The sequence below is a fragment of the Rhinolophus hipposideros genome (genome assembly GCF_964194185.1).
Source record: "Rhinolophus hipposideros genome assembly, chromosome: 21".
In the NCBI taxonomy this organism is placed as follows: Eukaryota; Metazoa; Chordata; class Mammalia; order Chiroptera; family Rhinolophidae; genus Rhinolophus; species Rhinolophus hipposideros.
Genome location: NC_138067.1, coordinates 33,351,367 through 33,489,580, shown reverse-complemented (window position 1 = coordinate 33,489,580; position 138,214 = coordinate 33,351,367). Strand labels below are relative to the sequence as shown.

Below are 138,214 nucleotides of genomic sequence, written 5' to 3'. Positions count from 1 at the left end.
TAAAAAGCCAAGTCCCCATTAAGATGATATTTCTTACCAAATGGCCTTGCCCAGCTCAGTCACACTCTACCCTGGGGCCATTTCTTTTTTGGTGGATAACCGTGGTCCATGGCTGCTGAAGAAGTTTGCAAAGGTAATGGTTAGCTACACTCCACAACCTGGCCGTGGGTCAGGTTTAACACTCCCCGACCCTCTCCATGGAGACATGTGTGAGGGAGACACACCAGGCACACACCTCTCCCACAAACTCTCTGCCCCGTAGGTGCCCGGCCCACTTGGTGTGAAACACGACAGAGGCAGGAGCCCGGGCCCCTGGGAAGTATCACACCTTGAACATTCTGCAAACCGGTGGCCAGGTGCAGGACCCTCGGCAATGCTACCAATAGGCCAGTTTGCAACCTCTCAATATTGGTCGTGTTGTTCAGTGTGTTGTGTACTTTACACTATACACGTGCTTGGGCCTATTTTCGTGAAAATCTTGACGCTGCAGCTTTAGTGCACTTGATGAATGAAAATGTTGCCACAAAACCAAACTAGCAGGGCTGGTCTTCACTGAAAACCATCTCACCCAGACTGACATTTGTCAGCTTTTAATTCAAATAAGCATGTTATGAAATGGCCCAATGGTCTCACTTCTGAATTCCAATTCTGATATAAATGGATGGATGGATGGATGGATGGATGGATGGATGGATGGATGGATGATAGATGGGTAAATAGATGGTGGATGGATGGATGGATGGAAGATGGATGGTGAGTGGATGAATAGAAGGACAAAGGATGAAGGAACAGGGAAAAAGGAAAGTAGGAAGATAGGCAGGAAGGAAAGTTCAAAGTCTACCTTTCAAAAAGTTAAATATATAATTCTTACATGAACATATAGCAAGCACGTGTCAAAGATGTGTCTCCCTCATGGATAAGGAACCAGCAGGATGGCCAACTTGATTCAAGAGAGGACATGGGCAGTTCTAGGTCCCATGAAGGAAGAATGACACCCTAAGACCAATAAACCAGTCGGTAAAGCACAATCTTTTCTGTGGAACAAAAATCGTTTGCCACTTGTCCATTTCCTACAAGTTAACACTTAACTTAGTCTAGGACCCAATCAGGAAGAAATAGGAAGTCAATAGAGGCATGTGCTCTAGAGGCATGTCCTCTAAGGGCCACTGAGCCTTGGCAGCCTGGCTTGGCCCCAAGAGGACATGAGAAAGGTAGATGAGGCATGGAGGTTTGCTGGGTTTTACACCCTGAGGCAAAGCACCCTGGCTGGATTTGGGCTACAGGAGAGGTGTGACTATGTATGAGTTGGAGAAAGAAGATGAGGAGGAAGGAGAATGGCCAGAATAATCTGAAAGTTAAGGACGCCACGGATTCCTTTAAGCTATCTTACCCAGGTACCTGGAAAGTCTTGTGTGCATGCCAGTTTTGAAGACCCTGGCTATAGGCCAACAGCTAATCTGCCTGGGGCAGGGCTTGGGGGAGAGGGTAGAGGAAAGTTCTCTATTCACTTTTCACTGGAAGACACAACCCCTCTTCTTTCTGAGGACACCACTGCAAGCCAATTGTCCTCCACCCATGTGTCTCCCCTTCATGGTGAGGACACAGGGGCTCAGAGAGACAAGGAGCCCCACAGAGTCTGGGCCAGGCCTGGAACCCTACCTGCTGCCTCCTCGCCCACTCTGCCTACACCAGGAGCTGCGACCGGCTGTGATTCAGCATGAGGCAGTTCTCACCCAGGTCTGAGGTTTGCCTGATCATTTCACTGCCGTGACAGTGCCTGGCACACAACCAGTGCTCAAGCAACATCCTCTGAGAGAGAGAATGTGGGAGAATACTTGAATTGGTAGAAGTGGGGATGAACCCGGAAAAATCATAGTAAGTGAAAGAAGCCAGACACAAAAGGCCTCATAGTGTATGATTATCCACAGATACAGAAAATATATTAGCGGTTGCCAGGGGCTGGGAGGGCAAGTAACAGGGAGCGACTGCTGATGGGGACAGGGTTTACTTCTGGGGTGATGAAAAGTCCTGAAACTAGATAGAGGTGATGGTTGCACAACAAATGGGAATGTATTTACTGCCACTGAATTGTTCATTTTTAGATGGTTAAAATGGTAAATGTTATGTTATTTGGGCACAATAACAATTTCCTAAAATAAAAAAAAAAAGGCAAAATGAGCACTGAATCCAGGCCTCAGGGCTCCCACTGACCCATCCAACGTGTGCTCTGCAGACATAAAAACTCATTCATGGCCTCGCTCCAGAGGCCCCTGTGTTACACCCGATCTCCAGGGTTTGGGCGGTGTTATCTCCCTCCTGCCCTGGGCCTATGCTGCTTCCTCTGGCTTCCCCTCCAGATTTGCTGTGGGAGGAGCCAGCCCCCTGCATCCTGCCCTCCTGCCCTCAGCCAGGCGCTTAACTGCCCTGGGGTGGCTGAGAAGACACGGTGCAGAGGTCCCTTCTTTATCTCCTCCTCTGCACGGTTATCTCCTCCAGAGCATGTTTGCGTGTGCTTGTTGTCCATCCTGCCAGAGGCACCTCCGTTCACCTGCGATACGGGGTGTATACCCACGTTCGCCTCTGAGCAGGCAGAAGCCAGTTGTGTCTGTGCGCAGAAATCAGGCCTGGAGTTGCAGGCTGTGGCCCTCCCCGTGCAGGGTGCGTTTTCCCCATTGTAACACCAGGGTTCTGGGATGTCTGTGTTGGGGCCGTGCTGAGCTCCTCCGGCACCAAGGGAGACACCGGTCATGATCAGTGCTTTGCAGGGCTCAAGGAATGTCACTTCTGAAATGCCACTCCTGAGAACAGCCACTTGGATGTCTGTTTTCGGTCCTTTCAAGTGGACCTTTGGGTGACTGCCCCCGCTGACTGGTCTAGGCTGCAGGTCACCCATCCAGGGCCCTGGGTGCAGGTATAGCTAATCTGTCACAGTACCTTTGTGCTGAGCTCGGATGAGGCCTCAGCGTGCTTCATAACAGCAGTGCTCCCGAGGGCTAGGTCATTTCCTGCAAGCCCTGGGTCAGTAGGCACACCCTATCCATGGGGAACAGCTGTTCCCCACTGCCCCCCATCCATGCATGACTGATCCTTTTGCCAAATGCAATTAAAATGTTGAGTCAGGGTCAAATCACCATGGAAGCTTCCACCACTCTCACTTTCTGCCAGTCTGCCGTCTGAGAATCACCCTTAGGTGCTCTGTCCTGGGTGAGGAGTCACATGACTTTTCTGAGTCTTCTTTGCACATCCATCATGGCGGATTTAAGAAAGTACTAGAGACAGCAGCGCAGGATAAAAATAAAGGAGGCCCAGAAGAAAGAGGACACAGCCTACACCCCACCACTTGTTTAGGACCAGACCTTGGACAAATCTCTCTGGGTTCCATTACTTCATCCACAGATAGGGTTGCAGTTAAAGTCAGATTTCAGATAAACAATATTTTGGGATAAGTAGGTCCCAAATATTGTCTGGGACACACTTATGCTGAAAATTCTTCAGTATTTATCTGAAATTCACATTTAATTAGGCATCCTGTATTTTTCCTTAAATCTGGCAGCCTTAACCATGAAGGATTTGAATTCTGCATCGAATAGGATGGTATTCAGCTGCAAGTGGCAGAAAACCTAAGAGCAGTATAAACAGGGTGATTTGGTTTTGTCCACATAACAAAAGCCCAGAGGCAAGTGGTTCAGGTTGGTGCAGCAATGGTGCCATCTAGGACCAAGGCTCTTTTTGCTCTCTCTGCTCCACCATCCTCTTACCCATGGCTTCCTGGCTGCAAAGGGGCTGCACCACCTCCAGGCATCATATCTGTATCCCAAGCGGGAAGAAAGAGCAAGAGAAAAGGTGCAGAGGACAAAAACCGGGCCAGCCCCTTGTTACAAGGAAAATTTAGGTTTTTGTAGACACCCTACTCAGCAGACTTGACGACAGGGTCCCAGTTCCCATCTCTAAGGCCCCTCCCAAACCAGGACTTTCTGGCTTCTAATTTCATATCTTCTCTGCTGTCTTCAAACAGCCTCCACACCCATGACCCCATCCACCCAGCTGTGGTCCCATAGGGTCAGTAGAGCAGGTGGCGCTACAACCATTTGACAATGACCATCCTCACTGAATTTGGAGGATGAGGACAGACCACACTGCCCCCAACCCCTGCACTGAGGAGTCATTACCACACCATTCTTGTCTAAAGGGGTGTCCTGAGAGAGCAGGCAGTGGGAGCAGGGACCTGGGGTCCCCAGGCTCTTCCCCAAAGGTTCTGGTCTTTCTCTGCAGGTTTCTACTGAACATCATCTGAGGGGTCAGCAGACTTATGCCCCTGGAACTTGACTGATCTTTTAAAATAAAGATCCAGCCTTTGCCCCTGGGGTTCTGAACAGCAGCATTTCTTTTTTCCATATTCTCTCCGTCACCTTTCCAAGTTACCAAGAGGAGTGGCCCTCCCCTGGGGCCCTTCTCTCCCAACTTTTCTCTCCTTCAACGGGTTTTCCTCTATCTTGCTGCTTCCTGGCCTCTCTGACAATCACAGTACCATGTTGATTTATTTCTAGAACATTGTCTCCTGTGACTCAGCTTTAACGGGTGGCACGCTCCATGCCACCTCTTGCCTCTGTCCTCTGTCAGAGACCTCCAGGCCCCATAAGAGCTGGGTGCTGCTACCCTTGTGACAACCCGTCAGTGTGCTGCCCACAGCCCACCATCCTCCTCTCGTGCCCTGACTACCCCACACTCCTTCCATACCTGGCTTTGGGCTCACAATCTCTGCCACACTCCTGCCCACAAACCTGCCATCCTGTGCCAGGGCGCTTCTAACCTCTCTTCCCTAAGCAGGCCCCCTCTGCTCTTTAGTGGAGTGGTGCCCCCATCTGTCACAGACCATCAATGGTCACAGCACTTATCTCTGTGACTGTCTAGTTCACACCTGTCAGACCATGGCAACGACGGTCCCACAGGTCAATGCCCTTGGCACTTGTCATAGAGCCTGCCCCGGAATGGCTGCAAGTAAACAGATCTGTGAGTGACCCAACCCCTTTATCAATGGAAATGGTCTTGGCCCCATGCCTACTTCATTCCTCCAATGCTTGTTGAACGTGAACACTGTGAGGCGAGGTTTTCACTCTGCTCACCTCAAATCTGCAGCCCTGGATAGTGCTTGGCACAGCCGGGCACTCAGCTCACAGTGGGTGAGCAAATGAACACACTTGGAGTGTGAAGCTGGGGCGGGGGCTCTGAGAGGAGTCTGCGTAGAGCCCAGGGGAACGAGTTTGAATCCCTTCTGAAGGCCTTGGCAAGCCAGTAAGTGGTGACCGAGCTGGACTCTCTGTCTGCCCCAGGCCTCAGTCCCCCAATCTGAGAAATGGGAATTTCTCCCTCTCCACCCCTGGGGTTCTTCCACGAACAAAGCAGTGTGTGGTCCTCAAGGACACTCAAGAACTTGAGTGTCTCCACGTGAGAAACCTTTCTTCCTCCATCCCCACCTCCATCCCCCTTCACCCTAAGACCCTCGCCTTAAAAAACTTCTCCTTTCCCTCTATGAAGAGTTCCCCATTTGAGGTGACCACACCACCCTCAACTTCTCCCTGGAGTTTCAGGTTCTTAGTTATTTTAGGTCTTCTTCCCCACACAGCCTGCGCCCAGAGCCCTTTCCTCTCTGGAGAGGCACCGTTGTTGTGGTTCTGGGACTCCCAGCACCCCAACCTGTCTTCCTTGAGTCCCCCGAGGGTTGGGGTCTGGCCCTCCCTCCCTCCCCTCACCCTTTCTGCTCCATCGCTTCTCCCTTTGGGGGAAGTGCCTGTGGTTCAGAAGGAGCTTCACTTCTGGGTCTACTTTGATTTTAAAACAGCTTTGTTGAGATAACTCACACAGCGTACGATTCACCCATTTAACGTGCACAATTTCAGTGGTTTTGAGTATAGTCACAGATCTGTGCAGGCATCATCACCATATAATTTTAGAACAATTTCATCTCCTCTAACGGAAACCCTGAACCCCTTAAAAGTCACCCCTAGTCCTGGGCAACCACCAATCTGCTTTCTGGCTCTGGATTTGCCTGGTCTGGACAGTTCACATAAACAGGATCATATGATCCGCGGCCTTGGTGTCTGACTTCTTTTACTCAGCATGATGTTTTCAAGGTTCATCCACATTGTAGCATGTGTCAGGACTCATTCCTTTTTCTGGCTGAATCATACTCCATTGTTTCGATGATGCCATCGTTTGCGATAACTTTGCTCAGCTGGGACAGTGCGACAACCTGGATATAAACCCAGACCCACTATGTATATGCTGTGTGTCTCGGGCGAGTTACCGCCCCTCTCTGGGCCTTGGCTTGCAAGTTGTACAATGGGGCAATGAGAACAGCCACAGAGGACTGGCGTGAGGATTCAGTTGGGGGATGTGGGTGGAGGGCTCTGTGTGGGCCATAGGTGACTTGCAGGTGCTGGCTGTCACCTTCGCCACCACTGTACCTGGGCTTTGAGGGGTGACAAGAGGTACCTTGAACTCTGACCTAGTCTGTGCTCCAGGCATGGCACTGTTGTCTGAGTTACATCCCAGCCCCTCCGCGTCTGCTGCCAGCTGGAGACCCAAGGAGCCCAGCTGTGGGGTGGAGGTATTTCAGGGGCAGGCGCAAGTGGCAGAGCAGTTCCAGGAACAGGCTGGGTTTCCTGATTAGTGAGCTCTAGAGCCTTCTGGAGCACTTGGTGAGAGTGAAGATTCCAGGCTCCCTGAAGAGACTCGTTCTCAGTGGGTCTGACCCGCAGCCGCCTTGGGGTACAGACGGTCACAGGGCTCAAGTCCGGGGGTGGCTTATATTGTGGGGGAGAATATGACAGCTACTCAGAGGGGCACCCCCAGCTCCATTTACAACTGTGGGGATGGGTCGCGTGTTCTAGGACTCTGGGTTAAGGTGCCCTGGTTGACTCCTGGCAATGAACGAAAAGGTAAACCCCATGGGACAAAAAGGGAGAGCCTACCGAGGCTCAAGGTCTTCCTGCCGCTGCCCTGGACAGAAATGTGAGCAGCCTCCAGCGTCCGACTGTGTTCTGGGGCAGCAGGGTGGTCTCTGGGGCCAAACAGCTGACCCCAAGGCTCCCCAGTGATGTGCTATGTCCATGGGGCCAGGAGGTTGGGTGAAGTCCTCCTAAGCTCCCCACTGCGGTCAGGTGAGCAGAGCAACCTCCCCCACTGCTGCGAGCTTTGCTTTTACAGGACTTTCCCCGTGATGACGGTTGTCATGACCCCTAGCCTTGACTCAGTGATTACCCTTCATCGTGCACACAAGAAATAAGGCCCTGCTCCCCAGGTGTTTCAACCTGTTCACCCGGAGCGTCTGTGTCACCTCTAGGGCTCGGACCTGGCCTAACGACAGCCACAGAAGCTCAGGCCACTGTTCTCTCCACCACATCCCAGAGTTTCCTCCCTGAATTCCCAGGGGACAGTACAATGTGATGGCCTGGCCTGGGTCAGGGATCAGGCAGCTGTGGCTGAGGGCAGGGTCACAGGTGATCCTTGACTGGGGGGCTGTTGTGATGGAAGGAGGTGTGTCGTTTTGATGGGTGGGAGCCTTGTCGTGGTGGTGGGGCCCCACTGGGGTTGGTGGAAGCTGGAAGTGACGGTGACCACACTCAAGCATGTCGAAGATGCAATACACACAAGAATCACTAAGAAACCGGACTGTTTAGCTCAGAAGATAAAAAAAAGCCTTGCCAGTGTGGGGGAGGGGGATGGGCCTCTCTCGGTTCTGCTAATCTCTCATCCTGGGAAGGCTTGATTCTGCAAACCAGCACTAGTCCCAGAGCAGGCAGGCACCACTGGGAACCCTAATCGTAATCTCCCTGGCTCAGCAACACAGCAGAAGGAAAACTCTTCCGTGAACAATGTCTGACCCCAGGAAGGATCCTGGTGTTGCTGGCTAGCCCCAAGGGGACCAGAAGGAAGGTGTCCCGTCAGGAGCACTGTCTGGTCAGAGGCCCTAACTGTGGCCAGAGGGCAGGTATGTTTCCAGAAGAGGAGGGGCACCGTGCAATGTGGGCACCCCAAACCACACATCTCCCCTACCAGGTGCTGTCCACACATTGTTAAAAGCAGGACAGGGGGGTGCCCATCTCCCTGTGTGACACATGGAGGCTGAGGCTTGGGGGGGTACTAGGTCCCACAAGGTCCAAAGGCTACGGTGAGAATGGGGGCTGCTTCCCTCAAGGGAATCCAGAGATCTCATGCTGTTAAGATTTATAGTCACAGCAAAACAAACCCAAGTATTTATTTTCCCAGGAGTAGATTATGACTTCCATAGGCCGAAATTCTGATCCCTGGGCACTGAGTAGCAATGAAAGGTGCTTTGCCATCTGGCCATCACACACAGCCTAAGAACAGAGAAATTCACCCCATCAGTGCCCCTTCCCCGCTCTCCAGGATAGCACCCCCCCGCCCCCCGCCCGCCACCTCTGTGCCTGCGTTACCCCTGCCAGGAGCCCCTCAGCCCTCTCTGCCTTCAGATCCTGCCCACATCCTTGAGCTCAGCTCAAATGTCACCACATCCAGAGCTGTGGGGTGAGGGCAGGGGGTGCATGGGAGGGGCTGCCTCGGGGCTGCTTCTAGAAATCTGTCAGCCACCGAACACAGCCTCTCAAGGGCAGGGTCATGGCTCATCTTTCTGGGAGGACCCTGGGCGCACTGGCTCAGTTCTTCGCACACTCATTCATTTCATCAATCCCCGAGTGCCAGCTGGACCAGGAACACGAGGCAGAAATAAGGGCAGTGGCTCATCAGTTGGGAGTGTCTGACTTTGGGGACCCAGGGATTTGCTTGTGGTCTTTTCTGCCACCCCACGGGTGCCCAGGCAGGGCAGGGAGAAGGGGAGGAAGGGCTCTTTGCCATCCTTAGCTGGTCTCTTCTGTCAAGAAAACAGCTTTCCTGGCAGCACCTTGAGAGCTGACGGGCAGGAGGGAAAGTGAGGGACAGTGGCTCGCCTGGTCAGACCCTCTGCTGGATGGGCTCCTGTTCCCCTGAACAAGTTTGGGACTCTCAGCAAGAAAAGGCCTTTGGGGATCCCATTCCCCTTCAGACCCCTGCAGTGATTCTCCTCATAGAATTGAGACATGGGGACCAGGTGGAGGGAGCAGAGAGCCTCCTCTCTGAGGCTAAGTTTCCCTGTTTGTATTCTCAGTGGTTCCACCTGATGAACTCAGGGGTCTCTTCCTCTGTATAACGAGCCCCCTCACCTCCCCTCCTTAGAACCAGGGTAGCACAGGCAGGTTCCATCTTTCTTTCTCTGTGTCCTGTTGTTGAGGGTCACAGACCCAGGACAGTGGTGGTGCCCCAGACATACTGTGGACAGACTGAAGGACAGGGAGGAAAAAGGGGGTCCAGGAAACGCACTCCAGACACACCCTTCCCGCCCTGGTTCCTCTGTTGTTGCCCCTGAGGCAGGTTGTTTTCTGGGAATATTTAAAGAATAAATGGGGAACAGCTGAATTTTTCTTTGTGGGTGAGGATGCCCATTATTCGTTCCTTCGGCTGCTCATTTAACAGCAAACACAACAAAGGGGCCTTGACAGTGTCCTGTGTGGATTCTGGATTCTTTGTACCCCAGAACACACTGGGGACAGGAAGCCACAGCCGTAGCGTTAGGGGTCCCCCACCTCCTGGGAGAAGCCACAGATATGTGAGCAGCTGTGATTGGGCTGTGGGGGGCTCACAGGACAGCAGCAGGGAGGAGCTTGCCGGCAAGATGTTCCAGACAGAGACAGCTTTGTGTGTACCTGAGGGGGCTGGAGCTGGAAAGAGTCAGGGAAGGGAGGTTTATCTCAGGTGGAGTGACAGGACCAGATTCATCTTTCCAAAAGCTCTCCCGGTGCCCTGCACAAGGACTGGAAGGCATCCCGGCTCCAGAGATAATAAATGGCCCTGTCGGAGAGGGAGATGCATGTGGGCTTGGCGATCATCCATCCCGAGGCCTGCCCAGGTCTCAGGTTGACAAATGGACCTTCTCTACCTGGGCACCGCAGCAGGCAGGCCCGTTTTTATCACTCGTACTCACAGAGCTCAGCTACCCACAGCAGCTCCCAGCTCAGTGGGCACAGTGGGGCTGCCAGGGCCAGGGGAGAGCATAAACCACATCCCTACAGCGACCAGGGGGTGAAGTGTATCAGTCAGGATGTGCGGTGGCAGGTGACAGGAACCCTGCTCCGGATAGCTCAGGCAGGACCCAGGACCAGGAATGTGTTGGCTCAAGTCACAGGCTTCGAGGAAGGGCAGAATGGCTCTCTTAGTTCTCTCAGAGGAGATGGCCCCAGGCAGCTCTAGGCGTGCCTCCTGAACAGAGCAAAGAGAAAGTGCCTCTGTTCCAGTTCAGAACATTCCAGAGAAGGATTGTGATTGGCCAGCTTGAGTCACATGCCCTCTTCTTGGCTCACTCACTGCAGCTGTAGGGGTGAGTGGCTGAGACTGGCCAGCTGTGCTCTGGGGCCGGGAGCAGTCGTCCGACATGAACAGGGGCTGAGAAGCCCATGCCTGGCAGTGGGTGAAAAGAGGGGGCAGCCATCCCAATTACATACTGCAACTGTGCTTTTAAAACTGTTATTTTTCTTATTTAGAAAAATAAAAATAAAACAAAAAATACTTATAAAAATCCAAATATGCAAATAAGATTTAAGAAGGTGAAAATTAAAATGAGAATAATGATACCTCTCAGAGAGTTACATGAAGATTACATGAGATCATTCAGTCACTCAACAAATACTCAGGACACGATGGCATGCCCCTGCCTGGGGAAGAGAGAAATAGTGAACAAATAAACCACAGATAAATACGCTAGAAGTGCAATGAAGGAAGAGCAGGTCCCACCATCCAGCTCAATGGGAGGGCCCTCTTGCCTCTCTGAGGCTGCAGCAAAGGGCCCAGAGTGTGTTCTTGGTGGAGGGCATAGCCTGTGCAAAGGCCCTGAGGGAAATGCAGGTGGGCTATCAGGCAGGCCACGTCCCAGCACAAGCTGAGCGCTCCAGAACAGCACCTGCTATTATTGTTTCATGATCGTGAGACCCAGACAAATGTAATCCAATTCCAATCACTGGCCCTCAGGGGAACTTTAGGAGGAAAACCCTAAAAGTGAAAGAGTTTATTGTCTTTTTTGTATTTCTTCTTGTGGTACCTATTCATATACTTTGCCCATTTTTATCTTGTATGTTTATATTTTTATTAATCCTTCATAGCATTTTTGCATATAGCACGATTAGTCCTTTGTTGTACATATTGCTAATATTCTCTTCCTTTTTAGGATTATTTATGGCCTTTTTTGGTTCACAGTACTTACACTTATGTAGTCAAGTCATCCGAGTTTTTTTCCAGGTTTCTGGGTTTCCTTTATTACAGACGAATATTATACGATGACTTATATTTTCTTTTAATACTTTCACTGTTTTGCTTTTCACATTTTCCCAAATGAAATGAGGAATATGTAAGTTTTTTCCCCCAAAATGGGATGGCAAATTGCCCTGACAGCATCTGTTGGACAGTGCATGCTTCTCTGGGGATTTTAAATGCCACCTTGGTCCCACTGACATTCTCTTTTACGTGTACACAGTGGCCAATTTTCCTGCAGGATGTTTTCCACTGAAATTGAACAAAAACAGATGCGAGGAAACTCGGAACTCGTCTTTGGGCCACACCACAAATGTGGGAGCCAATCAGCAACTATCATTCTCATGTGAGGAAACGGAGGCTTAGAGAGTTTCAGTAACTTACCTCCAGTCAGGATGGGAGGGTGAAGGAAAGGAAGAATAAGTGAATGAGCCTGCTTTACAGCGAAGACTGCCTCATGCTGCAGAAACAACAGCATGAAAAACCAGAGATGAGAGAAGCAGGAAGGGGGGGGGCTCTCGGGTAGTGGGGGGTCCCCTCCTGACAGTTCCTAGGCCTCCGCCTCCACACTGATTTCTTCTTTACTTGTCATTTGATGACAGAACATGGCTGTCCTGCCGCGTTCCCTTGTTAAATAGAGGGATGGTATTCCACACGAGGTATTAGGTTGGTGCAAAAGTAATTGTGGTTTAAAAGGTTAAGAATAATTGCAAAAACTGCAATAACTTTTGCACCAACCTAATACTAGGCTTTAATTTAACTACAGCTTTCAGGAAGACATTGATATCACTTCTAACTTTCATTGTTACACAGTGCTGTTTATATAATACACATCTTCTGTAGGTAAGTCTGAGTGTAGAAATTGCTGGATTGATGTACAGCTCTTGATAACTATTGCCGGAATGCCCCGTGAGGGAATATTATCAGTGAATATTCCCGTAGCCTGCACCGTCACCCACCCTGGATATCTCTTTTTTTGTTTTTTATGAATTTTATTGGGGAATATCGGGGGACAGAGTGTTTCTCCAGGGCCCATCAGCTCCAAGCAGTTGTCCTTCAGTCTAGTTGTAGAGGCCCACCAGGCAATAGTGCACCATAAAGAGGTGTGGGCTGGGGCCCTGGGCCGAGCAGCCTCCATCCCTGCAAGTCCTGTGTCTCCTGGGTCTTTGTTCCTTATCTCTTTGTAAGCAGCCACAGAGCTTGTTCTGGGGTTTGAATGAGAGGGTGTTTGAAATCACCTAACGTGTTTCCCTGAAAATCAGACCTAACCGGAAAATAAGCCCTAACATGATTTTGCAGGAGGACATCCCCTGAACATAAGCCCTAATGCGTCTTTTGGAGCAAACCTTAATATAAGATCTGGTCTTATTTTCAGGGAAACATGGTAGCACTGCACCTGCACAGGTGGGAGACAGCAGGCAGCTGCTCTGCCCAGGAAAGCTTCTCTGAGGCCGTCTGTCTGGAGGCTGCATTTGGCCCAGCCGGGAACAGGGATTTTAGCTGCCTGGCTTTGCACACACAATAATTAATGACTCTGCCCAGAGAACTTCACAGTTCTCTCAACGTGACCGCCATCCTGATTCTTTGTTGGGTGTTCCTAACTAAAGCTTTGACACAGCTAAAAACAAATGATCTGGAATCAAATGGTTGGGAACTCCAGAAGCATCTCTCAGGACTCCAGGATTCTAAGGCATACTGAGCTAAGTGGAGGGAGCCCCATGGAGGAAGAGGGGGTCTTGTCTGGCAGGGTCTGTCCAGGTACTGCTGGTGCCCACATCCTTAGTCCCCACCCACACACCACACCCCACCTCTGCACACACCCTCTGACTCCCGGCCACCTGTCCCTGTGCCCTACTCTATGACTCTCCTTGGCCACCACACAGGAGGTCTCAGGCAGGGGGTGAGGGTCTGGAACAGCCCTCATCCAGAAGGGATAGGAGCTGCTGCATAAATACATGTCCTCCAGCCTCTCGAGACATGGCTCTGAGGGCCTTTCCCAGGCCTCGTAGGGTCTCCTGGGGTTTCCAGAGGATGGAGCTCCAGCAGCCTTAGGTGGATAGGCTACCTTTGTTGGTTCCCTCCCTTCGGGTCTCACTCCTACTCTCCTGCTTGGTCCTGCTAGCAGCCACCCCTAGGCAACTCCTGGCCTTGTTTGTGTCCACTTTTGGGCGAAGCAAGGAAGATAGCACCTGGCCACTCATTTGCCCCTTGCTCCCGGACAAGTCATTCCACCTCCCAGAGCCTGTTTTCCATTCTCAGAATCCAGGTAGGAGTTTAGCCCACCTGCAAGGCTGATGTGATCAGGAGGGGGAGCCTGCCTGTGAACGGCTTGAGGCTTTGGGGCCCTGTTTCCCAAACTGTTGCCTTAGACTACCCAGAATCACCTCCAGGAAAGGGCAGACTGATGATTATAAGAGGTTCCTGGTCCTGCCATCCTTTTAATCCCATTTCATCCTAGGGGAAGAAGCTGGCAGGGTGTGGCTGAGCCATGTAGGGAGCCTGACCCAAAGGGAGATATCTGTAATGGAAATCTGTCTTCATTTAAAGTTTTGATATTTTGCTCATTATGAATTTTTGTCATTGATTCTACTATTTTCAATATTGGGTTAAAATGATTTATCTTGAATGCTGAGTTCCTTGGTGCCGCCCCTTAAATGTTGTGCCTAAGCACTTGCCACCCCACTCCTGGTCATCCAAGTCTTCACTTTCACAGTTGCTCCAGATAATTCTGATATGTATTAAAGTTGGAGACCCTCTGCATCAAGGGTGATGATTAATAAGTCACAGCAGACCTCAAATGGCTGAGATCAAGGAAAGCGTATAGTCTGGGTGCTTTTTGTTGCAAGAAACAGAAACCTCAGCTACAACTGGCTTAAATAATAAGGAAATTTATTATCAAATAGTCCAGAAGTAGGGTGGGTTTCAAGGTTGATTGATTCAGCATTTCAACAGTGCTCTGAGGGACCCCATCCTTTCCATCCATCTGTGCCCCCCAATGTCAGGGTCATCCTCAGGGTGGTAGCCATAAGGCAGTGGCAATTTCAGGGTTACCTCCAGACACTGCAGTGGAGAGTTTCCTCCCTGCATGTGGGAGCCAGGGAAGTCCCCAGAAGCCCCTCCCCTCACATCTCAGTGGCTGGGGTTGGATCACATGCCCACACCTGAGCCAATCACCAGCAAGGGAATAGGTTCTTTCTGAAGAGGCAGAAGGCTGGGAGCTGGCCAGGCTGGGTCCAGTGCAAAACCAGGCCCAGGAATGGCTGGAGTTGAAAGGGATGGAGATTTAAACTAAGTGGGGATTGTGCTTACAAGAATGAAGAGGGGGATAGTGCAGAGTGAGGTGGTAGGCCAGGGGTTCAGGCACATAGGGTTGCCCGTGGAGATTCCAAGAAGCTGTTTCAGATGAATCTGACAGTGAGTTCCTTGCTGATAGGCAGAGCCACCTTTGTGCGGATGGAGAAAGGCCCATTGCCCCTGATGCTGCTATACCTGCCTCCCTTGCCTGTTGGCTGGCACAGTGTGTTCCCTGCACAACTTTATACAGCTGTCCCAATGCCAGGTGGATAAAATGATCCCACAGCCTCCTCTTGGCCTTCCTGGTGTGTCTGTGCCTGGGCTCTGGGTGAATCTCCCCTTCTGCGAAAAGGAGCCATCCCTGGATCTGGCTGGGTTGGGCCAGTCTTGGGTGAGGGTCCAGGGAAGCAAGCCAAGAGAGGCTCTGCAGAGGCAGGAAGCTTCCTGGCTGGAGCCAGGACTTTCTCTGCTTTAGGTTTCTTTCCCTTCATGGTCAACGTAAAGCCCTGGAATCTGATGCCCACACGAACCTCAGCTGATGGCCAGGGTAGGACGCCACAGGCTTGGCCCCGAATGTTATCCTTATTCTCACCTTCCCTTGTACAGTCACTCCTCTCTCACTTCCCAAAAGAAGGTCTGGTCCCATAGTCTCCACGCTTGCAGCAAACACATCTGTTAACAATTCTGGCGGTTTCCAGGTTTTGCTTGCAACAAAATTGAAGGAGGCCTATGGACTTGTCAGCTGATAGTTATTCAAGGCATCTAACTGTGGGAAGAAGGCCACAGTGATGTCACTAGAGCACAGCAGCCTTTCATCCTGATCTATTTATATGATTGAGGTTTCTTGGGCTTTCACTTTAAAAACCCACAATAGGAATGGAATTAATATTGAACCCTGTCTTTTCCTGGCACTAAGTAATGTTCATGTACAAATACACAAACTACTCAAAAAAAAAAAAAAAACCACTCTGCTTCATCCCTCTTTTCAGAAGAGGTATTTTCAATAAAAATATACTTCTGTGTTTAATAATTCTCAAAATGTGTACAAAGTTCGCATTGTTTGTATCAGTTACATAGTACTGATAATTATAATGATAACCCAAACCAGAAGACAAACAAATTTTAACACAAGAAAATGTTTAAATCTTGACATTTGGGTTTATTTACATAGTGTGATAGGGGAATCAAAAGACTTGCAAACTGAACATATCGTAGGATAAAATTCTGTCAGGTGAAATGGAAATATGCATTAAGAGGGAAAAAGGAGCTGTGTAAAAATCCCGGTGTTGAAGAAGAGGCAATTCGTGTATGTTTTGACTATTGCACATACCCTTTAAAATGTCATTGATATCTCTTTTTTTCTTTGATCTGCTGTTTTTTTCAATTAATATAATTTATTTTTCTGATTAGTTTGGGTTTACAGAAAAATGGAGCAGAAATCATGGAGAGTTCCCAAATATCACCATCCCCCCAGTTCCCCATATTATTAACATCTTTCATTGGTGTGACAATTTGTTACAATTAATGAGCCAGTACTGATACATGATTATTAATTAAAGTCCACAGTTTACACTAGGGCCCACTCTTGGTGTTGTACATTCTATGGATTTGGACACGTGTTAGGACATACATCCACCATTGTGGTATCGTACAGAGTAGTTTCACGGCCCTAAAAAGCCTCTGTGCTCTGCCTATTCATGCCTCCCCCCACAACTTCCGGCAACCTCTGATCTTTTTACTGTCTTTGTAGTTTTGCCTTTTCCAGAATTTCATAGAGATGGAATCATGCAGTATGTAGCCTTTTCAGACTGGCTTCTTTACTTGCGATATGCACGTAAGTAAGTTTCCTCCAGGTCTTTTCATAGCTTCATAGCTCATTTCTCTTTATGGATGAATAATATTCCATTGTCTGGATGGACCACAGTTTGTTTACCTCTTCACTTTTTGAAGGACATTTCCGTTTCTTCCAAGTTTGGGCAAGAAAGCTGCTATAAATATCTGTGCAGATTTATGTGTGGACATAAGTTTTTAATCCTTTGGGTAAATAACAAGGAATATGATTGCTGGATCATATGGTAGGAACGTGTTTCATTTTGTAAGAAACTGCCAAACTCTTCCAAAGTGGCTGTGCCATTTTGCATTCCCACCAGCAGTGCATGAGAGTTCCTGTTGCTCCACATCCTCAACAGCATTTGGTGTTATCAGTGTTCTAGATTTTGGCCATTTCTAAGAGGTGTGTAGTGGTATCTCAATTTGCATTTCTCTGATGACATATGATAATGAGCATCTTTTCATGTATTCATTTGCCATCTGTATGTCTTCTTTGGTGAGGTGTCTGCTCAGACCTCCTGCCCATTTTTTAACTGGCTTGTTTGTTTTCTTACTGTTGAGTTTTATAAGGGTTGTTTGTATAACAGTCTTTTATCAGATAATGTATTTTGCAAATATTTTCTCCCACCCTGTAGCTTGTCTTTTCATTGTCTTACTACTGTGTTTCCCTGAAAATAAGACCTAGCCGGACAATCAGTTCTAATGCGTCTTTCGGAGCAAAAATTAATATAAGACCCACTAAGCACTGGGTCTTATATTAATTTTTGCTCCGAAAGACGCATTAGCGCTGATTGTCCGGCTAGGTCTTATTTTGGGGGAAATATAGAATGTCTTTTGCAAAGCAGAAGTTTTAAAATTTAACAAAGTCCAACTTACCAAATTTTTCTTTCATGGGTTGTGCTCTTGGTGTTGTATCTAAAAGCTCATTGTTTCAGCTAAGGAGTTGTGTGAAAATTTAGGTGTTAAAGAAGAGTTTATTCATGCATTTTTAAGTAGATAATGGTGGCTATCAAATCACTATGGTTTCATCAGCCACCCCTTTATTTTAAAATATCCATATTTGCAGTATGTCAGATTTTCTACTGTTGGCAGCTATTAAACTTCTGCTGAGGTGTTTTAAATGTAACAAAAACATATCTGAGGGAGTGTGTAGTCACTCAAAATTAATTTTAAAGACCGGTGGGTCTGTGGTGGCTGATGGCATGGACTCCTGTGCCAGAGTGGCCTGGTCAGAGCCCAGCTCTGCCAAAGGCCAGCCTATTATTACATTTGAGTACCCAAGCACGCTGGGCCCCAGTGTCTTCATCAGGCAAACGGGGCTGGTGGCAAGACCCATTCCCAGGATGGTGGTGAGGGCCACACGGAAATGGCAGGTGAAGCTTGGTGCACCTGGCTAGGGCTCTGTATGGCAGTTCCTGCCAGTGTCAGGGGGAAGAAAGGGCCTTTACTGCACAGGGATGTTTCTAAGTTGTGTCTTTGTCAAAACCCTGAGCTGGGAACTGCGGGGTTTGGGAAAGAAATTAGATGTGGGTGCAGCTTTTTAGGGTTCCCTATCCAAGAGGACCAGCATGTGTGGAAGCAATAGAAATTGCAGTTGTAGAAGACCAGACAGGGGTTGTTTTCTAAGATACTTCAGGGGCAGGGCCTCAGAAGGAACACCCAGCTTCAAGTCAGAAAATCTGTGTGCTGGCCCAGCTTTGTCACTGTGCACCCTTAGGCAGAGCGTGTTTGCTCTCCATTGGGATGAGGGTTGAGGGAACTAGAAGCTGAGGAAGAGCTGGCTTCACCTGGGGAGGCCACAACCCAGGAAGGACAATGACTTTTTATTTTCCAATTTCACTGGGGAATATTGGGGAACAGTGTGCTTCTCCAGGGCCCATCAGCTCCAAGTTGTTATCCTTCAATCTAGTAGTAGAACGCGCATCTCAGCTCCAAGTCCAGTCGCCATTTTTTCAATCTTAGTTGCAGGGGGCGCAGCCCACCATCCCACGTGGGAATTGAACCAGCAACCTTATTAAGAGCTTGCGCTCTAACCAACTGAGCCATCCGGCCGTCCCTCCAGAAGCCCAGTGGCAGCTCATTGTCTTCAATCTAGTTGTGAAGGGTGCAGCTCACTGGCCCATGTGGGAATCGAACCGGCAAACCTTATTATTCAGAGCTCCCACTCTATCCATCCAGCCGCCCTGGACAGTGACTTTTAAGTGACTTGGACTCCTGCCTCTACAGACACTGGCACATTGGGGCTGCACAGGGGTGGGCACCCTGACTCCCAGCTCCACAGCTCTCTGATGCGGTTCTCCTGCTCTGGACCCCTCTGTTCAACACTTTAGGGTGGCTCCTTGCCTTGGTGCTCACCATGATTGGGTCTCCTGGTCAGTGAGTTTTGCCTTGCCCACCAGACTGCATACATCTTTTGGGCAGGGATGGCATTCTACTTAAATGTCATCTCACAGTGCCCAGGAGTTGTGACTGGGTCATTTCCAACGTGAGAAAACAATCCATGGGAGGCAACAGGGAGACCAAGTGTGTGAGAGGGCGGCCTGGGCATTCATCCTCCACCTGTGTGGGCTGTGTGGCTGTGGATGAAACGTGCAAATCGGTAGTCTCAGTCCCTCTACCTGTAAAATGGGGTTTTGTGGGGACAGAGTCCCAGAGAGCAGGTTCCAGGCTCTCGGCCTCATGTGGAAAGGTGCTGACTCGGTTATTAGATGGCCATCAGCTGTAATCAGATGGCTACCTGCTGTGGCTGGGTGGCCATCAGCTGTTACCAGTTAGCCATTAGCCACTAATATAACTGTCGTAGCCACGCTGGCAAGGGGGTTGGTTGGTGGGCAGAGAAGCGGAGGGCGGAGGGCGGATTGTGTCGATCCTACTTCCTGTATCTCACCCGGCAGCCAGGGAGACTGGGGTTCAGGAAGGCCCCCTGTTGAGGTACTGGCGGATGTTTGCTTTTGTGTCTCGACCAGCCACCATCGAGAATATAGTGGTATGAACTCCCCTACCTATGGCTCCGTTGTTGTTCCTTTTTGGCCTCACCATATCCTGCGTTCTTGTATGGGGAGCAGGACCAGAGACCCTGCATGACAGGGTTCCACTAACATCTTCCCGGCAAGTGGATGAAAAGTAGGAAAATGCAGAGATGGTACTCAGCTCAGCGCCTGCCCCTAGCGAACCCTCCTCCATGCTGACAGTTACTGTGATACCTCTCTGTGACTGTGATGTGGCTGGGCTGGACTGGCTGTCAGTCTGACCCAGTCACAGCACAGGAAGAAGCCCTGCCTCTGCTGGCTTCTTTCGTCCCACCCGCCACAGTTCTCTCAGGTGGGAACAAAGGAGCCTTTTGAACCGACACAGGCCCACAGCGTGGCCTCCGATGATTGCAGTTTTATTCTCAGTGTTTAGGGATCCGTGATGTCTCAAATGGTTTTCAGCACCCTGCTTCAACCAGCGAAGTTGCAGTTGGTAATTTAGCACAAAGAACTAAAATAATGCGTTGTTTGTAGGGGTGGAGCTGCAGGGGACCCCAGACCCAAGTTGGGTCCAGCTTCAGCTAATGCTCCACATGAATTCAGTGGTTGTTTGGGGCAGCACTTACCTCCCTACCCAGCCTAGAGCCCCCGAGGCTGATCCAAGCTGTTTGCTGTTAAATCACCCCACCTGGCCCACTTTTTTGCACGTTAACATCTCCAAAATCGAAAGGCATCTAAGGATAATAGCAAGGAGCATGTTCTTTCTTAGTAGCACCTAAAACAATGGTGCATCTTAAAATCAATGCTGTCTCAGAGTCCATGAAATAAGGGAATCAGTATCGATAAATATTGGTGCATACAGACTGGGGCTTAAGCAACATACCCGCTGCTTTTAGATCCTCATTCTTCTGTGAAGAGGGGCTCAGGAACCTCTGCTCTTCCTCAGGGACTCGACTGAGCTCACACTGAAGCACATTCTGAAATCCAGGGGAATGTAGATACTGGACATTTGTGTTACAATTAAATCATTACCCACACCCCCTCTTATTTCTAAGAGGACAGAGGTCAAGAGACTGGGGGATTCTACACAGCTGCTTGGTGATTCAGCTGACCAGACCCCAGCTCAGGGCCTCTGGGGGTAGCCACGGGAAGACGAGGTCCTTCCCCAAAGCCCCTCTGTCTATATTTCTGATGGCTTCCTCTACCCAGCTCAGTTCTGGTGGACAGAGCTCAGTCAAAAAGAGGCCAAGGGTTAGGGAGAAACAGGTCCGTGGAGTAAACCAGGAAAGAGGACAGTTTTTAGCACATTGCTGTATTTTTATACTTGAGAATTGGGGACCTTGGACCTTCGCATGCAGATTTATGCCAAATGAGATGCAAATCAGGGGCCTGCTGTTCTGAAGTTCCCTCTGTCTCCTAAGACCGTGACACTCGGACCCCAGCTTGTCTCTAAGAAATAAAGTGTGAGTTGGGGGAGGAAGGAAAGGAAAAGACACCAATTTTACTAAAATGCTCTAATCGGGCAAATGGGTCAGATATGCCTCAAAGCACTTCAGGGAAAGAGGTAAATCGGGTGGTGGGGGAAGCCAAGTGGGGTGAGGATAGGCCCGGGCAAAGAGAGACCTGGGGCATTTCTGCGGGTTGACAGTAAGTGAATGATATGCAAATAAGCGCAAAGCACAAGCAGTTGCCCGCGTCCGCAGCGGCCCAGAGGCGCGGGATCTTGCGCGTTCTGTATTTTCTCCTGGGTTAACTCCAGGCAGGACCCGGCGCGCTGGGCTCGCCGGCCAGGGCGGGCCTGCCGGGGCGGGTGGCGGGGGAGGTCGCCCCCTGCCGGCCGAGCGAGGAGGCGACCTGGCCCTTCCCGGGCCACGCGGCGGGCGGGCGGGCGGCGGGAGGAGGGGCGCCTGCCTCTCGCCTCCCGCCTGGACGCCAGACGCCGCGACTCCTAAAACTGTGAGGCGGGCCGCGGTGGACTGCTAGAGGTGGGTGTGTGCAGCGGCACACTCAGCTCCAGGCCCCCGCCCGCCCTCCCGGGGCGCGGCCTGCCAAGCCGGCGGGGGTGGGCGCGAGCGAGGGGCCCGCCACCCACGGCACCCGCGCTCCCTGCGCTGCACCCATACTGCTACCCGCAAGACCCCCGCGTCCCCCACCCCCGCAGCACCCCGCGCTCCCGCACACTCACTCGGCGCTCCCCACTCCGCCGCACCCGGCGCTACCCTCGCGGGCACCCTCCCCCACAGAGCAGCGCGCATCTCTCTCTCTAAGGCACGCTGCGCTCCCCCCGCACGGCACTCCACGGATCAGCACACACACCCCACTCCCACACGCTGGATCGGCCCCCCACACTCGCACCCGCGTTCGGGGCCACTGGCTGCGCCCTAGAGCCCCCAGCCGAGTTCGCAGGGCGCGCCCTAGGGTCCACGGCTGCCCCAGGGCGGGGACGGGGGCGGCGGCTCGCGGAGCCCCTCTCCAGAGCCGGCCCCGCGCGGAGCCCCAGCCCCTCTCCAGCGGCCGGCGCCCCGGGGCGGAGCCGAGCGCGATGGGCGCCGAGCTGGAGGCAGGTGGCGCAGCGGCGGCGGCGGGGGGCAGGAGGCGGAGGCGGAGCGCGCGGGGCGGGGGCCGCGGGGCCCCGTGAGACACTCGGGTGAGCGCGCGGCAGCCGGAGCCTGGCGCCCGCGAGCCAAAGGCGCGGCGGCTGGACCGGGCGCGGGCCGGAGAGGCCGGAGACCGCCCGGGGCGGTGCTCGCGCTTTGTTCCCGCGCGGGCGGCCGGGCGGGCGGAGCGAGCGGCCGGAGCCGAGCCCGGGAATGGCCCAGGCGGCCGCCCCGCGCGCCCCGGCCCCGCCGCGCTCCTGAGCCTGGTGCGGCGGGAGAAGACAGCGCGCGGATCGCCCCCAAGTTACGAAGGCGGGGACCGAGTTCGAAGGAAAAGCCACTTCAGGAGCCAGGTCGCGAGAGTGCGATCGTCTCCGTCCGCCGGACCTCAGGACCGTAAGTGCCCCGTCTGTCCCGCGCGCCGCTGTCGTTCTCACCCCGACTTTGCCCGTGGCTGCCGTCCCGGGGTCTCCTCGCAGCCGCACCGAGTGCACCGTCCGCCGCGACACCCCCTCCCCACTTTGCAAAGTTGGAGCCCACTCAGCACCCACCCACTTGGGCTGAATGTCCCCCCACCCCAGGTGAGCCAAGAGCTTGTTCTGCCCAGACATGTGGTCAAACTTAAGGTGGGAACTGCATTGGAAGGGTGGGGAGTTCCGCAGGCTCCCCTGGGGTGTCTGGGCTTCCTGACAAAGGCCCTGGACCAAGTGACAGGAGACTGGGAGGGGGCGAAGAGAGTGACCCCAGGAGAGACGGAGGTGCCAGTGGCCTGGCTGGAGAGGGGAACCAAAGCTCCGTCCAGCCCCTCCCCCTCGTGTTTTGGTTCCTGGTCCTGCCACCCAGGCGAATGGTGGTCAGGGGTTCAGCGGTCTTGGGGTGAAGTCTTCTCAGACGCCCCCAGGGGGCCCATGCGTGGGGAGAGGGGCTGGAAAGACCTTCCCTGGGGTCCTGACATCCCTGGTGCCGCCGGTGCAGCCCCGTGGCAGCGATTATGCTCACACCCTTTGGGAACCGTCCATCTGCGTGTAGGGCAGGCTGAGAGCCAGGCTGTGGGAATGGCAGGGAGGGAGGTGTGAGCCGATGTAGAGGGACAGATGGCTGGAAATTCAGCCCTAGACGGGCTTACGTGGAACAGAAGGCAGTGGGGCTGGTGGAAAGCCACACTGTGAGCCACTGGGCTCTGAACACACAGCCCCAGGCTGTCCCTCCTTCTGGCCCCTGGGAACTGTGTGTGCTGGACCCAGCAGCCATAGAGTGGTAGTAGATCCCTGTAGGTATGGGGACCCCTGCTTCCCCCTGCCAAAAACCCCCCAATAAGCCTGTATTCTCCACTGTTAGGGCCAAGGCTTTAGGTCTGTTCCAGAGGCCAGGGAGAAAAATGTTTTCTTTGAGAATAGAGGAGACCGTATGCTCCTGTGTCGGGTGATCTGAATAACTGTCAGGTCCCGTCTTTGACCCTGTGGCCAGGATGCCGCTTCATTATGTCTAAATGGGCGTGTGTTTCCTCCCCTGGACCCAGAAACAGGAGGTTCCCAGGGCGGCCACCCTCAAAGGACAGGGTTTGGCTGGGGACAAAGGGGGCTAGCTATTCTGTGTCCTAGCATTGCTCTTGCAAGTTGCTGCAAGGTTTGAGAAACTTCTTGAGGTTGGGACCCCAAGGGGAGAGGTGGGCTAGACCCTCTCGGGCCTAGCCCTCACCTGTCCCAAATGCAAGGCAGGCCCTGGCATCCTTTCTCCAGCAGGGGCAGGGGCAGGGGCATGTCTTGCCCACAGTTCCTGGGCATGGTAGTAGAGAGCTGCACTGTGACATGCACTGGAATGGATCTGTGTCATTTGCCCCACCCTGACCTTCTGTCCTTTGGATGGGGGAAACCCGAAAACTCTAGTTGGGCCCAGGAGACAGAGGGTTCTGTTCTGTGCAGGCAAGCACCCTGTGCCTAAAGAGCCACGCTGTCTGAGGCTATGTTGCCAAGCCACTCTTATATGTTGAAAGGGAAAAGGGGAGAAAGAGGACAAACTTGAGCCATGGGGACAGATGTGGCATTCTGTACTCCCCAATAGCTAGACAGATGCAGGGCAGAGGAGAACATCACATCAGGACCGGTGTTCTGGCAGAATCCGGCTCTCTCTGGCGGTGCCTTGATCTATGTGTGATGGGAGGAAGGGACAGTCACGTGTGTGTGGTACCCGCTTGCTCACAAGCCCAGCCAGGGCTGGTGGGCTGGAGAATTTCAGCAGAATGTCTTCCTCCTGCACCCTTTGGGGTTGCCCACCAGCCTTTTTGGGTCCACAAGCTCTTTCACTGTCACCGGGTTATCCTCATAATTGAGTTACCACCTCCAGGAAATCTCTCTGATTTGGCTCCACATATTTTCATTTCTGCATGACTGGAAGAAATTAATTTTCCTTCCTACGCAAGGATCTGGAGACGCCGGAAGGCTGGGTCACTAATCCGCAAGATTCAAGCCAGCAGGGCTGGCACCTCTCAGAGGGCCAGCCAGCCGCTGCTCCCCAGGGGTGGCAGGAAGGGTGGGGTCTGGGCGAGGCATTTCCCTACCGCTTGAAACCATTGTGGGGCTCCTGTCCGACCTCCCCTTCCCCTGTGGCTCCGTAAGTGGGTTGAGTGTGGGGTCGTCTGATTCATCCTTAGCTTCCCATGGCACCAGGATATCCAGGACGGTGGCTGAATTTAACTGATCTGAAATCTCTATCCAGTCATTGTGTGCATGTGCACACATCAATGTGTTTAGAATCCAAAACATGGAAGAGGCTCTGTGACCCATCTCCCTGGGGTATGGTGAAGAAATGCACATAGTAGGTTCTTAAGTAGTGGCACTCTCAGGGAGGGAATTGGCATTGCCGTGGGAGAACTGTGTCGTGCTTGCTGCCTCCTGCACTCATGCCGCCCGCTGCACTCACCTGTGCGTGTGTCTGTCCCCGCTAACAGTCCGAGTGTCAGCCTCTTGTTGAGCAGTTACTGTTGGCCAAGCCCCACTCAGTACGCACACTCGCTGTCTGAATGTGCGTGACACCTGTGAGGCTGGTGGAACTTTCTCTATTTCACAGATGCCCAGAGAGGTGCAGGCCCATCAAGCTCAAGAAGGGAGCCGGGTCTGACTGGCCTCCCCCTTGCCCCACACTGCATGACAGTGGCCACCTGGCCTTTGGCCCCAGCCCCTGCACTGGCCTTCCTTTGCCCAAGGCCCTCCTGTCCTCATCTGTGGCCTACATGTCAGCATTCCTCCCACACCTGCAGGGACAGGTGGCTGGCTGCTTGGTGCTGACAGGGGTTAATGCCCCAGATGTCAGAACTCTCACCTGGACTGGCCTCAGGCAAGTGGGACACAGCTGTAACTGACATCAGGGGCTACCTGGGGCCAGGGGGGAGGGAGAACACCTCTGCCCTGTCTGGATCACGGAGGCCCAAGGCCAGCCCTATCCCATCTGTTCCCAGTTCTCCTTGGGCTCTGACCAGCCCCATCCTCTCCCACTACTCCCGGTGGGGGAGGGGGAGAGCTGGGAGGGGATCATTGTTGTTCAAGACCCTCTAAGAGCCACTGGACATTGTCTGGCTACTATAACAGGGCATCCAAACCTAGCATAACATTGGTAGGAATCCATATCTGGACAGCTGGTGTCACCTCCCAGGCTTTGGGGAAAGGGGGCATCTGAGTTCTGTCACTTGTAAATGCAAGAGGATGGCCTTGCCATGACTTCACTTATTGCACTGGCCATGACAAGTGTCTGTCATCCACTGCTCATTCACTGGGCAGACAGTGAATGAACTCCTATGTTGTGCCAGGCAGGGGGTAGAGTCGTATTAATGAGTACCAACAAAAGCTTACACTGTGCCGGGCTGCTCACTGGCATGCTTCCTTTCATTTGACCTTACAACAACCCTGAAGGTGGGCACCGCTGTTGTTCCGTTTTCCAGACAGAGATGCTGAGGCCCAGAGAGTTCCATCAGAGGCAGGTGGGCAGGTGCCACACTGCTGCTCCTATAGCATGGACAGGCCCCTGGAGCTTTCCCCACATTCTGAATCTGGAGGGACAGTGTGGGGCCTGCAAGCACAGGCTTACACAGAGTTCCTACAAATCCCATGTACATCAATCACATCAGGAGCCACTGCCCCCGAGGGAGGGGCAGGAGGAGGCTGGAAACTCCTGATTGGTGGGTATCCATCTGGGGTGTGGTCTTTGAGGGCCCGGGCTCCCTGGGACCAGTTCACAGGGATTGAGTGAGGCTCTTTTCTGACCTGTGTCACAGCTTTTGGGGGACTGGATCTCCCGGATCCGGGCCAGGCTGGATGGGCACCATTGTGTATTCCAAGAAATCAGTTGTTGCTGGCTTAGTCTTGCTTATTTTTACAGCTCTTGGTTTTCCCAGGACTGTTTGGGACAATGAATCACACCTCCAAATCCTTTCTTGGGGTCATGCCCCCAGATTTTTGAACAAAACAGGCAGGCCTGATTCTGCTTTTACAGTTCCCTGAGACTGGGTCCCCCCTTTACACGGGGCCTGGATAAAGGCTCGTGATGGGCAGGGGCTGCAGGGGAAGGCCCAGCCCCCAAGTGCCTCTGAGGGCCACCTTTAGCCAAGAACGCTAATGCAAGCAGGGCTCTGCTGTCTGGAAACAAATTCCTGGAGTGGAAGCCGCCCTTGTAGCATCACTGGGTGGAAAGACCCAGGCGGAGACCTGGCGTTCAGGATGGAAACTTATGATGATGAAAGTGATAAATAATTGGTTCCTGGTTCCCACTTCTGAGTTCACAGCCAGACCCGGGGAGCGGGCTGTAGGATTGGGCTGGAGCCTCAGACGTGCGAGAACCAGAACGTGCTTCCCGCCTTGCTGTTTGCAGCACGGCTTCCTGCAGCAATAAAACAGAAGTTAAGACTTCTGCTTTTTGTAATTCGTGGGACCTCACGGTGAGCCAGATGTCACTGGAAGGAAAACAAAGATGCGTAATAAGGAAGATGTCTCTTTGCCGAGACGCCAGCGCCCCCTCTGCTGCTCAGCCACACACTCTCGCCCGCCTGTGTCTGTCCCTTTCACTGTCCACGCACACTGTCAGCCTCCCAGAGTCAGGTGCTGAGAGCCTCTTAGGCTGCCTCTGAGGCTGAGTGTGGTGAACGTGGCAGGAGGAGGTTTGGGGAAGATGTGTGGGCACTGAGGCATTCTTCTGTTTACTTAGGCAGAGAAAAGTCTACAATGGGGGCAGGGCAGGAGGAGAACTGGCTGGAGACACTCCTGGACCTCCCAAGGGCAGGGCAGGAAGGTTCCTCGTGCCCCAGTGGCCCTGGGCCACGTGTGGGACTCACAAGGAAGCCCTCTTCTGGTGGGCCTGACCTGGGAGCAGCCAGGAAAGGGAAGTCCTCCAGCTATTTGGGCCGCTCTTACAGGCAGGGAGGGGTGGTGTTGAGAGGCAGGGGAGATCATCAGGACCAGAGGAGGCCACAGTCCCCTGCCCGGCTTGAGGAGCCTGTACCCCGTTCACTGAAGCAGTGTGGAGGGGGGATGGGCAGCACGCTGGCTTCTCTGAGCCCCCGTGGTTGGATTTGAGCCCCTATTCCACTCCCAGTAGCTGTGTGACCATCAGCAAATCACTCACCCTCTCTGTGTCTCTGGTTTCAAAAGCAAAATGCAGTCACAGGGCTCCTGTCTCTTCGGATTGTGATGAGGTGTGAAAGGTCCATATGTGTCTGGCCTGTGGACATGGCTGTCACGTCTCTGGGAGGATACCAAGCGCCATCCTGGGGTTCATTGGTGGGTAGGGCATGAGCTGGCTCTGCACTCAAATCCTGTTTCTCCCTCCCAGTATGCCCTGTGCAGGGGGCTTCCTCTCCCTGTGCCTGTGTCCTGCGTAGCCCAAGCCCCCATGCCTGCTGACCTACCACCTCACATGGGGAGACAGCAAGTGCAGAGCCAAGCTCTGTGTGCTCTGTGCCACCTGGGGATACAAGCTTCATTCCCCTCCCATTTCACGGAGGGGAAACTGAGGCTGGGCTCATCGTGTCCCGTAGCTATTTGGTGGTAGAGGTGGGATTTCAACTCAGGAACCCCGTCATCTGACTCCAGAGCCTCTATGTTTCTGCCACACCAGGTCCGCAAACAGATGGCAGGGACGTGCCACCAGTCCTTGGGGTTCCAAGGCCCTTGCCTCTTGCCAGAGGTTTCAGCATCTCCCTCTGTGAACCGTGGCTGGACTGTCACCGGGCCTCAGGGGTCCTTGTGTGTGTGACTGCACAAGTGGGGGTATATGTAAATGGGAGCATATAATGTATATGTGTGCAGGTGTGAAAAATAGGCAGAAGAAGGAAGTGTGGCCTCACCTGAGTGCCCTGGAGCACTCGTAGGAGAGTCCATGGCCAGTCGAGGTGGCCAGAGCTGATAACAGCTGAAGAGAGCGTGCCAGGTTCTAAGCCCCACCCACCCGTCTGGGCCCCGCTGCACTGTGACAACAGGGGAACATTGTCTGAGTATGACCAGGGCTCAGGTGGGGCCCAGCACAGAATTAGAACAGACCTGCCCCACCCAGGACCCCCACCCTGGAGACTGAAGTCGGAGTCCACTAAGGTCCCCAGCAATGGCCTCAGAGATGGAACTTTACCCCCAGGATGCCTGCCACCACACACCACATGGGCTGTCCAAGGACACCTGTCACTACCAGCTACATGGGCTGTCCCTAGATGCCTGTCACTACACTATTGCATGGGCTGTCCCCAGGACACCTGTCACTCTACACCTATTTGGACTGTCGCAGGACACCTGTCACTACACACCTACATGAACTGTCCCCAGGACACCTGTCACTCTATACCTATTTGGACTGTCCCAGGACACCTGTCACTACACATACACATGGGCTGTCCCAGGATACCTGTCACAACACACCTGTATGGACTGTTCAGGACACCTGTCATTATACATCTATAGGAACTGTTCCAGGACACCTGTCACTACACATCTCTGTGGACTGTCCCATGGCGCCTGTCACTATACGTCTCCATTCACTGTCCCAGGATGCCTGTGACTCTCCGTGTGCATGGATTAGTCACAGGAGAGCCCAGTTCTGGGGAGCAGACTCCCAAATTCCAGACCAGCCCACATGCTAGCCCTTCGCTTTTTTGTGGCTTCTTGGGGCTTCATTTTCTCTCTGTCCATGTGAAACCTTTCTGTCCATGATTGGAATTTCAACAATCAGGTCATTACAGAGCTGGTCGAAGGACCCACCATAGTACCCGGCACCGTCTGGTTGGGGTGACTCAATTTCCCTTTCTGAGTCAGAGTCAGAGCTTGTCCTGGCCCTGGGAGCTTCCAGGTTGAGAGGATAGGTCAGGATAGCTATGAGGTCCTGGACGATCTGTGTTACTGTCATGTATACGGAGGGCTTTTAGCTGATTTTAATAGGGCCTGAGAACTCTTCCAGGTGCCACCTGGACCCCTTTCCTGTGTGGCATTCCTCACATCACAGTGGCCTTCAGCCTAATTAGACCTCTTGGTTTAGAAGGTTATTTGGTCAGACTTTCCCTTAGGGTCCCTCCTACGTATATGGGGTCCCTCCTACGTATATGGGGTGTGTATTTTGAAGTAGAGATAATAAGGCCCTTACATCCCCAGCCTGTTGGGGCCTGGTTTGTCCTCCTCATTCCTAGAACCACCAGCCCCAGGGCAGCCACCCTCCCTGCCCACCAGCTTAGTCCCCCAGGTGGAGAAGAGCACAGAGCCTGGGAAAAGGGAAGCTATGGTCTTCCCACATTAGTGCTATCCACAGGTCGGGCCCCAAGCCGCCAAGGGAGGAAGGTCAGCCTGGCCTCATCACACACCTGTGTCCCTCACACTGAGCTCAGGCTCCCCAACCCTGTGCTGTTAGCAACGCAAACAGGCTACTGGAGGGAGGGGGTGGAGAGGTCACTACCTGCCTGGCCTCAGTCTCCCCACTGGGTGTTTTTGAATTGTGCTAAAATAACACAGAACATAAAATTTACCATCTTAACCACTTTTAAGTGTACAATTCGGTGACATTAAGTACATTGACATTGTGCAACCATTGCCACTAACCATCTCCAGAACGTCTTAAACTGCCACTCTGTCCCCATTAAGCCCTGACTCCCTACCCCCCTCCCCAGCCCCTACTGACCACCATTCTACTTTCTGTCTGTGGGTTTGACTCCTCTAAGGACCTTATATGAGAGGAATCATGTAGTATTTGTCTTTTTGTGACTGGCTTATTTCATTTAGCATAATGTCCCCAAGGTTCTTCCATGTTGTACCAGGTGTCAAAACGTCCTTCCTCTTTAAGGCTGAATGGAGAGACTATCTGGTTTATCCCTTCTTCTATCAATGGACATTTGAGGCGCCCCACCCTTCGGCTATTGTGAATAAAGCTGCTATGAACATGAGCGTACAACTATCTCTTCGAAATCCTGCTTTCATTTCTCCTGGGTATGTACCCAGAAGTGGAATTGCTGGGTCATATGATAGTTCTATTTTGAATTTTTTGAGGAACTTCCATACCACCATTTTAACCAATTTTAAGGGTGCAATTCAGTGGCATTTAGCTCATTCACAACGTTGTACAACCATCATCGCCATCCCCAAAATTTTCATTGCCCCAAAAAAAGACTTCATACCCTTTAGTATTCACTCCCCATCCCCCGACCTCCAGCCTCTGGAAGCCACTCATCTTTCCGTCTCTATAGATTTGCCTATTCTGGACCTTTCATATAACTAGAACCAACCATGTGGCCTTTTGTGACTTTTTTCATTTAACGTAATGTTTTTGAGGTTTGTCTGTGATGTTGCATGTGTCTTCAGTACCCCACCCCTTTTTAATGACTGAATAATTTTGACTGCATGGATAGGCACATTTTGTGTATCTATCATCAGCTGATGGATATCTGGGTTATTTCGACCCTTTGGCAATTGTGAATAATCGGTTGCGAACATTAATGTGCAAGGTTTTGTGTGGACATGTGTTTTTAGTTCTCTTTGGTATATACCTAGGAAAGGGATTGCTGGGTCATGTGGTCACTCTAGGTTTAATTCCTTGTCCACTGGGTTTCAAGCGATGAATTAAGAAGAGCCACCTACCCTGGTGACCTGGGCTTCCCTGCATATGTCACCGGGTCTTCCCACAAGTCTGTGAGGGTGGCCACCACCATCCCCTTTCCACAGGTGACAACATCGTGGCCTGGGCTGGTGAATGAAGTTGCCTAGGGTCACCAGCTGATGGGGACGCCCTCTCCGGGTGCTTGGAGCGGATTGTTTGAACAGCAGCAGCTCGTCTGCCTGCAAGCTGTCACTGTATTTGGTTCCACAAACAGTTACTAAATCTCCCCGGCACCTGTGTCTAACCTTCACAACATGAACAGGATTCTGCACCTGGTCTCCCAGCTTCTATCCTTGCACCCTTATGGGGGAGGTAGCTTGGGCTCTCCTCACATCGCATCCAGAGAGAGCCCCTTCAAAGCCAGTCAGATGCAGCCCCTCCAGGGACAGACCAGATTTTCAGGGTGGCTTTGAGGCCACACAACCCAGCTCCACAGTTGTTCACTGAAATCTACCTTCCTTGCTATCTCTCAAGCGCAGGTATGTTCCCACCCCAGGGCCTTTGCACTGGCAGACCCTCTGCTGCAGTGCCCTGCCCCCAACACCTGCATGGCTCCCACCTACCCCCCATCAGGTCTCGCTCAGGGGCCCACTCTTCAGTGAGTGCCCTACCCCTGCTGTTTTTCTACAGCACCCTCACCCTCCCTATGCTGTGCCTTTTCTTCTACGCGTCACTGCTCGTTTCCCTCCTAGAAGGTCAGCTCTGTGAGGGCAGGACTTTTGTCTGTGTGTTCCCTGTTGCCCTCCAGAGCCCAGACAAGAACTAGATGCAGGAGGCCCTGGGGAACAGGAACACATACCACCTGGGGGCCCCCCACTACATCTCACAGGCCCTGATGCCTAGGGTCCTTGGCTGGTGGGGACGCCCTTGCCGGGTACTTGGAGAGGCTTGTTTGAACAGCAGCAGCTCATCTGCCTGCAAGCTGTCACTGTATTTGATTCCACCAACAGTTATCTCCTCACTGAGTCTGCTTCCCAGGCCTGAGACTTGCCTGCACGGGCCCACGGAGGGAGACAGCTTGGGGCCAACCGGGGCAGTTGGCACACCTGACATTGTTCACTCTCAAACAAACGTTTCTTGAGGGCTCACTGCAGGCCAGTCTTCACTCCGAGGCAGGAGAAGGCACATCCGCACAGCAAGTCCTCCCAGAATCACTCACTAGAACAGGCCCTGCGTGCTCACGGGGAGTCATCCAGTTCTGACCGCTGTGGAACAGCCTACCTCAAGCTCAATGGCTCAGAACAACCACGTACACACCATGCTCCGGGTTGCTTGGGTCAGGAGTTTGGACAGGGCCTAAAGGGGACGCTGTGTCTCTGCCTCGGGATGTCCAGGGCCTTGGCCAGTGGCCTTGGCGGTTGGGCGTGTTGCCACAGAAAGCCCGGCTCTGCAGGGTGTCCTGGGCCAGTGTTGGTGCCAGGTGTGACCGGCTGTTGACAGAGCACCTCCACGTGGCCCTCCCTCTGGCTGCCAAGGACAGGGGAGTCCTCACACAATAAGGAGCCCATGTGGCGTGGGTGGGAGGGGATCAGAACCCACCTCCTGCAGGGAGATGCCCAGAGAAGTGTGGAAGGTGTCAGATGTGATGTCAGGACAGGACTGTAGTGGTGTGGCCCCCATCAGCTAATGCAGCTGTTGTCCCTCTGGGAACCCTGGGCTGACCCCACACAAGACAGGAGGCTGGTGGGGAAATCCCTGGAGAAGGACCCAGCCTTTCTGGATACAGGGCAAAATCAAAACACCCAGATCCTGGCTAGGGTGCACGAGATAATTATTTTTCATTTCTCTCCAAATCAGAAGACAATGTAGCTCTCTATGTGCAGCAAAAATTCAGCCCCTCCCTCCTCGGACCACCTCTGTGGTGGGAGTGGCGGGACGAATGGACCACCGTCGCTCTGTTTCCATCTATTATCTTCTCGCTAGACGAGCCTCAAGAGGCTGGCCCTGGGGTGGGGGTCACTGCTGCCCAGCCCATGAGACACTGGCACAGAGCTAGGTGACATTTAACTGAGACATGTCTCCATTATAATACAATTGATTTGGGTGCATATTTACTCCTTTCACAGATAACCATTGAGCGCCTGCTGCTCGTGGCCACTGTTCCAGAATCAAGTAGACAGACCACTGCCCTTAAGGGGCTGCTCCTCTGGAGAGAGCCAGACCATGAATGAAGGAGACCGGGAGGGCCACAGGGAGGGTCTTAGTAGGTGGGAGGTCGCTGTCTGGCGAGGTCAGGCCTCGCTGATAAAGTAAGTGAGCTAAGGCCTGGAAGAGGTGGCCGTCGGTGCACAGCCTGTCTGGCGTAGATGACAGTAGCACAGACGTCCTGAGGCACATCTGAGGACCAACGAGCAGGCCTTGTAGGTGGGAAGGTCCAGGGAGGTGACAGAAGGCCAGGATGGGAGCCGCACTGTGGGTGCTGAGGGCTTTGTCTAATCAGAGGTGGTGGCATGAATACTAAGGCATGAAAAGACTGTTTCCTGAGCCCAGCTTTGCACTGATCCAGCCGTGAGGTTTTATCATCCTGTGGGGTCTACCTGACTCCTTACCCCGATGACCACACAGGAGCAGCCACTTTGTCCCTGAACAAGATTCCCACTTGGAGCTGTGCCGTCCCAGGCCTGCAGGCCTACTGTCCCAGCTGTCAGCCCCAAGGGGACTCCAGAGTCACTGAATCCTGCTGAGTGTGAGGCCCCACAGGCACCTGGGACAGTCCTCCTGGTCTGTCTACGGCTCCGTGGGTGGCAGGTTCAGTGTTCACCCATGTCCTTCCTGAAGAAAGCCCTTGGGTGATCACAGGTTATCTGTGTTGGTATGACATGTGGCGAACCTCGGTGTCAAAGCTTTTCCCACCGCTTGGCCTGTGACCACCACCAAGCAGGAGGAGATGGAAGGACAGTTGCTTGTCCCCTGAAACCTGTCCTGTGCAGCGAGGGTCCAAAGACAGACATTTTGGAGACGAGGCTGGGCCCTGGACATTCCGAAGGAGTTTGGTGGTGAGGGAGAGGCTTGTCCAGCTAGCAATCAGAAGAGGAATTCATTATCCCTTTTAGGAGCCAGAATAACCCTGACCTGAGCCGACATCCACTCCTCGCCTCTTGGGCATCGGGCATGTTACTTCTTTGATCAGACCGCTGGCTCCAGCTTCCGGAAGCTCTGTGTCCTGGTTGGTATATCAGGTCTGAACTAACTCCCTCACCGCAGCTTGCCACAATGATAGGTTTGTCCCCATTTCACAGAAGGAGAAAGTGAGTCCTACAAACACTCTTGGAGCACTCATCTCGGCAGAGGCCACTCTGCAGCCAGAAATGTTTCTCCTGTCTCCCGCCCCTGGACTGGCAGGGGCAGTCCAGGCGTGAGGACACTTTGGAATATGACAGGGTACTTTGTCTTTCCCCACTATCCTCCTCAGCCTCTCTCTTAAAAATAGTCATCATGAAAGCTTTCACACTCCCCAGGTGCAGAGCGTGTGCACCCCACAGCTTCGATGGCAGTCAGGGACCCCCACTTCTCAGCCTCAGAAAGTCCATCCTGAGGGGTACACAGGACATGAGGATGCAGTGGCCCCGAGAAGTTGATGTAGGTCTGGAACCCCCAGAAAAAAATGCATGGCCCAATTCTGCATGTGCCACAGGGGCTCATGCACATGCGTTGGCCCAACCTGTCAGCATTCAGAGGGGAAACCCTGGGGCCGGAGATGTGACCTCAGACATGTCTCTACCCTCTCTGAGCCTCACTTTTCCCTGTTGTCAAAGGGGAAGATGGCCTCCACCAGCTTCCGAGCCTCCCCCCAAGATGAGAAGAGCAGGAGGAAGGTACCCTCACACCTACACAGAAAACCCCTCGAGGGCTGTTTTGACTCAGCAGAGCCCCACCCCAGATCTCAAAGTTCCGAGACCATTTGGTAGAAAGAGTCAAAACATCCAGAAGGTTCCCGCGCTCAGGAGAGAAGCAGTGGGGCCCGGCTCCTTGCTCGTCTACCCCAAAGCAGCTGCCACCACGGCTGCACCAGCGCCAGGCCCATCTGCCTGCCTGGCACCTTCCCAAGGCTGGGGGGAGGGGGCCTGGGCATTGCTGGAAACAGACCCTTTGCCTCTGCGGACGTGGTCTATTGTTCCAGGGTCAGGGGAGTGAGGGCTCAGGGGAATGAGGGCTCATGGATGAGGCCATGCTGTGTGCCCCAGGCAGGCGCCTGTCCTCTCTATGCTCCTTGGAATCAGCGCAGGTCGCTAATGCAGCGTGTGGACACTCTGAACGCTGGGCTTGACCACAGTGAACACTCATTGATTGGTGGCTTCTAGTTTCTCCCAGGACCGCCCCTCTGTTATAACTGTCCACCCCATTGCCCATGTCACCCATGAAGGGGATGCAGATCGTCATTTTGCAACTTTGGAGGAGAAATGTTTAGTGGGGTGGGAGGAGATTCTGCCAAGGTCAGCCATCCTGAATTCATTCATTCAGGTGATTCCCTGAGCTGGTTCATTCGCTCATTCACACAGAGAGGTTAAATTTTTTAAACTGGAGTTTAAACCCAGCGGTGCAGCTCTCTCCACAGCAAGGGGTCCCAGGTCTTGACTCTGGGTCCACCCTTATAAGCCCCTGCCTGGTCACCCCTCGGTACTCAGATCCCTGAGTGGGAGTGTGCTGGACCCGAGGTCCCTGCAGTCCTTTCCCTGTGGCCATCTCCAATTTAAAGTCCCAACCAGAGAGTCTCTGGGCTCCTTCCCACAAGCAGGGAGACCTCCCTGCTGTCTGGACCACCCAGGGCTGTAGGACTGCCAGAGGGGTGTCTCTTGCTGAAGGACAGGCCTTGGGGATGGATTCTACTTCCCGGCTGCTCCTCACAGAGCCTCTCGGGTGTGGATGTGGTTCTGCCTTTGTCAGGGAGAGCTGGCTTAGGACTCCTGCTCCAACAGGCCCAGGGCCCCACTGTGCTGTGGGGAGCTCTCACCCCTTAATGGCTTCACTGCTACAAGGTTACTTTATTGTTCAAATTGGTGAAAAGGCCCCAGAGAAACGGCCCCAGCCCTTACAATAGCTGTGGGTGTTGAAAGGAAACATACGTTACAGAAGGTCTGAAAGAGGTTCCCTCCCTGGTGAGGTCTCAGGTACAAGTCCCCCAGCTGCATGTAACGCAGGCCCCTCGTGGCTCAGGGAATAACCAGGCAACATGCAGGAGTTCAGTCAGGTAGCCTGCCTGGAAGGAGAGGCAGGGGAGCAGTGGGCAGAGAGAACTGCAAGAAAGCCCCAGAATCTTTATGCCCACTCTGGGAGGCAGAGGCAAACGTCCCCACGTGTCACAGGGAGAACTCAGGCCCAGCCAGGTAAAGGGACCCATTCACAGCCCATGGCCAGACAGTGAAGAGACACCTGATTTCAAATTCAAAAGTTGTGCCCACCCCTCACTAGCCTGCAGCCAGGCCTCACCGTCTAGGGCTCCTCTTAGTCTCTCCCTCCCCATTTGCTCAATTGGGGAGACTGGCTATTTGGATACATGTTGGATCCAGGCAGCTGGTCAGCTCAGGCTGGGGCCTCTGCAGAGCTGCACTGACGGTCAGAACCCCGGCTCTGCCCTTTTTAGCTACGTACCTCGGGCAGTTACTTAACCTCTCTGTGCCTCAGTTGTCTCACCTATAAAACTGGAGTGTAATATGTTTTACTTTTTCATCTCTATTATTATGTAACAGAACGACCTCACAGGGCTTTTGGGAGGACGAAATGAGTTAATATTTTGTTGGACACTTAGTGCTGGCTGTTCCCCTCTCCTCTTTCCAAAGTTGGGACAGCATTTCAAGTAGGGGCTCGCAGCTGGTGTCTAAGAGCTACAAGCAGTCTGTGGAAAGGATTTGCCCCTAGGGACAGATATGGGTTGGACTCTGGTCTGTCCATTTATGTATTGTTGACTCATCCCTCCGAGAAGACCACTGGTGCAGACAGCCCACTGAGCAGACACCCATGGATAGTAGGAGAGGCAGACTGTTCTAGAACACTGTAAGCCTTAGGTTTCTCATCTGTGGAGTGAGGGGTGGACTGGATCGTAATGCACCGACACATAAGGTACCTTTCCCTTCTGTTCATTCTGATGCCTGTGGCAGACATGGCTAATCAATCTGCTCAGTCTGATGCCAGTGGCAGACATCACCAATCGATTGTGGCATTCCTTTCCCTTTGAGCTGGCCTGAGACAGCAGCGTCCTTCCCCTGGAGTTGTTCTGGTACCCCCGCTTAAATGAACTTGCACGCAAGTGGAAACCTATTGGCCACTCTGGCTGGATGGGCTCCGAGGGCCAGCCAGCTCTGACCATCTCAGTATCTATAAACCATGGAAACCTGGGGGCAAAGATGGGGAGAGTGTCTGACAACCACACTTGTCCATGGGAGGCGGGATGTACTGTCCCGGGCGGAGCAAGGACCAGGAGATGACCCTGGAAGGAGAGACCTGGGGCGTGGAGGTGGGGCACCCCCTGGGACCTGTCAGACACGCAGACTTGAGGGTCCACCCCACACCCAACATTGGCATGTGAGTTTGACTCGCTGTGAGATAGATGGTGTATTCGCCACAAGCCCTGGAATTGGAGTCCTGGGTTCAAATGCTACTCTGGCAGGCATAGGTGGTATTACCCCGGACAGGTCATTGCCCTCCCGGCCTCCCGTGTAAATAGGAATAATAATGCATCCTTGGTGAGTGTTCATAGGTGAGGTTGCCTGGTTCGCTCGGTAAGCATGTGCTGAGCACCTCCAGACAGAATGCCCTGGGCCTGGCAAAGGAGGATGTGTCTTTATCAACTAAATCCAATGAAGGCTGAGGAGGACAAGCCAAATGAAACACTGGTGGCGGGCATGGGAGGGGGATGAGGGTGCTCCCTAAGAGGCCTCCAGCCATGGACAACTCTGGGGGGGTGCTCAGCGGGTGTTCAGTGAGCAGAGGTGCCCTTTAGGGGTACTCTGATCTCCCCCCAAGGCGGACCTTTCTGGATGAGACCAAGCCTCCATCCCTCTAGCTGCCTACCTGTCCCAACAAGACGCGGCCAGGACATGAGTGCAGTGCCCTTAAGGCCCCTCCTCCCTCTGCAGTGACAACAGGGCCTAGAGGTGGAGCCTTGGGGCTGGAGTAGGCTGGGATGCAAGAAGGGGGTGAAGGCAGAAAGGGCATGCCGAAGGGGGTCTCCACCCTCCCTGGTGTGAGCCAGGACCCCCTCCCCGCTGGCCCCCCACCCAGGGAGACCCTGTGAGGAGGTGCCCACTCAGCAGTCCTGATCGGGGAATCCCAGCTGGCACCGTGCCACCACCTCCCTGCCACCCTCATCCTCCAGGAGCCAGACACATTCAGGATCCTTGCCAAGCAGGGGGAGGGATGGCACTCAGCTTCCCTACTCCAGCCATCCTTTCTGCTGCCTGCGTGTAATTAACAGAGTAATTAAAAACAGGATGAGTTAATTGGTATTCATTTATGTGGCAGATGTTTTTAATTGAGGCAGGAAACAATTTACCTGTTTACATAAACAATGGCAAAGGCAGGCTTGTAAAACACGTTTTTTTAATATTTTCCTCCCCCTTCTGAAAAAGAAGAATTGAAATCACTTGGTCTCCCCTGCGCCTTGCCTAGTGTGGGAGCCAAGCAGGCCCGCCCGCCTGGGGGGGGGGCCCAGCTAAGGGAGGTGCGGGAGGTTCAGGCCAAGAGGAAACATCTGGTTAAAAGCTTTTCTTCCAGAGGAGGCTGTTTTCCTTAAATTCAGAGAAAGGAGATGTTGTTCCCAGGTTGTGGGGATGCCAGCAGGGCTGGGAAAGGGCAGAGGACCCTGTCTTGCCAACTTTGGTGCCCCTCTGGGTGGGGAGGGGAAAGCTTCCCTTTTCCACCTGCATATTTGGTGGCCCGGTGGTGCACAGTGGGGCCACATCTTCAGATAGTCACCCCCATGTTCCTCTGTCACATACAAGGCCACTTTCTCATGGTGACCTCGACGCATAGTGCAGACCTGGAATATCCATCATCAGACACTATCAGTGCTGGGTCGGAGCTTCTCAATGACCAAGGAGGTGCGTTGTGGGTCCAGCGTGTGCTGGGCAAGAACTGCGGGCCTGTCCCCCCACCCCCTGCCTTGTGCTCGCAGGGTCTGATCCTTTTGCCACCTGGGTTCAGGGGTAGGCAGAGGAGCCCTTTTGCGTGGAGAGCTCAGTGAAGGGCCTTGAGAAAGCAAGTGCTCAGGGAGTTGCCTATTTAAAGATTGGCATTAATTTAGCCCTTGCTGTATGCCTGGCTGCTGCGGCAAGCGTTGGGTGTATGTGGTATTACTTTGGTTCTCCTGTTAATGCTCGCTCGAGGGAGGAGATAATTATCTCCATTGTACAGGTGAGGACACTGAGACCTGCAGACTAAGCTCGGCCTCGGGTCATCAGTGTTGTGGGGACAGAGCCAGGAGTGCAGTTTCCAGGCTCTCGGCCTCACCTGGAAAGGTGCTGGCTCAGGTAGTAAATGGCCATCAACTGTGATTGGATGCCATCAGCTGTGGCTACTTGGCCGTCAGCTGTAACCAGTGAGCCACTGGCCACTAATATAACTGCTGTGGCTACACTAGCAGAAAATGGGGGCTAGCAAGAAGATGGTGGCTGAGCTAACGAGAGTGGATTGCAGTTAGGATGGCGGATTGCAGACAGTGTGGATCCAGCCTCTAGTGAGACTATAGTGCTGCCAGCGAGAATATACTAGTATGACTCCCCCATCTATGGCTCTGTGGGTGTTCCTTTTTGGCCTCACCATATCCTGTGTTCTTATGTGGGGAGCAGGACCAGAGACCCCACCTGTCACCCCGCACGACAAGCGTCAAGCGGAAAAACCCCGATAACAGAAGTGTCTGACTTGTAGCACCTGTGTTTGCCTTTTCTTAAAGGGTAAACACAACCAGGATTGTATTTACTCAGAAATGTCTGGAAGGATGCGGGAGAACTGTCAACAGAGGGGACTTCAGGTGGGCGGGCCCAGGAGTGGGGGCCCTTTTCCTTGCCCCCTGTCTCTTTCTTTGCTGGGGGAGTGATGACAGTTCCTGTCGGTGCCAGGCTGCCAGGTTCACCACGGGCATGTTGCTGACTTCTCTGAAAATAGGTAACTAATGGGGTTCATGTGACCATGTGAGAGGTGATGCAGATGAAAAGCTTGGCCCCAGGTTTGCAGCAAACGCACAAAAAGCTCTGCACCGAAAACTGGGGATGTGTGGTGCCCCTGAGGCTCTTGGTACCACCTGCAATGGAGGAGTCTGGGCTATGCCCTTTGGGTGAATTATGATTGGAATTTCTAAGACATCTCAATAGTTCTTTGGGCAAGAAGGTGGAACATTCTAGAATCCATCAGAGAGCAGGGCCCTGAGAAGACAGCACCCCAGAGTTCTGAGCTCAGAATCCACAAAGAGTGTTGTCAGCAGCCACCCTGAGGCTGGGGCTCAGTTCCCTCCCTCCTGGAGGTGGTGTAAGGCCACCCTGACTCCAGGCTCTAGGGTGCTGCTGGGGTTAAATCATAAAATCAACTGCAGCCATGGATATCTGAGGAGGTGAACAGCACACTGCGGCCAGCAATGCCTGTGGTGTCCTTGGGAACTCAAGCCCCAGGCTAGTGCTATGTGACTTCGGTGAGGACCTGCGCCTCTCTGAACATCTGGAATGTGAGGATGGTAATGGCTTTGACGTCAATAATGATTTTGCTGAAAAGACCCCAGCTTGGGGCTGGCCCCGGGAGGGCCTGCCCTCCTGCCCTTACCCATTCTCTGCAAGAGGAAGAGTGAGCTTTTCCAGCAGCCCCCCAGCCTCTCCCATGAAGGTAGAGGCAGGAGGACCACCAAGTGATGCCAGGGGCAGAGAGTCTAGTGCCCCCGCCGTGGTGGGCTCTTCTCGTGGGCTTGGCTTCGTCCTTATGTGTGCAGGGGCAAGGAAGGCCCTGGTTGGTGTCTTCAATGTCCAGGGACTGAGAGGACACAGAGGGGCAGTTGGGTCTGCGTGTGCCTCTGGGTGAGGGCAAGAGAGAGCCCCAGCCCTCCTCCTTCCCAGGTCCTGGCTCCACATGGTGCTCCCTGCAGGGGGCCATCAAGGTGGCCGACTCTCGCCACAGCTCTGTCACACCAGCTCGAGGGTCATCCTGGTGAAAGTAGGGGGGTGAAAGGGTAGGGACAATCCCAGGAGCAAAGCCAGCCTTAACCACCTCGTCATGTCCCTGCGTCTCCCAGGAGCTTATTTCTGTAAAATCCCGCTTCAGCCGCTCATACTGGACGGTGTGTGTGTACACCATACATGACCTGGGGTCCCTCGGGACATAAAGCTCAGAGAAGTCGCTGCGTCTTAGATGCCACAACCCCTCATCAGTGTTTCATGCCTTCCATGTACGTGTCACAGGCGAACTGGGTCCACACAGGTCATGTAGACAAGGGTGGCCGTTCTGTGCCTGGGGGTTGGAGGGAGAATCATCTGGCACTCAGGAGAAACACGTGCAGGATAAAGCGCCAGTCCCTAATTATTATTTAGCATTCATGTGAGCAGCATTATTATTTTAAATTTTGGCAGCATTCCTCTGGAGAGTTCAAGGTGATATGCAGCCAATTTGCACGTTTTTTAACAATGAAAACACTTTGGGAATCAGTAAAGCCTTCAGTGGTGCCTCATTGCTGGCAGAGGGACATCCTCACTGCTTGGCCTGGTTTTCCAGACCCTCCGCAGACTGACCTGACCTTCCATTCGGCTTTCCTGCCCACTAGCCACCTTCACCTGCAGGCGGAACTTGATACTTCTTGTTTGTTCCTGAATTCCATGCCGTGCCTTTGGCTGAGCGGTGCCCTCGGCTGGGGACGCCCTTCCTCTCCACCTTCCTTTAGGTGTGCAAATTCTACAGCCTTCCGGACACAGCTGCAGCATCTTAGAATCTTCTTAGAATCTTCTCTGACATTCTATCCCCTAGCCCAGGGTGGGCCTGCAGCTGTCTATAAGATTTCCCACTTTATCCCAACTATGAGCTCAGAGGACGGGCCCACGCTCACTCACGTCCATGGCCCCATGAGTTCCTTGGATTTCATCAATTCCTTAATTAAAAATAACTATACTAATGATCCGTGTATTAACTTATGTGACAGTTTGTAATTACCTGTTACTTATTGTTACTGTCTGCTTCTTGGGGGGGGGGCACAGTGTTGGTGAGCAGCAGGCAGTTTAAAATAAATCAAGGACATAGTTGAAAAGGAAGGGTCTGATACAGAAGGGAATGCAGAGAGAAGGAAGTCTTTTCCCCAGGGGCAGTTTCTGTTTCCTTATAGAGATACTGTGTACATATCAGATCATCTTTTAAATATCCCAGAAGCGTTTTCCAACCTTTCTTGGGGTCATGCCCCGCTCCCTATAGGACACACACTTTTCTCTCTCTCTCTCTCTCTCTCTCTCTCTCTCTCTCTCTCTCTCTCTCTCTCTCTCTCTCTCTTCTCTCTTTCTCTTCCACTCCCTCTTTCCGCCTCCCTCTGCCCTGGGTTCTGTCACAGCTCATCATGAGCAGGGGTGGGGGGTGGGGGACAAACTCTCCCATTGGACTCTTCTGTTCAGATCTCAACGTAGGTGTCCTTTACTCCAGGAGGCCTTTGCTGATTTCCCCCCAGCCAGGTGAGGCACCCTCCTGGAGTCCCCTACCCCCAGCCAACATCCTAGCTAGGGGTGTGTGTGTGAGCAAAGCAGTTGTGGAGGTTCCCTTAACAGATACCTACTTAATCCTCACAACATTGCCCCCATTGTACGGATAAGGAAACCGAGGCTCAGAGAAACAAGGAAGCTTGCCCACAGCCACCCAAGAAATGAGGCCAGGAGCTGAATTGGGGCCTGCCTGATCCCAAGTGGGCTTTTCCCACCACTGTATGACTATAGTGTCCTGTGAGTACCCCGGGAGGGACTCATCTCCATCACACTTAGGTTACAGTGCCATCCATCTGCTCACCCACACATCTACTCATCTACCCATCCACCCACCCATCCATCCATCCACCCAGCATCTATCCATCTGTCCACCATTGCACCCACCAATCACCCACCCACCCACCCGTCCTCTACCCATCCATCCACTTCCTACTTACCCACTCATCTCTATATATATATACGCTCCCTGGTGCCCACCCACCCAGGCAACCACACCACCACATTTATCGTCACAGCCCATTTCGACTCAACTAGGTACACCAGCCTGCAGATGGGCCACTTCCCCTTGGTGACAGGCAGCTGTGCATGGAAGAATAGGAAGGGACTCCCAGAGTGCCAGGACCGGTGCTGGGAGAAGAGGGCGCCCCTTGCTTTTGCTGCCCTTCCCCCAGCCTGGCAGCCCCCTTCCTCAGCAGCAGGAGCCCAGATGTCGGGGCGCCTCCCCCTCCGCTCTCAGCCCCAGCAGCTGGGTGAAGAATGTGCTTCCTTTGTGTGGCGGCTACAGGGTGAGCAGGCCTGACATCTGGATCGTGTTTGCTGCCCTTTGGAGAGCAGGGAAGGTTTTCATTCCAGAGCTTTGAGCTCTCCACCCTCCCCCGCCTTTTAACTCTTTGCTCAATGCCAGGATGCTACAGACCAGACTCCAGAACCATCCGCAGGGCTGAGGTCTGAGGGGTTGGGGCATCTGTGGTTAGTTGGCGCTCTGGGCTCCACGGCCCAGCCAAAACCTCAGACTCTTCTGAAGACACAAGCAAGAACCTCTTGGCTCTGACCTGCTTTCTAACCAGGAACCTCGGTCACAGATTGAGTTCTGGTCATTTCTCTGTGCAATATGTTTACGTACAAGATGGAATTATATAATTTTGTCACCTCTTTTGATTCTCACTCATGGGCGACTTTTTCATATCATTAAATAGCATTCCATCTATCATGGTATCATTTTTGCTAGTAAGTGGGTATGGATTTGAACTACAACACACGGAAAAGTGTACAACTTGAATTTTCACCCAGTGTGCCAGATAACAAACGTTACCCGCCCTGTCCCCAGGCCGTGTGCCCCTAGTCACTCCCTGTCAGGGGAACCCCCATCCTGACTCTGAGGCCACAGACCAGTTTGCCTGTTTCTGAACTTCATCTAAATGGAAGCACATGGCATATGCTCTTTGGGGTCTGGCGTCATCCAGTCAGCTGCATGTTTGTGAGATGCGGCCGTGTTGCTGCACATGGTTCTATCTGTCCTTTTTCCTTGCCGTACAATATTCTGCCCTGTGGATCTGCCAAGACTTGTGCCCCTTTGAGTCTTGATGGGCCTTTGGATAGCTTACCTTTGGGCCTCTGTGACAAGGTGGCTGATGAACACTCTTGTTCCTTGCCACTGATGCACAAGTGTTGGTTCTGTACCTAGGAGTAAAATTGCTGTGCAATGGGGTGTGTGATGGTTCAGGCTAGTAGATACTGAGAAACAGTTTCCAAAGTGAATGTACCAGCAGTGCGGTTTTTAAGGCTGCATGATATTGCATTGACCGTAGAGTTTATTGAACCAACCCTCTATTGGGGTCATCTTATTTGTTCCTTGTTTGTCACTCTCATAAACAATGCTGTGATGAGCATCTTTGTAGGTAACTGTCAGCAGGCCCCTTGATGATGGTCTTTGAACACATTCGCTAAGGTAGAGTGCCACCGGAGGAGTAGGAGCAAAAGGATAGGAGGCCCTGATTCAATCAATTTGCCATCTGTAAGATCCAATTGGTGGTATCTAAGGTTTCTTCCCCCTCCAAGATGTAGCTCTAAATACGAAAATGTATCAGTTAGCTACTGCTGTGTAACAAGCTACCCCAAAACTCAGTGGCTTCAAACAACCACCATTATTTGGCTCACAGTTCTTTAGGCTGGCTGCTTAGGCAGGCTCACCTGGGCAACTCTGGTCCCAGCTTGGGTCTGTGGTCAGCCGTGGCTTCATGGTCAGCAGCTCTGCTGATTATGGCTGACCACTCCCACATATAAGTGGGACTGAGCTGTGACAGCTGAGCCAATTGCCCCACCTGGGTCTCACCCCCCAGCCCAGCAGAGTGGGTCAAGAAGGGAACAAGTGGAGCTGATGGCCTCTGTGTCCAGACTCACAGTTGGCTGACATCACTTCCACCACATCGTATTGGCCAGAGCATGGACCAGGGTCAGCCCAGATCCAAGGGTGGGAAAGCAGCTCCATCTCTGGATGGGAAGAACTGAAGTCACATTACAAGGGCATGGGTCAGGAAGAACAAAGAATTGAGGCCATTTTGCGATGCATTCACCTCACCAGTGGAGGGGGTCTTAGTAGCCATAACCAAGCTTCATTGCTGTGGGATGGGCTCTGACAACTCAGACACACCACAAAGCATTGTCCTTCCCACTTACACACAAGGGAGCTGCTTGCTGGGGCCGCTGGCAGGAGCGTAGGTCCTGACCCAAGCCTAGCACAGGCTCTCTCCCACCACAGGGAGCCGAACTCTCGAACATGCATAGAAGGGTCCAGGGCAGCAGAGGGCAGGTGGGACGCCAGCTCTTTCTCAGTGGTCAGCCAGCACACCTTCAAGGAGCACCTGCTAAATATCAGGCACTGTTCTAGGCTCTGTCTGGGGACAGTGCACAGCAAATCAAGACCATGCCATCCGTGAGACAGGCAGTGGACACACGGAGCACATTAGTTGATGATTGCCGGTGCTGACAAGTGCCCCCCAAAAGATAACGTTGGCTAATGTAGCAGGAAGCGCAGGGGTGGGGGGCAGTTTTGACTTGGGTAGGTAGGAAGGCTGCTCTGAGAAGGGACATTTGAGCCCAAACCTGAATGACGAAGAGACAGCCTTGTGAAGATGAGGGGAAGCATTTCAGCAGGTGCAGAGGCTCCATGCAGGACAACAGTGCGTGGTAAGTGGGAGGGAGTGAAAGGCACACAGAGCATGGGAGGCGTGGAAGAGGCACTCGGTCCATCTGCCGCCCAGCAGGCAGTTTTGCCCCATCTTCCCAGCTTCTTTGATGAGCCCCAGGCTCCTTTATAGGTGTAACATGGGCTGTGCTTTTCCAGTTCAGAAGGGGTGTGTGGGCCCAGCCGACAGGGAGCTCTGGTGAGATTGTGTCTGATTCAGTGTTGTATCATCTTGGTGGTAGGAGGGATCTTTCCACCCGGGGACACCGGCTCACTAATGGGAAGTCATGAGCTTCTGCTTATGATCGCAGGGCAGCCCGGCCACTGCAAAGTGTGCCCCCTGGATCCGTGAGGGGGCTTCACTGTGCCCCTGGACATTCTCTTGTGGACCCCTGACCCTTGGACAGAGGCTCACTGATAAGCCTCTGGGAGGGCTCGGAACACATCCACAGTGAGAGACTAGCTCTGCCACTGACCAGCTGGTGACGTCATCCTTAAAGCTGGACACACATGGGATCTGCGTGATAGCCATGTGACCGAGGCAAGTGATGTCACCAGTCTGTGCCTCATTTTCCCCATCTGTAGCTCTAACACCTGACAGCTTTGTCAGGAGTCAAATGAGAGAGGAGTTTCTGAGCCCAGGCACAGAAATAGTTCTCAGCAAAAGAGAGGCTATTTAAAACCAAAGTATGCAGTTGTGCACGCATGCTGAGGACAGAACCTTCCTTCTGGGACCCTGCAGCAGGGTTCCCTCCCTGCCCCATGCATGCTGTATGCTTTCTGTGGATTAGTGAGTTTCACTCTTCCTTGACTCTGTGGAGTTGGTGGGGGGAGAGAGGGTCTGTTCTCATCCCCATTTCACAAGTGAGAAAACTGAGGCCCAGAGTAGAAAAGCCTCTGACGTTTCTGCCGAGAGACTAACGGCCAGAGCTACACGGGCTTCTAGCTCACAAAGCCCTTCAGGGTTTCTTGTCTAACCACATCCACCCCAAGAATTGGAAGTTATGGGCCCCATTTTACCGATGGGCAAACCATGGCTCAGAGGCAAACTGGGGTAACTTCCCCGAATTCACAGTTAGCCGGTCACAGCGCAGGATTGGAACTCAGGTTTCCTGATTCCCGACCCAGCGCTATTTCCATGGCTACCTGTGACCTTCATAGTCATCACCCACAGGCCTGGGGGGTCAGGGTCCCTGGGGGCAGGCAGCCAGGGGTGGCTCAGTGCTGTGCTGCAGGAAGGGCAGTGGCAGGCAGAGGAACAGCCCACCCAGGTCAGGCCCCAAGGACCGGGAAAGGCTGGGTGGGAGGCCCGCCTGGACCAATGGAAGGGAAAATACTAATCCTTGTGTTTTTATATTATTACTTATTCATCGGACGGCAGAGGCCTTAATAGAAACCAGATGTGGGAAGTGACTCAAGTTCCAGCGCCTGGGACTCATTAGGCTGCGCCCACCCACCCCCCTTTCTCCCCGCCACATACAAACACACCAAATCCCCTGCTTTGCAGAGGTTTGGGATCAAAGATGAGAGTCCCCTGACATTGGGCTTGGTGGTAGGGGAGAGGTCCCTCCTGGTCAGACCCTCCCATCTGGATGTGGGGGGCTCTGATATCCTGGGTTTTCCCTGAATGCAAGCAGCGCCCCCCACACCCACGTCCTTTCACCATTGTCCCAGCCTGAGAGCCCCCAACCATTTCTGGTCACAGACTCTCCTGAGACATGGCTATTTCCTAGGGGTTTGGGCCTAACTTTTTCCTCCATTTATTCCCATCGAGAGGGTCCAGAAGAGTTGAGATGCCCCACCCCCGCCAGGATGTTTGCTCTCAGTGGAGAGATCACCTGGCTTTCTCAAGACTCCAAGGGTCCAAGAGCTGTGGCTAGACCACAGATTCCAGGAGAGAAGCCCCCCACCCACCCTTGAAGGAATGAGGGTGGGCATTCTAGGGGCCAGAACTGCCTAAGCAAACGTTTAGCGACTCAAATGCCTCCTCCTCCATGAGACAGATCTGGCCCCCACTTTCTCTCCAACTCCCCCCTGCCCCGCCCACTTTGAATCTTGAATTCTAGCCACTCTGGGGACAGGGGCCCCTCAATGAACTGGTAATGCAGCACGTCTCATTTCTCCCAGGCCCCACACAACGGCCAGTCCAAGGTGGTCAGGGGCCTCAGAGGAGGTGACTCTATCACCAAGGGGTGCTTGGGGTCACCTCAGAGATAGGGCCCAGCTGGCATTTGGAGCAGCCAGGCCTTCATTGTAAGGACTTGCCCTGCATCTCTCACAGATTTCAAGGTCCCACAGTTATGAAGCCAGAAAATCTGCCTGGGACCTCACGAGCCAAAACGGATGTCCACTCTTCACATGAACACAAAGGGACCCCGTGGGCATCAAGCGCTTAGGAGGGCTGCTCCGTGAACCAGAGGACCTGGCTCCACCTCTCATAACTGCTCCCTGCTCCGAAGACGGGCTCCCCGATGTCTGTCCCCAATCCAGCAACCCCGTGCTCACTGTGCAGCATTGGTGTCCACGGGCCCCGTTATGTCCTCTAGAGGGTCCTACCCGTGAGGGGTACCCTGGTGCACAGGTGACCTCACCGTGCACTGCTTGGCCTGATTTCTCTTCAGACACACTCACACTTTCTATCTCCTCCAGTCGTTTGGTGTCAGACTTGTGGCAGGGGCCAGGGGTTATTTGTGATTAGAAGGTGGCGTTGGGCCTGAGTGGGTCAAGAGCCATTGTAATAGGAGGTCTATGAATCAATGAATGAATGAATGAACGAATGAGCAAATGGATGAAAATCCTGGCGGGGCACAGCAGTGTCAAGAAGTCAGAACTATGAGACAGGCAGCCTCGTGCTGTGGTCTTGGATGAACCCCTGACCTCCCTACCCCGGACGCCCACCTAAACCTGCTCTTTGCCACAGAGAAGGTAGCCAAGGAAGGGTCGGTATTTAGGGATGGGCTTTGAGGCAGAGGGGTCAGGACTCACTTTGCTAAAAGGAAGCCTGGGGGGTCAGGACGGCTGGAACAATATCTATGATGATGGACTGTCTCCCTGGGTCCTCTTGGTCATAATTCAACAAGTATTTTTTGAGTACCGACTGTGTGCCTGGCACGGTCCTGGACTCTCAGTTTTGCATTTGGGCAAAAATGTGGAGGATGAGAGCAGATCTCCAGGTATCCCGGGGAAGGAACTTCTGGCAGAGGGGACAGCCAGTCACAAAGGACCCCATGGACTCTCAGGGTACTGGCTGAGGCACAGGGCAGCCACCTTTACCCATCTTAGGAAATATGCCTGAGAGGGCGGCTTACCCCTCTGGTTCCCAAGAAAGTCAAGCAGACGGGTTTACCTTGGCAGGAGTTTCAGGATAGTGGCCTGCTGCCCACCAAGGCAGAAGCTGGCAATTCAGAGACTGGGGCCCAGTTGCGGCTCTCTCTGCACCCACCTGCAGAGCCCTCATGTCTCAGGGGACAGTGGGGACAGGCTCGTCCATCTCACCCAGTTGTGGAGGATGCTATGAGGGTGGTCTTGGCCAGATGACCTCACAATGGGGCTTCCCTTCCTTTCGCTCATCTGCACTTTCCCTACAAAGAAGATGCAATATTTGCAAGATGCAAAAGGAAAATAATTGGACAACTGTTACAGTGTTGGTTTCCTTTTGTTCTCACCACCATCAGTGACTATTCTTGCACGTGTTTAGTGATCTCTCCTTACTCCTACTTAATGTGGAAACTGAAGCTGGGGCCGTGTGCCCAGAATCCCCTCCAAACCCCCTGTTCTGCCCGTTTACAGAGGAGGAAACTGAGGCACACCACACATCGAGCTCCCTGCCTGCTCAGCAGCCCCAGGAAAGACTTCTGCTCATACATTCGCTATTTCTGAGGCCAGGCCTCTCCATCATCTTGGGAACAGCAGGGGGACCTGCAACCTTTGGGGCCCCTCCTCAGCCTCCCATGGGCCTCAGGAACCCTTGCCTGCAGGTCAGCTCCAGGAAAGGGATCTGAGGTGGAACTGCACCCAGCCAGCCCCAGGAGCAGCACCTACCCAGTCTCCATGTGGGAGTGCATCCTAAGATCCCACAGAAAGAGAAGCCTCTGTTGCCTCATGTGCACACCTCATAGGCTTGCTGTATAGACGAGATGAGGTGGTTCATGCAGAATGCTCAGGTCAGGACCATTGCTTTGGTACCTGTCAGTACCTGTCAGTGCCTGTGCAAAGGACCTGAAGCAGGTTACTTGTCATTCTTTCTACATCCCATGACTTTTGTGCGGGTCCAATGAAGTAACAGCAGAAATCAGACTGTAAAAGATCAAAGCAGGGTCTTGTGATTTCCTGTGGCAATGTGGATTCCAGGAGGGCAAAGCCGGGAAGGTGAGTTGTGCTGATGCTAGCTAGCTAGCAGGTCCTCCTCCTGCAGAAGGTTCTAGAACCCCAGGGCTGGGAGCACTGAGCTGTGGCCAATTCTTAGCCAGGCAAGGCGGGCTGGGAACCAGAGGCGGACAGGGACAGTGATGGATGGGGTGGCTTGTTCCGGCACATTCCGTGTTCTTTCCCACCAACTCCAACCGGCCTTGGAGAGCTGCTTCCTCTGTCAATGGATTAGTGACATTTAGCTGGGAACTGGATACGCCGTCTGGGAAAGACTCAGGGTGTCCCCTGGGCCCTGGGAACACAGGGTCTGGGAATGTTCTTGAGGACTGAGAGCAGCGTGGCGGGGGGGCAGCTGCGACAATGGGGCTAGAGGAGGAAGCCCAGATCCCAGGGGCTGGAAGGGACACAGTGCTTCTGCCCACCCTCTCCTCTCTCCCCGCTCGCTCACCAGGACATCATGAATCAGCTCCTGCACGCTCTGACTTACATCAAGACACCAGCCACATGGAGGCCAGCAGGCCCCCATCCCTTGTGGATTCAGGGTGGGAAACACGACAAAGAAAGCCCCTGTGGTGGATAGGGGGGACAGACAAAAGCAAATGAGGGAGGGAAGGTGCCTCGAGTAGTAGGCCTCGTAGCAGGTGGGTGAGACATCAGGTCCACGGCCAGCCCTCTGCTCAGCTGTGTGAGCTGGGCAGGACTCCGAGCCTCTCTGTGCCTCAGTTTCCTCATCTGTAAGATGGAGAGGAGCACTGTCTGCCTCCAAGGGATGTGGGAAGGCTACATGCACATCGGGGCTCCCTGGCACTGTGGGCCCCTCACCTCCTGCTGCCTTCGTCTAAGCCAGAACCATTAGGTAAGGGTCCTGGCACTCCCAGAGTTGGGCCCCACCTGTACCAGCATGAAGCCATGGTTCTGGGTGTGACACTGTACAGGGCCCCAAGACGGCTGAGGGGCCCGCCAGCATTGAGTGACAAGGCTCAGGTGTCTCTTCAGATTTCAAGCTCCTGCGAGGTTGGGCCCTCATTTCACTAAGGCAGGTTTCTGCACTTGCAGAGCTGGGCCCGGTGGGCTGTTTGGAAAGAAAGAACCAGGGTGCCCGAGGTGGTCAGGGTCCTAGGGCTGCTGCCAACACTGGCTTAGCCCCCGGCTTCTAACGGGGCTGGGAGAGGCATGGGGACACAGGTGGCCGGGTCTCATTTCTTCTTCCCAGGCGCTCTAAGATCTGGAGATCTGAAAACACTCTAAGATCTGCGTCAGCACAGCTCATCTTCCCGTGGACTTGGAAAGATGGTCCTCATGCTCACCTGCTCAGTTAGGGCACCAGGACATGACCCACTGACTCAGACCAATGATGGGCCTCCCACCCCCAACCTCAGGCAGCTGCCCCTTCCATGTTTGGGTCAGCCCACATGGCATCCTGGGCAGTACTGGATCCGAGCCCGGCTGGTCTGGCAAGAGAACTTTCTTATCTCCCCAGCAACTGTGGTGCCTAAGGATGGAGTTTGAGGATCTGTGGACTCCCTTGGGCTCAAGCCCTACTGCCCATCAGGTCTTGTGCTTCTGGCGCTGGGACCCTGAGCAAGTCACTCGCCCTCTTTGAGCCTTTTTTCCCAGCTATAAAATGGGCGTGATAACAGGACCTGTCTCCTGCTGTGAAGGTACAGTGCATCCAGCAGCTGAAATATGGGGTTCCTAATAAAAGCCAGACATGGAGGTCGCTTCATTTCTCCTGACGTAAGGGATGAGGGAGCTAATGCGCGTAGGGCACCTGGTGAGCCCCACGTGAGGGTAGCTGGTATTATTATACGTTAATCTTAAAAGAAAAAAGTGAAAAGACATACGTCTAGCTGCCTGGGTCCCACCCCAGACCCGCCAAATCAGAACCTCCTAAAGGGAGGGCATGTTCACTGAGACCCCCACCATTGGGTGGAGGGTCTGTGGATGCTGAGAGCCCCAAGATGACCCCAGAATCGAAGCCAGGGAAACGGAGGCCCGTGTGAGCACAGAGGAGACCGTGCAAGCTCAAGGTTCAATGGACAGGTCAGGCCTAGTCTGCCTCTTTATGGGCAGGTGACCTTGGAGATCCGACACATGGGCCCTGACTGCTTTCTGGGAAGGGAGTGAGGATTCAACGAGATGTTATGTGGACATGCAGGGCACGGGCCCAGCTCCATATGGGTTTGAGGACGCCTGGGAGTGGACACTGGGGTGTGGGAATTTAAGAAAGGGGAGGGAGTGTCTCACAGGGCAGGTCCAGATTTTCCTAGTGGTGGGGGTCTGGCTTGTTGTGATCTGTGCCAGCTGAGCCGGCTCATGCTGATACCCTTGGCGGCCTTGGTGGGAAGCAGGAGCTGTCCCTCCTCACCGGCATTCAGCTTCCAATGGTCGGTCTCCTGCCCTGCACCCTTCCATACCACACACCCCAGTTGCCCTGGCCAGCTCCTGGTCTCACTTGCTTATGGGCACAGGGTTCCGCCTGGATGCCCTGTGCTGGCTGCCCAGGGCAATGAGGTCATGTGAGAGCCTCCAGGGCTTTCAGCCTCCCAGTAAGTCTGGGAGGGCCACCAGCAGCCTTGCGTCAGTAAAAGGCCTTGAAGCGGGGACAGGGCAGGCGGCCTGCACAGGGAGAACAGGGCTGCCCCTATCTGGTGGCTCCTAACATCCTGGAGAGGCACCTGCAATTTGCCCTCTGGCTACAGAAGCCTGGTAAGGCCTGTTGAAGCCCCACGTGCAGGGAAGCTGCTGAAGGGATTTAAGCAGGAGAGACAATGTGCATGTTTGAGACCCGCTTCAGCTGCTGTGCAGAGCCTTCAGTGGCTCCCCATTGCATGCAGTGTTTCCCCGAAAATAAGACCTAGCCAGACAATCAGCTCTAATGCATCTTTTGGAGCAAACATTAATATAAGACCCAGTCTTATTTTACTATAACCTAAGACCGGGTCTTTATAATAATAATATGATATAATATGATATAATATGGTATAATATAATAATACCGGGTCTTAATAATAATACCGGGTCTTATATTAATTTTTGCTCCAAAAGACGCCTTAGAGCTAATTGTCCGGCTAGGTCTTATTTTCGGGGAAACACAGTACTAGCCAGCCCGGTCCTAGCTGACCTTCCTTTTTCCTACACAACTAGAGGCTCTGAACACACTGGCTTTTGTGTTCTCTGTTCCATGACCACAAATGCTGTTCCTTACTATCTCTATACCACCTCTGCTCTTCCCTGAAAGCCCTTGTCATTTTCTGCGTTCTGGGGCGGGGTCAGTGCTGAGCCTCAAGAGCAGGGTCACAGCACACGAGTTTCTCCATAAACCTTTGCTAAATTTCACTGAGTGCTCTCGTGTGCAGACGCTTTACCTTATCTCATCTAACCTCCTGACTGCCTGATAGAAGGAGGTCATCCTTGCCTCATTTACAGAGTAGAGAGGCTCAGAGAGGTGAGGTGACTTGCCCTAGGTCACACAGCCATGAGTCAATAGAGCTGGGACTCAAGATTCAAGAAAGATTTATGAGGCCCTGTATGGTGCACCTGTGATCCCGACATGGGAAGCCCCTGGGACCCATGACCCAGGTGGGTCGTGGGACAACAGAAGAATCCCCTTCCCCCTGCAGCCTCAGTCAACCTGGGTTTGAATCTCAGACCTGATGCCTCTTCTAGAAGAAGGATGCCTGTTGGTGACAGCCAGGGACTTTGAAACCCTGCAGATCCATGTGACCCTACAAGGACCCACCCATACTTGCTGTGTGCCCTTGGGCGGATTACTGCACCTCTCTGTGCCTATAAAACAGGGTTTTGGTGAGAATAAAAGGAGCAATGACTGTCCAGTGCTGAGAGCAGGACCTACATACAATGAGTCTGCCTCCTCTCCTAAGTAAATGGACGCTTCGGGCCTGCCTACCTTTCCTATTCTGCCAAAGGAGGTCACTGGGCACCAACAGAGCACTGCCTGCTCCATCCTCAGTGCCCACCCAGTGGGCATCATGGGATGAGTATGTCCAGAACCTGTCCCGCAAGGGCTGTGGAGACGTGTGACGAATTGAGTTGGCTGTGCCCGGCCCCTGTGTCTGCCTCCCCAATGATGAAGTTGTTAAACAAGCACCATATGAGGAGTACTGGTCCATTGAGGTGGCCCTGACAGTGTCCCCCAGCTCCTCCCCATCGGGGTTTTCCTTTATCTGCTTTTCTGGTCTGTGCAATCGCTGAGGCTCCCACCAAGCCCCAGGGTGGAAGGGCTTTGGAAAGTCAGAACAGGTCCTGCATCCCGTGGCCAGCCTGGCATCCGAAATGCTCTCCCAGGCGTGCTGGTGGGACTGCCTGCCCTGGGGTGGCCTGGTCAGATGAAGGGCTGGCCAGGACGGACTGCACTCGGGTGGCCTGAGGCCCACAGTGACCGGCCACACTTGCCTTCTTTGGTTGTCACCGGGGACTGACCACTGGCCCTGCAGCCAGGCACAGTGTTGACGGCTCCCACAGCTGCACTGCACGTGTGCCCAACAGTCAGCCTCCTGACAGGCAGGCTGCAGGGGGCAGGGCACCCAGCGGGAGGGAGGCCAGCGGCTACAGCTGAGTGGACAGCAGGTGCTGCGGGGCCTGGTGGCTGCTGATTCCGGCTGCTTCCCCTCGATGGGGCCCAGCGACGAGGGGGCTTTGCTCTCACCCCGCAGGGCCCTGGGATGTGGAGGGCTGTGAGAGCTCCACCCCGGTGCTGCAGGTGGGTGGGCCTCTCCACTCTGTGAAGGGGAAGATGGGGGGAGATGAAGGGAGCTTTCCACAGTATTGGGCATGAGAGAATGGTAAATGTCATTTATTCGCATTATTAATCGCCGTCCCCAGAGGCGGACCGGTCTGGGTGCACGTGTGTCTCTGTGTCTGCCCTGATCACGTGGGGCCCTTAGGAGGGGAGAATGGGGGCAAGGGGGGCAGAGGGGACAAGAACTGTCGTCACACAGTGACAGCTAAGGGTTATTGAGTCCTGACAGAGGCTTCACCCACCTTCCCCCGGCACTGGATGAGACCCCATCAGCTTTAGCAGGACGAAACTCAGGGCAGTGGCTGGGGGAGCGTGGGCTGCAGCTCTGTATGTAACAAGTAGAGGACGTCCACCTCGATGGCCCCAAGCAGCTGGGCCCCCCAAACTCCCAGCCACTGTGCCCAGATCTTCATGGTTTGCCGGGGCGTTGGCTGACCCTGCATTAAGATGCAGGGGGAGGCCCAGGGTTCGCCCCGCTCCACCTGCAAAGAATGCCCACGCAGCTACTGGCTCAGGGTATGTGCAGCTGGTCAGATCCACCTGGAGGCCTTTTCTTCGGGATCCTGCTTTGTGGGTCCATGGGCTTAGGCCCCCTGGGCTTGGTTTTGCCACTTCCACTCTCTCTTCACATCTGACCCCGAGCAGAGCGTCAGACCACTTGGGACTCTTGACACAGTGTCTAGGGACAAAACCCGCTGGTCTCCAGATCAGACTTTGAGTGGCCAGGCCTGGAACCGCCTAATCTCAGCCGTATCCTCAGCCTGGCTGCTACCAGGAATCTCCGAGGGCCAGAGATGGTTAAAATAGAGGTTTCTGCCACCTAGTCTCTCCTTGAATGCCCCCCCAGACCAGCCTTATTGGGGCCCCAACCTAACTGCAGCCGCCTCACCTGGGACCCTGATGGAAATGCAGATTCTCGGACCCACTTCACATCTACTGAACGAGAAATGAGGGTGGGCAGGCCGGCATGTATGTCTGAACAGGCCCTTCAGGAGGTGCTGGGGAAGGCTGCTTCAGGGGTACTGGCACCTCCCCCGTCTGCAGGTCCAGGACCCCGCCCCCACTGAGGACCCCCGTCCCAGTGAGGACCCCCGTCCCAGCCACACCCTTCAGCCCAACTGAAATGGGCTGAGCCAAGCCTACCCTCTGGTCCCAGGTGGGTGGGATGTCAGCCACCTGTGAGCATACCTAGGGCTTATCTGGGGTGGACTGGGCCCTGGCACTGGGCCTGGCTCTGTGGGCAGAGCCAGGAGCCACCTGGGGTCCAGCTGAGTGTCCCCCACAGGCCCAAACAGCTGCTGGCCTGGGGCCTTGTCTGGGCACCAGGTGGGCTGGGGCGGCGCTGGCCCCCTCCCCTCTCAACTTGCCTCACTGGCTCTCTTTTTCTCCCCTCCCCCGGGCTGCAGCAGCGGACAGGAAGGAGAAGAAGGCCGCAGCGATGCCTGACTCCCCCGCTGAGGTGAAGACACAGCCCCAGTCCACGCCCCCCAGCATGCCGCCCCCTCCACCCACTGCATCCCAGGGCACCACGCGGCACCCTTCCTTCACGCCCCACACAAGTGAGTAACCCCAGGGCTGGGCACTGAGTGGGTCATAGCAGAGAGGTGCCTCTGGGGCCTCTCAAGTTGTCTGAGGCTCCAAACCTCATTGCATGTGAATCAAACCAGTGCTGTGGGCCCTCTGCCCTGAACCCTCCAACACTCACCGTTAGGCCCTGCAGAGGGAGGATATCATCATGCCTCAGAGTCCAAGCTTTGAAGTTCAAATCCCAGCTCTTCCACTTTGTAGCTGTGTGGACGTGGGCAAGTTACTTCACCTCTCTGGGCCTGGTACGCCTCATCTATAATGCAGGGCTGGCCATAGTCGCTGCCTTACGGAGCTGCTATGAAGACAACTGAGTTAATAGAAGTTCTTACCTAGGCTGGCACATTGTGAGTGTTCCATCAAAGTTAGCTGTTACATTTGGATCTCAGAGAGAGACAGGGACTTTCCCACAGTCACACAGCAGGTTACTCTAGTACAGGTGAATTCAGTCAGGCCTGTGCCCTCCTAGAGAGCCCATTGGAGGTGACTCTGCCTTTGAAGGAGCTCCACGCTGGTTCAGATACCAGGGGCTCTATTGCCAGGCCTCCTTGGGATGTGAGGGTCAGCCAGGAACTGGGGTCAGCAGGGCTTGAGCTGCCGGTGACATGGTGGGAATACCAGACCTTCAGGCAGTGTCTCGCCAGCCCTGGCCATATCCATGCTGAGGGATTCAGAATTCACAGCAGCTCTGGTTAAGTCTCCAGAGTCCACAACCACTGCTAGAGCCCTGTTCCTTTGAGTTGGAGAAGTTGGGGACGCAGTGACTTTGGGTCCTGAGCAGTTGGCAAGGAAACCCTCAGGCTTGTGCTGGTGTGGCCCGTGTTCCCTGACCTCCAGGCTTAGCAGTGCGTCCTAAAGGGTTTCTGGTGGGTGTTGGAGAGGATGCACATTCAATCCCCACCCCCATGTCCAGAGGCCAGAAGCTCCGTACTCAGGGACCGTTCTGCAGGTTTTGAAACCCAAGTGAAATCCCTCTGTGTGGCAGGAACCTCAGACTCCTCAGCTGGTGGCCCCTGGTCCCCACTAAGTTGAGAAGTAAAAGCTGCTGCCTCCAGCCAGGGCCCACAGCTCTGCCCAGGGCCCACAGCTCTGCCCAGAGCCCGGAGTAGACCACAGGACACAGCCTGGCTCCCTTTATCCCTGGATGTGAAGGGTGTTGGTTCTGCCACCCAAAGCCAGCCCCAGCTTCGTCCTGACCCAGCCTCCCTCTGGAAAAAGACGTTGGCTGTAGGGTCAGGCTCGGCCCCATGTTTGTAGGATGCTGCCTTCAAGCCAGTCCCCTGACCCCTCTGAGCTTCAGTTTGATAAATAGAGTGATATCACCTGCTCCCAGGTGTGACCTCCTGAAAGCAGGGATGTCCCAACACGCAATAGGAGCTTAGTTACCAAATACCCCTCCCTGCACTTGCACTTGGCACAGAAGTTTTCAGCTCCCCCTTCCTACCGGGTCTGAGCCAGAGTCCCCATGTGTAACAGAGAATGGAGCAGGCCCCCAGCCCTGCCTCCTGCACCGGGATGGGGCCCAAGCCAGCAGGGCACTCACTCCACAGTCCTTAGCCCACAGGTCCTGGTCTGCCTATGTTAGCCACACTAGAAGGGGCTAGAGGCTGGCTGGGCTTTCTCCCATACTCCATTCTCATGGCCACTGTGACCGTCAGGCCACCCCTCCCTCTCTTCTGGAAGAGTCATTCCTCACCTCTGACTGAAACACAGGCAGCATCTCCGTCCACTAAACAGTTGCAGCCCCATCTGGGCCCCGTAGGTAGAGTGAGGAGGCTTGGGCTACATTTAACCTCACCAGTCTCTACCTCAGCCGGGGAGAAAAAGAATTACGCATGACAGGATGGCAGCAGCTCCCAAGAAACAAGGCCATGGGCCTCCACTTAAAGCAACAACCCACCTCCTATGTTTGGTTCCAAGCAGGAGAAACCAGCCGACACTTGATAATCTGGCCGAGGGCTCTGAGCCGGGTCCCCGACCCTCATGGGCACGTCTTCCTCAGCCTACTTTTGTTCTTGGTCCAGGAGCCCATGATCCAGAAAGCAATGGTCTGGAAACCAGATGTTCTAGGTTGGGAATGGGGCTGGGTCAGCTGATACTGTCCGCGTGTGCTTTCATGAGGCCTGTGAACAGATGTGCATGTGGGCAGCAGGCCTGTGTGTGGCTCAGGATCCTCCCCTCGTGCCTTTCCCGTCCCCACATGCCCCTACCCACCTCAGGCTCAGACTCCTAGATTCAAGGTCCCGGCTCTATTTAGAGCACAGAGGTCATAAGAGACGAGTGGTTCTTTCTTTTCTAAGCCAATGCTTTAGTTCTATCAGGATGCTGGGGCCATCTGAGTGTCAAGCCACCTCCAAGGTGACCTCGGATTTGTTCCCTAACCCAATGAATTCCCTGAAAGCAAGGTGGTGAACCATGTCTGTGCACCTGGCTGGTGGCAGCCCAAATGGATGGAACCTTTGCACTCAGCCACGGATTCCTGCCAAGAGCTTTCCTGGCTTCCCCAGGACCAGCCTGTGAGCCAAGCTACCAGAGGCTGACCTTGAACCGTGGCTTGAGGGCTGTGGTTTTCTTTGCCCACTGACTGCCCTGGGCACAAATTCATTTTGGAATTGAAGCTGAAGTGTGGCCAGGGAGGTGGGCAGGAGGGCTGAGAGAACTGTGGGAAGGAATGTATGGAACTACTCTGCATCTGGGAGGACCCTCAAAGAGCTAACACGCTATCCTGCCCTTGATTACCCCCCTGTGATGGGGGGCTCACTCTCTGATTACAGCCATCCAGTCTGTCTCGTTGAGGCTTCCACCCACTAACTCCAGCTCAGACAAATCAAATCTCCTTTCCTATTTGGTGCTTCCTCCCCTCGTGGTAGCTCAGTCCTGGGCTTCATTTTGGAACCATCGTGGGGTTGTCTGTCGATAGACACCAAGCCCTGAATCACAATTCCGCTTGAGCTCCAGATCCCTTGAGGATGGTGCTGAGTGGGGTCACAAGGCACATTCCAGGAAGAGAGCTTTTTAAGAACCAGGATGTCCCACCTATGCCAGTGAAGATACCAAAATTCTTGTAGGCCCCCAGAAAATCCTGCCAAAAGCGATCCTAAGAGATCCCCCAATCCAGCTCCGTCATTTTACAGAAGAAACTGAGGCCCAAAGAAGGGAATGACTGGCCAAAGGTGGTGATGGTCCTGATCCCCAAAACTGCTGTCAAGAGGCAGAGAGGGGAGGGGTCAACTGTAGACATCCCACAGGGCAGAGCCACCTGCCCGTGGCCCCTTTCCTGACAGCGTGTTTTTCTTATTTTGCTTACAGATCGAGAGGATGGGCCTGCGATGTCTCTGCCCCATGGCCGTTTTCATGGCTGCTTAAAATGGTCTATGGTCTGTCTTTGTAAGTAAAATAACAAAAACCACAGGCCTCCCAGGAGGTCTTCGCCTGCACACTCTGCCCTGGCAATGACCCCACTGACTACACAACCCACTATTGCATCTGCTGTGTCAGTGAGGCCTACCTCTCCTAGAGAGGACAGGGGCTCAAGGGGCAAGCTTAGGAGAGCAGAGCAGTTGAGGTCCCCAAGTCTCAGACCCACGTTCACACCCCAGCCCTGCTGCTCATAAGCTGTGTGATCTTAGGCAGGTGGACACCCTCTCTGTGCTCCTTTGTCCCAATCCACAAAAACAGGGCAAGTATGACAGATCCCAGCATTGAGAGAAGGTAGATTGTCAGTGCAAGTCCCGAGTTTGGCATCTGAAGGGCAAACTTCAGCCTAGGTCAAGTCCCAGTTCCTCCTCTTCCCAGTGGGGTGACGTTGGGTAGGTACCACCTGTTCCTCAGTTTCCCCCCCGGAAGTCATCACAACCTCTGGTGCCAGGGCAATTACAAGGGACCATAAGATGTTGCTGATCAAGTCAGCATGAGGCCTAGCACACGTTGGGTGCTCAGTGGACGTTAGTCACTAGTGGACATTTCCATCCAAGTGCTGGGCCACAGCCGGTGTCCATAACAGGAAGTTCTTATAGGGTGACGGTCAGAGTGTTTGTCATCCAGTGTTAGGACAGGCCCCCACTACAAGCCAGTTGCGCTGTGCAGCCCAGGCATTGCCACCATGTAGCTCTGGGCTCTGAGAGGAGGTGACATAACGGTTATGCATTATTTATGTCCTATGATGCTGTGGTCCTCCTGCCATTCTGTGATGCCTGGCCTCGCTCTTGTGTCCGGCTCATCTGCTGAGCTGCAAGGCTATCAGGCTTGTGTGATTCCTAGCCCTTAAGCCACCCCTGCAGTCGGGAGAGGGGCTAGTAGCGGAGGTGGGGGCGGGGGGCTGTTTGTTGGTTCCTCATCTCAGCCTGACCCTCGCCCAGGCCCAGGGCTGGGAGAGCCGTGGGGGTGCTAGTGTGTGCCCCCAAACCTCAGCTGGGGACACGTGTGTGGTCTAACTTAGTAACACACCTGTTGTGGAATGAAAGCACTTGTGGCAGGGGGTTATTTTCGGCGTCTCTTTAGCAAGCTGCTGAGACTGCCCAGCAGCCTGCGGGAGGGAGCACGGGCCAGCGAGGGCAAGCAGGCCTCCGGGAGGACCCAGGCACCGAGGGCAGGCTGGTAAGGGAGCTGCAGGAAGGCCAGGCCCAGGCCAGGCCAGGGGCCGGTGGGTGGGGGCCCAGACAGCATGGACAGCCGCACGTCTTAGAAGCCTCTGGAAGGTACAGCCCCCAGGTGATAGCCTAGCTCCACCTGGAGGAGTGAGCCCCCCGCTGCGGTGAGGTCTCCGTGGCAGCAGGCCATCTCTTGGCCCAGCTGGAGTAACCGCCAGTGGCTGTCATCAGTCTTGACCAGGGTGTGTGTGTGTCAGCGTTCACCGCGGGGTTGGCAGAAGCTCACTGGTGAGACAGAAAATTAGAACAACAGCAGGGTCTGCTGGTCTCTCTAAGGGTCCTCTGGACAATGCCCCAGACAGGGTGAGGGACAAGGCCTCTTCCTGTCCTGTGTCTGGCATTCACTCTCCATCCCAGAGTGAGAAGGAAGGCCCAAGCGAGGCACACCTCTTGTGGGACTTTTCCAGAGCCATTGTGTCACTTCTGCAGCCCAGAAAGCATTTCTAAGATCTTCAAGACCAGAGGGGCAAACAGGTTTCAGTTTGCATTGCGTCTCCATCACTGGGGGAGGGAAAGCCAAGCTGAGAAGGACTTGGGCCCCAAGAGCAGGGCGCTAGTCTCCATTGCTACGCCTGTCCCTTCCCTGGGGGGAGGCAGCACATCTGTTTTTGTCAGCCCTGGCCTTCAATCAATGGTTTCCAAACTTCTGCTCAGTGGGGGCCAATTATTGATGAGTGATCACCCACATGTACAAGCAATCAGGGTCAAGCATTTTGAACTCCTTCCGGTGGTGGAAGGACAACCTGGGTTCTGTAAGCCAGGGAAACCTGGAGCAGAGGGGCCAGGCATTTGTGGAGTGGAGAACCATCCATCTCTGGTTTGGGCCAAGGGCCATTTGCAGATGAAGAAACAGTCCAGGCCCCTAGTCTCATACACACACAGCCTGTCTGGGCTAGTGTAGGCACCCGTGGGGCCTCACGCAGGATGTGTCTTCCAACCCCCACGCAGCGAGTGCCTACCCCTGCAGAATGAGGGAGCAGGCAGGTGAGCATGCAAGGGGTTGAGTGTGCGAACGTGAGCGAGCTCCCTGGAGCAGGTGCCTGTGCAGTGGCTGAGGGTGTGAGATGTGAGTGGCCGCCAGGTTTAGCAGTTGAGCCTCAGGCCTCCCAGAGGCATTCTGCCCCCACCACCTGCATCTGGAGCCCCTCCACTGTCACCAAAGGCCCTGGGAACCTGTGGTCTCTGACCTCTCACCTGTCAGGATTCTGAGGCCTGGGGACCAGATGCAGGTGGCCAGGCATGGAGGGCTCCCCAGCCTCCAGTGTGAAGGGTCTGTCCCCTGAGGCTGAAGGAGGAGGTCCTGCCCTGGGACCTTTCACAGCACCCCCAGCATCTTCTAGCCCTGGGATGCTGCTCCCGGAGCCCCTGCGTTGTGTTCATCGCGTGTCCCTTAGGTCACTTGCTTGTCCTCCACGCAGCCTGGGACCCATATGCACACGTATGCATATGTGTAGCATTCTCAGACAGCATTGAGCTTAGGGCCTCCCACTCCAAGATCCATCCCGACTTGTCCAGGGGTATCCGGGTCCCTCTGCCCCACCCAGCCCCATCGGCCCAGGCGTTGGGGTCTTGTGCAGGCAGTGGTGCCTGTGTGGGAGTGGGTACCTCTCAGGGCCATCGTCGTGGAGGTGGGGTCACCAGATTCTTAGGGTGATTTTTAGGATTCTTCCCCAAGAAGAGGGGAAGTGGGCGGACAGATCTCTAATAGTAGAGAAGTCCCTCTGCCTGTTTGCAGTGGACCCTGGGCAGCCTGATGGGCATCTGCCAGATGGCGTGAGCACCCTGGCATCTCCCTGGGGTGTGAAGGGCCTGACCGCGAGAGCCCACCACCTGCTGAGGCCCTGGGGCAAAGCCACACCTTTCCAGGCCCAGTTTGCAAATCTGTGAAGGGTGTCAGTCCCCATGTGGCATCGCTGTGGCTCTAGCTGGGGTGGGGCGGTGGGGGGCAGCTGCAGCGCTCTGCTGTGCTCCTCACACCCCCTTCTCCCCCCGACAGTGATGAACGGCAGCAGCCACTCACCGACGGCCATCAATGGCACCCCATCCACGCCCAATGGCTTCAGCAATGGCCCAGCCACCTCATCCACAGCTTCGCTGTCCACACAGCACCTGCCCCCAGCCTGCGGGGCACGGCAGCTCAGCAAACTCAAGCGTTTCCTCACCACCCTGCAGCAGTTCGGCAGCGACATCTCCCCAGAGATCGGAGAGCGCGTGCGCACGCTGGTGCTGGGGCTTGTGGTGAGTCCAGGCAGCACGGCCAGGGAGGCCATGTGTCTGCTGAGCGAGGACGCGGTGACACTGGGCCGTGCCTAGCCTTCAGGCCTCCCGCCCTCCCCGGGCTGGACGGACGGGGCTTGGGCTGATGCATAGTGGTTTTCTCCTTTCAGAACTCCACGCTGACCATTGAGGAGTTTCATTCCAAGCTCCAGGAGGCTACCAACTTCCCACTACGCCCATTCGTCATCCCCTTCCTGAAGGTAACGGCAAACCCTGCTCCCTCACACCGGGGCCTCCCCCGGGAGCCCTGAGTCCATTCCCTGCCATCTCTGACCAGGCATCATGTTCAGCCCACCCAGGACCCCAGGGGAACAGCTCTGACCAGTCAGGACCGATTCCTACTAGTTAAGGCTGGAAACTAGTTGCCAGACTGGATTAGTCAGCCACCTCACCCAGTGCTCTAACACAGAACTCCCCAATCAGTCCTATTATTTTTGGCCAAAGCGACTCGTCCACTGACCTGCTATTTTTTGAGCACCTTCCATGTGCCAGGTACTGTGCGAGGCCTGGGGATATGGCTGTGGGCAAAGCAGGCACAATCCCTCCTGGAGCCGATGGCCTGGTGGGACAGGAGGCAGCTAACCAGGAATGGCTATAAATTCTGTGCCCAACCACAAGGAGAGGACAAATGATAAGGGCATGAGGAGGGGAAGGAGGGAGCCAGGTGGATAGAGGAGCACAGAGCCTTCCTTTTCCAGGCATGTGCAAAGGCCCTGAGGCAGGGGTACCCATTGTGAACAAGGGGGCCATGTGGCTGAAACAGTGAGGAGGAGAGGTACAGTGGGCAGATGGAGGGATAGATGGGTGGACAGACAACGGTGGGTAGGTGTGTGGGTGGAAACGTGGATAGATGAATGGCTATCAGATGAAAAGAAGGTCGTGTGGCCAAACACGGGAGGTAAACAATGCCCCAAGGCCTCTCAGTGGGAATAGCTGGTATTGGGGTAGCAGCAGCACCAGGGGCTTGTGACCAACGCAGGTTCCTGGGCTCGGCCCAGGCCCGCTAAGTCAGAACCTGCCTGTTAACAAGCACAAGCACAGGTCTAGACCATGTTAGATAGGCGTCTTCACTGTGGTGCTTTTTAGGGTCTTCACTTCCCCAAACAAAGGTCACACGCAGCTCAGAGGGGCCGAGATGAAATGCTTCCCAAATGTGTTTGACCCTATGACCCTTTGCTGCTGTGTACCTCCCAAGGTCAGTGTCAGGGGTCTCACTTGGGAGACACCCACACTGAGTGCTGCTGGACTCTCCTTGGGGCTCCCATTACCCGAGCCTGCGAGATGCTTCCAGCCTGGGCCTATTCACTACATGGCCAGGCCTGGTGGGGCTGCCTTCCAAAGGATCGTGAGGACAGACCAGACAAAACACTCCCAGGTTTGAGCCCTGCCCCTGCCACTGAAACACCCTGGTGGCCTGGGTCAGGCTGGTTCACTCCTCTGTACTCAGTGCCTGCAACTGTAAGGTAGGAATCGTTCTGAGGCTGTCGGGAAAATGCATGTGAAGAATCGGGCACAGGCTCAATTCACGTTGGTTATCCTCATCGGGGGAATTAAAAATGTTCTGCAGACGAGGCATGCTTAGCAAAACTCTTTCAAAGCTGCCCCTGCTGACCCCCAGCAGGCACCATTCCCAATGAGCAGGCAGGGAAACTGAGGCCTTGAGGTCTTGCCCCACTGGTGGAGCGATGGAGCTGAGGCTGGAACCTGGATTTATCAGACGCCACCCCCACCCCCACCCCCACCCCTGGCCTTCACAGGCCATGCCGCAGACCAGCACCTTGTTCCCTGCAGTCTCTCACCAAGGGGACTCCACGTCGTGCCCCCACCTCTGCTCCCTCCCTCCCTCCCTCCTTCCTGCCCTCCTGCCCACACCCCACTGTGCTCACACTCCTGAGGTGGTGGTGACAAAGAGGCTGCTGGCATGAAGCAGGGTTTGGGCCCATCTGGCAGTCATTTGCAATTCATTAGGAGCCCTTCCCTTCTCTCTCCTCTTTTCAACTTACTGCTGACTCCACCGCTCCCCATCTTTGGGGACACAGTGCGCCTGCTTATTCTGTCGGATCAAATATTTACAGCAGATGTCCCGCCCGCCCGCGTCAGCTGCCCTTGTTTATCTGAGGAGCAGAGGCAGGGCCAACATCTGAGTCCGCTGCTCGCCCCAGCCTGGTCTGCAGCCCCCTGCCCACTATGCGTCACACCCTAGCATTCTTCCAGACACACCCCAATGAGGCACCAGACAGGACACGCCCAGCCTAGCACTGCCTGCCCAGGTACCTCTCTGCCTCGGTTTCCCCTCTGTCCATAGTGGCTCTCACATGCTATTAGGGCTTTCATGCCTCAATTGTTCTCCCAATAGGGCAAGGGGAATAGGGTAAGGGGCCTGCCAGCCATGCCTGGAGCCTGGGATCCCACCCAGGGCCCTGGGCCGTGGGACTGTCAAGGTCACAGAGTCCATTCCTCTCAGTGACGTGGAGCTCCTGGGGTGCAGCCAGTTCTGTTTCCAGGGCTTGTTGATGAGGCTCAGGCCTTGCCCCATGGTCCTGCCTGGGGAGCGGCCCCCACCACCATGTTGCAGAAGCCCTGGCTGCTGTAAAATGCAGAGCACTGTGGGGGAACCCAGCAGAAGTGCCCCCTGCTCAGCCCACTTGGCCAACATGGTTCCCCCTCTGTGACCTTTGCTAGCATGGTGCTGGCATCTTCCTAAGGACTCACAGTGCACCAGGCCCGCTGTGTGGGCAGCAGCCACGCACTCTCACAGCAGCCCTTGGAGCTGTCCCACTGCGCAGAGGCAGGAACTGTGGCTGAGAGGGCAGCTTGGGCTAACCACCTGGCTCAAACCTCAGCTCCAACGGTAGGCTTCTGCAAAACTCCAGCCTCAGTCCTCTGCCCGATCTCCAGGATGTGACAACCCGCCTCACATGGATGTGTTCATTCACACAAAGCTCACAGGAGCCTCTTACACCCAGGGCGGGAGGAGCGGGTGCTTTTCAGTTCCAGTTGCAGATGAGGCAGAAGTCAGAGGCCTTAAATTGACTTGCCCAAGATCACACAGCAGAATAGAGTGGGCTGGCCACAGGGCCCACAGTCACGCAGGCTGTGTGGGCATTAGATGAAGTGCTTGGCGAAGCAGCAGAAACATCGTAAATCCTTGTTACGTGGGAGTCGTCAGCTCAACTAACACTGTGGTTGTTTCTGCAAACACCAATTTCCCTCTCTCCAGAGTTCCCATCTGTGAAGAGGGTAGTTCCGGTCTTTTCTGCATCATCAGAACCTTCAGGTGGCAGAATTGGGATCCAGAGAGCTTTTTGAGACCAGTTTAGTCTGTTTAGCACAGAAGTGACAAGGCCTTCCTGGCATCCTGGGCCTTTGGGGACACAGTGGAGACTGCTGCCCCACGGGAATTTGTGAGACATGGCTCTCCACAGTCTCCACTCATTCCTTCTGGGCTGGGGTCCCTGTTCCCCCCACCCAGGGACCCTGGGTCCCCAGCACCCTCTTCTGAGCCCAACGTTGTGCATAGCTGAGTGGTGGGGCTTTCCAGAAGCTAGGAGAGGCGGCCCCACCCGGCCAGCCTCCACCCGTGGTCCCGGCTCCCAGCTGGCTCCAGCCGGCCAGGAATCCAGATGTTTCTACCGCCCTAACAGCGCCCAGCCGTTGCCTGTGCTGTCCCCGCCCTGCTGGGCCAGCCGAGGGGACACAGCATGGGAGAGGAGGGGCCATCAAGGGAGAGGAGGATGTTTGGCGTCTGCAGACCTCCCGGGACCTCCTTTCCCAGCTCATGCTCCTAACGTGTTCGACAGATGGCGGGCTGGCCCCCATTCAGCTATCCAAATAGAAAAACAGGCCTGGCAGCCGGCGCTGCTGCACAAAACTGCATTGGCTGCTTGATCGGGTCCGGGTGGATGCGCTAATGAGTTCTGGGGAGGCAGAGGCAGGAGAGGCCTATGTGGCAGCTTTGAAAACGCCATGAGAAAGTTGGAGAATTGTATTTATTTACAAATACTTAGAACTCTGGCTCTCCCAAGCGGCCTGCCGCTGGGCCCCCATCCAGCCTCCCCCCCCACACACACACACCCCCACAGTGGCTCTCGGAAGGCTCTTTGGAAGGCATGTGAGGAGCCCACTTGCCACCCAGCAGTGCCTTCTGGGAGGCCCTGGAACGAGGACAGGGCACAGGCAGGAGGGCATAGCCATTACACACGGTTGTTACAGGCAGGGTCTGCGCTGGAATCCTGTGCCCCACCCGACCCCACATAGCATTTCACCCCCTGTACCCTAGTGTCCTTACCCATAAATGTGAAACCAAGTTGCAATGTCCATCCCTGATGGTTATAAGAACCATGGGTGGTACAGCCACAGGCGGTGACTTGTGTGACTGCTCAGAATGATACGGGCATGTTAATGTGCGCAGTCTGAACTCCAAGCTTCATTCAAGGCCAGGCTGGGAACTTCCAGGAAGTGAGAGACCAGGGGCTTCCCACCAGCACACATGGGGGTCTGGAGCAGACACGCTGGAGTCCTGCTCCCTGCTCCTCCATCTACAGTTAGCTGTGTGGGGGACTGCCTACTTCCTCTCTTGGAACCTCAGTTTCCTCCTCCACACGGTTTACATGGGGTGCAGGCAAGGAATCCTCATCATGGTTCCCTCCTTACACTCCCCAGATGCCACCGTGGGAGGGAGCTCGGTAAAGTGGAAGAGGCCCAGCCTGGGAGACCAGGATCTGGGCTCGAGTCTCGAATCCCATTGTACCCCAAATCACTGTGTGCCCTAGGGGGCATAGTCCTGTCTAGCCTGCCTTCCTGCCCTCATTCCCAGGTTGTAGTGGAGGAACTTGAGATCCAGAGAGGTCGTGCGACTTGTCCAAAGTCACACAGGGAGGTTGGCCATCGGCCTCCCTGCCTAGCATCAGAGCGGAGCTGTACACCCTCGTTCGTGCTCTGAACTCCATCAGCAGCAAATAGAAACCCCCCTCTCTCCCCACCACAGGCAAACCTGCCCTTGCTGCAGCGGGAACTCCTGCACTGCGCCCGCCTGGCCAAGCAGACCCCTGCCCAGTACCTGGCCCAGCACGAGCAGCTCCTGCTGGATGCCAATGCCTCTTCCCCCATTGACTCCTCGGAGCTCCTGCTGGAAGTGAATGAGAACGGCAAGAGGAGGACACCTGACAGGTACCTCAGGGGCTTCCTATGGCTGGGGAGAGAGACAGTGGAGGGACCGGGTCTAGAGCTGCCTCTGGTACCACAGCTCAGGTGGCGCCCTTATTTTAGGGCTGAGAGCATTCAGGTCAATACTATCGCCTGCAGCTAGTGAGCAGGCTGGTAGAGCTCAGCCTTACCTGCAAGGCCACTGCACAGGCTGAATCTCCGAGAGGCTGCCTGTTGGGCTGTGGTGAGGCCTCCTGAGGACAAGAAAAGCAGCAGGAAGGAGTCTGTCTGGAGGAAATCCTATGGCTATTCCCTTTGTGCTAGATGTGCACTCTGATCATCCAGCAGCCTGAGGTCCCCAGGCACCTGGGCTGGCCCTCACTGTGGGGTGACAGAAACAGGTGCTTGTCCTGCTGCTAGGAGAGGGTGTCTCCCTCTCCCCATTCTCTCGACAGAAGCTCAGGCTGTTGACCACTGGGCCCCGGAGCCTCCACACCAGGGGCGGAGTCGAGGCTGGGCCCCCAGCGGACTGGTCTAATCTCTCTCTGTCTCTGTCTCTCCCTCTCTCTCTGCCCACCACCTCTGTCTCCCTCTCACCCTTCTTGCTTGGACCTCTGCCCATGGCTCCTGGTCCCGTGACCACTGGCTCCCTACCTGCTCTCTGGGCCAGGACCAAAGAGAATGGGTCAGACCGCGACCCAATGCACCCTGACCACCTCAGCAAACGACCATGCACCCTGAGCCCCGCCCAACGCTTCAGCCCCAGCAATGGGCTGCCCCACCCTACACCGCCTCCACACTACCGCCTCGAGGACATGGCCTTGGCCCACCATTCCCGGGACTCCTACCGCCACCCTGACCCGCGGGAGCTGCGGGAGCGCCACCGACAACTCAGTGAGCAGTGTGCTGGAGGCCAGGGGCGGGGCGAGGGGGCACGTGTATGCATGTTGGCAGGAGTACTCGTGTGCCTGTGGGGGGGAGGACATCTGAGAGCTATTGTGTACATGTGTCTGTCCAGGAAGGACGCAGAGGAAATGGGTGTAGAGAAAGGATTTGAGTGGGGAGCTGGCCCCAGGGCCCAGAGGGGAGCCCTACCCTGGCTGGGCTGCGCTGGGGAGCAGCTGAGGAAGAGCCATCTTTCCTGTACATCCATCTGGGGGGCAGGCAGCTTGACATGCCTACCCTGAGGGCTCCGGGGGCCCCCTCCCCAGGGACAGGGTTGTAGACGTGCCTGGTCCTGGGGCCTCCAGCTGGACAGAGGCAGGTGCGGGCAGGTATGGGGTGTGGGGGACCTGGAGCCACTCAATTTGAGGGGCTCTGGTTGTCTGCCAGGCACACAGCCTTTAGTCGCCCGCAGCTTCTGCACAAATGTGTTCATCTCCTTCCAGGGACAAGAAAGGGGAAGCTGACGAACTCTGCGGTTAGGGCAGGGGAAGGGCAGTAAATTACGTCCTGGGCCCATTTTCCACATGGTGCGGTGCTTACCACCTACCACCAAGCAAGTGGACACCAGAATAGTGTCCTACAATCGAATTCAATTCTGACACTATCTACCTGGAGGTGGCATCAGGGCCCAGGATTAAGGGCTCTGTCCTACAGGACTGCCTTCCCCCCTGCAGATGATAGTCGCAAGTCCAGGTGTCACCTGCGCTTCTGACTGACCAACTCTGAATCAGAGATTCCCCACAAACTCACCTGGGGTCCAATTAATTTTCTAGAATAGCTCCCAGAACTCAGAGAAACATTTACTTACTAGGTTACCTGTTGCATAGGGACAGATTTGGGGAAAGGGTGTGAAGTTTCCATGCCCACTCTGAGTGAGTCACTCTCTCCAAATCTCCGTGTTCTTCAACCCAGAAGCTCTCCAAACCCCATACTTTTGAGGTTTCATGAAGGTTTCATTGCCTCGGCATGATTGGTTAAATCGTTGGCCATTGGTAATTGAACCTCCAGCTCCCCTCCCCACCCTGGAGGTGAGGGCTGGGACTGAAACTTCCAACCCTCTATTCACGTGGTTGGTTCTCTGGGCAACCAGCCTCCATCCTGTTCCAAAGTCACCTCATTAACGTTAACAAAAGACACCTTTATTACTCTCTACACTTAGGAAATTCCAAGGGTTTGGGGAGCTGTGAGCCAAGAACCCTGGATGAAGACCATATATAAGAAATATATTTAGGTCATCGGAATGACCAAATGTTCATTTCCTATAAGTCGCAAAATCGCAGGTGGTATGCACAGGCCAGCCAGAAAGAGCCCATTTATGGGCAGGGTGGGTGGGCGAGTTTTGGCATGTGGGGTCCCCAGGTCACAGGAGCTGCAGATCCTACTGCCCCCAAGGCACTCCCGCAGGTGTGTCTGGGCACTGTGAGGGAAAGTGGGCACCCTCTAGGACTCATGAGCTCTCACTGAGCCCCACTGACCACACATGCCCATCCTGCTCTTGGAGCCGGACAAAAAGGAACACCAAATCCGTAAGAGCATGGTCACTGGGTGAGCCCTGCAGTGCGAAGAGATGAGGGAGGTCCCAGGAACGCTGGGCATCGCGCTTCCCAGCCACTGAAGGGAGGAGTGGAGGTCTCATGGTGAGAGCAAGGCCTTGGGACTGCCTGGTCCTTTTAGCTCCCACAACTCCCCCACAGTACACCCTTGGGCGGGTCATGTGACCTCCGTGCCTCAGTTTCCTCCTCTGTCGGCTGGGTCTCTCAGAAGTCTCACCCCTCAGGGTCGTGTGAGGATGGAGGAAGTTAACCCAGTGCACAGTGGGTGCTGTGAGACCCAGCTGTTATTAATAATAGTGGCAACAAGGCTGGGGGGCAGCACCCGCCTCTTACTTGCATTATATTCATTACTCAGCTCTTGAAGGCAGCGGGCCCTGATGTGTTCTGATATGTGTGACACAGATGAGGAGGCTGAGGCCCAGAGAGCATAACTGACATGCCCAAAGTCTTCTAGCCACATCTGCCTGACTGCAAAGAGATGAACAGATCAGCCCCTCCCCCAGGGCCCCCCCCACCCCCCAGTGTACCTAGAAACAGCCACCCCTGAGACAGAGGCCCAGAGCACCAATGGAGGGCCGAGAGGCAGGGTCAGCAGAGGCCTCGCTCCCTACAAGGAGGCCTCCTTGCCCCCACCCTGCGGAAGCTTCCAGGGCCCGGGCCCAGGCAGCAGGTGACAGCGTCTGGCTCCCTGTGGCCGAGTCAGGCAGGTGCTATTCCCACCCGCTTCTGCTAATGCAAAAATAGACACCAGCTGTTGGGCAGATCTCAGCCACTATTTTGGTTGGGGCGTGGGCGCAGGCCGTGGTTCTGCAGGCAGCAGGGCAGGGTCGTGGACAGTGTACTGTGGCCACCACCTCCCACCCCAGCTGCAATCTGGGGAGGCATTTTGGGTTTCGGGGGCTAAAAGACCCTTAGGGGCTGAAAAAGGCTAAATAGAGAGACCATAACCCAAAAGCATCCATAGGCACTGGGTCCCCCAATACAAGCAGGGGCACCCGAAACAGCATCAGTAAGAGCATTCCGTGGGTCAAAAACCATAAGAGCCCTGGTGGGAACGGACACTGCTGTACTTGTGCTTATTTCACAGCTCACGGTGGTTTTGTTTCTGATTGGGTGGAGGACACCCCATTGCACCAGCCAGTGGTGGAGGGCACAGCTCTGCTCAGGCTGACCTTGGGCAAACATTTCCCCTTAAGCAGTCTCAGTTCATCTATAAATTGGGAATGATAGCAGACCCTCCCTTGGAGGTCAACGCAGGGATGAAAGGGATAAAGCACTTTGCACAGAGCCTGTTTGTATTCGGGCTCTCCCCACCAACGTGCCTTCTTAAAAGTCATCTCACACCCCCAGAGGTAGGCAGGGTAGGGAAACTGAAGCCCGGAGAGGTGAAATGGGGGTCCCAGGTCCCATAGGGAATAGCGTCAAGACTGCTGGTTTCCCCAACACCCCCTGTCTCCCAGAAGACCACACTTGAACCGGCTCACTTGAGACCCAGCAGATAAGCTGGAACACTTGCCGGGCTAAGAGCTTAGCCCAGTGGACGCTGAGGAGAATGGGATATGCCAGCCCTGCCTGTGTACTGACACAGCCTGTTGGAGGATGGGGACCAAGAATAAACAAGGAAGCACCTACCATTACTAAACAACTAGAGATACACGGGGATCAAGAAATTCTAAGGGCCCAGTTCTGAGAAGGAGGAGGCCTGTGACTCGGGCTTTCACAGATATGCAGGAGTCCAGCTGGCTAAGAGGAAGTGGTAAAGCTTGGGTTGGAGCTAGGCAGTCACATGGAGGCCCTGAGGGCTTCTGAGCAGTGGTGAGGCTCCAGAAGTAAGGTCTGAGGCAAGCTCGGTTGCCAGCAGGGGCCAGACAGAGTGAGAGCAACAGGATTTGGAGACAGGGAGGTGGGGGAAGGATGGCCAAAGCCAGAGCAAGGGATGGGGACAGCGCCTCTTCCTCCCGAGCCTTGAGTAGAGGCCAGGCCTGTTGCTGACACTTTTAGGGCAGTGGGCAGAGGGTCAGTGCCCAGGGTCCCCTTCTTTACCCTCTCCGTCTTACCTGGGTGGACACAGCCTGTGGAGGGGCCTGGGGAGCACGGGGCAGGGTTTGGGGGGGTGTGGGGTGGGGCATGAGCAACCACTCCCCTCCTGCAGCAGTCCACGGGTCTCGGCCAGAGGAAGTGATTGACCACAGGCTTACAGAGCGAGAATGGGCTGAGGAATGGAAGCACCTCAACAACGTGAGTGTCCAGGCCAGGGACACGGGCGCCACAGCGATCTGTGGGACTGCAGGGGCAGGGCTCACGTGGGCTCCCCTTTGCTCTGTGCCCACTCTGGGGGGCATGGGGCGGGGTCTGGGGGAGGCACCATCTCAGCCTTTCTTCCACTTCTGGTCAGCCCCTCAGAACCTTCCCTTCTCTGCCCCTGCAGAGAGTCTCCCAGGCGAAGGTCACTTGGCATGGGGGTGGGACCCCTTCAATACCATTTCCAGGGTCATCCTCACCCCTGCTCCCTTTTTGGGAGGAAGCCCAGGCAGAAGGTGTGGTCTTCAGGGTGGTGATGGCTGGGTGTGCTCTGCGGGACAGACCGCACCTCAAGGTTGGAAAGGAGGTCCCTGAGCCCCCTGCATTCAAACGAGGTGCCCTCAATGCTGAGGTTTCCAGGGAGAGACCGGTGGGCCATCTCCAGCCCCACCTCAGCTGTTCAGGGATCTTTCCAGGCGGTGGAGCTGGGTTTTCATAGCCCTGCCTGAGTCCCCCAGGGCCAGCCCTCTTGGACAGCAGGCTGGCCAAGGCCCAGAAGGGTGGGACAGGGACCTCCCCAGACCCACACTCAGGCTACCCGACCACTCACCGGCAGCTCCTGAACTGTATCATGGACATGGCTGAGAAGACACGGCGGTCACTCACGGTGCTGCGCCGGTGCCAGGAGGCCGACCGGGAGGAGCTGAACCACTGGGTCAGGCGCTACAGCGACGCTGAGGACGCCAAGAAGGGCGCCGCACCCACCGCCACCCGGCCTCTCAGCAGCTCTGCGGGCACAGAGGGGTCTCAGCCAGGTGCGTGCTGGCTGGGGAAGGGGCAGTGGGAGTAATGCGGGAGTCGCACAGGGGTAGTGCAGGGAGCCTGCGGGGCACATGAAGCTGGGGTACAGGCCTGAGCCAGTGCCCCTGAGAGCAGGCCCCTTATAGAGGTGCTGCAATAAAACAGCACCCAAAACAGTTTCACTGGAAAGAGAGGTGCCTTTTTTGCTCTGCACAAAGATATCACCTGACCCACTAGGAAGCCCAGACGCGTAGTTCTGATGGGCCAGGGGCTCAGAGCTGGGAGGACCCGATGCTTTCCACTCATCCCCTGGATGAGGACCGTGGAAAGCAAAAGAGGCTCAGGCTGGGCCCAGCTCCCAGCTGCGTCCAAGGTCTACAGCTCCAGAGCCTTCCCCTTCCTGATGCTGCCCTGCCCTCCTCCCAGAAATGATACAACATTTCCACCTATGGGTTTCTTGGGACCCCCACCAAGAGCACACTCATGCCATGGTCCAGTGGCCCAGCAGCATGTGACCCCGTCCTGTGTGTGACGCTAGCCCTTGTGTTGCAGACGTGCACCGGGAGTTCATGCCTAGGACCCTCTCTAGCTACATGCCCGAGGAGATCTGGAGGAAAGCTGGTGAGTGAGGGTGGTGGGAGAGGGAGCTGGGGGCTGGGACCCAGACCCTCTTGCCCTGTCTGTCTGCAAGGAGCTTCCGTCTGGTGGGTTGCTCAGCTGGGCCCCCGGCTCAGGGCAAAGCTCACAGGGCTTCGCAGATGGGGCTCCCAGCGGGGTTACAGTGCTTTCAGTATCCAGGGTAGGACGACTGCCACCCAGCACCTCCTGGGGGATAGCACCATGCCTCAGAGCAAGCATGGCCTCAGGCCCAGCATGCACATGCATGTGCACAGACACACATACGTGAGAGAGACACTTAGCACTGGAGTTCGTGTGGCCTTCTGGGCATAGCGTTGAACACGGCAACAGGGGACTGCTGTGGGGGACATTTATTGCATCGTGGGAACGGACTTTAGGGATGGGGCTGGGCAGAAGCCAGAGCCAGGGGGCAGCGAGAGAGACAGGCAGGAGCTCAGAAGGGGTGGTGGCGGTGCAGAAAAGAGATGGGATCCCCGGTGTCTTTGGCTTTGCGGATGGATTCAGTGTGAAGGGTGAGTTAGAGAGAGGCCATCTCAGGAATTTGAAAGCACAGAGAAGGGAGGGTCCCAGCCCATAGCTGGAGGCCGAGGGGCCACAGACAGTCAGCAGCTGCTTAGAGCGAGGCAGGGGGCAGGCCTAGACAGGAGGACAGGGACCCTTATTTCCCTGGGCCTGTCCCCTTCGCCTCTCTCTGGCCTGTGGCAGGACCTTATGGGACCTTTGTTGCTAACCATGTGGACCTCAGGCAGTTGACATGGGGGCAGGCGGCTGCAGCGGGCACTGCCAGCACACAGTGTGCAAACACTGGATGGGAGGCTCGAGGTCTGTCTCAGCCTCTTCAGTGGGAGCCCTGCTGAAGCCCAGCCCAGCCTCCCCATACAATGCTGCAAGAACGGCACTGCCAGGTAAACTGAAGCAGGTCTGAAAGGCCATTGGGGCTGGTTTAGTGCGAGCCGGGGGCCGTGATGTTTCCAGTGTTGGAGGGTGCAATGTAATCTGAGGAGATGCTCTGGCCACAGCAAGAACAGTGAGGCTCTGAATCCTCACACGTGAATGGGCAGACGTGTTGAGTGTGGAGGACATAATAGAAGGCTTTGGGGGGAAATAATGCAGAGCCCCAACCCAGGCATTCTGGACTGATTCTGGATGGGCCTCAGGGGAAGACAGACAGTCCCTTGGGGCAAAACAGTACAACTGTGGTTCTCAGAGTGAGTGCCAAGTCCAGCAGCATCACTTGGAACTTGTTCGCAGTGCAGATTCTCAGGCCCTCTCCAGGCCTCCTGAATGAGAATCTGGGGGTGGGCCTGGCCCCTACCCTTTCGAGGTGCCATAGCACGCTAGCGTTTGAGAACCCTGCAGGAGAGGGTGAGTTTGGAGATCTCCCCTATGACCATGTTTGCACACGAGTGCGGGATACACATGCTGCTTTGTACACAAGCCCTGGACAGGGAGGCCCGGGAGACCCATCTAAGCTGGCCCATGTGACCACAGCCGAGTGTCCTTTCCAGAGGAGGCGGTGAATGAGGTGAAGCGGCAGGCGATGTCTGAGCTGCAGAAAGCTGTGTCGGATGCTGAGCGGAAGGCCCACGAGCTCATCAGCACGGAGCGCGCCAAGATGGAGCGGGCCCTGGCTGAGGCCAGACGGCAGGCCTCAGAGGATGCCCTCACCGTCATCAACCAGCAGGAGGACTCCAGTGAGGTAGGTGCCGCCCCACACCCACCCCACCGCCAGGTCCTGAGCCCCTCTGCCTCCTCCCAGCTCTGACCTTGGCAGCCTTGTGAACTCTCTTGACCCCACACAGACTGGTGAGGCAGGTCCTGTGGATGTTCCCATTGTACAGATGTGGAAACTGAGGGCTCCAAAAGGGAGGAGGCTTGCCCCAGTCACTCCCTAGGAAGTGGGGCTGGCGGCATTATTCACACCCAGGCTGGCAGATGCCAAAGCTCAGGCTGTCTCTAACCTGTGAAAGCAGGCAGCAGGAGGAGGGTATGAAGACCCCAGGTGACATTTAAAGCACCACCTCAGCTCCTGGTACATACACACAATTGGGAAGAATGTGAGATTGTTTTCATGCTGATGCTTGGACATGAAGCCTGGGGCATTTCAAGCTGTGGACGTGTGTAGAAAGGAGGGTGAGGGTGTCAGGCAGAGCTCGCTAGCAGTAATGTCTGAGCAGTTCTGGAGGAAGTGAGCCAGCATACAGGAATCGGGAGCAGTGCCATCCCAGGAGGAACAGCAGGGACAAAGGCTGGGTGGGGGCGGAGCATGCCTGGCAGACGACAGAGCAAGCCAGTGTGGTCCAGCATAGTGAGCAGGGGACAGCAGGAGATGTTGGGGTCCTAGAGACCTTGGAGGCTAATGGGTACCTGGGCCCTTCTCCAGGGCAGGTTTGGGCTTCCCTGTCCCACAGCCTGGGGCCTTCACCAGTGTCCCTGCTCACATGGCCAGCCAAGTTAGGCTAGTTCCATGGAAAGGGAGCAGAGGCCCCATGGCAGGGGAAGGCCTGCCATTCACCCCAGGTCAGAGTGTGGCAGTCTTTATTCTGCCGGGGACCCCCACATTCTGTATTGGAGCCCTGGTGAGTCAGGAGGGCTTCCTGGCTGAGAGGGAAGGGGCTGTGGCTCCTTGCCCTCCTGAGGACCCTGTGTTCCTATAAGTCCCACCCCGCATGAATCTATCTGGGGTGGGCCAGAGTTGTGCAACACAGTAGTGGGAGCCCATCCTCCCAAAATAGCCCAGCCGAAGGGCTGTGTCCACCAAGTTTCCCCCCACAGGCTATAACACTTTCGGGTCTTTTTGTCTTACTTGACGCCCTGGCTGGGTCTGAGCTGGTTTATTTAGAGTATACACTTCCCATTCTGCAGCTGGGCTGGGTACTTTGGGGATTTGGGGTGGCCCAGCCCTGAACCACCCCGACCTTCTCCTCCCCCCCACCCCAATCCAGAGCTGCTGGAACTGTGGGCGCAAGGCCAGTGAGACATGCAGCGGCTGCAATGCAGCGCGCTACTGCGGCTCCTTCTGCCAGCACAAGGACTGGGAAAAGCACCACCACGTGTGCGGCCAGAGTCTGCAGGGCTCCGGGGCCGTGGTGGCCGACCCGGTGCCTGGACAGCCTGATGCCACTGCCAACCTGGGCTCCTGCCTGCCCACGGGCGCCGCCAGCCCCAGTGAAGCTGGCTCCACGGGGCCTTCTCGCCCCGGCTCCCCTGGCCCTCTGGATGCCGCACCCCGCTGACCCCTCCCAGACCCGCTGCTCAGCCCACGGACACGCATCCACCGACCCCGCTAGGCCCCAGCCACCGGACACTGCGCCCGGCCCTGGGAGCCCAACCATTGGAGTCACTGCTGCTACTGCTTCTCTCCAAAAGAAAACACAAAACCAACAAAAACTGCATTCAACGCAACTTCCTCAGCTACCTGACGATCTCACGCAACAACCTCTTCAAGCATCCTCAGAACCTCCCACCAAGCTTTAGACGACGGAGAGGACGCTGGCCGCTGGGCCTGAGCACCACCGGCTGGTCCACTGCCCTTCCTTCTCTCTCTCTCTCTCTCTCTCTCTCTCTCTCTCTCTCTCTCTCTCTCTCTCTCTCTCCCTCCCTCCCTCTCTCTCTCTCTCCCTCTCTCTCTCTCTCTCTCTCCCTCTCTCCCCCCCTCTCTCTTTCTCCCTCTCCCTTTTCTTCTCCCTCTCCTTCTCCTTTCTTCTGTCTTTATGACTTTTACACACTTTCTCTTTAATGAAAAAAACTAATTGTTTGGTGGCTTATATTTTCAGTGAAGAATTTTGGGAGGTTTTATGGCAAAAAGAGCTATTCAGAAATGGACAAAGAAAACTATGGGTTTTTGTTCCCCTTCCTCATTAAAAAGGGAGAAAGAAAACTGTTATTTTATAGCCGGAGATCTGAGCCGCTGTGTCACAGAAACTACCCCAAGGGTATGTGGCCGATTGGGTAAAGACGGTAAGAAAGACTTCAGTTTCTGACCCAAGAAGCATTTTTTGGTTTCAGATTTTTTTTTCCCTTTAATGTCAAACTCTTTGGCTTTAAGTAGAAATCCAAAAAGGATTTTTTTTTTTTTAATAAAGGAAACATACCTGTAAACTACCTTGCCAGCTAGCCAGCCAAGGACGCCGCACACACCTCTGTTCCAAAGGAAATCCAAAAAGCAAACACAAAAAGTCAAAATCCAAAATTTGTTTGTCACTGCCAAAGTATTTTTTTCACTGTTTTCCTCCACTCTTGGGTTTGTTCAGATGTCGGTCTTTCCTTTTGATTCTGTTTTTGGAGTTTGGGATATTGGGGTTTGAAGGGTTTAGCCCAACAAAAAGCGACTTTTGTTTCTTTTCGACGAGATGGCAGCGCCTTCACTGGGCACAGAGTGGTGGGCGATGCAGCCCTCAGCCCCCCACCTGCCGTGTACGTGAGAGTGTCTGCGTGTACACACGGGGCATGTCCAGCCGTGTGGTAAGCGTGTGCAGAAGATAACTCCGTCTGTCCTCACGCCCTCTGTGAATTTTCATCACATTTCATTTCTTCCACTTGTGAAAAAAAGTGCTAACATGTCCTTCCCAGAGAGAGCATAATTCCGAAACAAAACTGTGACAATCTTTCGGGTTGATTCTTGAGTGCTTTTCAAAGCACAAGGAGACAGCAACTGCGCCTTTAATGACTGCTTCTCCGTTTTTCCTCCTCTACCTCTTCTCCCCCTCCTCAATGCCCCCCTACCCAACTCGTCTTTGCCCCATCACCACCCACCCCCAGTATTCCTTGCACCTACTCTCCTTCACACTTTTGCAGAAAAAGGAAAAGAAAAAAAAAACAAACAAAAAAACTACAAACAAGAACAGTCCGCCCTCACCACACCTTTTGGAGATGTGGTCAGCTGTGGATAACCCTGCCGTTTCTGTCCAGCTGATCCTCAGGGGGGAGGTCCCCCCACTCTAGCTCTGTACCCCCACCCCACTCAACTCCCCCAGCGATCTCAAGGAGGAAATAAAGGAGTAAGGAAATTCTCACCTGTACTCAATGGAAGAACAAACAGCAGACATGGTCCATGATTTGGCATTTTCTGGCATCGCTGTGAGAAGTTCCCAGGACTGGAGTGCAATATGGGCAGTGACCAGCTACTGAAACCGGGGTTCCCGGGGCACCCCGCCGAGAGGCAAGAAGTCAATAGTGTACGTTAATGTGAATGTATATAGTCCTTGCAGAGGTCCAAATAATGATATTCATGATGATAATAAAGAAGAAATGTTTGCCAAATAAAAAAAAAATTAAGAGAAACTGCAAAAGTATGTAAAGTTTAGGAAATCGATTTTCAAAGAAATCTGAACTGTGGTCCTACGGGGAGCAATGGGTTTGTTTGCTGTTATTTTTTTCCGAGTTGTAAGAATTCATTCTTTGAGTATTGAAAGGAAGGATCCCACCTGGTTGACACAGACCAGGTGCCATTCCGAACCACGCCTGACGGTGGAAACCTAATTCTGAAAGTCGAGATAGATCTATTTTATCCTCCACAAAATTCCCCGTTCCAGCCACCTTCTCCTCCGTTGCCCAGTGCTGTGGGTCCGTCAGCCTCTCAGAGGTTTACTTTTGTGGGTTTCAGAAAAGCAAGGACCAATTTGGGATTCGGGCTGTCAAGACAGCGGACGCCTGCCTGTCGTGTTTCCAGCCTGCTGTCTTCCTCTGTTGCAAGCGTTGAACCTATTAAAACGGCGGTTTTGGATGTGCAGTGAAATGGGCCTGCCTCCCCTTTGGACTCTTCCCACAAGGTTGTGCTGGTGAACGGGGGTGTCTGGAGAGCGTCTACCCTGGGTATGCTGAGGGTTTGGGGGAGGAGGGCTAAGGCCTCTGATCACTCAAGTCCTTGCTGTCAGGACTTGGGGCTGAGGCCGATGGTCTGAAGTGAGTCGTGGAGGAAACCCTCACCTGAAGAGCCTCGGGTTTGTCTTGCCAGCCTCTGTTTCCCTTCCCCTCTCCTGGTTCCCCTTTGGGGACAAGCAAGTACGCCAGGGACACTAGCATGTTGGCCTGCTGGCAGTATCCAGGCCAGACCAACCTCCAGGAAAGGACTATAGGCTGAGGGTCTGAGGTGGGGCAGCCCTTCCCACCCCGGCTGTTGAGAAGATGGCGCCCTCAGGCCAACTATGAAAGTCTTCCCAGCATGGTTCCCACATCCAGATCCCATACACCAAGAAGCCACCACTAGTGGGAGCTGCAGAAACCTGGCATGAGGGGCTAGCTACAGGCCCATGGACGGATCCCCCACTGGCTGAGAGTGTCCTCAGGGTGAGGGGATGGCAGCAAGTGGGGTGGGGGCGTTGCAATGAGGAAGCCAGATCCGGAGTCCAGTGAGGGCTGCATCAGCCAGAGCAGGCAGCGCCTCCGGCCCAGGGAGGCCTGAGAAAGGTGCTGGAGCTCCTTCCATGCGTTGGGAGCTGGTATTTCTGTCAATCACTGTGCTCAGGCCCCATTTGGCTAATGACCTCACAGCAGAACCAAACACAGAATCAATAGCTTTGAGGGGGCAGGGGGTGCGAGCAGAGCTTTTGCTTTGGGAGCTGGACTGGTGGTGCTAAATATGAGTGTCTGTGTAGCACCGGTATCTGTACCTGAAGCACCTGCCTTTCTTGTGCAAAGAGGGCATCTAGCCTCCTACTGTCTGCTCAGAGGCTGTCCTGCCCTGGTACCTCCTGAGCTTACACCCCGTTGACCACCAGTGCCCGTGTGAGGGTCTCCTCTCCACAGTCCACAGCCAAAATCAAACATGCAGGTGGCCCAAACGCTCTGTGAGACGTGACTGCTCTCAGAGCCTCCCTCCCCCCAAATCAAACCAAAACAGCAGCTTTACCTCTCCCGTTCTGAGGCCAAAACTATGACAGGAAGGCAGCAGCCAGAACCCAAAGCCCACAGGTGGGGACAGCAGGATAAGTGCTGGCACCCAGGCCCCTCTCTTTCACTCCCATGTGAAAAGCATCGACCTTTCCCACTCCCTCCTCTCATCTCCTTGTTTCCCAGCCTGGACCCAGGTTGGCCTTTCTCTTAGGATGTGTCACCATCCCCAGGTGGTGTCTAGGGGGTATTCTGCTGGCAAAGACCAGTGCCTCCCATTCCATGTGTAAATAGGCTGACACACCTCAGACTCCATCTGAATAGAAAGGGTCCCCATCCCCATGGCTCACCAGAACACAGAGAAGCCTTGGGTTACCAGGTGAAAAGAGGAGAGCTAGAGAAAGCCTCTGGGGTCCAGCAGGGTAAGGGCTGTAGCATAAGGGGAGCCGACCTCCAGGAAGGGGCAGGGGATTGCCCTTCGCTGTGGGCTGGGCAGGTGGGGTCGTTCATCAGAGCCCCAAGAGGTTCAGTGGCAGAGGGAGATAAACAGGACATGGGTAAGGGGTGTTGTTTTTGGTTTCATCCCAATGACATGAAAAGGGATTGGCTCAGGCCCTAACTTTCTTCCTGTTTGCCAATTTTTCCAAATTTGTCCTCAAAATGACACCAAAGCCTTGTCTCTGTCATACACCCATCTTGCCTGTCCCAGCCCACTCTAGTTAGCAGGTCCAGCCATCATTCTGCCCTTCCCCTCAACCCACCTACAATTATTTATTGATTCACCCACCCCTCATTCACCCACTGACTCACCCATCCATCCATCCATCATCCATCACTCTACCCCAACTATCATTTGATCCCACACTCCCCTATTCATCCTCTTACCTTTTATCCATCCACCTGTCTCTCTACCACCCACCCCTGTACACACCATACATGTGTGTATCCATCCATCCTCCAATCTAACCCACACAACCATGCCTCAGCCCATCCACCCAACCATCTCTCCACTCACTGAACACAGAGTACCACCACCAACCCCCTCAGTATTCCAAAGCTGCCTCAGCGTTTTGGGTCTTTCCATGACCTTGGCTGCCCTAAAGGAATCTGTGGGCTCGGCCACCCCCGTCCCAGTGCCCCAGCCATTGGTCCATGCCTGCTCTAGGGACAGACAAGGTTCTGCTGCAGGCATTTTGTGCATATTATACCAATGTCCTAGCAATAGCTCCGACCAGTCTGGGACCACCTGGCAAGTGCGGCAGCCGTGGGCCAGAAGTGCGAGTTGGGAGGTGGCCCACACACCTACTCAGGGCCCTGTGACCAGAGCCACCAGTCAGGGTGAGCACATTCCTTGGCAAAACCCTGTTATTGTGGGGCAGGGCTGCCTTCTCTCTTTGTCTCCAGGTGTCACTGCTGGGAGGAAGTGTCCCCAGGGAAGGAGGGGGAGAGGAAGAAAGAACCCAATGTTGGCCTCTCAGACACCAGCATCTGGAGCCCCTCTTCCCCTGGGATGCTCATGGTTACGCTGCCTCACTCCCGTTCTCATATTCCATCCTGGGGTTCTGGACAACTGGAAATTAGCCCTGGAGAGTTCTGGATGATGCAGGACTAGGCCATTCCCAGGCTGAATTGGGCTTATGGTGGTGGGTATTCCTGGGACCCTAGAGGCTTTCCCCAGCCCCAATGACCCATTTCCCTGGGCCTCCAGGCTCTCTCACCACACAGAGCATTTTCCAAAACGGGCTGGAATCAAGGCCCCGGATTACAGCCCTGCTGGCAGGAGAGGAGGAAGGCAAGGAAAGCAGAGTTGGTATAGGAGCTGGACCTTGGGGAATCCATCTTCTCCCTGGACACCTCATAGATAAGGCCCGGGGGAACTGGGTGTCTGTGACAGCAACCAGTACTGGTCCCTCAAAGTTCCAGAAAACTCCACCTTGCATGCTTCTGTTCCTTTTGTTTCAATCCATCCAGCCCCTAGAGTGCTACCCCAAAGACCCCTTGTAGCAGTAATGCAATGTTGGAACTCAAACTGGATCCTGGTTTTTAAATGTTAGAATGAAGGCATTGGGCGCCATTGTTTCTAATCTGGACAAGGGGCCCAATCATGCCTGCTGTTGGCTCCCCCACTGTGTCCTCAGGCCGAGGGGGTCGGGCTGTGGGAACAGAGCCCAGCCTCGCACAACCTCATGGGGAATGCATTGATTTTCCACTTTCTCTTTCTTCCTTTTTTTTTTTTTTTTAAATTCCCCTAAAGGAGTTGGACCTTGAGTGTTGGGTCGTTTTCCTGTAACGGGTTTTCCTCGAAGCTGTGTAGGATCCATGGCATGCTGTCCCCGTCGTGTGTCCTCTGATGTACTCTGTTTGACCTAAATGCTGTAAGACGTTACAGTTCAGGTCACCAGTTACCTCTGTGTCGTGTAATAAAACCAACGTTTGCCATCACGGCTCTGCCTCTCCTTGGGTTCCAGGCAACTCCGCTGAGCCCCGTTTCACACACTGATTCACCAAATATGTACTGGGGGCTTTCTCAATTCCAGGCAAGAAAGACAGGGCCCTGCCCCAAGGGGGTGAACAGCCATGTGACATACGTTGGCGTGTGACTGGGATGTGGGCAGATGACCGCCTGTTTAGTCCACCCACAGCTTCTTATGTTCTTGCCAAGTGGGGTCAACTTGCAAAGGTTGTGTCCTCAAGGTGATCTGGACAACCTTGGACCCCAGATGGCACCCATGGGCTCCAAGCCCCAGTGCCTCTGGCAGTGCTAGGCACCTCCCACAAGACCCTGAGGGTGGACGTGGGACCTGAGGGTGCACACCAAGGGAAGGGACACGTTGGCCCGAAGTCGCCAGGATATTAGCCATGGTGTCCCTGCTCCCAGGGCGGGTCCCGTCCAGGGTTGGGTGCCCAGGACTCAGAGCTCCTGGTTCGCTGGTGGCCCCTGGGGGAGGGGTGTTATTAATACTCAGGCCCAGGCTTGGAACATGGTGTATTTTGAAAGGCGTCATTGGAAAGGCCAGTGTGGGGGCGAGGCTGTCCCCATGCCAGGCGGCTGGCGGGAGCCCCAGCTGGGCCTGGTGTGTCAGCAATCTCGGCATAGTGTGGGATGACAACGTTTTTCCATTGCAGAAGTCTGAGCTCAGAGGGAGGCTGCCGGAGGCCGGGCCTGAGTCCAGCAGCTCTCAACTTAGTGCCCTGCCTCCCACATGGAAGTAGAGGGAAGGGCCCAGGCCCAGAGACCCTCCGTGGGGCCTCAGAACCACAGTAGGGAGCGTACCAACTGCCTTGTGTTGGGGGAGAAAGACAGACGGTGGCTGCACTTCCATCCTTGTCCAGCCAGCCTGGGACCAAGGCCTTCTCCTCAGTGCAGACATGGACGCTACCCTGAAGGCACTCTGGCCTGCCAGGGGAGACCTGGGGATGTATAATTTACAGGGGACAGGCAGAGGGCGAGGCCACAGGGCAGTCACCACAAGAAGGAGGAGGAGCAATCAGGGAGTTTCCCTGGAAGCAGTGGCACAGGGGCAATAGCGCCCTCTGGAGTCCTTACATGTAAGTGTGGGATGGAAAGGGGAGAGAGAAGGGACCTGCATTTGAGCTGGGAGGCCTGCACATACCGGGGCACAGACGATTGGGGCCATGAGACTCTGCCTGGAGACCACCATCCCTTGGGGGCCAAGGGGACACCATGCAGTATTCAGCTCAGCCTCCATGGAGGTGATAACAGAGCCGAGTGGGGTAAGGGAAGGGGGAGTCAGGCAAAGAGGCAGGGGATCTCAGTTTCCCAAAGCTGGAGTGGCAGCCACAAGTCTCCCCATTTCCAGGACACATGCCTCATCCCCCTACACCCACAACCCCAGGAGAGGAATGCTGCTCCAGCTCTGGGCTCATAGTCCAGCTCTACTGTGGCCTGAACTCTTCCCACACCTGGGCCCCCAATTCCAAGTTTCCAGAGAAGAGACCCCAATTGGCCCAACTTTGACTTACGTGCTGTGGCCTGGGGGTGGGCTCTGGGTTGGGGTGGGCAAACACGCTAGAGAGGTCCCCCGTAAACATGTCAGGGGTCACAACAGTAAAGGCACAACAGGAACTCCACCAAGACTGAGCCAGGCAAAGACAGATGCAGGAGACCAGGGCACACAGGGACACAGGCCTTCAGTTGCCCTCTGTGGGCAGCAAGAGAAGAGCAGTGGAGGCAACAGAGGCAGGCTTTACAAATTGCCTTCAAGCCCCCAGTATGAACCGCCTTCTCTTCACATAATTCAACTTCAACCATTTGGCCCTGTGGCCAGGGCAGGATATTGGCTTCATTAAATGGCTCTCACCTAAGAGAGGGTCCAAAATGGGAGTAGGCGAGGGCAGATCTCCTGAGTCCCTGGGGGGTCAGGAGGAGGGACAGAGGTAGACCTCTGCTCCCGAGGCACCCATCTGGTCCTCATCCCTTCCAGACCTTTGCCCAAGCTGTTCCCTCTGCTCAGGCTGTCTTGGCCACAGCTCTGCCTGACCCAGTCCATCAAGGCTGGCTCAAATGCCACCTCCTCCAGGAAGCCTGCTCTGAACCCACATGCCATCCTTCTGACTTCTGCACACTTGGATAATTTGCTTGTGCCCATGTCATCCTAACAGTTGTCTACCACTCAGTAAGGTATAATACTGAGCAAGTTGTGTGGAATGGGGATTCCAGCGAGCTTCCTGGGTTGTCACCACACCTAGCTCAGGCCTCAAGGCAGGCTTGGCTGAGCTGACACATAGGGGACGCTCTCCCAGGCTTCCCCGCAGCCCAGCCGCACTCCTCTTTCCCCACCTTGAGTGTCCTGGAGGTGCCTACCCCGTGAGGAAGGGGACAGGGCCAGGAGTAAAGAAACAGCCTTTGACCCTCAGGGCCCAGAAGCCAGGGCTGGAAGCTTGGCTGCAGCTGGAAGACTTTTAAGTGCTTAGTGGAAGCAGCTGACCTGGGGGAGGGCTTAAAACCCCAGGAGAGCACCAGTAGGTGCTGGTGTGCGGGTGAGTGGTGGAGGTCTCTCCTTCCTACCTGCTCATCTACCATGTGGCCTTTCCTCAGCCGTGCTCTCTTCCCACCCCCCACCGAGGCCTGGCTCCAGAGGGTTTCCTCAGACCCTGAGGCCCAGGGCTGGGGCGCCTGCAGCTGGACTGAGAAGACCCCTCTGGGGCCAGGGTGTGGGGACAGGAAGGAGGAGGAGGAGCCCTGGGAAGCAGACGACACTGAGGAAGATAAGAAAGATACAGGCTTCCCTCTGTCTCTACTGGAGAGTGAGGACAGCGAACACCCGGTACCTAACCAGGTAACAGCCTCACCAGGTAACAGCCTCGTGGATCCCAGGGGCGGAGCATTGGGCGGAGGCTGGCCAGGGAATTCAGGGCCCCTGTGCCTGGGGGTGGGCGGAGGGACAGGACACAAATTGCTGAGCTTTGACCTTGGAGGTGAGAGAGCCACTGTCCCCTGCCTGGAAGAGGGTAGTGTGGATGCCCACCCCTGCACGGGCTGGAGGGGCCTTTGTGTTGGGGAAGTATTACAGGGACTTCTCTGTAGCCCCAGTCCACATGACCTTCCCGTTCCCCTGGGAGAAGCCCCAGCACATCCCTGAGGACAGGAGGGGTCAGGTTAGCCCCCCTCTGCCCTCCCTCAAGAGGAGCCTAGGAATGTCCTTCCTTGGGGCTCAGCGTGGGGCTGCGTGCTAACAGGAGCTGGAGGCCATCAAATTGAAGCTGTGGGCCATGGAGCAGGCCCAGCGGCCACAGCTACCCAGGACGCAGGGCCAGGCAGGAAAAGAGGAGGGCTCTGGGGCCATACTGGCCTGGAAGCTGCTGAGTCCAAAGACAGGTAGGAGCCAGCAGGCCCCCTTCCCTGGGCTGGTGGGCCCCCGAGTCCTCGGACACACAGCTCTGAGCCCTTAGTCTTCCTCTGTAAATCAGGATGGGCTGCCAGATGCTGTTGGGAAAGGGCTGGCTCACAGGGAGCATTGGCCGGGCAGGCGGCTGTAAGTCCTTCTAGAATAGGCCCAAAGGGTGACCTCTTCCTCCAGGAGTGAGGAATGAGCCACAAACGTGAGGTACCTACCATTAGCAGCTGCTGAGAGCCCCCAGCCCAAGGCAAGCCCCCACCCCTCACCTCCTGAGGCTGCTCTCTCTGCAGACTGCCCCTGCCCTGGGACTCCTGTGGAGAAGGTGGAAGTGGACCACAGATCCATCTATGTGGGCAATGTGAGTGCAGAAGGAAGATGGGGTCCCTTCAGGGGGCACCCTGGGTCTGCTGCCTCCTCCTGGCTATGAGGATTAAAGGAAGGGACATGAATGGGGGGCAAACTCAAAGCCACAGAGGCCAGAGGAGAGAAGCAGGAGGGTGGGGTCTGGGACATTGACAAAGGTAGGACGGGACCTCGGGCCTGTGTCAGCAAGCGTTCTGGTTTCCCACCATGAGCTAGAAGCCAGGATTAACACACGACATCTCCCAGTTGGTCAATCGTTGGCAACGAATTCCACTTGAAAAAGCCACACACTCTCTGCACAGGCCACATAAACATGGGGGGGGGTCCCCTAACATGTGGGGGTGTTCATGTTCATCTCAGTCTCCAGTCCACCCCCAGCAGGGGTGGAATCAGAAGACCCCACTACCACCCACACACTGGGGTCCAGTCAACCGCTCTCTACCAAGAAAGCATGGTACAGGAGGCCCCTGGAAGTTGAGGCCTCTGCAGGAGCCCCCCAACACCAGGGCCATGCCTGTGTCAGGTGGACTACGGGGGCACCGCTGAGGAGCTGGAGGCTTACTTCAACCATTGTGGGGAGGTGCAGCGTGTCACCATCCTGTGTGACAAGTTCTCCGGACACCCCAAAGGGTCAGTGCAGGGCCGAGGGGAAGGGTCCCCTCAGGGGAGGGGACTGGGTGCCCCAGAGTGTTGCCCGGCATGGGTGACCTGGGCTGGGCGCTTACCAGTCCCTGCCCCACCCCAGCTATGCCTACATAGAGTTTGCCACTGAGAGCTCAGCCCAAGCTGCTGTGGATCTGGATGAGAGCATCTTCCGAGGCCGGGTCATCAAGGTGCTTGTCCCCCATGAGTCACCAGGGCACCTCTAGGTGGGGCGCTGTGGGCTCTGTTCTGAGCTTCTCTATATTAACCCATTAATCCCCGAGATGCCAGGAAATGCAGGCACAGGGAATTGCCTAGCCTGACCCATCTCCAATCTCCCAATGTCTTTGGGCACACCTGCTGGGCAGCAGGGGCTGGGTGGAAGCACTCAGACCCCCAGGGGTTTGGCCTGGGTGTGGCTCTGAGGAGGCTCCCCTCCCAAGCTGGACCCCACCCCCTGTAGGGGAATAGGTTCATCAGGGGCATATTACAAGACCAAAGATGTGGCTGGACAGTTTAGGCCTAAATGGGGATCTTGAGAAAGTCCAGAACAAGGTTAGGGTCTGATGCCTTGGGAGGCCCCATGCCCTGGGGCCTCGAGAGCCTGGTGGGCTCTAGGGACTGAGCACACCTGACTGTGAGCCTCCAGCAAAGAAACCCAGGAAGCCTTCCTGGAGGCAGCTTTCGCCCTGGGCTCTACTCTAGGGAGGGGATTTAGGCTGCATGGGGGCGGAGGATGGGAGAACAGGAGTCTTGGGCCACTTGGCCTTTGGTTTCAGGTGCTGCCCAAAAGGACCAACTTACCAGGGATCAGCTCCACGGACCGAGGGGGCCTGCGGGGACACCCAGGTGCCAGGGGAGCACCCTTCCCCCACAGCAGTCTCCAGGGCAGGGCCCGCTTCAGACCACGAGGGCGGAACAGGTGAGTGCAGATGGGAAGGGCGCAGCCCTGGGGGGGCACTCATCTCCCATTCTCTCTTTGCACAGGGGATGTGGCAGAGTCTCACCATGGTATTGACCGTACTGAAAGAAGGGCTGGATCCGGAACATGCAGCTGTGCTCCACATGGGACCATTTACTCCAAGGGGGCGGGTCTGGAGTGCTGCGGGGTCATACGGCATGGTAGACAGGAGAGCTTGAAGCCAGAGGAGAAATTCGGGGCCAGTGGAAAGCTGCCCCCACATTCTTCCCCTCTTCACTCGGATAGGAGGATGGCCCACCAGGGCCTCGCACAATGGCCCAGACCCCACGGTTAAAACCACGTCACTAAGCTGGGTACAGGTGTGGGCCTGGCAGGAGAATGCTACTTGGGGCTTTGGAGGGCACTGGGCAAAGCTTCAGGCAGGTGAGGCCCAAGCAGTGCTGCTTCAGCTTGGGGTTGGCATACTCGGGGCTCATTGACTAACTCCTTTTAAAGAAAAATAGAAATGTGTGTTTTAATGGTAAAGCATAAATCATTAAATTTGAATATTTTTTAAAAGCACATGACAATAGACCTCCCTTTATGCGTCTCTCTGGGATACGCGTTCATTCTGTCTTTCTCAGGTGCAGACTCTACAGAGAAAGGTGGGGGATGGGATGTGGTTGTGGGGCCGAGACTCGCTTCCACCTCATTTCACAGCTAACAACCAGCGGGCAGTGTTAGGGCTTGTGTGGCAGTGTCACCACTGGCCCTGTGCTACAGAGAAGTAGAGGCTAATGGTGTCTTCACCTAGGTCTGCTGGCCTTCAGGGCACACGCTTCCCCCACAGCAAGTGACTCAGACACCTGCCTTCGTATGTCCTCCCCTGTGAGGCACTGTGGTGTGAGGCACTGCAGGACAGGCACCTGGGGCCCCGGGCAAAGGCCTGGCCTCCTCAGAAGTTCAGGAAGCAGAGGGGAGTTTTCCATACTGGGTACTCTGGCTGCCGTGCTCTCTGAAGCAGGCACACCTGGCTTTCTCCCTGAGGATGCAGTGTGTAGTCTATCCCCTAACTGCACTAAGAGCTGGGAAAGAAGCCTGGGGCCAAGTACAAACACACTGTGTTCTAGTGTTAAATAACTGCTAATGAACTCTCCCTGCACTTTTCTAAAGGAACTCTGCCTTGTTATGCTTATTTGATTATTGGTTCCTTAAGCTTCTAACAGAGCTGCTCTGTGCTTTAATTTACAGGTGGGTTGGTGGCCACCCAGTTAGCCCACATGTGGGTTGGTCCCTGTCTCTGTCCCTGGTCCCCCTTCTCCATCACCTGCAATGACAGCATTCTCTGGGGAGGATGGGACACCTCTTTGAGCTCTACCGGACATGCGTCTTTGACTTCCTCCCTCAGGCCAAGTTCACACTCCCCTGTGACCTGGTTGGCTCTTATAGTAGGGTGAATGATGGCCCTCCCCAAAAATATGTCCACATCCTAATCTCCAGGGCCTGTGAATGGGACCTTATTTGGAAAAGGGTCTTTGCAAATGTGATTAAGGTGGAATGAGATCATCCTGGATCATCTGAGTAGGCCCTCGATCAAATGACACGCACTGGATCTATGAGACACCAACACACAGAGAAGATGATGTGGAAACGGAGATGAAGGCAGAGCTTGGGGTGATGTGTCTACAAGCTAAGGAGCCCTGGCAACCACCGGAAGCTGGGAAGAGGCCTGGGATGGATCCTCCCTCAGAACCTCCAGAAGGAGCCTGCTCTGCTGTACCTGGATTCCTGATTCTGGCCTCCAGAACGGTGAGCGATTCAACTTCTGCTGTTTTACGCCCCTCCTTCCTAGTGAAAAGGTGGGTAGAAGGGCTGTTAGGGAAACTTGCCAAGGCCACGCAGCAGCTCAGGGCAGAGCCAGGCTTGGCCGTGGGGTCTCTGCGTGGTCAGGACCATGAGCAGGGGGGCTGCAGGAGAGGCATGCCACCAGGTGTAGTTCCCTGAGCTGCAGGTTACATAGCACCAGGCAGATGCCGCCAGCTCCTACCTGCTCAACCCCTTAGGCTGTTCCCCTCCTCAGTAAGGGGAGTTATGTGTTGGTCTTGATGGACTCATTGTGCATGCTGGCTTTTCTGTAAGGTCCCACTGTGTCTTCTACCCCAAGTAGTTCCTTTAGGGAAGCATTTTCTTGATCCCTTCTGTGTGGCCACTTTAAGGAGAGACTGGGCCCAGGACTCCCTCCTTTCCCGTGGATTTCAGACCTGAGCAGATTAAAAAATTGCTGAACACAAATAGCTCAGGGCTGGTATGACAGCAAAGACCCAGGCTCCTGCTAACTTTTTGCTCCCCGTTCTTGGTGGATAAATCATATCCTCATGTTCTCAATATGGCTGTCTGAGCTCTAGCCATCATATCCAAGTTCTGGGCAAGAAGAAGGAAAAATGAAAAAGGAAGAGTATTCCACCTGCCACCTGAATCCAATGGATGTTGGGAGTCCCAACTTGCAGTCCCTACTTAATTTGCAGAGTCACCACTCAGTCAGCAGAGATCACTACTAAAACCTCGACCATGGACTGCAGGGAAGAAATCCTGTGTGACAGCGGCCTACGGCCCACTAGCATCACAACCAACACCTGCTGGTTGGTACTTCTCAGCCCTACTCTAGGTTTTCCAATTCCACCTGCACTTGTGTTTTTAACACCCTCCTGATTATCTTTTTATTTGTGTAATTTAAAAAATTAATCCTGTGCTTGTTAGAAGGGAAGGACATCCAAAGGGATGCAGAGTAGAGTTCATCTCCCAATTCTAGCCCCAGGCTGACTGATGCTACAGCCTTCCCCACTCCCCAGAGGGAACCGAGCCACCTTCCTCCTGGTCAGAGACCCTCTCCCCAGCGTTTGAGGGAGATAGGGGGGCACTCACGACTGTCTTGGGGTACTAGCCTGAAAACAACGCAGAGCAGACTGCAGGTGGGGCTCAGGCCCAGCAGGTCCTCGGCACCTCTCCCACTTCATGGGCCATGTTCCCAAATGACCAAGGCCCCAAAAGGGGCCGTCACCTCAGTCATGTCAACTATTAGGACTGTCCTCTGGACTGGGCTGAGCAGGCTTCCGGGGAAGCAAAATGCAAACATAATGATTACATCAGTTCCTCATAAGTAAGCCCCCGCCCCAACCACCCGGGCAGCTTAGGGCAGCAGGGGACTCAGCTCCTAACCCCATCTGGCCCTCTGGCCATTAGGAACTCCCTGCACTAACAGGTAGAAAGAGGACTCATTCACGCTCACAAAGCAAGCAGCCACAGATGAGACGCTGCAGTAACACGAGGTGTCCTAGATCTCGTGAGGGCTGCCACCCAAGGCTGGGACAAGTCCAGATGTCGGGCCGGACACAAGACAAGAGGACTTATCCCTGTGGAGGAAGGTCTGTGGGCTGTCCCTTGTGGCCCTCTAGGCACAGGAGGCACTACACCCCACCCACCTGGGCAGCCACTGGAGGGCGCAGTAGGAGTAGCAGGTGGAGCAGAGGCTGGCACATGAGGCTGGCACATGAGGCCGGCACATGAGGCCCTCTGGGGCCTCGTCAGCAGCTCATGGCTGCAGCCTCTCCAGGGCCCCTCGCACTGTGGGCTCTCGCCACCCTGCTCGCCCTGCCCTTTTGTGCTTAGTGGGCACAGTGGGTCCCAGCTGTTTAGTCCCTGAACTCTGCCCCAATCCCTGAAGTCTTGCGTTAAACTCTTTAGTTAAACCCTCTGGTGACACAGAAAGAAAACGCCAAATCTGATGTCACAGACCTTTAATAGACACGCACCACACCAGGCCTCGCCCCCACACAGCACATCTGTGACACTCAGGAAAAGACAAATGATAATAAATACACGTCTACACAACACGGCTATATACAAAATGCTTCTCTTCAATCCACAGGCAGCAGTGTTCTTGCTCAACAGACTTGTATCATCATAGATGTCACCATGCTGTCGAAGGCCCTACAAACAGAAACAGACCAATGCAGAGGAGACGTGGCCCTCTACCCGTTGCCCGCAGACAGGCTCTGTGGCACTGCCTGTCTCCAAGGACGCCCCAGGCATCAGTCTCCAACATCCAGGTAAGTAAACTTGGCTGAGAGGCCAGGACGTGTGTCCTGCCACACCCAGCAATTAGAATCTAGGTCTCCTGCCTCCTGGGTCCCTGCAGTTTCCCGAGATCCTGCCCACTAGACTCAACCTTGCCCTGGCTGGGTCTCCAGGCAGAGGTGGAGGAGCTGCAATGTGGGCACTGCAGGGCTGTGGTACAGTGAGAACAGTGGCTGTCCCTGCCATGAACAGCCCAGGAGACAAGGGGTTCTGCATAATGCTGCCAGCTTCTCCCCTCTGGCACCCAGGATGACCCAAAGCAGTGTCACAGCTGAGAGAAGGCACCATGGGAAAGGCCTGGCTCCGGTCAGTGCCGTATCCTTTCCCCTGCCGGCTACCAGGAGCCTTTGGGAAATGTGTCTAGAAATGTCTGGAATTCCCCAGAGCAGACTTGGGGTGTGTGCACATGAATGCTTCTTTATGAAGCATCTTCATGACATTCTGATGTTGATTGTTTATTTTGAAGACTATGAAGACATCTGCGATCCAATTTCCTCACCTTCCAAGTTCAATATCAAAGACAAAATCAGGCAGGGACAGGAGGATGTCCTGCCAGAAGTCTACTATCCATGTGCCTGGGCCCTCACTGGGCCCTCACCCCAGTACCTGCTGGGCGCACCTGGGAAACCAAATGGGCAGGCTCTGCCCCATTGGAAATCTCTGCCCCATTGGAAATCTGTGCAAGAGTTTGTTTAATAAAACAGGGTTCTGCTCCTTCAGAATTGCTGCCTTAGGGGAACAGTGTTCATTGCTTACAAAGACCTTCCCTCCCTTTCAGAATCATTGCCTTTCAGCAAGCAGGGCCTCCAAAGGTGGCAGACCCGAGAGCAGCCACCCACCTGGACTGAATGCAATCCCCCGGGTTATAGAAGGGGTTGCACATCACATCCGTGTAGGAGTTGTGTAGCTTCCGGAACATCTGAAACAAGAACCAACATTTTTAATTCACACGTACACATAGCCAACCAGATGGGGTGGTGTGTAGAGCTTCCTGTGCCCAGAGCAGAGCTAGAGGGACACAAGATTTATGGCTTCTAATCATTTCAAAACAAGTGAAAATGGGGAAACAGGCCCAGGCACAGGTCGCAGGCACCCTGCCCTTACACTGCGAATCTCGTTGTCTCGAAGCGCTGTGTTGGAGGAATCCACCACCATGACAAACTTCACCTTGGAGTTAGTCACATAGCCGTATCTGCACAACTGGTTAAAGAACATGCTGTCAACACAGGGACTCGGTGGCAGCATGAAACACGGCCTCGCTGTGGCGAGTGTGTGAGCGGAGGGCCATCTGTGCACATCTCCTGGCTCCAAAGCTGCTTTGGAGAAACATGACCACCTTTCATCACAAGAAGTGCCCCAAACTGGGCCCATCCAGCAATGCCAGACCATTCGAACCACGTTGGATGTGACTGGACATTTCCTTGGGGCAACTTCTGGTGTTTACTGGAGGAGCAAAGGGCAAGCAGCTAAACCCCATCCTGATTCAAATGCCAGGGCTGCCCTGCCCAGGCCCTGGGGCCCCTTGCCCTCTTTAAGAATCAGTGCCTAGCCTGAGAGTATTAACTATAAAACCAGAGGTCTCACAAATATGGCCAATCCTGCCTGTGGTATCAACACCTCCACAGGCCACTTCACCTGGTAGAACAGCAGCTCCCTGGCAAAACACCCTTTGAGATCTTGCTCCCAGCACAGGTTGTCAGTTTGGCTCAAACAAACTCTCATAAAAATTCTCTACAGGTTTGGACAAGCTACATTACTGCTTGTGGGAACATCATTGAACTCCATGGATTTCAAGCCATTTGTCCCAAGGGAGTGGTCAAGGTTTTAGAGTGACTTGGACTGAGCCTGATAAGGAAATGAGTGAACCAATTATCCCTTGCTCAGCGTGGACGGCCCTACTGAGAAAGGAATCCCTGCAATGAAGCAGGAGCTTCACCCGTTTTCTACAAACCAGACGAGGGACCTGTGTACACTGTCACAATTCTCCATGTAATTCAAGCCTGGATTTTCCCACATCCTCCTAATTAAAGGAAAAAAGTACATAAGGTCTTAATTAGCTTCAAGCTGCCCTAACTCCCCCCACGGCAAGTGTTGGTACTGTGGATGGAAAAAAAATAAAAAAGCATTCTATGGCAAGTAACCTCCATTCCATGGAAAGTAACAGGGTGATCTGATCATAAACACCTAGCTGGGCAGGTCACGGTGGGTAGCCACACACTCCAGGCATATGACTTTTTAGTAAGAGGTTTATCTGTGCTTTAAGCAAGCCCTGTCCATCATTTCTATCCATTAGGTTAACACACCTTTGGAATAACCACCCTCAAGAGAGCCCATATTCTTAACTATCCTGTAATCCAATCCCCGCTTTGCTTTTCCCCCCACCTCCACATAATCTCCCTGACATTCCCCACTTAATGTTAAATGCATAAAAGAAGCTGCAAAACCGTTATTCTCTTGAGCATTTGAGATCTTGCTCCTGGCATATGTTGTCAGTTTGGTTCAAATAAACTCTTATAAAAATTCTCTGCACGTTTGGACGTTTCTTATGTTGACAGTACAAAATGCCTTTCGGGGTTATCTGATCCTACAGTACATGGCACAACTGTAGGCAGAATCCCCTGCGGGGAGAGGCCCTCTGACAGGCCCCCACTGGCTGTGAAGGATACACCTTGTAGTCCTCTGTGGGGTACAGCAGACCCAGGTAGAGCTCTCTCTGGTCCACCAGGGCCTTCCCCATTGCAGAGACCTTCTCGTCCACCACATCCAGGGACGTGTGTACCATATAGTGGAACTTCAGCTCGTTCTCCATGGGGATGCTGCGGATGTAAAGGGGGTAATTCTGCAAGAAAGGGGGACAGCGACTGAAGTGACGAGAATCCACTCTGTGCGCGCCAACTCGGAGTAAGAGGCCTCAGAGCTAACTCGCCACGGGAACATGCTCTCCTTCTCTAAAACCAATAGCCCCATCCAGCAGACTGCTGCCTTCAGAGGACCCAATGTAATCTGAGGAAGTTTACACATGGTCTGCAAAGGGGCATCACCAGGGTGGGCAGAAAAAAGACGGCTCAGAAAAATGGGTTTGAGCACAGCCTGACAACTAGCCCTGTCACCCGGAGAGGTCACTCACCTTGCGTGGGGGGCACAGTCCCGGCACATGCTCTCCTCTGGCCCAATAATACTGCTTGTTTCCTGACCCACCCCCACCCCATAATGTCGTCAGTGCGGCAGAGGCACTGGCATGCCCTCTCACTAAATCCTGCAAGGCATGGCTCACACCGCCCTTCATGGCAGCAGATCCACCCCTCACCATCCTAACCCCGCAGTTAGTTAACAGCGTCTTCCTGGGGCTCCCGCATGTCACAATTTACTGCTTCGGCCCTGTTCCTGGCGCTGCCCAGATATAGTGGACCCTACACTGTCCCTACCCTCACGGGGCTAACACGTCTGATGGCGTTGACAGTCGGCAGCACTGCCAATGAAGACTGCGGTGGCACCCGGTGCTAAGAGGGAAGCACCCAGGAGCTTCCAGGCACGGATGCCCCATAAGCCTGGTCTTATAAAAGCCAGGCAGGGCAGCCGGCCTTGGGTCAGAGGAGTATGCGGGCGGCCACTCCGTCTCAGGAGTCAGAAACAGCTTTCTGCAGGAAATGAAACCTATGGTGGCCAACAAAGGCAATGGGAGCGGGCGACGGGGCTTCCAGGTGCGAAGGCCGCGGGTGAGCGAGCCGAGCCTGCGGGGGGCTGGCAAGTGATCCGGCCGGGCTGCAGGGAAGGAAGGTAATGGTGCGGGCAAAGGGGTGAGGCCACCACGTTACTCCGACTCATGCTTAGGCGACGAGACGGGCCTGGAGCGCTGTGAGGCGGCGGCGTGACACAATCTGGTTTGTTTTTAAGGCAGCGTTTTGACAACTGTGCGCTGCGTCGCCAGTCGGGGTGCGCGGTGCGGCAGGACGGAGAAGTGGGCCGCCGAGGGGAGCAAGACAGGAAAGGAGGGCCTGGCCCGCGGGGCCCCGGCGTTGACGCCCCCGCAGATACACAGGAGGGTGCGCGCGGCGCGTCCGGAACTGCCCCGACCCCCTCGGCTCCTCCCCGCCTGCGGGCTCACCCCCCGGGGCCCCAGGGGCAGGGAAGCGGGGAGGCGGAGAGCGCGGGCGAACGCCGGCGCAGAGCAGGCCCGACCGCCCACCCGCGTACGCACCTCCTTGGCGATCACGGCCACGCACACCGCCATCTTGGGAGGCCCGGCCAGCGGCGTCACGTGACCCCCGCCAGGCACGCAGCCGCCGGGGCCCCGCCCCTTCTGTCATTCAGCCAACCTGGCCCCGCCCTTCCTATCATTCAGCCGGCCTGGCCCCGCCCCCGCCCCTCCGCCGGGCCGGAAAGGCAGTCGGGCTGTTCCCGCTGCAGGCCGGGACTCGGCGGCGCCCGGCGGGTTGCCATGGCGCCGGTGGATGCGGCAATGAGGTGGCGGCTGCTGCTGGTGCTGAGTGCAGTGGGGCTGGGGGCCACGGGCGTCCCCCAGCCCCCCAACATCCTGCTCCTGCTCATGGACGACGTGAGTGCGGGCCGGGCTCCGGGGGAGCGCTGCGCTCGGGGCGGCGGGTGGGGGCGACCGTGGGTGGAGGCAGCCCGTGGGGGTTGGATTGTGAGTGGGGGGAGACTTGTGCAAGGAGGGCCGTGGGAGCGTTCAGCTGACGTGAGGGTAGCCCTGACCCTGACGGCTGCAGCCTCACAGAGGGGCGAAGCTGAAGCGAGGTGGTCGTGTCCAGGCCGGGAGAAGACCCCTCCTGCACTGTTTCCCTTCTTGCCCGCTGGAAGGAGAGAGGGGCAGCCCAGACCAGCAGCGGCCCTGGCCTGGGGAGGTCCAGCTCCCTGGCACGGCCTGCTCACTCCTGCCCTCCCACCCAGTGCCCAGGGTATCCAGGCACGGAAGGGGGTGCCAAGCTGACCGATATCCAGTCCCTGCCCGCCTAGAAAGTCGCTTTCCCCTGCCTTTGGCTTACTGCACCTGCCTTACTCAAGGGCTGCCCCTGTCCACCTGGGCAGGACGCTCCTGCCCTCCTGAGAATTCTGGCCAAAGGTCAGGTCTTTAACTGAAGCAGCAGGAATACCCCCTGTCAGGTCTGTGTGCAGCCCAGGCCCACGGTCACATCGTCACACTGCTGGTCCAGCCCTGTGAAGATTACAGCTGAGCCGTTCACTTGTTTCTCTGCAGCCCTGTCCCTTGTGCTCCTTTCCTGAGGAAGCCAGGAGTGCAATGGAGATTCTGAAATTAGCTAACGTGAGGTGTGGGGGCAAAGTCGGGATGCAGACAAACCTGGGTTCTGCATTCGAGGATCTTACTCCCCTCTGAGCCAGGAGGAGTTACGGAAGCTCTTTGGGCCTCTCCTCCTCCCCATCCAGCTCTCCTCATAGTGATGGAAGGACTGAGGCAGGGCAGATGGCAGGCCATGGTGCTCAGTACTGTCAGGTCCAGTGATATGACAAAAGTCAGTGACCTGTATACAGCTCCTAAAACTCTTGGAGGGAACGGTGAGTCTGTGGTGTGCTCATGAGGCGACTAGTGGCTGGAGCCCTGGAAAGTTTCAGGATGGGGTCCCCAGAAGGCCAAGATGTGAATAGAAGTTTGAAACTTTCATCCCAGCCCCTGACCTCAGGAGGGGAGAGGGGCTGGAGTTTGAGTTCCATCACCACGGAGTCAATGATTTTATCCATCATGCCTGTGTCACAAGACCTCCTTAAAAAAACCTGAACAATGGAGGTGCTGCATGGAAGTGCTGGGAGAGCAGCGGGGAGGGCTGGGAACTCTTGCCCCTTATCCATAAGAAGTGCTCTAGGCACTTCTTCCATCTGCTGTTCCTGAGTTGTATCCTTCATTATGAACTGGTAATAGTAAATACAGCACTTCCCTGAGTACTGTGAGCCATCCTAGCAAATCATAGAACTTGAGCAAGTTGGTCAGAAGTACCGGAGACCCGGGAGTTGTGGCTAGCTGAAGGGGGGCCATCTTGTGGGACTGAGCCCTTGACCTGTAGGATTTGAGGCTAGCTCCAGACATAGAGTGGCAGAACTGACCCGAATCGTTGTACTCCCAGCTGTTGACCGGAGAGTTGGAGAAGGGGCTGGCGTGGAAACATCCCCACATTTGGTGTCAGAAGTGAGTAAATATAGATCAGAGTTCCCCAAAAGGCCAGCAGACACATCACAGGAACGATTGGACCAAGGCCAGGAGCCTCGTGTGGCTGTTAGACGGTCCTGGCGGGTGGGAATTGAGAGCTGCTGTATGTGTAAAATACACTCGGATTTTGAAGACTTAGTACGAGAAAAAGAATGTAAAACAATCTCATTTAGTCATTTTTTTATTGTTAAAATAAGGATTCTTTATATAAAAAATTAACAACATTCAGATGACCCTGCAAAGATCATAGAAACGCAGCCATAATTCCACCACCCACAGATAACCCTGGACATGTTTCTTTTTAGTCTCACAGACTTGCTCACACAATGACTGCTTCAAAAGCAGGCTCTGCAGCCCCTTAGCCGGCCCCATTCTGATGACCAATAGGGAAACTACTTCTTAATGAATATGTCAGTCTTGGAAATGCTTGCTTCCTGTTTCAATACTCAGTCTTCTCCAAACTGGAGTCCCTGTCAAGGCTCGTTCAAGCAGTCTCTTGGATGGCAGGCCTCTAGCTGAGTGCTTTTTCGGGTTTCTGCCCCTCCCCCTTCTCTCCAGGGTGGCAGTGGGTATGTGAAGCAAGTCATGTGCCCTCCTGGCCGTGCACTGAAGGTTTGTCGAAATGATAATATTTTTGGACACACATACAGGCATACCTTGGAGACATTGCAGATCTGGTTCCACACCACTGCAATAGAGCGAGTATCGCAATAAAACGAGTTGTGATCTTTTGGCTCGTGGAGGATCTTGTCTTCAGTTTGTAAAAATGCCACACCTGTAAAGCACAATAAAGCGAAGTGCAATAAAACGAGGTATGCCTGTACGTATTAGGTTAAATCAAATAACTTAGCCCTCATTCATCTATTTCTTTTTGCCTTTTTAATGGGGCTAGTAGAAAATGTACTTACACAGGTGGCTCCTGTGTATTTCTGTTGGAAGTGTCATTTTAGGCCCTGGAGGTTCTGAGTGGTGGAGCATGACCAGTGCTGGGAGTGTTTTTACTCAAGGGGCGCTGACGTGGGGTGGGGCAGCAGGAACCGGAACTGCGGCCAGGAGCCCTAGTGCCAGGCCCCTCTGGTGCAGGTTCCTTCTTGTGGCTTTCGGGTTCTCTGGCAGCTGAAACTAAAGAAATCTGGGAGATCTTTGTCCTGGTCAGCGAACATGGATAAGTTAGGACTTTGGGGTGGCAAATAACAGAAAATGCATTCAAAGTGACTTAAGCAAAAATGGGAAACCCAGTTCTCCTGACTAGACAGGCTAGGGCTGCAGTGGCTTCCGGTGGCAGGATCCAGAGGCCCCCTTGCTCTGTGTCCTGACCTGCCCTTGTAGTCGGCAGGCCCAGTGGGAGGGTGCGCTGCAAATTCAGCCCATACCCCTGAGCCAGGCTTACTGGTTGGGGAGGGGTCTGGCCAATGCCCCGCCCCACCAGAGGACCAGTCGGGGAGCAGGATGGGGCATTTGTGGCAGGGTGTGCAGACCTCTTCGTCCAGGGTGGCACCTGGTAAGGGTAGGGATGGCGTCTCCCTCCTTATTCCCTGGTGTGTCCTCAGACCCAGGGCTGGCCCTGGTAGACATGCGTTGCATGAGTTTAGAAGATGTTGAGAACCATTTCGTCAGTGGAGCTGATTCAGGTATGTTCTCCAAGGCTGATGGGGCTGGGGAGACAGAGCTCCCTCCCAGGGCATCCAGCCTAACTGGGCCCACGACCACTCCCAAGGGCCCTAGCTCTCTCTTTGTCAGGGTCCCTTATTTGTAAAACAGGACTAAGAAGAACTGCCCTGACCAAGGAAGTTTAAAGGTGAGCTGCACAGAGGCCAGCTCCCGTGTGACCACGGTTGGCCCATCAAGTGGGCGCCCCCAATCTGAGCTTCCAGAGCCAGTCAGCCGACCCTGCAAGACTTTCAATGTGTGTGTGTCTATAAGAATCCCTCGTCGCCAGCAGTGAGTTATGCTTACATTGCTCCACAGTCTTGAGATTCTAAGTGAAGGCAAGGTCAAGGGTGGGAAGAGGACCGTAATCCCTGGGGCCCAATGGCTTTTGCCTTCTGTGAAATTGGGCCGTCACGGAGGAGAGGGAAAAAGATACTAAATATGATGTGTGAGATGATGATTTCCTTTAACCCCTAATAACTCTGCAAAATAGATGTTAATATTCCTATTTTTGTAGCTAAGAAAGCCAATCAACAGGTAATAATAGAATGGTCTTGAGCAGACAAGCAACACAGTGGGCCAGAGATTGCTGGCCTCAGAAAGGCCCACCTGTAAGCAGGCTGGCCCCTTGGTCAGCATCTGGGACCTGGGATTTAGAGAGTGTGCCACCATTGCCCAATAAGAGGGGCTCCCTGTACCTACATTGTTTATGCAAACATTGTGATTTATGTTGAACACCTGCCTTCCTCATGGGAGGCTAGAACTGTGGTGGGTGGCAGGCAAAGGGTGCTATGTGACCAGCCCTTTGGTCTGTCTCTGCTCCTCTGACCTGGGACATGCTCTGCTTAGAGGGACAGCAGCCCACTGGTACCTGTGAGGACAAATCCACACTTGGGGCGGGGTAGGGTGAGGGCAGGAGCCTGGCAGCCTTCTCCAGGCCAGGCTTCAAGCAAGTTGTGCCATCTCAGCCTGCACTGGGGCTCCTGCTAGGTCAGCAGATATTTCTGAGGATGCTCTCCTGCCCCTCCCTCCTGCCCCCAACTTAGACTTGTAGCCCCCTCCCTGGACATGCAAACTTCATGCGGACCTTGGCAGACTCTGAGGCACATTGTCCCTTCTTGACCCACGAGCACCCTACCTTCCTTTCTTCTGTCAGCCACACCTCTCTCCAGGCGCTTTTTTCATTCCAGCTCCTATTGTCACTGAATGGAAAAGCCATTTCAGTGACTTCAAAATAAACCATCTCCAAAGGAATCCAAAGCGGAAAGGGCCAAACCTAGGACTCTATTGCCAGAAGGGCCTTTGAGAGCAGACTACACGGTCCAAAGGCAAAAACCCTAAGTGGGCTCTCGGACCCCCTCGTGTCTCAACCACCCTAAAGCTGGGAGACAAGAACAAGGGGAGAAGTCAGTGCCTAGGAGAAGCGTGGAGGCCGAATCTCACCAGAGGCGGCGTCACCCTCCTGGGCTCACCCTTATGGGGAGGGTGGTTATATAAACTATCTTGCAGAGAAGAGAGAAGGGGCATTAATAATTACAGACAATAGGGATGGCCGGATGGCTCAGTTGGTTAGAGCGTGAGCTCTAAACAACAAGGTTGCCAGTTCAATTCCCGCATAGGATGGTGGGCTGCACCCCCTGCGACTAAAGGTTTAAAACAGCAACTGGACTTGGAGCTGAGCTGTGCCCTCCACAACTAGACTGAAGGACAATGACTTGGAGCTGATGGGCCCTTGAGAAACACACTGGTCCCCAATATTCCCCAATTAAAAATTTAAAAAATTTTATTAAAAAGAATAATGTTTAAAATAACAATAATAATAATAATAATAATAATAATAACAGACCATAGACCTAAATGAGACTGTCCTGGGCCTACAGCCACCCACATATGGCCCAGAGTTGCCAGACCCCTTTGTGATCAACAGGCCCAACTGAAACGTCTACAGAATCAACCCAGCGTCTTTGGCGTTTTCCAGGTCAACTCATGCTGACCAGGTGGGCACTTTCCTCTCAGTTCAGACCCTTGTCCTTTCATACAGGCCTGAGACTTCTTGTTGGCTGACTCAGCAGAGCCCAGTGAGTCAGAAGGGCTCTAAGGGGCTCCTGGAGAAACAGGAACTGCCAGGCTCCTACCAGGTCTCAGCAGAAAACCAGGTACCTGCACTTTTCTGTGCTAACTGCTCTGCTGAGATGTAGTTCACCGTACATGCAGTTCACGCAGTTAAAGTATACAGTTCAGCGGTTTCTAGTATAGTCACAGCATTGTGCAGCCGTCACCACAGTCAGCGTTAGACCATGCTCATCACCCCAAAAAGAAGTCCCGTCATCACTGGCAGTCACTGGCTGTTCTCCTCCCTCAGCCCCTGGCAACTAGCAGTCTGCTTTCTGTCTCTGTGTATTTGCCTGTTCTGGACGTTTCATAAAAATGGAATCAGACATTTGTCCTTTTGTGACTGGCTTCTCTCGTGTAGCCTCATGTGTTTGAGGCTCATCCACGTTGTAGCGTGTGCCGATACTTCCCTCCTTTTTTTTTAAATAATTATCTTACAGTAATCAGGATTTTTTTTTAAACTTTTATTTATTTTAAGGATGTTTTTCCAGGACCCTTCAGCTCCAAGTCAAGTTGTTTCAATCTAGCTGTGGAGGGCGCAGCTCACAGTGGCCCATGTGGGGATCGAACCGGCAACCTCGTTGTTAAGAGCACCGCGCGCTAACCCACTGAGCCATCCGGCCGCCCGATACTTCACTCCTTTTTATGGCTGAGTAGTATTCCAGTGTGTGGAGGGACACATCATCACCTGCACACTTGGTGGTCTGCACGTTTTGGTGACTGGGAATAGCATTGCTGTGGATGTCGTGTGTACGCTCTCATGTGGACGTCTGGTTTAGACTCTGGTGGGGAGACGGCCATGAGTGGAATCATTAAGTCAGATGGTCATCTCAGGTTTGGTGATACTATGTCATCTCAGACACTATATCAGGAGAGAGTAATGTGTCACTCCACCAGGACACATGACTCCTCAGGGGCCACAGCATGGGTCTGGGGGCTGCAGCAACCTTGGCTCGCTGGGCCCTGCTCCACAGCTGGAGCCCTTTTCTGGCCCCACCTCTTGTTCAAGAAAAGAGGGGACGGCAGTTAGTCACTGTAGAAGTGACAACCTGGAGTCTCATGCTAAGAACGTCTAAGGAGACCCAGCTTGAAAGGACCTTGTCACAGTTCATCCAGGTTGTGATAATATTCTATCATGTGTGTATTAGTTTCCTGGAGCATAGCAAATAACCACAAATTTGGTGCCTTAAAACAATAGAAATATTTTCTCTCCCAGCTCTGGATGCCAAAGTCTGAAACCAAGGTGTCAGCAGAGCTGGTTCCTGCTGAGAATTAGAGGGAGGACCCTCCCTGCCTCCCATCCATCTCCCAGGAGGCTCCAGATGTCCTTGGCTTGTAGATACATGACTCCAGTCTCTGCCTCCCTCATCTCAAAGCCTCTCTCCTGTGTGTCTGTGTGTCTCCTCCTCTTAGAAGGACACCAGTCACTGGATTAGGGCCCAGGCTACTCCGGAGTGACCTCATCTTAGCTAATTACAACTGCATTTCCAAATAAGGTTACATTCCCAGGTTCTGCGTGGACATAAATTTGGGGGGCTGCTATTCAACCCAGTGCTGGGTGGGTAGACCATGTTGTGTTTATTCACTGATCAACTTGATGGACGCTGGGGTCTTCCCTTTGGGCCATCGTTACCCACGCTGCTGTGGATGTGCGGGTAGTTTTGTATGGCATTCATTTCAGGAATTGAACAGCTGGGTCCCATGGCCATGCTCCATTTAGCTTTGTGGGGCTCCTTTCACTTGCACAGCAGACTTATGAGGGCTTCTCTAGGTCAAGGCCAGGGTGGCGGTGAGCACATGACGTCTCCACTAATTGGTCCTCGAAGCCAAGCCACTGCCCACACTCCCCTTGTCCAAGCCAGGGCTGGGTCAAGAAGGAGCTCTGTGGCACAGGCCCCCAAGATGGAAGGAGGTTTAATCTACCTCTCCATACTCTTGCCTGCAGATGGGGTGGGGTGACCTAGGAGTATACGGAGAGCCTTCCAGAGAGACCCCGAATTTGGACCGGATGGCCGCCGAGGGCATGCTTTTCCCGAACTTCTACACAGCCAACCCGCTGTGCTCACCATGTAAGTCAGGGCTGACCCTTGGCCACCAGGGAGTAGGTAGGGGATGGGGACCAGGGGCACGGGGAGCAGGCAGCCCTGACGGAGGCCTAAGCTTCATGTTTCCGCCGAGGGCCAGGAGGGTGGGCAGGACTGTACGGCCTTTCTGTCAGCTGCCGGGCACATTGGGTCCCTGGCTCTGTGCTGCATGGGGCGCAGGGCCATCAAGCTACCATGGGCTTCTCCCCTATAAGGATCTGAGGCCAAAGTTGCTGCATGTGGTGGCTCTGATTTCCAGGCACTGAGTGCTGTAGCTGGTTCAGAAGCACTTGGCTGGGAAGTGGTTCTTGGCCATGAGGGTGGGTGTCGGGGTTGCAGGTGTGAGGCAGCCCCCCACCGCCCACCCCCATGAGAATCACTGCTGCTGAGGGACTCCTGCATAAATGCTGGCCTTAAAGAGAAGGAATGCTGGGTGCGGGGGTGTATGAGGGGCCGGGTGAGCCCCACTTCTTGGTGGCTGTCCTGGGAGCCAGGAAGAGCGATTGGGGGGCCGGACGATGCTGAGCTGTGGGGCCTGGCCAGCGCTCCCCAGTAACCCATCTCTGAGTCAGTCAGTACAGGGGTGGCCTGCCCACCCAGGTTTAGGAGGCTGGCAGGGCCTGATATATGATGCATTTTCACGGTGTTTCTGTTTTTTCTCCTCCATGCAGCAAGGGCAGCCCTGCTCACTGGACGTCTGCCCATCCGCAATGGCTTCTACACCACCAACGGGCAGGCTCGGAATGGTATGTGTGCATGTGGGCTGTGCCGCAGGCTTGGGAGGCTCAGGACCACAGAGGGCAAAGGTGGGGCGTTTGTCATTCATCCTTACATGTGACCTTCCTTCTCCAGTGTGGCACGCGTTCCTCAAGGTCAGGGCCTTGTTTGGGTTATAACATGCCATTTTGATACAGTGCTTCCATCAAAAACAATGCATTTTAGGCAAGTAGAGAGGATGGTGAGTTCAGTGCATGGTCTCAGGGGTTCCGGGCACAGCCCAGCGCCCTCCCACCTCCGGCTTTGAGGAGGACGCCAAGGCCAACAGGCATGGATCACTGCTCCTTCCCTGCCGTGTCCTGTCCTGGGACTGCCCAGCACGGCCAGAGTTGGGTGTGCCCCCTCCCCCCACCCCAAGGAGCTGCTGCCTATTTGTGCGGCCGAGCTATACACCCACAAAGAGACCTGAGGGAGCCAGTTGCTGTGAGTTCAGCAGGGAACTGCCCTCAGAGAAAGGGAGTATACTAGGGTGGTGCAAAAGTAATTGCAGTTTTTGAGATTATTTTTAACCTGTTAAACCATAATTACTTTTGCCCCAACCTAATAGAAAGCACCAGGGAACCTGGTGTGAGTGGGACCCTCCTAGTAACAGATGACATGTTCCAGAGACACCCCCCCAGGCAGACCAGCAGAGGGCAGGTGCCTAAAGTGTGTGGCAATGCCAGCTCTCCACCAGGGCTTTGCTCGTTGACCCTGAAGGGCCAGTGTTCAGATCTGTTACCTTCTGCGGCACAGCCTGCCCCGCGTGTGAGTAGTTCACGCAATGCGGTATCCTTCTAGCCTACACGCCCCAGGAGGTCGTGGGCGGCATCCCAGACACCGAGCTCCTCCTGCCTGAGCTGCTGAAGGGGGCCGGCTACGTCAGCAAGATCGTGGGCAAGTGGTGAGTCCTGACACTCGTCTGGCCATGCACATCTGCACAGAGTCATTGCTAAACATTTCCACATGGGGGAAACTTCTTGGGGGGGAAGTGGAGTCTTTGAATTCCAGATCCGTAGGTGTCTGAAGCATTCCTTGAAAAGCCGGCATGGCCGTGCTGGTGGGACCGCCTGTCTGCGGCTGGGGAATCGTCTGAGCGCCCATCATTCTCCTCCTACATCGCCCATCCCAGCCACCTGCCTTTCTCTCCATTCTTCTGCCTGTGCTGCCTGCTGCCGCAGCGTCACAAAGGAGCCACATTATTGCCATCGCGGATGACACTTTGTCAGCCAGCACAAGGGCTTTGTCTGGGGGTGAAATGAAGAAACAGGAAGTACAGGGCAGTCATGCAGTGTGGAGTCATTGGGCTCAAATGATCGTGACTGTAGACGCTCCACATTACTGTGCGTGCTGTTTACGCTGTTTAAGCATGTTAAGCAGTTTCTGTCTCTTACTCCCTGGGGTCGTCCAAGTGCACAGCCCTGGAGGGTTGGTGTAAAGGTCAGCGTCCTCTTTCCTTTCCTGAGTGTTGGGGCCCTGGGAGAGCAGCAAGCCGACTTCCTAAAGGAAGCCTTCCATGACTTTCCAGCTCTAATTGTCTCTCCTTCAACGTGCCGTGGCCCCTGTGCCCTTAGCCCCTCTGGCACTCACTGGCACTGCTTTCTCAAGGATGAGTGCCTTGTCTGCACCCCTTGGGAACTGCTGCTCTATGCGCAGAAACCAGAAGAGACAAGTTGGGAGGCACCTGCCAAGCAGATGAGCTCAGAGGTGGTGGTGGCTGCAGAGCAGAGCTGGTGGGGACGCATTGAACCAAAAGAGCCCTCCTTGCCTGCATGGTCCCGAGCAGAGCCGGGAAGGCCTAGGGAGATGGACAGAGGCCGGCTGTAAGGCCTGCCAGAGCCGTGTCAGGGCTGCACCAGAAGCAGGAAGAGCACCCGAAGATCAGAGCTCTCTGTGCCCAGCCTGGCAGCTCTGCCCTGGCTCTGGCAGCCTCCCATTCATAGTCCTTGACTTGGGGCAGCCAGAGCTGGAATGGGAGCATGTCTCCATGAGGACAGAGGTGGACACTGGCACAGGAAGAGAAGGAGGAGGAAGAGGAGGAGGGCAGAGCCCAGAGAAGCAGCTCTGCATGGATTCAGAGAGGTGGACACCGTGCCAGTGGACACGCCAGGGTCATGGCAGCCATGGCTAGAGCAAGGACAGGCTCTGGGGGCCTGGGGCAGAGAGCTCGGCTTCTCCTCAGCCAGGTGAAGGTGCCAGTCTCGTGGAGTCCCCTCATAGGACTGGTGGGGAGTGTGGGCCCATATGGCTATGACTGCCCCGACGTCCTCCTCTGGGCCCCAGCACCACAGACCTGGATTTCCTCAGCCTGACCAACGCCTGGGGTGGACGGAACCTGGACTGTGAGAGGCTGCTCCATCTGCCCTGAGTCCCAGGAGCCTGCGACGCCCTGCCGCTCCAGCTCACCTTCAGGCAGGGCTGGCCCCGCTGCTGTTTCGGGACAAGCATTTTGAATTGACAGTTTCACATGAGCAGGACCTCGGCTGGTGTTTCTGTTAAGCAAAGGCCATTTGAGCTGATGGATGTGGGTACACAAGAGTCACACACAGCCAGTGCTGGAACGAGGTGTTGAGAAGGGACTAGGCATGTAGCAGCAGCCCAGAGAAGACACGAGCCACAAAACAGGAAGAACAAGCACAGAGAGAGGTCACAGCAGAGCCGTCACTCACACACCTGTCAGAGAGACCAGAAAGACCCAAGGTGGGCGCCAGGCAGCTATCTGGAGGCAGAGCAGTGGGGAACCGAGGCCCCAAGAGATGCACTTAGTGTCACCCAGATTCAGATGCTGGCGCCCTCACTGTCCCCCTGCATTCTCCCTAATCAAGTGGCAGAGCAGTACAGTGAGCTCACAGGAACCTGGGCTTTGCGTGACCCGTTGCAGGGCCTCTGAGCGGTCAGGGTGGGGCCTGCCCAGGTGCAGCAGAGGAACAGGACCCTCTGCTCCAGGGACGCGGCTCTCCAAACCACATCGCTGCGAGAGGCTTTCTGCAAATGAAAACCTAAGGAACCCATGCACTTCCCAGGATGGAGTCAGCTCACTCCACAGGGACTGAGACCCAGAGCCACTGCACTCCAGAACCACCTCTGTAAGCCCCGTGTTCCAAAGAACGGATGGGGCCATGCTCAAGGACCACTGGAACCCGATTTGGATGGGAGCCTGTCAGTACCTCCCATTGGCCGGAGGACCCAACATTAGGTGCCTGTAAGGGGAAGGGGCACGTGGGTGCCAGAGCACAAGGCAAGAGGCTCTCTCGGCTTCAGATGATACCCGCAGTGTATGGCAGGACCTTGTAGAGCACCGGGGTTTCCAAACAGCTTGGCAGTTGTCAGCCTATGTGCACATTGCCATGTTTTCTTCTATCAGGCCCATCCCCATTCCTGACCAGGGTGCTGGGTCGGTGAGCACCAGTTTTTGTGCTGTCCCAGCCCGTGATGTGTGGCAGTGTTGCTGGGAGATGGTGGCAGGTCCTGACATCTCCTGGAGGGTGAGATCTTGCTGTGTCCAGGCTTAGCACACTTTGGGTGCTGAGGGTTGCTTGTTTCATGAAATGTTCTGTGAAGGTAATGGGTGTTGCTGCACAGAACTTTGGAGTGTCCCCCTGCGGGGCTCCCTGAAGTGTCCTGGGTTCCTGTTTCTAGGCATCTGGGCCACAGGCCTCAGTTCCACCCCCTGAAGCACGGATTTGATGAGTGGTTTGGATCCCCCAACTGTCACTTTGGACCTTATGACAACAGGGCCAGGCCTAACATCCCCGTGTACCGGGACTGGGAGATGGTTGGCAGGTAACGGTCCCTTCCCTTCCCACCCTGTGGCGCTGAGCCCAGTCTCTGCCCTTGGGGCTGCCCGGGAGCTGGATGGAAGTTCTAGGAGCACCTTCCCACCAGTGCTGGCATCCCGGTGGGCCAGGCCCTGCTTTGCCAGCTCATTGTCCTGCCCGGAGCCTTACAGGACTCGGCCTAGGCCACCGCTTCAGCCACACCTACGAGTGTCTCCTGTTTTTCAAAAATATGAGAGCCAAAGACGCTTTCCAGAACAAGGTGTATTCACAGTAGCCATTCACACGGTCTCTAGGCTCAGACCCCTGCAGCCCGTTGGCAGATCCTGGGCTCCAGCTTCAGAGGCCATCTGCCTGCACCAAGTTAGCAGGTTGGCTGCATACTAGGCATTGAGGAAATCAGCAGCATCACAGAGGACGTGATGGCATGAACCCTGCTTGTGAGCCTCCCAAGAGCCCCAGGATTGCCCTGGTCCTGTCCATGCCCTGGCAGCAGGGCACCTGCAGGGTGGCCACGCCAGGCAGGGCCCTGGTCTTGCTTGAGTTTTGTTTGGCTTAATCTTTCTTTTTTCCTTCCTTTTTTATTGCTATTAATTTGGGGTTGAAGCTCATTATATATCCACGGACCAAGAAGCTGAGCCAACTCGTCGCCTTTTTTAATAGCAGCTTTATTGAGAGCCTTCACACACCAGACAGTGCATCCATTTTGAAGTGCACAGTTCATTGCTTTCTCGTACGTGCACAGCATTGTGCAGCCATCGCCAGTTTCAGAACATTTCCACTGCCTCAGAAAGAAACCCCATCTCATCAGCCGTCACCCCAGCCCTGAGTAATTGGGATCCCCTTCTTGTTGTCCTCTCTCTCACTGCCCTCTCTGTCCTTACACGTTGTTCCTTAGCCTTCTCCCAAATGGTGACCGTGGCCCCCAGTCTTAGCCCCACTTCGTCCTTGAAGAGACTGGGACTCTCAGGAGCAGTGTGAGCTTCCAGTTTCATTTGTTTATAAATTGAACATTTCCATCGTTTTAAATGAGGCCCATGACGTTGCCTCTGAAATCAGGGAGATGGGGCTTTCTTTGGCCTGAAATCTGATTTCTGTCTGGATCTGGATTGTTTTCAGATTTTACGAAGAATTTCCGATTAACCAGAAGACTGGAGAAGCCAACCTAACCCAGATCTATTTACAGGTAATAGAAGCATGCGCTGGGCAGGCTTTACGGTGGGGGAAAGTCAGCCTGCAGGCAGAGGCAGATGGTGTGTTCTCCTCCTCAGGAAGCCCTGGATTTCATTAAGAGGCAGCAGGCAGCTCAGCGCCCCTTCTTTCTCTACTGGGCCATCGACGCCACACATGCACCTGTTTATGCTTCTAAGCCTTTCTTGGGCACCAGTCAGCGAGGGCGGTGAGTCCTTGGTCAGCCCCTACCTGGGGGTGGGGGACTCGGCTGTGCTTGATTACCTCCACGGACAGGGTGCTCAGTACCATTGTGTTTTTAATGGTCAGTTGTAGAACAAGACTGAAGCAGCTATGCCTCTGAAGCTACCCGTCACCACAGGATTAGTAGGAGAAGTACTATAGTGGTGTGGTCAGCTCTGTTCCTGGTTAACTCTGGGAGCTTGAACTTTCCTCCTCCTCTTCTGTGAATTTAGCCAGCCTGTTTTGTTGTCCATCCCTGAAGTTATGATTTAATTGCTCTTTCATCACCCCGATACCCTTGGCCATCTTTCCCATAGGTATGGGGACGCTGTCCGGGAGATTGATGACAGTGTGGGGAAAATCCTGAGCCTTCTTCAGGACCTGAGGATCACAGAGAACACGTTTGTTTTCTTCACCTCTGACAATGGCGCTGCCCTCATTTCTGCTCCCAAACAAGGCAGGTGTTCAGAGTGTTCCTATCATCACGTCCTCAAACAAGGCTCCATTCGGGAAGGCTGGACCCCTGAGACTCACTCAGGGTCCCCTCAGCCACTCCTGGGACAGAGCATGGAGGGAGCTCAGCCCAGGGCCCCATCCAGTTGGGGAAGACACCCGCTCTCCTCCTGGGGCCCCATCCAGTGGGAACAGACATGAGGAGACCCAAGAGCTGCTCTGTGGGGTGGTCACACACAAGACTGGCAGGGGCTGCCCAGCAACATCCACATTCCATGATGCGCTCTCCTCCCCTGAAAGGCTGGAGTACCTTGGCCTTTTCTGGCACAGGAAGGATGTGTCAGTGTGTGAAATAGTGACTGCCTGACACCCCTCTCTCAACTTGTTTGGTGATTCTAGCTCTCCTGGAGGTGCCTGGTTAGGAGGGAGAGTGCCTCGGTGGGGGAGGGTGGAGACCACGGCCAGGGTCTTCATCCTGTCCCAGCTCTGTCACTGACCGGTCCTGGAAGCAGGTAACTTCTGCCTCCTGCACATTCACGGGCAGAATGAGGTCACTTCTGGGCTTTTCCCTCTAAAGCTCTGACATTCTCCATCAGCGTTTTTATTCTAAACTTAGATGTAACACGGTGGCCATTGTCACGTGTCTGCCCAGCCACATTTTCACCTTTTTCTGAGATGAGGGAGCCTCCCTTCATGGTGAGGGCAATGACCATCTCCCCCGGGAGCTAACAATGCAGGAGACGCACTTCCCAGCCTCCCCGGCAACCAGGCCCAGGCTGAGGCCACCCCCTACTCCCGACGCTCCCTCACCAAGGCCTCGTGGGGGTTGGTGTCCGGGAGGGAAGGGACAAGCCCTCACCCCACAGTGCTGGCTGTCGTGGGTGCCCAGAGCCCCTGGTACAGCTAGGGGAACACACCCGCCCCAGACACGCTCTGTGCTTCTGTGCCCGAGCTGGGCCTGTGGGCCTCCTGGGAACCATGACCTCAGGTCCTTCATTAAGCTCTGGTTCCCAGCTTGTGGTGTGAGGTGGCCGTATCCTGCTGTTTCGTTATCCTGTAAGAGTTTCACCCTAGTGCTAGCATATCTTTTCATCCCATTCTTAAAAATGCCGGGGCCTCAGCAGGGTCCTGAGTCACTCAGACAGCTCTGAATCAAGGCCACAGACAGCAGGAAACCCCATGGGTTTCAAGGCCTGCATGGGGAGGCTCTGGGCGAACCTGTAGTCTTGGGGCAGAAGGAGCTTCGGGATCTTAAGTGACAGGAACAGCACAGCTGGCCCAAGCCAGGAGGGAATCCTATTGACAACGGACCAGCAGTTCAGCGTCCAGGTCCCCAAGGGTGTTATGCGGTGCCACCCACGGCCCAGCCCCACTCCTGGAGGGGTTTCGTTCTCACACAGGCTCTCATCATACAGCTGATGGTCCCGGAGAATGGGTGGACCTTCCTAGCAAAAGTCCAGGGCCCCGCTGGATATCAGTGTCGCTGTTGGCCCCTCGAATGGGGTGCCCAGGAGAGCCTTCCCCTGACAGCCATGCCTCATCGGAACCACCAACCTTCCAGCCGGGCTTGGGCTTAATCACCCCAGTCTTTGTTTCTGCACTGTGGAATAGTTCGTATGGACAGAAACATCTGTGCGTACCTATAGGGTGCAAATGGCAATATGGTGAAAATCCACGTACCCACCACCCCGCCTGAGAAATAAAAGGAGAAAGGAAGTGGGCCTTCCTTAGCGCCCTGAGCCCTGACCCTCAGGAGGAGCCCATCCTCGGAGTGGTGCATCTCTTCTCCTCATGGTCCTTGTGTTCAGACTCGCGACGTGGAATCTGTCTGCCCTCCCATGTGTCCCTATGTGTTCATCATGCTCTTCCCTCAATACTGGCCTGCAGTGATGCTTGGAGGTGGAATTCAGCTTCCGGTGCCAGGGACGAGCTGTGGCTTCCTGCTAGAAAAACACTGCTCTGTTTTGTTTTCCTCATTTTTCAGGGGGCCTCAGGTGAGCCCTGGGCAGCTCGTGCTGCAGCAGCAGACACCCTGTTTGTTCTCAGGAACCTTCCTCTGTGTTTTGGGATTGAGCAGGACATGCGACCAGTCAGGGCTGGGGGCTCTGCCCTCTGACACTTTCTCAAGCGTGGTTCAGGGACCACCTGTTCAGAGAGATGCTTGTCAGAAATGAGTCTTTGTGCCCTCCCTGATGGGACACCCCCGTGAGGCCCAGGGACTGACTCCCCAACCCCAAGTGCAGAGACACTTGTGAACGCAAACTTTTAAGAAACGCTGTACCTGAAAAGTGACAAGGAATCCCAAAGGCCTGCTATTGGGATCTGCTGTGTGACTCTGCTTGAAGAGCATCTGCACCTTGTCTAACAAGCGTGGTCACGTTCTCCGTTTCTAAGCAGTCACTCTTCCTTAGGGGCACAATGTTACAACCATGGCATCTGGGACAGTCACCTGGGTCAGAGCCATCTCAAGGCATCCTGACCGCATGCCTGGTCCTTTGTCTTCATGACGGTCTTGGTGCCTGGGTGTTTCATCAGCGGCACCTTTGAATAGCTGGTTGGGAGCCAGGTGTGGGCGAGTGCCCAGCAGGGCATGTGCGGCCCCGGGGACTCAGGATAGACCACTGATGCGTGACAACTCTCCCTCCCCAGGCGGTAGTAATGGCCCCTTTTTGTGCGGGAAGCAGACCACGTTTGAAGGTGGAATGAGGGAGCCTGCAATCGTGTGGTGGCCCGGACGCATCCCTGCAGGCCAGGTGAGTCAGAGGTTGGCCAGGTGGCCAGGCCTGTGGTCATCCTGGGGGGTGGAGACTCAGTCCCCTCGTGGGCCTTCTCCCTCTACTCATTCTGCGTTGCCTAGGAAACGCTGGAGTCACACTCACTGCTCTCCTCCAAACAGGGCCCCTCCCAGAGGAGGCAGCTGGTGAAGGACACATGGGTTGGGCACTGGAAATCGCCCACAGACATGACATGGGACGTTCGTAGCTGCCATGGGGCAAGGAGGCATCTGTAGTTAATTATCTGTGGCAGTCCTGAGTGGAACTGACTAGAACAGTTTCTTTCCTGCAGGACTTGTCAGAGCCTTTAGTGTGCTAATGAGTATCATGAACTTCTGGAAGGGGCATAGAGCAAACTGAGTTTTTAAAATATTGTTTGGTCATAGAACCTTTTTTTCCCAAAGTGCGTCTCCCAGGCCACTGCTCTGTGGACACATTCCTAGAGACAGCCCAGCTGGACCATGCGGTTTGTACCTATCTATCTGCAGCGCGCAGGTGCACATTGCAGGGCTGGGTGACCTGGTCCTCTGGCTGAGCACGGTGTGTGTCATGCTCCTCAGAGCCCTTGCTCTACTCCTGACTTGGCTGAGAATTTGGGGTTTTCTCTAGCTGGGCACTTTGGTTCAGACACCCTCGGGGTGTCAAGATGACTGTTTGTAGCTGTGTGCGTCACTCATTGTCTCAGCTGGTCTTTCTTCCCTTGTGAGCTTCCCCAGAGAACACTATTCGCAGCACTGGTGTCAGCTCAGCCCTCACAGCAGCACCTCGGGGGCCTCTGAGTGTCCTCTGGCTGCTGAAACAATTGCCGCACTGAGGGGCTGGAACCACACATGTTTGTTATCACATGTCTGAAGGTCAGAAGTCCTGCCCTGTCTCCTGGGGCTAGAATCAGGTGTCACAGGGCTGGTTCCGCCTGGAGGCTCCAGGGGAGAACACGTTTCCTCGTCTTTTTCTGGCTTCTTGGCCTGAGGCTCCTCCCTCCATCATCTAGGCCAGCACCCTGACTCAGGCCCTCCTGCCCCTCTCCCAATGTTAGGACCCTATGATTACCCTGGGCCTGCCCAGGGACCCAGGAGCCGCCTCTTTTAAGGTTAGCTGATTGACAGCCTGATTCCCCTTCTCGGTGTAAGGAAACATATTCACAGAATTGGGGCATGGAGGTCCCTGGGGGGTTTTGTTCAGCCTATCGCCGTCATCATCACCAATCACTGTCCCCATTCTTCATGTCAGCAAACTGAGTAGAGGCAGTCACTTGTTGGGACCTACCACCTGGCAGGTGGCAGAGCTGGGGCAGACCCCCAGGCATAGGGCATGGAGCCCCCCTTCCTCCTCCACACACGCGCACAGCCTCTCCCTCCTGGGACGGTCCTGTGGAGACCCCTCTCCCCACCCCCTCTGCCTGTGGGAAGCTCCAGCCTTTGGGATCCTCTGCCCTTTGCCTGCCTGTCTCCCAGCCCCTCTGGGTCCTGCTCCCTGGAGGAGAAAGAACAGATCACACAGAGCTATGCGGCTGCCTTCTCTCTACCACATCCCACGACACACACTGAAATTGAATTAGGCGGGGCTATCAGGGCTGTACTCTGTGATAACTGGGAGAGGATTTTATTTAAACACTCCCTGCCATTTGTCCAACCAGTTTCAAATATTTAGCTCTCCCCTTCATGCCTGGCGGGGTGACTTTATTAATTGTAGCCTTTGATTCAGAGTTAAGTCTTGAAAGTGCTGATAACAGCCTTGGTGACTTCTGCCACGGGCCCATGGCAGACAAATTGCGTTTTCTTAAAGACATTATGTGCACGTCGTGTCTAGTTTTCAAAAAGAGCATCTTCCATGAGTGCGCCCAGCTGTTCTGTGCTGATATGAGGACTTTAGATATCCGCTCCTTCCCGCACCACCCCCACCTGGCACCGCAATCTCTCCTCCTTATTTATTTTCCCAGACGGTTAAAGTATCTGGATTTCTTTCTCTTTTGTCCTAAAAAAAAAAAAAAAAAAGAAGGGAGGGGAGCTGTTGGAATGTTTGTCCTCCCCTCTGCTTTAAAGAATCTTTAAACCAAACGTTGACCTTCATGCCCCCCCCTGCACTGGGCTGCAAAAACAGATGATGCAAGTGGCCCTGACGTGTGTGCTCAGTTTCCTTGTGTAGAGGAATGGAGGCGGGAGTGTCCTGGGGCGTGGGAATCCTGAAGTTGGGCAGTGGCCCAAGAGGGTGCTTGCCCTGCCAAACCTGCCCGCAGGCCCTCCAGGGTTCTCCCCACTAGCCAGGCCCTTGCCCCCAGATCCAGAGTTCAGGAGTGAAGGAACTGGGGGGGGGGGGCTCCAGACAAGGCAGAGCTGTGTGTAGCGCACAGATGTGTGTCCGAGGAGACGAGTGGGCAGCCCCAGCCTCAACTCCTTAGGCCTGTCCAAAGGGCCACCTCCTGCTGGCTCTGTGGAATTGGACCCTTACATGTGCGCAGGCGCAGCCTCTGGAGAAAAGGCCAGCCAGTCCTCATCCCCCAGCCCAGTGCGTCTGCCCTCCCTCCCATCCCACCTCTCTTCCCCTTGTTCTCCATGTTACTCTAGGTGTCAAGGGTCTTTCTTCCACCTGCACTTGTACCCGACTCGGCAATTCACAGTGACAGTGTTAAAATGACATGACAGTCATTTTAACAGTCGTTTCAGGGTGTGCCTCCTTAGAAGGGACCCCGCGGGTGGCTCCCTGGGAGGGCACATCTTCTCCCTTCTGTCTGGTTTCCATCTGAAGGCGCCTGGGATGGGGCGGGCCTGCCTGTGCTGTGGTCAGACAGCTGGTTTGATCCCCACTTAGCCCCTGATCTCCCCGAGGCCACTCCTGGTGACGGGGCCTGTCTCGCCTTGTCAGGCCCTGAGGTGGGAGAGTTGTGTGGTCGCCACATTCTGTCAGCCAGATGCTCCTGGACACGTAGAGTTCCAGAAGAGCCTGGGGTTGGGTGGGACTGGGACGAGGCTAGGGCCGAGCGTGTGCACACACGTGTGTACGTCGCGTTCTCGTGTATGGACACGCTGTACAGGTTGCGGCTGCATGGGCAGGTGTATGTGAGCCCGCATGCCTCTGTAGACCCAGCCAGGCAGCAGCACAGCACACAGCCCTGGCCCCTGGCCCCTGGCCCCTGGCCACCTTCTGGTCGGGGCAGGTCACCATCCTGAGGATGTGTCTGCCCGTGTTCATTTCAGGTGAGCCACCAGCTGGGCAGTGTCATGGACCTCTTCACCACCAGCCTGTCCCTCGCGGGCCTGGAGCCGCCCAGCGACAGGGTGATTGATGGCCTCAACCTCCTCCCTGCCATGCTGCAGGGCAAGCTGATGGACAGGTTAGTTCTAAACGGCACTCACCCCTGCCCATCCCCCCAGCACCAGGTGACAGAGTCGGAACTGGCTGACAAAGTAAGTTTCCTGACCCAGCTGGCTCAGGGCAAAGGAGGTGCGAGACCCTTGGGACCTTCCAATACAAAATGCATCCTCTCTGCAGGGTCCATCCCTTCTGTCTTGGCTGTGGGAAGGACAAGGGGATGTCCCTCTGCCCACGTCACCAGCCACCCCAAACCTCTGGAGCCAGGTCCTACCTTCCCCCTCTGCACTAAAATGCTTTGTGTCCAGAGTCCGTTTCTCTCCAGCTACCCATCTCGCGGTTTAGGGCAGGGATTAGACAGGCTTGTGTTTTGTTTTTGTTTTTGTTTTCAATATTGCTTATTTTTTTTCTCTCTTGAAACCTGACACAAAAGCCTGTGTACTGTGGGGGAGGGAAGGTGCCTGAGGCCACAGGCTCCATGAGCTGTCTTCCCCTCAGTGGGGCCACAGCCTGTCTGGCAGCCATCTGCCACTAGCTTCACTCCCCACCTAGCCTCACAAGGCCAAGAATGATGGGTGACTGTGGGCTCACCCCACAGCGTAGGGCACCTCTGCACCTGTGCCCATGTGCTTTCAGCATAGTCCTGTCTGGAACATCGCAGCCCAAACCATGCGCCTGGCTCTCTTCAGTCACCTGAGCCTTCCCCTCCCTCCCTAACAGGCCCATATTCTATTACCGTGGCAACACGCTGATGGCGGTCACCCTCGGCCAGTACAAGGCCCACTTCTGGACCTGGACCAACTCGTGGGAGGAGTTCAGACAGGTAAGGGGACTTGGGGCTGTGGCCTCTGCACCGCCCCCCCTCCCTTATCCTGAAGGGTGCCTCTGAGCACAGGAGGTCGGCAGGAGGCTTCTGCCGAGTGTGTCGGCCTCGCAGGTCGCATGCTTCCCGCCTTGAGACGGAGTTGGGGACGCCATGGTGTAGTGATAAGGACATCACCTCGGGGACTTGGATACTCCACGCTCTCTGAGGCCACCCAGAGCCTGGGGAAAGGAGGCCTCAGGGCAGGCTCAGACCCAGACCCAGGCCAGTCGCCTCAGGGCCCAGGTGAACCCAGGGTGCCTTCCCCATTCCCTCCCACGGCCCCCTCCCCATTTTCCCCCTCCGAGGCCTGGCCAGGTACTCTGTGAAGGACTGGCACAGTGTCTGCATCACGGTGTCTGCCCCGAGGGCTTACGGGTGATAGGCTACGTGTACGTGTGTGCTGGACCCCAGAGTGCTTAGCACATGGTCTCAGGTTCCTGCTGCCCCTCAGGGCATCTTCTCTCCACTGCCATCCTGCCTACCCTTCCCTCTTCCTGCATCTTCTCTCTGCTGCCTCCTCCTACACCCCTCCCACCCCCAGGTCTCTCAGCCCCCCACCCCTCCCAGCGTCTAGGTCTTTAGACATAGGAAAAACTTGTTAATGTGCCTTAATTGGGAGGAAAAGCAATTTAAGTTAATGAAAAAATCTAAATACTAGAACACTCTGTACCACTTGGGATGCAGATTGCAGACTTAGTGGATCACTGGTCTGGTCCTGGGCTGGGCCCAGGGGCTACCTGTGCAATGCCCGACCTCGGGAACCCCAGGCACTCGGGCAGAGCCGAGGACAATGTGTGCTTCCTCCACGCGGCCAGCGCCGTGAACTTCCCGATGGTGATCAGAAGCATGGCTGGGCATCGGGTGGGCTCAGACGGACCAGAAGCAAGCCTTTGCTTCTCTTCTGCCTTCTGAGCTCCAGAGTATGCTATGGGCCCCTCAGAGTCTGTGACAACAACCCCCAATCGGACCTCTTCTGGAACTGTCTCTCAGTGAGCGGCGTGACCTGGCCTGTGCTCTTGTCTCTGGTCTTCCCAGACCCCACTCGGCCCTCCCGACTTATGGCCACCACCTCCTCTCCCCATCCCCCAACTGGCAGGGTCACACCTGGCTTGCCCTTTTAGACACCCAGGGGCTAAGAAGCTGTAGCAGCACCCAAAAGGCACCCAGAGGCTGGCAGTGTGGGGACCTTAAGGGACAGCCATGTGGCCTCGCTTCTCCCTTCTTTCCCTGCCATCCACACAGGGACCGCCTGGGGCCTCTAGGGTCCCCATTGTTTGCTGCTTAAGAATCCAGGTGTCCCAGCTGGCAGATGTGGCTGGTGTTCTGAGAGCCACCCCTCAGCCCTCCCTGCAGCTCCCTGTCCTGTGAGCTCTCAGGGCCTTTTGGGGCAGGGTCCTGTCAGCCCCGGGCCAAGTGAGACACAGCCCAGCTTCCACTCACCCAGAACTCAGAAGGACTGGGAAAGCTTTCCCAGAAAGAGAGCCAAAAAAGTCCAGTACCTGTACAGCCTGTCCTGACTTGACCATGTTTATGGTGGGGTTAGGATGTGTCAGGAAAGGCCACCTGGTACTCCCCTCACTGCCCAAGCCCCCACCCAGTGCTCAGCGGATGCATGTCTTCCATTTTCTGAGGGTTGTTTGTGAGAGCACCTGGGCTGGTCTAGTCTGCGTGGCTTCTGTTTTCTTGGGAGGTGAAGCACAAAAGACTCCCTTCTCCAATGTGTGTAGAGACTAGGGGAGGCCCTAGGGCAGCTGGTGGACACAGAATCGGCTGTGGGTTCCCTGCATTGCATCTCAGCACAGTCACAATTTGATTTAAATGCCATGGGAACTGCCGCACTGCTGTTTGATGGCCCCTTCTCCCCCCAGCGATCGATAAAGCTCGGGGTGCGTGAAGTCAGAAAGAAAGGACCCCGTGGCCATCAGCAGCTCCCCTGAGCACCAGGGGAGACTTTGATCCTCCTCCCGTCCCTTCCAGACAGTTAACACATTAGGGACAGCTTTGTTCAGAGGCCACATGGAGCCCAGCTCCAGGAGAGGCCTGGGGTACAACTCAGCTGGGTGTGTGACAGTCTGCGGTTCCCAGGTTTGGGGTCACGTGAGTGGACCTGGCTGTACACTTCTCCTGGGGTGTCTCACTCCCTCTAGGAACCCCCTCCCCAGTCCTGGGTCCTGCTGTGTGGTGCCCCACCTGCCTGAGCCCCAGGTCTTCCAGCCACTCACAACTGGTGGATGTTAGAGGAGGAGGAGGAGGAGGGAGTGAGCCTCTTTCCCTGCCGGACCCGGGGTCACTGTCCCGGACAAGTCCACGACCTCCCACCATGGGGGCTGCCTGAGGCCGTGGGCAAGAGGGCAGAGGGAGGAACGTGTATCCATGTGACCTGCACTTCTGGACTCAGTTCCAGGGGCATTAGCCACAGTGCTCGCTCATCCCCCTCCTCCCTCCCACCCTCCAAAGCGCCTGCTGTGACCTGCAGGTGCGCCTGCTCCCACTCCAGGGGAAGAGGGGAGGAGGAAAGGTGCATGGTGAGGGGGCTGGCTCAGCTGCAGTGCCCCCAGGGTGAGACTCACAGGACAACAGTTGTAAGAGAAAAATCCTGTACTAATTAGCAGGATCTTAATTAAATAGCTTATTTGATTTGCATCCAAATTATAATTTGTCTTCTGTCTAGACTTAGATACTTCTCCATTAACCGCTAAGCATTTTTATGCTAAATGTGGTTGTTTCTCTCCCACTGTTAAATTTGTATTTGTTCTCTGGCAGTTCTCCTAGAAGGTCAAAGGGTCACCTCCTTTGGAAGCCCTGCGTGTCCACTGTTGGCCGTCCTCAGTAACTTAGACTACAGCCCCTGACTCGGGACTCGACGGCTCAGTGCAGATAAATGGAATTTCACGGGCCCCTAACTTCCCTGCTTTATTGAAAAGCAGAATATTAACTGCTCCACTGACCAGCTGTCCATTACAGACACATAGGGGTTAGAAATGGTTTGCCTGTCAGGTGGCACTAACACCTACAGAAAGTCTTTCACAGGGCACGGATCTCCAGACCTGTCTGTCAACACTGCCCCATGTTAGCTGGAGACTGGGGTCCCCCTGGCCTCATCTGATTCCCCCTGGATGGTAGGGAGCTTTTCCTTTTCCCAAGTCAGGGAGCCCCAGAGGCACAGAGCTCCAGACTGCAGGCCACAGTATTGAGGGAGCATCTGGCCTGAGGCCACCGTCAGGCTTCAGGGCTGCCCAGGACCTGGACAGAGCTCAGACCCCACACTGATCTAGGAAGCCCGTTCTAGACACACATCAGAGGCCACATGGTAAAGAACCCAGGAGGCAGAGGAGACCTGAGCGGGGCTCGCACGTGGGGCTGTGGGGGCCACACCTGAGCCTTGGGGGGGCCTGGCATTATCTGCACACTCTATCTTTTCCAGTTTTCTTGACTATATTAACCATAGTCATTATAGGGACCCTGCCTGTTAACTTGGGCATCTGGGTCCCCTCTGGGCCCTTCCTGTGTTTGTGTTTTTCTGGCTTTCAGGCCCAAGGTCCCTCCTCACCGGTGAAGGGTCTTGAAGGACTGTTGAGCACCATGCATTGATGTGGATAGAGTGAGAGTGAAAAGCTTTGCTCTGGAAATTAGAGGCAGTCAAGACGTGACATGGGCTTGACTAGTTTAAAGAGATTCACACACACACACCCCAAAAAGGGCGGGGGGTTCCACAACACTAGGAGATAGTACACAGGGCATGACCGCTCAGCAGCTCTGGGGCCCAGGAGGGTGGGAAGGCTCCACCCTGTACGATCCCATCCTCGGGCCAGCTCGGGCCTTGACCGCTCGGGCTCATTCAGGATGGACTGACCAGCCTCGTGCCTGGATCTCACACACTCACACAGACAGTGCTCACCTGTCCTCCCTGCTTCTTGTTGCAGGGCATTGATTTCTGCCCTGGGCAGAACATCTCAGGAGTCACCACCCACATGCAGGAAGAGCACACGAAGCTGCCCCTGGTCTTCCATCTGGGACGAGACCCAGGGGAGAGGTATCCCCTAAGGTGAGCGGGGCGCAGGGAGGCCTGGAAACTGCCAGGCTGTCGTCGGGGCACACAGCCCTGCCCCTGCAGCCCCAGGCCTTTAGCCCATCTCGCTGGTGCCTCTATGGCTGGAGCCAACCTGGGGACCTGGGCGCAGGCTCCATCAAGGTAGAGCATAAGGACAGGGACGACCGCTGAGCACCCCGACCCAGTGGCAACACGCAGATGCCACAAGAAGGTTGACACAATGAGGTAGCTAAGGTGGAAGAGGCTTGGTTTGAATCCTGCCCCCACCCCTCACTGGCTGTGAATGTGGCCTGAGAGCACCACTTCCCCACCTCAGCAGCCCCCAAAATTCAAGGTCATAGGGTGAAGATGTGTGGAACACGCCCTCCCGAGAGTGCCCTCATTAGATTCATGTCATCACTGTTTGGGGGTGCTGTGGCATTCAGGGTCATTGCCCCAACTGGAGGCTCCCTTGGGCACCCACCTACACCCCCTGCTCCCTCAGAAGCCTGCAACACCTCATGTCTGGGCTACAGAAGAGGAGTCGGGGACCTGGGTTGGGATATGACTTGCCCAGGGTCCCCTGGGGGACACAGCTCTGGGCAAGAAGACCCTGGAGCCCCCGCCTTATTCAGAAGGGGTCAGGGCTGAGTGTGGCGCCTCCTGGAGTCTCCCGCCTGCACTCACACAGCGGTGTGAGAAGCCTTGTCCCCAAAACTGCTGACCTTGGTGCAGCCAGTCCTTCCCAATGCATTTGGCCACAGAATCCTGGAAAAAAAGAAAATATGCCTGAGACCTGCTTTGAGAAGCATGGGGGCTGTGTGTAGAGTGTAGCCAACAGAGCAGGCAGTGTCAGACTGGTGTGGAGGTCTGAGGAGCAGGGCTGACCTGGGGGTGACTGTCAGACGTGCTCCGAGACAGTGGCAATGGGGGCAAGGCCTGTCACTCCTGAGAGGAGGAAACCTGGGCCAAAGAGACTAAAGAGGGACCGTGAAAATGGGGAAAAGTCCTCTGGGAACCTGCCAGGATCTGGTGCAGCCTGGGGCCAGCAGGGATGCGGGATGCCCTTCTGGTCCAGCCATCGGCCAAGGCCCTAAAAAGGAAGACTGAAGAGTCACGGTTGCTGTCCCTGTCCCATGGCTCTGCCTGACACCTTATTTGTAGGGAAGGACAAGTGGGGCAGAGGTGGGGGCCCCGGCCCCTCTCAGCTACCTCTTCCCAGGAGGCGGCTGGATGGTGGCACCATCTGGGAAGGGTCCTCTGGTCCCCAGGCCCCTTCCCGGCCTACCTGGGCGTCTTGTCCCACCCACCTTAGCGCGCTCCTCCCCACATCAGTGATCTCACGCGCTCTCACCTCCAGCTTTGCCAGCACCGAGTACCTGGACGTCCTTCGCAGGATCACCCCAGTCGTTGAGCAGCACCAGGAGGCCTTGGTCCCTGGACAGCCCCAGCTCAACGTGTGCAACCAGGCGGTCATGGTAAGTGGTTTCCATGCGGCTGTCCGTGCTAGGAGGATGCGATGTGAATGCTGTGGGGCTGCATGCCCAGCACTGCACCTTCATCCCGGACACAAGCCCCGTAGGTTGGCGGCAAGTCTGGCAGCCTCTTGGATGCAGGGTGACCACTGGGCAGTGTGTGGGACACCAGCAGAGAGCACGCTTCCAGAGGCTGCTGGGGCTGCCGGCCAGAACCCCGCTTCCCTCCTGCTTCTGTCTTAGATCTCACAGGTGTGAGGGGCCACTTGACCCCTCTACAGATGCAGGACAAGCCAGACCTGTGGGGTGTGGACATGGCCTGTGTATATGGCCCGCCCATGGGGCCCACCTCTCAGCACAGCAGATGCAGGTCCCTGCAGGGACAAACTTCCTTGAAGCACGTGGGGGGCCCACCTGGTAACTGGAAGTGTCTGGCACCCATCTCCACAAAGACAGGCAATTCACGTCTCAGTGTCAGAAGCTCTGGTGGCACCTCAAATCCCACAGGGCAAATCTGGATGGCTTAGCCTTGCTTCCCAGCCTGTCAGCCCCTCTCCCCAAGCACCCCACTCCATGGACCCACGAGGCCGTTGTGAGGGCAGCTAAGCACCCTGAAGTGCAGCCGAGCCAAATGGAGCCCAGGGTTCCTGCCCCCATGAGGGAAGTGATTATGTGAGCAGTCAGCGTGCAGAGTGGGTGCGATGGGAGGAAACTGTGCAGGGAAAATGAAGTCGAGATATTAGAAGCATTTTCCTAGCAGTGAAGATTATTAGCAGAGGAGAGCTTTGGCGGTGGCTGAGGGGACTGAGCTGGACAAGGCTGCCAGGGCCGGTGGGGATGGGCTCGTCACTATTGTCCACATCTGGGGCTCACCACAGGAAGACATTCAGGGTGGGCACCAGCAGGCCCCCCCTTCTTGGAGGGGTGCCAGGCTGGTATGCTGGCCTGTAAACTCGGCAGTAAAGTAGAAGAGTCAGGGACCCCAAGGTCCATCAGATTCCAGGAGCCTCAGAGCACCTTACCTGGGGAAGAACCCCTGGTGCCTGCTCCTTGTCCTTCTGTCAAAGCAATGCTGTGCCTGACCCCAACACAATGTCTCCCTTCCCCCAGTGGTACCTGCTCTATGATGCAGGCAGAATCCCAGCTTCTTAGAGACAAAGAGGGTTTAGGAAGAGGAGGGGTGGGTACTGGAGAGGAGAGGCAGCTTACCTCGCCAGGGCACTGCCACCATCTCCTGAGCACCACAGGAACTGCCAAAGTCTGGCTGCCGCTTGAATGGAAGAACGTGGGGGACACCCACTCCCGCAAACCCCAAAAATGAACTGAAGACAAATGGGAACAGTGTGGGTTAGCCCCTAGACTTAAAGTGAGCACTTTCACTGGAGAGGTGTGTGGGCATGTGTGTATGCAAAGCCTGAGGGTCCCCCCAGTCATTCTCACTACACCCCTGGGTTTCCCTGATCCCTAGATGGAGGAAAAGTTCCACTATTAGCCCTCCGCCCTCCTTCAAACATACCCCCCAGCTCAGCCCTGGTCCCCATACTTCCAGCCCCGCAGCTCAGCCCTGAACCCCACACACATACATACACCCCCTAGCTCAGCCCTGGCCCCTACACATCCAGGACACATGATTTCTGTGGGAAATCATGAGGAGGTGTATGAAGCCTCTCAGTCAGCCCTGCCTGGAATGTGAAGCTCCTTTTCTATCACAGTGGGGCATGTGCAGGCCCCGGAGTTGCCTCTACTTGGAATGTGGCCCGGGGGTTGGGACAGTTAGCACAAAGTCCCCTTGGATAACAGAGGGGTCAGGCGCAGGCCCCACTCCATGGCCACCCACACCCTAAGGCCTCACACTCTTGTCCATCACTAGCCTTGGGGAGCCCAGGTGTCTCCTGTGCTCGTCTGACCTGGGCTGCAGTGGAGACAGTGGCTCCACACCACAGCCAGTTGGATGGGCCTGGACAGGTCAGGAGTCTGGAAACTGCTGAGTCCAGAAGTGCCTGGAGTAACTGCACATTCTCTTTCTGATTTTTCATTTCCAGAACTGGGCACCCCCAGGCTGTGAAAAGTTGGGAAAGTGCCTGACGCCGCCAGAGTCTGTCCCCAAGAAGTGCTCCTGGCCCCACTAGCACCTGCTCAGGATCAGAACAGGCCCTGTGCCTCCCACTGGTCCTGCAAGTGCCTGGGGGTAGGAAGGGTCTGGCCTCAGGGCTCCCACACTGGAGAAGCCCCAACGGCCCTCTGCCCTGCCCACCACCGGAGAGATGTCACCTGCAACTGTGGAGCAGAACCTGCAAGGCTACAGCACCTGGCCCTGGAGCCATTCCTCAGCCCTCGTCCTGGCTGCCTGACCCTGACGCCCGATCAGCTGCTGCCTGCAGGTCTCAGTGCTCCTACCTGGCTCCCATCCTCCCACTCAACTCCTGCCACCTCCCGGCTGGCCTTGTCGGGGCCTGGCCTCCATTCCCAGGTGCAGAGGGCGTGACTTGCCACAGCTGCCCCCAGCTGTCCCCTCTGGCACTTCTGCCCAGTGTCAAGGGAGGCTGTGCCAATGCTGTGTTGAGCCCCTTGGCGCTGCACAGAGGGGGCACCCCAGCTCCACCCCCCTGCACCACCCACGTGGAGGGGGAGGAGGCAAAGGGCTTCCCTGACCCAGATCCTCCACAGCTGACGCCGCTGCTTCCCTGGGGACAGGAGGGACTACAGCACCCTCGATTTTCCACCTTTCTTAGGGGTCTAGACCCCTAACCCCAGCACACTACGAGGGTGTCTGCTCCTCACACCCCTGCCCACCCTCCTCCCCACAGCACCTGGTGTGGCAAAGCATGAGGATGAGCCCTTTGGCCCACATCACAAGAGCCTGAGGAACCAAGCGCAGGCTCCAAGGGCCCCGCCCTGAAGCTACAAGGAGCTCCTTCCACTGAATGGGGTTTTCAAGTCTGCAGTGATAGTGTTGCCAAAATTGTATTAAGATTGGGAAATCATGACGAAACCAGTTTTAAAATAAAGTAACAGGCATTTCAGCTTTTTAAAAACAAGATCATTTTAGAGGAGTCGTCCGCCCCTGGGTACCACATAGGGGTCTGCAGTGGTGTCCCCCTCAGCCTGCTCTGCAGACACAGGGCGCTGTGCTTTCCCACCGCCGAGCATTCCAGCACTGCCTCCTCCCCACTGCCCGGTCCGCAGAGGCCGGGAGGAGCTTCCTCCCACTGCGGGCCCCTCCCTCGGCTGGTCCACCCCTCCAGGTTGCACTTCACTCCTGCCAGGAACACCTTGCTCGAGTCTCCGTTCCCGCGGCGGGAAGGCCCGGGCCGCGCTCGCGTGGGTACGTGCGCCGACGCCCCGCGTACGGTGCAGGCGACCCCCTCCAGGAAGGCAGGAGGCGGGGCCGAGGCGCGCGCGTGCGGGGAACCGGCCTGGGTCCTCGCCGGCACTGCCCTGAGGACCTGCCGGTGCTCTCGGGGAGGGCCAAACCGGCGCGACGCCACCCCCGGGGGGCCCGCGGGGCTGGCGTGGACGCCACATTCCATCGACCGTAGCGCCCCCTCGGCCCCTGCCGAAGGCCCTGGAGGCCGGGACGCCGTCAGTTCCGGGTACCAGAAGTAAAAGGGCGTCTTAAACTCGAAGGCACCTAGGAGATGGAGCTCCGGGCCTCCTACGGGAGACTGCGGGCCCCGCCCGCCGCTCCTGCCGGGATACGCCCCGCCCCGCGCAGGCGCCGAGCCGCCGAGCTCCCCGCCGGCCCGCAGACACGCGCGGACGCAGCAATGGCGGACTCGGATCTGCAGCTGGTGGCGCGGCGCATCCGCAGCTTCCCGGACTTCCCCATCCCGGGCGTGCTGTTCAGGTGCGGGCGCGGGTGGGCCACGTGGGGAGTGGGGCCGCGCCGGCGCCGGCCCCGGGCCGTTGTCCCGCCGGTAGAGTGGGGGTATCGGGGTGCCCGTGGGCTCTGCCCCGGAGGACTGCCGCCCCCACGCCGGGCCCGACCCCCAGGTCACCATGCCTGTCCTTGCGCACCAGGGACATCTCGCCCATCTTGAAGGACCCTGACTCCTTCCGCGCTTCCATCAGTCTCCTGGCGAACCACCTGAAGAAGACCCACGGCGGCAAGATCGACTACATCGCGGGCAAGTGGGGGCGCCAGGGCCGACGGGACCCTGGCCGCCTCGGGATCTCCAGGGCCAGCACTTTCGGCCTACACGTCCTCGCCTGGGAGGTGGAGGGGTCCCTGGGTCTGGGCGAGGGCCCAGGGGGCCGGTTGCGTGGGGTCCTTTTCCCCTGAGCCAAGCAGACGGAGAGAGGGACGGCCCCACCTCTGTTTAGCGGAGGGCTTTGCTAGGCGTCCTTCAGGGGAGCCGCCAACTGCTTCAGTAATAACTCTTGCGTGAGCTGTAGGGATAGATCCGCTGCCTCCCTACTTTGCAGCTCTAAGAGGGGCGCAGGCCTCTCCAGCTGCCTGGGAAATGGCCTCTGCTGAGTGGTACCAGCAGAGAAAAGCCTCACCCCTCCCAGTTCATAGTCTGCAGCACTAGGGAATTGCCTTGAGGAATGTCGGACCCAAGTCCACTGGGGCAGGCAAGCTATCTTGTTCCCTTCTACAAGTGTGTCTTGAGCCCCTGCTCTGTGCCAGGCCCTTGACCCAATGTGGGGCTTCCAGAAGGCCAGCAGAGATCTGGGAGAGCCCCAACTTCGATGCTCTCATGACTCATTGCTGACTTGAGAGCACAGCACTGCTGTTCCCCTCGCAGTATACTGCAACAGGTGGCCAGTGCCTGGTCACTGCCTCTCCTGGACAAGAAGCTCCTGGGGCAGACTGCTTTTTAAGAGCCGTTTGCTGATGGTATTTCATAGTTACTACCAGCCCAGTTAGAGACGACCAGGGAAGAGGTCAGGTGACTTCCCCCAAGGCCATGTTGCTCTGGCTATTTACTCAGCCTTGTGGGACGGACCTGTCCCTGGCCCTAGCTCCTAACCTCCTTTTCTCCAGCACCCAGGAGTCTCTGCACGTGGTAGGTGCTCAGTCAACACTCTTTGAATGGATGGATGTCACTGGCCTTTTAGCTGGAGCCAGCAAAGCCAGGCACCCTGTATCACTGTGGTGACTACTTGTCGTTATCCAGCCTTGGCCTGTGGGGGGACACCCATGCTGCCATGCCACACAGCTGCCCCCAGAACATCCCAACTCTTGCCAACAGGCCTAGACTCTCGAGGCTTTCTGTTTGGCCCCTCCCTGGCCCAGGAGCTTGGTTTGGGCTTTGTGCTCATCCGAAAGCGAGGGAAGTTGCCGGGCCCCACCGTGGTTGCCTCCTATACACTGGAATATGGGAAGGTGAGAGAGCTGCGGACTGCTCCCATGGACCCTCCATTCCCAAAGGGAGAGTTGTGGAGTCAAGTAGAGTTGCTGTGGTTGGAGTGGATGTGAGCTCAGAAAGGCTAAGACACTGGGCCAGGTTCACATAGCCAGGAAACAATGGGGTGGGTTGAAACCAGGGCCCAGGTGGTGGCCCCTTGTCAGCTCCTGGGCACCACACACCAAGACCCACTTCCTATCCACAGGCTGAGCTGGAAATCCAGAAAGATGCCCTGGAGCCAGGGCAGAAGGTGGTCATCGTGGATGATCTGCTGGCCACTGGCGGTGAGCATCTTCCCCAAGTGAAAAGGGCCTGGCACCAGGGAGCTGGGGGGGTGGGGTGGGATAAAGTACCTCGCCATTTGTGTGTGTGGATTCGGGCCTCATCACTATAGTTTATCCTGTGTGCCAGATGGGAGCCTGGTTGCAATGCCAGTTCTTTCTTCCCCCAGCCACCTGGGTGACCCAGGCTGCATGGGGGCCTCATTCTGCCCCTCCCCACCCTAGGAACCATGCGCACAGCCTGTGATCTGCTGGTCCAGCTGCGTGCCGAGGTGCTGGAATGTGTGACCCTGGTGGAGCTGACCTCGCTGAAGGGCAGGGAGAAGCTAGGGGCCGTGCCTTTTTTTTCCCTCTTGCAGTATGAGTGACCCAGGCACCTTGCCCCACATCAACTGGTAAAAGGAAAGGTCCGACCTAAGTGGCTAGTGATCTCCACTGGCCGCCAGGGGGCACTGACTGCCCACCTAGGCTTTTTAAAATCTTTATGGTTGAGTGATTCTCTCCAGTATCTGGAGCCCTTCCTGCAAATTTTGGAAGTGAAAAGGGCTGGAGCTGATGGCCCAGGGCAAAGCCAAGTCCAGGTTACTTGGGTTTTTACAGTGAAAATGACAACATGAATAATCAACTTTGCAAGAGTGGTGTTTCTTCCGATGCCTAGGGGGGGATCTGGGACATGGGGCCTGGAGGTAAAAGATGCTGGGATCCCCTGGCTGGGTGTGCATGTGTGGTGCTTTCAGAGCATTTGCAGCAGTTTGTGGTTCTCTGGTGGGGGGCAGACTAGCTTAGGAAGCAGATGCTACCCAAATTGGTTTCACATTGGTGCTATAAAAAATGACACAAATTTGGTGGCTTAAAACAAGTTTATCTTAGAGGTCAGAAGTACAGTTAGTTGTCTCTTGGTGTCCAGGATGCTCAGGTATTATATAAAATGGTGTTGTGTTTATATGTAACTTATACACATACCTAACACAATGTAAATACAATGTAAATAGTTATACTGTATTGTTTAGGGAATAATGACAAGTCCCTATGTGTTCAGTACAGACCAAACATTCTGGGCCCAACTACATAGTACAGTGGTACCTCGGTTTTCGAACATCTCTGTTGACGAACGTTTCGGTTTACGAATGCCGTAAATTTTATGCGTCTATGGTGTCATTAGATAGTAAAATTCATGATAAATTTGCAGTTTTAGGGGTTGATTTTAAAGGTCTGGAATAGATTAATCCATTTTGTATTGCTTTCTCTGGGGAAACCATGCCTTGGTTTTCAAACATTTCAGAACTCGAATCATCTTCCGAAACAGATTATGTTCGAAAACCGATACCACTGTCCATGTCAGCAGCAAGGTACCTTTTTTCCCTTTGAATTTTTGATCAGTTGAATCCAGATACAGTATGCCAACTATACTAAAACATCAAGGTATAGACTGGCCTGGTGCCTGCTGAAGGCCCCATGGAGAATCCATTCCATGCCTTTCCCAGTTTCTAAAGGCCTCCCACATTCTGTGGCTCATGACCCCACACCCCATCTTCAAAGCCAATGGTATACCACCCTCCAATCTCTGTTCCTGCCTCCCTCTTACAAGGGCCCTGGGATGACACTGCACCCACCCGGATAATCCAGGATCAACTCCCATCTCAAGATCCCTTCATGGGCATCTATCTGGGAGGCTTGTTATCCTGTCAACTACACTGCACAACCCGGTGGCAGCAAAGCCATCCTCCCCACCCCAACACCCCACATCCCTGCACCTCCAGTGTAGCAAAGACAAAGCCAAAAGAAACGAGTTTAATTGCAATATGCTGTACGAAGTGGGCGTACCGCCCACCCTGGCCAGAGCCCTGTAGGCCATGCCGCCAGAGCCCAGCCCAACCTCTGATGCTCACAGGCACTCGGAGGGGAGAGCAGAAGTTCGTGTTCGTAAAGGGAATAAAAAAGGCCCAGCGGGCCCGCCAGGGCCTCAGCCCATGTTGGTGTTTGCTGCGCAGCTGGCAGGCTCACAGTGCCTCAGCACGTGCAAGGCGGGCCAGCTGTGCAGTGACACCCGCCAGGTCAGCGGCCTTATCCAGCTTCACATAGGTGTCAGTGCGGATGCGGTGGAGACTGAGCCAGTCAGGCAGCAGCTCGGACAGCAGCTCTACGTGCTTCTCCATCTCCCCTGAAAAGAGGGGGACACATGAGATGGAGGGCCTGGCCCCCCAACCCTGTAGGCCTGTGTGCACATCTGTACGGGGGTGCTGCTCCCACCTCAGAACCCTGTTAAGAGGCCTTCCTTAATGCCAGCCCTTGCTCCCCAACCTCTCCTCAGGCCAGACACATGTTGTCTCCAGGAGCAAAGGAATAAACTGAACACAGAAGGGCTGGAGCCAGAGCAGTGACTGCACAGCTTGCCCAACGAGGTAGCCCTCCCACTGAGCCTGTCGCGGGTCCCAGCCTTTGAAAACCCCACAGCAGAGGTGTCCTGCAGCTCTAAGGGACCAGAGACCTCAGGGCGAACGGGCAATACTACGGGACCTCAGCCAACTGAGGGACTGCAAGGGCAAAGGCCATATTTGTGAAGGGGAGGGAGCCTCAAGAAGCTACGGGGGTGAAGAGGCCAGATAGAGGCTCAGAAGGTGACCTCCAGAGAGCTGTGCTCACCCAGTACATACAGCAGGTGCCCAGAGCATGTGTGGGGGAGAGTTTCAATTCATGGTGACCACCCTCATCTGGGATGGGGGACGGGCCCCTGCCCCCGCACGCACCTGGGCTCATGCCCACGTGGTAACTGTCCACCATCTTGGCACAGGCCACATCCAGGGTGAGCGCCGGCTTGCGCTCAGACACAAAGATACTACGCAGCACCCGGGCCAGCTCAGGCAGCCGCTCTAGCCGCTCCAGCCGCTGCTCCTGCTCAGGGCGCCGTGTCATCTGGGCCAGCTGCTTCTGTGCCTCTTTGGCCCGGATCTGCAGTGGGCACAGGGAGCGGTCAGTGGACAGCTAGTCCAGCCACACTCCCCTCGGGGACCTCAAACACTCACCCGCTCCAGCAAGTCCTGGGACACCCCCTTTAGGGGGGCAGGTGGAGTAGCTGGGGGGGTGGCCGGCAGTGTAGGGCTAGGGAACCCTGGGCTGCTGGGCTCGGCTGTGCGCAGGGCCAGGTCACTCAAGGCCTTCTTCATCTGGGGAGAGGGAGAGGGAGAGGGAGAGGTCAAGAGAAACTTCCCCTGGCCCAGCCACAGGGGAGGCCCCTCAAAGCCCATCTGCATGGACCCACTGCCCAGGAGGCCCTGTCTGTCCAGCCCAAGTTCATCCCAGCACATCGGGGACCTGTGCTGGGCACCCCACGGCAGAGCCTGCTAGTGGCAGTGCTCTGAATGTGGGGAGGGCATGTCCCACCATCCCCAACACATGGCAAACCATGGAGCTTGTCAGGTACCCACGTGGGGGTCGTACTGCCCCCCCCGCCCCCGGGAGACCAGAGCCAGCCTCACCCTGGGCGACATCAGGCTGTGGGCACGAGCCAGCACCTCCTGGGCGGTGGCCACCTTCTCAGTAGTGGGTGGCTGGGGCAGCTCAGCAGGCTTGATGTCAGGCACTTCATCCACATTGAAGCGGGGGTGCCAGCGCGTCAGCTGGTCCTCAGGCACCACCATGGGGGGTTTCAGGGAGGCCAGGAAGGCCTATCCAAGAAAGGAGGAGTGCCAGGTGACCCTGGGCACATCTGCCTGTCCTGGTTCCTATCCCAGCTGGGTGCCCTCAGGCAAGCTACTTCCTCTCTGGGTCCCAGGTGCTCAGCTGGGCTGAGGGCATGGACTAGAGCACCCACTGAAGTCATCACAAGTCTCGCAAAGTCTGAGGCTACAGTACTGAGCTCCCCACTCCTCTGTTCAGGGCAGACCTCCCTCCCCTTCCCCATGCCTCAGCTGGGAGCCAGGACCAGGATCCCCATCTGACCACGCCTACCCCTTCCGTATGACATGACGGTCCAGGCTGGGAGAGTGGCTGATAATTCTAGAACTCAGCCTCTCTAGAAAGCCCGGTTCCTGCTGGGTAAGACGGGGCTGTGACAGCGGGGACAAAGAAGTACTAAAGGACAGGACAGAGCACATGGCCCACCACAGGGGAAACACCTCAAACAAGGGCTGACTTGGTCACCTTGGGGTTGCCAGCTCACCCTGTGGTGCTCTCGGACGCGCTCCACCAGATTTTGGCTAAACACCTGCCGCCGCTGCAGTAGTCGTGAGGCCGTGAGCTGGGGGGCCATGTTGCCAGCCTCTGCGGGACAAGTCCAGGCCTGAGCCCCGGGGCCAGACCCACCCAGTCGCCCAGCCCCAAAACGAGGCCCAGTGCCCGATGCCTCACACCCATGCTCAAAGCCACACTGTACCCCGGGTGGGGAAACCGAGGCTCAGAGATGAGTGGACTTGGCCACAGCCACTCACCCTGGTCCAACAGTGGCTCAATGGTGAGCTGATAATCAGACCTCTTGATGCCGTCCTTGAAGGTGGGAACGTTGCGCTCCTGGCGGAAGCGGTAGGAAGTGGGATACACGGTTTTGATCTGGCCCACGTTGCGCTCCTCAAAGCGCCTATGGGATGAGGGTGCCAGGGGTTAAGAAAGCAAAGCAGTGCACAGGTCAGCCTCCACCGGCAGGACAAGCCCCCAACCCTTCAAGGGCCCTGCTCACTTGCGAATCATGTCCTGGACACCCCGCTTGACTTTGGCAAAGGTCACAGTCTCAGAGCGGTTGTAGAGCATGCCCACGATGGTGTCCATGCTGCGGAACATCTCAGCCAACACCTGGTACTTGTAGGGCAGCACGAGGCCAGGGAGCCCTGGCTGGGCCAGAGCGTGGAAGCGCTGATACGCGGGCGCTTTCTCTCCACTGCCAGGGAGGAAGCCAGGCCTTGAGAGAATTGCCAGATCCACACCCTACCCAGTACCCAACAGCTAGCAAAAAGGCTAGGGATACCTCAGAGTTGGGGCTTACAAAACTGCCCCCATGACACACTGCATACCAGTTTATAAATTCCCTGTGTACCCACCTCCCCGTCACAAGCACTATTGGAGACGGTGACAGAAAAGCATCGCTTCAAAACCAGCTCTGCCATGTCCTGCCTGGTCACTGAAGGAGGTCCTTGGCTAGCCCCTGCACTGGTTTCCTTATCTCTAAGAGGCACAGGATGACCACAGGACCTGGGGAGGACCGACACGGCAATAGGACACAAATACCCAATAACCGCTGGCTGTCAATATAATTTGAAATTCACAAAGGCCCACTGAGGCAGGAACTGGTACCCTCCTACGGACAGAGGAGGGTTCGGGGCTAGTGAGGGGCAGTGCTGGGATCTGAGAGTCCTTTCGACTGTACTGGCTCCCTGAAGGAGCAGCTCCTGCCCTCTGTCCAGCCCTGGCCCTACCAGGCTTACCCTTTCCTGAGGTACCTGACTGCCCACTCAGGACTCACCATGGCTCTGCTGGGTGCCTCTCAGCTTCCGGCACATTTGGTTCCCCAGCTTCATTCCTTTGGGCACTTGCCCTCAGCTCCTGGACCCGTGCTCCCAGCTCCCGGGCCCGCTGCAGGCACGACTTGAGCTCAGAGAAGGTGACTTTCGAGGGGACCTGTGGACACAGGCTGCTGTCAGCTGGCCAGTCACCCCCATGCCCTCCTCACCCACCCCTGCTCCAGCCTCCTTACCTTCTCCTCCTGGGGTGCCAGTCTGGGCGGCTGACCAGCTGAGAGAGCAGCCTTCTTTGTCTTCTTCCTTGGAGAGAAGTGCTCTGGGGAGCCAGGGTCAGCCGGGGAGCCAGGGTCAGCCGGGGAGCCAGGAGCAGCCGGGGAGCCAGGGTCAGCCGGGGAGCCAGGGGCAGCTGGGGAGCCAGGGGCAGCCAGGGAGCCAGGTGCAGCCGGGGAGCCAGGGCCAGAGACCTGAGGGAAAGGACCCCAAAGGTGAATGAACAACAAGACCTTGCCGTAGAGGATTTTCTGCTTCCCTCAGGCCAGGCTCTTGGGGGCACTGCGTTAAGAGGGACCTGGCCCACCCCTCTGTTGGCTCTTCTCAAGACGGTTACTCAGGCCTGACCCCTAAAACAGCCTTGCAGACAGGTTTAGCATTTACCAGAGTGCCCAGCTCTGGCTTTCCCAATTACCAGTCAGATCCACCAGCTCCCCTGCTCAAAGTTTCTCCCCACGCATTGCAAGTGCTCTCCCAGCGGAGTCTACGGTGGCCAGAGGACACAGCCTGACAGCTGGAAGTGAGCTCCTGCAGACACGCCCGGCCAGTTCTCCACCCGCAAGCCGCCGTGCAGAACTCCCACTTGGGACCTCGGTTTACACCCTGCATCCCAGCCCCCCATCTGTGCCCTTCCCCTGGGGCGTGTCTCTGCAGAAGCCCCTCCCAGCCTGTGCCCATCCCCCCTCGCACCACGCACGCTCGGCCCCGGCCGCCCCTCGCCCTCACCGCGGCGGCGGGCAGCCTCAGCTTCCTGCGTGCGGGCGGCGCGGGCCGATCGTGCACGGGCTCTGCGTGCGGGCGGGCGCGCTTGCGGCTGCGGCCCATGGTGAGGGCCGAGGCGCGGGGCGAGGGCTTGGCGGGGCTGGGGGTGCTCCAGGTCGGCTTGGCCCGCGACGATGCGCCGCGAGTCCCGGGACGGCGACGCGCGAAGAAGTCGGTGAGACGGCGCTGCGCCATGGCGAGGGCGAGGGCGCGAGCGGAGCCACCGACGGAAGTGGTGCTGCGCTTCGCGCCGATTTTCGCGCCACGCGTGGCCCCACCTCCGCCGCGGACGAAACCATCGGCGCGACGGCGGGGGTGGGATAGGAAATGGATGCGCCTGGGCGCATGCGCGCCGACGCTCGGCCCTGCGGGCGGGTTTTGGGTGTGTTCGCGTATTAGTTCGTGCGGTGTCAGCGTCCCCGAGCAGTTTGCGGGGAACAGTGCGGTGCCAGTGCAGTCCAGGAAAACTACAGTGTGTTTAACAGAAAAATGCTGCAAGCTTAAGTTTAATTACAGTGTAATCGAGCGGGAACGGGCTGTGCGGGGCCGATGGACCAGGGGGGCGGTGCACGCCACCGCGGCGGGGCTCTGTCGGAGCTCAGCCCGTCCTGAGACGGCCTGGGCGCCCGGTAGTACAGACGAAGAAATCCCAGGGCGTGGGCGACTTGTGCAGGGTCCCCCAGCCGGGGAGTGAACTTGAGGGGGTACACCTCAGAAAGAAAACTGTCCTGGAATTAGAGGAACATACTGAAACCACTGAATTGTACGCTTTTTTTTTTTTAAGGGTGAGCTTTTTGATACGTGAATTACATCTCAAGCTATTAAAAAAGTTGCTTTCAAAGTGGCTGAGTTGACATGTTCTTAAAACCTAGAGCTTAGATTTTCTGTAAAACTGGAGAAGTAAAACTTGCCAGGTAAGCAAGGTTCACTGCTGGTGGAATTCCCATCACAGAAAAATGCCATTCCTCCGGTCCTGAAGTACGAGTATGTCTACAGGTCTGGGAGGAAAAAAATCACAAAGGTTGTCTTTGGGAGGGGTGAAGGCTGAGAGAGGGGCTTTACTTTTCCACGTTTTCTGTAAAGAGCATGAATTGTGCCCATAATTAAAAAAACAAATGTCACTTGGGTGATGCCATTGGTTCTTGCCAAATGACAGACAGTTGGAGGTTGATGCAACAGATGGGTGAAGCATGGAGTTTCCCATATGTATAAAGGGAGCATGCAACTAGACCCATGTTTTGTAAACAGTCAGTAACAAGTTATTAGGATGAGAATCAACGTGGAAGGTTGCAACCAGCATTTTTAAGGTTACATTTTTATACAGTTTTGTTTTGGTATATGTGCTATGAACCACCACTTACAATGTATTTCTTAAAACAGTGGTTGATGGGGTGGCCAGATGGCTCAGTTGGTTAGAGTGTGAGCTCTGAACCACAGGGTTGCTGGTTTGATTCCCGCATGGGTCGGTAAGCTGCACCCCTTGCAACTAAAGATTGAAAACGGCAACTGGACTTGGAGCTCAGCTGCACCCTCCACAA

At 55.2% G+C, this 138,214-nt stretch overlaps 6 protein-coding genes across 10 annotated transcripts; 4 read left to right on the top strand and 2 right to left on the bottom strand.

Moving 5' to 3' along the window:
* The first annotated feature begins 22,106 nt into the window (after positions 1–22,106).
* Positions 22,107–80,214, top strand: CBFA2T3 (CBFA2/RUNX1 partner transcriptional co-repressor 3). 4 transcript variants are annotated; one of them, XM_081032180.1, is made up of 12 exons: positions 22,107–22,441; positions 56,528–56,680; positions 60,015–60,092; positions 63,351–63,592; positions 63,742–63,831; positions 68,619–68,800; positions 69,447–69,670; positions 73,427–73,512; positions 74,132–74,330; positions 74,869–74,937; positions 76,464–76,654; positions 77,901–80,214. In XM_081032180.1, the coding sequence occupies exons 2-12, from the start codon at positions 56,560–56,562 to the stop codon at positions 78,189–78,191; spliced, it is 1,773 nt and encodes a 590-aa protein (XP_080888306.1). In that variant the 5' UTR covers positions 22,107–22,441; positions 56,528–56,559; the 3' UTR covers positions 78,192–80,214. The 4 variants fall into 4 exon arrangements, with proteins under 4 accessions (XP_080888306.1, XP_080888304.1, XP_080888305.1 ...); XM_081032178.1 differs by having other exon boundaries at positions 22,306–22,441; positions 73,430–73,512; positions 77,901–80,208; XM_081032177.1 differs by having other exon boundaries at positions 22,328–22,441; positions 56,531–56,680.
* Positions 80,215–86,828: 6,614 nt separating this feature from the next.
* Positions 86,829–89,578, top strand: PABPN1L (PABPN1 like, cytoplasmic; the record flags this gene model as incomplete). The annotated part of the gene is made up of 6 exons (XM_081031484.1): positions 86,829–87,074; positions 87,487–87,625; positions 87,938–88,005; positions 88,534–88,640; positions 88,756–88,843; positions 89,432–89,578. The coding sequence occupies 6 exons, from the start codon at positions 86,829–86,831 to the stop codon at positions 89,576–89,578; spliced, it is 795 nt and encodes a 264-aa protein (XP_080887610.1).
* Positions 89,579–93,330: 3,752 nt separating this feature from the next.
* TRAPPC2L (trafficking protein particle complex subunit 2L) lies at positions 93,331–97,996 on the bottom strand. The gene is made up of 5 exons (XM_081031378.1): positions 97,886–97,996; positions 96,354–96,526; positions 94,792–94,879; positions 94,527–94,606; positions 93,331–93,540 (listed from the first exon to the last, which is right to left on the bottom strand). Exons 1-5 carry the CDS (start codon positions 97,916–97,918, stop codon positions 93,495–93,497), a joined length of 420 nt encoding a protein of 139 aa, XP_080887504.1. The 5' UTR covers positions 97,919–97,996; the 3' UTR covers positions 93,331–93,494.
* GALNS (galactosamine (N-acetyl)-6-sulfatase) lies at positions 97,994–127,592 on the top strand. 2 transcript variants are annotated; one of them, XR_013992142.1, is made up of 15 exons: positions 98,002–98,242; positions 105,573–105,696; positions 106,383–106,457; positions 107,269–107,371; positions 110,107–110,250; positions 111,363–111,429; positions 111,515–111,642; positions 111,974–112,113; positions 114,759–114,862; positions 118,078–118,214; positions 118,913–119,015; positions 122,981–123,102; positions 124,448–124,565; positions 126,605–126,943; positions 127,370–127,591. XR_013992142.1 is itself a non-coding variant. In XM_081031376.1 (14 exons), exons 1-14 carry the CDS (start codon positions 98,126–98,128, stop codon positions 126,689–126,691), a joined length of 1,569 nt encoding a protein of 522 aa, XP_080887502.1. In that variant the 5' UTR covers positions 97,994–98,125; the 3' UTR covers positions 126,692–127,592. The 2 variants fall into 2 exon arrangements, 1 of the variants encoding a protein (XP_080887502.1); XM_081031376.1 differs by having other exon boundaries at positions 97,994–98,242; positions 126,605–127,592.
* A 155-nt stretch (positions 127,593–127,747) lies between these two features.
* On the top strand, positions 127,748–130,823 carry APRT (adenine phosphoribosyltransferase). Its single transcript, XM_081031377.1, has 5 exons — positions 127,748–128,409; positions 128,583–128,689; positions 129,758–129,891; positions 130,119–130,197; positions 130,420–130,823. The coding sequence occupies exons 1-5, from the start codon at positions 128,201–128,203 to the stop codon at positions 130,560–130,562; spliced, it is 672 nt and encodes a 223-aa protein (XP_080887503.1). The 5' UTR covers positions 127,748–128,200; the 3' UTR covers positions 130,563–130,823.
* Positions 130,824–131,038: 215 nt separating this feature from the next.
* Positions 131,039–136,983, bottom strand: CDT1 (chromatin licensing and DNA replication factor 1). Its single transcript, XM_081031375.1, has 10 exons — positions 136,641–136,983; positions 135,878–136,108; positions 135,647–135,801; positions 134,867–135,064; positions 134,622–134,767; positions 134,354–134,454; positions 133,671–133,859; positions 133,218–133,358; positions 132,942–133,143; positions 131,039–132,355 (listed from the first exon to the last, which is right to left on the bottom strand). The coding sequence occupies exons 1-10, from the start codon at positions 136,869–136,871 to the stop codon at positions 132,195–132,197; spliced, it is 1,755 nt and encodes a 584-aa protein (XP_080887501.1). The 5' UTR covers positions 136,872–136,983; the 3' UTR covers positions 131,039–132,194.
* Positions 136,984–138,214: the final 1,231 nt, after the last annotated feature.

Excerpts from the sequence above, each read along its gene's own strand:
- APRT (XM_081031377.1), top strand. The coding sequence starts at position 128,201 with ATGGAGCTCCGGGCCTCCTACGGGAGACTGCGGGCCCCGCCCGCCGCT. Across the intron at positions 128,410-128,582 it reads ATCCCGGGCGTGCTGTTCAG|GGACATCTCGCCCATCTTGA; the intron begins GTGCGGGCGCGG and ends CTTGCGCACCAG. Across the intron at positions 130,198-130,419 it reads TGATCTGCTGGCCACTGGCG|GAACCATGCGCACAGCCTGT; the intron begins GTGAGCATCTTC and ends TCCCCACCCTAG.
- CDT1 (XM_081031375.1), bottom strand. The coding sequence starts at position 136,871 with ATGGCGCAGCGCCGTCTCACCGACTTCTTCGCGCGTCGCCGTCCCGGG. Across the intron at positions 135,065-135,646 it reads AGGCACCCAGCAGAGCCATG|TGGAGAGAAAGCGCCCGCGT; the intron begins GTGAGTCCTGAG and ends CCTCCCTGGCAG. Across the intron at positions 132,356-132,941 it reads CCACGTGGGCATGAGCCCAG|GGGAGATGGAGAAGCACGTA; the intron begins GTGCGTGCGGGG and ends CCCTCTTTTCAG.
- CBFA2T3 (XM_081032180.1), top strand. The coding sequence starts at position 56,560 with ATGCCTGACTCCCCCGCTGAGGTGAAGACACAGCCCCAGTCCACGCCC. Across the intron at positions 60,093-63,350 it reads ATGGTCTATGGTCTGTCTTT|TGATGAACGGCAGCAGCCAC; the intron begins GTAAGTAAAATA and ends TCCCCCCGACAG. Across the intron at positions 69,671-73,426 it reads GGAGCGCCACCGACAACTCA|CAGTCCACGGGTCTCGGCCA; the intron begins GTGAGCAGTGTG and ends CCCCTCCTGCAG.
- TRAPPC2L (XM_081031378.1), bottom strand. The coding sequence starts at position 97,918 with ATGGCGGTGTGCGTGGCCGTGATCGCCAAGGAG. Across the intron at positions 94,607-94,791 it reads GAGACAACGAGATTCGCAGT|ATGTTCCGGAAGCTACACAA; the intron begins GTAAGGGCAGGG and ends TTCTTGTTTCAG. Across the intron at positions 93,541-94,526 it reads GGGGATTGCATTCAGTCCAG|GGCCTTCGACAGCATGGTGA; the intron begins GTGGGTGGCTGC and ends TTCTGTTTGTAG.
- GALNS (XM_081031376.1), top strand. The coding sequence starts at position 98,126 with ATGGCGCCGGTGGATGCGGCAATGAGGTGGCGGCTGCTGCTGGTGCTG. Across the intron at positions 110,251-111,362 it reads GACTGGGAGATGGTTGGCAG|ATTTTACGAAGAATTTCCGA; the intron begins GTAACGGTCCCT and ends GATTGTTTTCAG. Across the intron at positions 111,643-111,973 it reads GGCACCAGTCAGCGAGGGCG|GTATGGGGACGCTGTCCGGG; the intron begins GTGAGTCCTTGG and ends TCTTTCCCATAG.